The sequence below is a fragment of the Heteronotia binoei genome, chromosome 11 (assembly GCF_032191835.1).
Source record: "Heteronotia binoei isolate CCM8104 ecotype False Entrance Well chromosome 11, APGP_CSIRO_Hbin_v1, whole genome shotgun sequence".
Classification (NCBI taxonomy): Eukaryota; Metazoa; Chordata; class Lepidosauria; order Squamata; family Gekkonidae; genus Heteronotia; species Heteronotia binoei.
The window spans coordinates 61096207-61223858 of NC_083233.1; the positions used below are offsets into that span (position 1 = coordinate 61096207).

The following is a 127652-nucleotide window of genomic DNA, read 5'->3' on the forward strand; positions in this document are numbered from 1 at the left end:
GGCAGAAGAAAAAGCAGCCTTAAGAGTCCAAGCTGAATAATCACTTGAGCAGGATGGCACATCCTGTTTTTAAGTACCCCTCTGATCACAAGGTCCAATCACATTTGAGCAGATTGCATGACAATGCTCCACCTCTCCCCATAGGGTGGATATAAAGGCCCACAAATGGACTGGCTTCCCATTGTGGGTCTTTTGTTTCCTTTCCTTTTTGGGTCCACAGATCTCCTCATCATGTTCTGGCCTCCCATTCTCTCCCTTCTAGTGCTGTGGTGCACAGGTGAGAGCAGGTGAAATGCACCTTGCAGTTATTGCTAAGGGGAGTGCAGGTGATGAGCAAACAGTGTGACCATTTCTGCTATATCCTTTCCCCCCAGGTTCAGATTCTCAGCTTGTGCTGACTCAACCTCCATCAGCATTGGTGTCCCCAGGGAACACAGCAAAGCTCTCCTGCGTCGTGAGTGGTGGGTCCAGCATCAGTAGCTACTACATATCCTGGTACCAGCAGAAGCCTGGGAATCCCCAAAGATACCTCCTATGGTATTATTCTGATTCCAGCAAGCACCAGGGCTCTGGGGTTCCCTCTCGTTTCTCTGGGTCCAAAGACACATCGGGAAACACAGCCTATTTAACCATTACGGGATCCCTGGCAGAAGACGAGGCTGATTATTACTGTGGTACTTACCATGGCAGTGGCAGCACCTTTCAGTAAACACCGTGATCGAGTTAAATGCAGAACAAAGACAAAATCTCTGCTGGGCTCAGAGCAGCTGAGCTTTGCAAGGTGGAGTTTCCTGCTTGAGGAACTGATCAGTCAACTGCTAGGCTGGAGCCTCAGCCTCATCTTAGCTGCGGTGCCCCACAGACAATGGGGTCTGTCTCAGAGCCCAGCTCACAACTTGCACCACAGGACCTACAACCATATACTTACAATTATAAGTCATGTAAGGAGTGTGATTCCAGGAGCACTCCAGGCCCCACCTGGAAGTTGGCAAGCTTATGATACACACACCCATCAGTCCCAAAGAAAATAAGGGTGGCAGCTTTGGGAACTTGAGAGATATTTTGGAGATCCCATGTTTTCTTCAGGTAGTCTGGTGTGAACACAACCCAGTGAAGATTCAGTGGATGCCAGACCATAGCCTAAAGCCAAGTCAAACCTCTGGTAGATGTTCCACAAGGTTTTCAAATTTGCTAGAGTGGAAAGAAAGATAGGTTTTCTACCAGTCATTCAGGAATCAGTTTTTCTGTCCCCTACCTCTTCAATTTAAGGGGGGAATTGTCTGTCTGTCTGTCTGTCTCTCCCTCCTTCTATCTATCTATCTATCTATCTATCTATCTATCTATCTATCTATCTATCTATCTATCTATCTATCTATCTGTCTGTCTGTCTGTCTGTCTGTCTGTCTGTCTGTCTGTCTGTCTGTCTGTCTGTCTGTCTGTCTGTCTAAATTTACCTTTTCCTTTGCAGATATTAAATATATGCTTAAATCAAAAGTACTACAAACATATGCTGACAATTACGTTGTAATCTATTTTTACTTCTCTATGTTTGATCAATCAAATATTTTATTGATTGTTTGTGATTCTTAATAAAATTGGGGGGGGGGATGATGATCTGGTCCAAACCACTGCAAATTTAATCTCTTGGAGGAGCTCTTATACTGGAGGAGATTGAATAATAAAGTAAGAAAGAGAGGAGGAGGTGGCAGCTACAAGTATAGCCAGCTTCAAGACGAGATTAGATAAACATATGGAGCAGAGGTCCATCAGTGGCTATTAGCATATTGATGGAACTCTGTCTGGGGTAGTGATGCTCTGTATTCTTGGTGCTTGTGGGGGGAACAACAGTGGGAGGGCTTCTAGTGTCCTGTCCCCACTGATGGACCTCCTGATGGCACCTGGGGGTTTTTGGCCACTGTGTGACACAGAGTGTTGGACTGGATGGGCGATTGGCCTGATCCAACATGGCTTCTCTTATGTTCTTATGTTCTCTTATGAAGTTGCCCAGCCCCCAACCACAGGCCCTATCCTTCGTTCTGCCTCAGTTGGCTGCTTCTCATTTCAATTGGCCATGTGTCTGTAACCAGAAAATACCGATTCTGTCTGCTTACTGGCATTTGTACCTGAGCCTGAAGGCCAAAGACTATGTAAATTTTAGATCAACGTTCTTGATAGTTCTGGATAGTCACACAGCACTACCACTGGCCCTGTGACTTTGCCCCTTCAGTCCCCTTATCCCATTGAAATATATACTGGGAATATGATCACACAATTCATCTTGAATTCTGATCTTGGATTGCAATAAACTATTTGACTGACTGATTGATTGAATTAACATGGCACTTTAAAAAGTTTATTTCACAAAGATCATGCATTCTGGGCCTGCTGTAAAGATGGCACTATGAAAATGTCATGATATGATATGGATCTTACTCTTTTATGGACACACAGACCAATTAGAAGATAGAAGATTAGCATAAGGGGAGGTGCATGCAAATTGTCAGCCCAGGCTCTAGGTATCAGGAACAGGCAACAGTGGACATTTTCAGTGCAAGTGATCCTCCATCTGCCAGAGGACACACACATTTCCATCATGTTTGGGACATTTCTTTTTATCCTGCTGGGGACATGGTGCACAGTGTGAGCACAACGGAAACACTCCCTGCAGTTCCTGAGACAGAGAACTTTTCCATTCAAACTAACAATGTTATTTTTTCTGCAGTTTCCAGTTCTCAGCCTGTGGTGACTCAGGAACCTTCTATGTCAGTGTCTCCTGGACAGACAGCGAAACTCTCTTGTTCTATGAGCAGTGGGTATCCAGTGCAGAACTATAAGCAGGTCTGGTGTGCAACAGAAACCTGGCAGCCCTCCCAAGTTCCTGTTCTATTACTATACCAGCCCAACCCCTGGCTCAGGGGACCTCAGTAGGTTCTCATCATCCAAGGAGAGCTCACAGAACACTTGGTATTTAACCATCAGCAACATTCAGGTACAAGATGAGGCTGATTATTACTGTGCTGTGTGGTATGGCAGTGCCAGCGTGTTCCACACTAATGCAATCCTAAGAGGAACTGAGACAAAAACGTGAGAGGCAGATCAAATGCTCCTTCTGCCACCAACCTGTTTGCAGTTGCTCTAGTTACAGAATCAGAAGGATGACTATCGATGCAGTCTTAGCAGCTTAAGCTTGGTCATTCTGAAGAGAAGCTGCTGGCATCAGTCTTATGGTGCCACACCTGATGTCAGCCAAGTTGCCACACAGTGATATCTACAGCTCAATTTGAGTCCACTAACACCTCAGAGGCTGACAAGATTTGAGCGGTGTTAGCTTTGACTCTCAAAAGCTTATGCCCCCAAAACATTGTTGGTTTCTAACAACACCGCTGAAATTACTAGTTATACTGCAAAGAGACATGGCTACCCTCTGAAAGAGTGATCTCTGTTGGTGCTGCATCTAGGGTTGACAACCCTAGACTGGAAAATTCCTGGAGGTTTTTCGGGGGGGGGGGGAGTAGAGTCTGTTGAGCTTTGGGGAGAGAAGGAACTTCAATGGGATATAATGCCATATTCATAAAGTAGCCTTATGGAATCATAGAGCTGGAAGGGACCTGCTTATCTAGTGTAACCCCATGCACAATGCAGGAAATTCACAAATACCTCTCCCCCACACACATCCCCAGTGACTCCTGTTCCATCTCCGGAAGACAGCAAAAACCTCTAGGATCCCTGGCCAAACTGGCCTGGAGAAATATTGCTGACTGACCCCAAAGTGACAATCAGCATTTCTTTGGGCATGCAAGAAAAGGCCACAAGTACTAAGCATTGATGCAACCCTTCTTGCCCTCTTTCTCATGATCTGCCTAATTCACAAAATCAGCATTGCTGTCAGATGGGCATCTAGCCTCTGTTTAAAAACCTTCAAGGAAGGAGAGCCCACCATCTCCCAAGGAAGCCTGTTCCACTGAGGAACCACTCTGTCAGGAAGTTCTTCCTAATGTTTAGCCAGACTCTTTTGATTTAATTTCAACCCATTGGTACTAGTCTGGCCTTTTTGGACAACAAAAAACTATTCAATATACCCAGCTCTTTCAACCTTTCCTCAAAGGGCTTGGTCTTCAGACCCCTCACCATCTTCATCATCCCTCTCTGGATACAATCCTTCTTAAACTGTGCTGCCCAAAACTGAACACAATACTTTAGGTGAGGTCTAACCACAGCAGAGTAAAGTGATACCATCCCTTTGTGTGATCTGGACACTGTACCTCTGTTGCTACAGCCCAAAATTGCATTTGCCTTTTTAGCTACCACATCACACTGTTAACTCATGTTCAGCCTATGGTCCACTAATGCCCTTAGATCCCTTTCACACATCCTGCTGCCAAGACAAGTCTCCCCCATTCTATAATGGCACATTTGATTTTTCCTACTTAAATGCAAAACTTGGGTTTGCATTTATGCTTTTATGTTTTCTATATTTATGGGTTGTTTTTTACTGAAAGAGAAACTTGCTTTTTTAAAGTGCCAGACAGGCTACTGTGGAGCAAAGAAACCCAGAAGATAGAGGACAGTCTACAGCACTGATAATGGGGGAAGCCTGGGCAGTAATCCTTCTCAGGAGAATTTTTTTCTCATTTCATCAGGGAATTCTGACAGATAACTATGCGTGACCCTGACATCAAAGGGCCTTTCATTGATCAGCAGCTACAAGGAGCTAAGCTTCAAGAAGGTGAAGGAGTACAGAAATTCACTGCCATGATTTACTCATTAGCAATCATTTTGAATGGGCTGATGATGGGGAAACTGATACATGGAATTAATAGCAAGAGCCAATTAGATTGGGTGCTTGGTCAACTCAGGACACCCCTGCTATGGGCTGCTCATTAGATCAACCTCAGGACTTCTGATGAGCAGTAGAAGCAATTTTTTTTTACATTTTTTTAATGTGGGGGGAAATTATTTCAAGCCATCACCCACAGTGCCAGTAGTGCAACACCCATGGTGTCTCCAACTACAGAGACCTTGGAAATTCTTTTTATGCGGTCCCTTGGTGCCCATTTGCATGGTCAAGGTATCTCTGGGAATAGTGCACCTCTGAGCCAATGAGATCCTTGAACACCAACTTGAAAATTCTCCTATATAGTATAGTTTAAATGCCACATCAGAGAGTCATTGAAAACAAAACTCTCAGCAAAAAAATCAATTTTACATGGAATGCAAATGGGGAAATTTGATCCTCCCTAGAATTTATGTCCTATATGGAAAGGAGTAGGGGGAGGTACAATAGAAACATGTCGGATGGTTCTGAAATTTCACAACAATGCATAAACATGGGGTAACTTTACTGAATGAATGAAGAGTGTGATTACACAAAGTACAGGGATACTGTAGATTGTTTTTTATAAGGTGTATAGTTAAAATAATAGAGCAGCAGTCTGTATCACTGCATAGTTAACCACGTGGAAGAACTCTTTAGCTGTATTGTGTGTTCTTCAAAAATAGCCAAGAGAGAAATTACTTCCAGTTATAATGCATGATTGGTCCATGGGATCTGCTTGAGCAATTCACTGCTGTGCACATTTGACACAAGTAAGCCTCAGTGGCTGTCATTTCAAGGTAGTAGTGCTAGGTTTTCTGTCCTGCAATAATTCCTTCTCCAAGTTGACTGAAAACATTGGATTGGTTGCAGCTTGCATTGGTTCCTGAGAAGATGTCTACCACCACCCAGTCAGCTGCTGTGAATCCACCATATGCTGCCAGCGAGAATGGACAGGGTATATGGGAAAACAGTGGTTCCAGTCTCAGTGGTGCAGCTGCACAGCCATAATCTGCTTTATGGAGTGCTGAGCCCCAGGTTTAAGATGGGAGGTGGGCATCCCATCACTTTTGCCCTGTTCCACACAGCAACTGCACAGATGTGGAATATGTGGAACTCGGACAATGACCGTTTTCGCACATAGCTTACCTCGCAGTCACAATCCTGTTCCCTCCGCAGCATCTGTCGGAATTCCCACCATCTGCGCCGGAGTTACAGGAAGTGCCATGGCTTTTGCGTAGCAAACATAAACTGGGTTTTAGCGGTTTACGTTTGCTACGCAGAAGCCGCGGCACTTCCTGTAACTTCGGCGCAGATGGTGGGAAATCTGACTGGACGCTGTGGAGGGAACAGGATTGTGACTGCAAGGTAAGCTGTGTGCGAAAACAGTAAATATGTTTCATCTACCCCCATTGCTTTAGAATTTTATAAATATCACCCATGAACAAGTTGTGAGGCATATTGCACTAAGGGCTAAAATGTAACATAATTTCATAAATATCTGGAATCCAACACTGATAGCACAAGAGAAAGAGGTTACTCTCTGCTTTCTGTAGTTTAGCGACTGTGAAAAGACTGCAGACTGGGCTTCTTCTCTGCACCTATAAATTCCTGGGTGGAGCAAAGGGCAGGGGAGTGGTGTTGTTGGAAAGGAAATAATTTGACTGCTGGCCCTGCTTGCAAGCCCAAACAGATAAAAAGGGAAGAGGGGGCATTAAAAGGAGAATCTGCCTTTCCCTCAAGAAGTAAAGCTCATCTGTGTTTCCCATCATGCTCTTGTGCCTGCTCACACTCTTCAATTTCTGGTCAGGTAGTACAAAGTAAACTCTCTGTCATGTCTTTAGGTCTTGGAGATGCACTTTCATCTATCCTGACATCTTTTCTTCTTTCTCACAGGTTCTTTTGGCCAGTATGTGCTGACTCAACCACCATCTGTGTCTGTGATGCCAGAACAAAATGCCCAGATCACTTGTTCAGGGAACCACCTTGGGGGCAATAGTGTGCACTGGTACCAGCAGAAACCTGGCATGGCCCCTGTACTCATTATATATTTGGATGACCTGAGACCCTCAGGGATTTCAGACCGATTCTCTGGCTCCAACTCTGGCAACACAGCCACGTTAAGCATCACCAGGGCCAAGGCAGAGGACGAGGCTGATTATTATTGCCAGGTGTGGGACGGCAGTGCTACTCACAGTGATACAGACAGAGGGGGAAGTGAGACAAAAACCTCCAGCTGCAAGAGGCCAATTGCTCCCATGTATACATGTGCTGAGTAATTCAATGCATGTACATCTGAATGTGTAGTTCAGACCCCACATTTATCCAGCTCATGGTCAATGCTTTCATTTGTAAAAGAAATATTCATCTGTGGTTTCTTATAAACTTATATGCGCATGTACAGTTGGGATGTATATGCATTCCATGTCACATGTGAACAGGACTTGTATTTTAAGATTACAAAGATTTCCAGCATCCAAGACCAATGCTGATCCAGATGTTCCAACTAACATCATACAAAGCCCAGTCTCTGCAGGGGAAGTGCAGAGATACCTCTGAGCATGCAAAGCCAAGGCAGCAATGCCGACCACCAGAGTGGGTAGGCTGAACCCCTAAGAGATTATTTCACAATTTTCATCACTGCTTCTCCATTTAATGGGGATGGGTGGCAACTCTGCTCTTATGCTAAACATCACAATCTAGTATATAATGTTCAGGTCTCTGTGATCCTGCCAATACTTGGAAATAGAGCATAACTATAAATACCTTACTCTCCTCTTAATTTCTAAATCTCTTCATGCACTGAGCATTTCTCAATAAAGTACATGTGTTCTGCTGTTGTGCAAATGATGCATGCACATGTACATCTAATCTCACACAGTTTACCTATATCTGGGAACCCAGATGTGACCCCAGCCCCCAACAGCCATTCAGTCTATGGCGAAACATGTGCAGTTGGATGAGATCACAGGGCTGCTGTCACCAAGTCAGGTGGCAGCCGAGGAAGCAGTGAGGACAGCCATGCTTGGGTTGAGAACAGCTGGCTGGAGCTGGGATTGGATAGCAGGAATGGAGTCTGCAGCAAGCACACACCAGATCTCAAGCTGGTCAGGGGGTGTAGCTCTCAGCCAGCCCTACCTGCAGCAGCAGTGGCAGCACAGATAGGGCTGGGAAAAGGCTAGGCAAGACAAGATCTCCATAGCGGGAGCAATGCCCTTGAGTGCCTGTGGTCTTGGCTATGGGAACAGAGAAAAGAGAAGGCTGCCTGGTAGGGGCAAGGTGATGGGGACCAGTAGAAGGATGCCACACTGGTAGAGGATATGGTTGCAGAGCCTGTTATGAAGGTCGTAACCACTACAGGACCTAGAATAGTGCTACATGGTTTTGGAACTTTCCAACAAATCATAATTGGGGAGTGAGTATATCGAACGCATCAGACTTCATAGTGCAGTCAGGAATGCTGTAGGTGATTTTTAAAGATTGTAGCAGAAGTCATAGTGCTGCAGTCCACACCACAGCTTAGACAATAGAGAGTGGATTACAAGGTTACCTGTGACGGAAACACCAGTCAGGGAATCTACTGATGATTGGAAACTTCCGGAAGTCTTTTATGGAGACAAAGTATGAACTGTGATTAGACTTTTTTGAGATTTTTTGAAGCTTACCCCTTTATATTGGAGATTGTGTATGAATTTGCACCTTAACATAGAATAGATTGTATAACTGTGAATGTAATCGAACTTATGATGTTATGTGATGTTATTTAGTATAGGTAGTTGCTGTTGATAATTAAATGATTTGTTAATATATTTTGTTATTTTTCCATGTTAGTATTCTTGTTGCACCCTCCTGGAAGTTGGCAGCCCTCTTATCTTAGCATTTTATAAAGGAGACATATGAACACCTAGTTAGCACTTACCATGTTTCACTTAGCACTGAAATAACTGTATAATTCAATTAATATCTAGATGTGATATTGATAAAGAAAAAGAGAAGGTACTCTTCAATATCTTCTTGGTAAATTTGAGCGCAGAGGTTGTAAAAATATCTTGAAAATGGATCATGAGCTGCTTCTCTGTGTCCTTGAAAAGGTAGGTGGGGCAAAGACCATAGAGAACAGCTATTTGAAAGGAAATTATTTGAATGCTGGGCTCATTTGCAAGTCCAGACCAATAAAAATGGAATGGGAGGGTCTAAAGGAAGGAAAAACCCTTTTCTACAGGAGCAAAAGCTTACCTGTTTCTTTACATCATGATCTTGTTCTCACTCCTCCCATTCCTAACTTGCTTGTCAGGTATTACAAAGAAGACTTTCTGTGCTAGCTAATGTCTTTAAAGCTTGAGGATGACCTTTCATTTACATTTTGATCTTCATTTTTCCAGGTTCCTTTGGCCAGTATGTGCTGACTCAACCCCCTTCCATCTCTGTGTCCCTGGGAAAAAATGCCCAAATCACTTGTTCAGGGAACAACATCAGGGGTTCTTATATGCATTGGTATCAACAGAAACTCGGCATGGCCCCTCTCCTCATTATGATCAATAGCAACAGAAGGCCCGCTGAGATCTCAGACCGATTCTCTGGCTCCAACTCTGGCAACATGGCCACATTAGCCATCTCAAGGGCCCAAGCAGAGGACGAGGCAGATTATTACTGCCAGGTGTGGGCTAGCAGCACAGCTCACAGTGATACAAGCAGAGGGGGAAGTGAGACAAAAAAATTCAGCTGCAAAAGGCTGCTGTTTCCATACTCCATTTCAACAACATCACTTAGACTGATTCTCCACTAGCCTTGCTGTGGTCTAGCATTCCTTTTTCCCACAGTGCTTCTGCTCGATTTTGCACCTGCTTCTGTGGAGCTGTGTGTAAGTTCTCTGCAGCTTCAGAATCTGGTTTTCAGAGGCTGTATTCACACTGCACTAAATAATGTGTTTTGCAACTGGATTTTTACTGTGCAAGAATAGCAAAAATCCAGTTGCAAAACATATTATTTAATGCAGTGTGAAGACACTCAGAGAATCCTACAGCTGTGAGGAAACCTGGGAAAGAGGTGGGGCAAGTTGCAGCCCCATGTGCAAAATCAGACAGAAGCACAGTGGGGAAAAGGAGCATGAGTCCAGGGCAAAGTTAGTGGGAAACTGGCCAGAGACTTCTGGCACCCTAGATGAATGGCAATCCACAGAGTGATCCACAGAGCTTTGTCTCTGGACAAAGCCCAGTCTTCAAAGGAAAAGGGTGGAGTTCAAACAAATGTGCAAAACTCAGATTGAAATGCAGTGAATTGAAATCCCTGGGGGAAAAGATCAAAAGAAACCAGACAGGGAGTGTTCAGGTATCCCTGACTCAGAGGCAACATCATGGTCAGTGCACATCGTTCCTCTGTAAACCCCACAAGTCATTAAACAGGAAAAATGGTCAAAACTGGCACATGGCACACCTTCTCATTCTTTGCTCTTTTTTTGTACAAGGCTTCATGTATACTAATGCAGCCCCGTGGCGCAGAGTGGTAAAGCAGCAGTACTGCAGTACTGTGGTCCGAACTCTCTGCTCACGACCTGAGTTCTATCCCAGCTAAAGCTGGTTCAGGTAGCCGGCCCAAGGTTGACTCAGGCCGAGGTCAGATGCACATAAACTGACGAGATGGGCATGGATGAAAGCCAGATGCATGTCAGATTTTATGCGGTTGTCCAAACATCAGCATCTGGCAATGGTCGATGGCTCGTTCATGTCCCAAACTGCCGCGACTGGGACATGGACTTTTTTTGATAGTACATTAAATCCAGAATAAGAATGCTTCCAATGACTCCCGCGTGTACTTTCTATGTTTGAACGCTCCATTGTAGCCGACTCGTCGCAAGCGCACATCCGCGTCCCTGTGAGAGCCCACTCCAAATGATATCATTGCGACAGCAATTGTTGACTCAGCCTTCCAACCTTCCGAGGTTGGTAAAATATGTACCGAGTTTGTTGGGGGGGAAAGTATAGATGACTGGGGAAGGCAATGGCAAACCACCCCGTAAAAGGTCTGCCATGAAAACTTTGTGAAAGCAGCGTCACCCCAGGGTCGAAAATGACTGGTGCTTGCACAGGGGACCTTTCCTAAATGGGGAGGGGGGGAGGGCAGATCGCCCACCTTTGCTGTCTCCCTGCCAGAGGAGGAAGATCATCCACCTTTGCTGTCTCCCTGCCAGGCGGAGAGACAGCAAAGAGAGCTCCTGGGCTTCCCCTTCCTTTCTGGGTGTTTAAATGGGGGGGGGGGGCGATCACCCACCTTTTCTGGCAGCTTTAAAAAAAAAAGCCAAGCACAATATCCCACATACTGCTCACGTCTCCAATGGAACCTTAGGGTTCCTAATGTCAAATGTTATGTGAAATGTCAAATGACTCCAAACTCAAAGAATTGAAGTGAGAAAGGCCGACTATAAATGAGACAAAGAAGTAAAATAACATGCAATGAATACCTCTAGAGGGCACCCTTGATTCAGAAATCACTGACAGAATTGCCATCCTCAGGTGAGCAAGATGAGGCAAGTCCACATGGCATTCAGTTATTCTTCAAGGTCTTCTTACAAGAGCCAGTTTGGTGTAGTGGTTAAGTGTGTGGACTCTTAACTAGGGGAACTGGGTTTGATTCCCCACTCCTCCACTTGCAGCTGCTGGAATGGCCTTGGGTCAGCCATAGCTCTCACAGAGCTGTCCTTGACAGGGCAGCTTCTGGGAGAGCTCCCTCAGCCCCACCCACATCACAGAGTGTTTGTTGTGGGGGATGAAGGTAAAGAAGATTGTAAGCTGCTCTGGCATTCAGAGTGAAGGCAGGGTATAAATCCAATATCGTCACCTTTTGAGGAGGGGGAGTCCAGAACTGCTCAGCTGCAATGCTTGACTGTACCCACCAAGCTGGAAAGTCTTGGAAATGTGATCCTACAGAGAAGGTGTTCCTTTGAAAAAAAGCTATTTGGATCCCCTACTACTCAGAATATGTCTTATTTTGGGGTTACCACCTATCAAAGGCTTTTTTCCCATTAGCTTGTTTTAAGACACTTTCTTGGGCAGAATCTCATGACAGGTTTGTAGGGGTCAGGATTCATTCATGCAGTGGGGTCAATCTCCCATTTCATTTATGCACTGATCATTACGAAAATGCAACTTAATTCATTCCCATTCTGTGATACTGAGTTCTAGATTCTAAGGGTATCTTGCTGGTCCTCTTGTCTCTCACCCCTCAAAATCAAGAATTAAAGAAAATTTCAAACCAAAGCTTAAGGAGCATATTACTAGTCGCAGCTCAAAGGCAGATGAAATCGCAGCCTTATGTGGCCAGGTTGAAGCATCACTTGCAAAGTATGGCACATCCTGTTTTCAAGGATTTCTCTGAACTAAAGGACCAATCAGGCTGAAGCTGATCACATGGCCATGCTCCACCTCCCATGCAGGGTGGACATAAAGACCCATGAATGGACCACCCAGTCTTGAGTCTTCTCTTTCCTGTTTGGTTCCCCAGATATGGCTTCCATGTTCTGGCCTCCCATTCTTGCCCTTCTAATTATGTGGTGTACAGGTGAGAGCAGGTGAAATACACCTTGCAGTTATTGCTAAGGTGAGTGAAGGTGATGAGCAAATGGTGTGAGACAGCTTCTCCATTATCGTTTTTTCCAGGTTTAGATTCTCAGCCTGTGCTGACTCAGCCGTCCTCAGCATCAGTGTCACCAGGGAACACAGCGAAACTCTCCTGTGCCATTGACAGTGGGTTCAGCATCAGCAGCTATCATCTGTACTGGTACCAGCAAAAACCTGGGAATCCTCCAAGATATCTCTTACGCTACTATTCAGATTCCAACAAGCACCAAGGCTCCGGAGTCCCCTCTCGTTTCTCTGGATCCAAAGACACATCTGCAAACACAGGCTATTTAACCATTACGGGATCCTTGGCAGAAGATGAGGCTGATTATTACTGTGGTACATATCACGGCAGTGGTAGCAGCTTTCAGTACACACAACGATTCAGTCAAATTAGGGGCCAAGACAAAAACTGTGTTTGGTTCAGAGAAGTTTGCAAAGAGTAGCTTCATGCTTGAGGGGCTGATCAGACATCTGTTAGGTTGGTGCTTCAGCCTCATCTTCATTGCTGCAAAGTACTGCAGAACCCCAGAGGCAACTTCTTCTCTCTCAACTCACTTTCTGCATCATAGGACTCCAGAGCGTCTCCAAAATCCAGAGTATCACCACATGACACCTCCAGTGTGGGGACATCAGCACATCAAGGACATCACATGCAACATGGCAGTTTGGGAGCAGGGTTTTTCCTGCTGACAAACTGACCGGTTGCAAGAAGGCATGAAAGAAAGGGAGATCCACCACTTGGACTGGAAACCCTAGGCATCAGGGTCTCTTGTGGGAAGTGACAGCCCCAGGAGCAGTTGCCAGTCCCACTGAGTTGCTCTTTGGTGTAGTGGTTAAATGCACAGACTCTTATCTGGAAGAACCAGGTTTGGTTCCCCACTCCTCCACTTGCAGCTGCTGGAATGGCCTTGGGTCAGCCATAGCTCTTGCAGAGTTGTCTCTCAGCCCCACCCACCTCACAGGGTATCTGTTGGTGGGGGGAAGGTAATGAGGTAATGGAGATTGTGAGCCTCTCTGAGATTCAGAGCATAGGGCAGGATATAAATCCAATATCTTCTTCTCTTGGAGAACCAGTTCCTTCCTTCCCTCTATGAAAGGTTGAGCAGGCCTGCCCTTCTCTTCCTTCCCTTATCAACCTTTGCCAGGGCCGGATCATGGTGGGGTGGACAGAGGGGGGTGCTTGCCCCGGACGCCGACAGAGGGGGGCACCAAATTGGGTATGGAGTCCATTGTATTCTATGGGACCATAAGATTGAATGTCCCATAAGGGGGCGCCATTTTTTAATTTTGCCCCCCCACCACCACCACCCTCAAAAAACATGTAGATCCAGTCCTGACCCTTGCTTCCGCACCTCACTGTGATGAGGCTGGTGGGGACAATAAGGAGATAGATGGCAGCTTTCTGCCATGCTGTGGTGTACCTACAGGGGAGAGGAGGGAGGGCACAGCCTCCTGTATGGGGTGAAGAGACCAGCTGCTATCTCACCTCACCACTGCATCTTGCTGCATTGTGTGTAGAGGGTGGGCAGTTCCAACTTCTCACTCCCCATGGCACACAGGGAAGAAAGAAAGGGAGTAAGGGTGTTGCTGTTTGCTGAAATGCTGCCAAAGACAAGGGGAAAGAGTCTGGTCTCCAGAAAGGCTTTAAAAAAGAGTAAGTGGGATTGTAGAGGGCCTGCTGGAAAGTGACTTCTCAAGCCTTAGTCAGGGGCATGAAATTGGTGGTCTCCCACATGAAGATCAAGGCTGGAAAATGCATCAAAGTCAATGGGAGTGTGGTGCCAGAGGCAAAGACCATTGCTGTCAGCACTGGTTGGAATGGCTCCAATCTGATGCTTCACTTCAACCCATGCTTGGGTTCTCATGGAGGTACCAGGACCATTGTATTGAACTCCATGCCATATGGCAAGTGGGGTGAGGAGCTGTAGAAGTCTCTCCTCCTCTTCCAGCAGAGAGAAGAAACCACAATCGCCATCTCCTTTGAGGAGAAAGAGGTGAAGGTGAAACCTCCTGGAGACCAGGAGCTCAGCTTCCCCAACCAGCAGGGCTAGAGTCAACTGGAGTCATCTCAGTGAACTGAGACTTTGAGATCAAATCCATTGAATTTAATTGACTTCAGCTGTGTCCTGTCCTACTAGGAGGTCTGCAAAAAAACAAAAAAAATGTTTTTTCAAGAAAAAGAGTAGGTTGGTGGATGAACTGGGAAGTCACAACCTAAGACTTCATGAGGTATTGCTAAATTGGGATTATTTGCCCCTCAAAATCAAACCCACCAGCCTTATCAAACACCAAGTTAGTAAAAAAGGTGGACGTTCTTCATTCCCTCTAACACCTAGATGAAGAAAGGAATCAACATTCCACAGTGATGACTGTGAGTACACACTTCAAGAAAACCTCAGTAATTGGCACAAAGTTACCAATATTTGATCTTTTATGCCTCGTATTTATTATATTCCCTTCCCCCCCTTATAAAATGTAGGACTGAAAAAAAATCAGAATATAACCCCATTTTTTGCCTATTTTCAAAGACAACTGAAACAGCAACTTTCTGAGGGTACACTGAAGCATCACTTATCAAGATGGGCACATCCTGCTTTGAAATCTCCCTCTGATCTTAAGAGCCAATCAGCTGTGAGGTCATTAACATAAAGATGCTCCACCTCCAAAACTAAGAATACTATAGAGCACCATTATAAAAGGGGCTCCCGGGGCTGCTGGTTTTTATATGTTTGCTTCTTCTCCTCCTTGGGTCATCAGACATCTTCGCCATGCTCTGGGTCCCCATTTTGAGCCTTCTGATCATGTGGTGCACAGGTAAGAATAGGTGAAATATGCATTGAAACTTAGCTAAGAGGAATGCAGCTGAGAAGCAGTGGGAGTGTGACAGTTTCTGCCATATTCTTTTCCCAGGTTCAGACTCTCAGCCTGTGATGTCTCAGCCACCATCAGCATCAGTGTCATCGGGGAACACAATGAGACTCTCCTGTGTCATGAGCAGTGGATTCCAAATCAGTAGCTATAATGTGTACTGGTACCAGCAGAAGCCCGGGAATCCCCCAAGATACCTCTTACGGTATTATTCAGATTCTGACAAGCACCAGGGTTCCGGGGTCCCCTCTCGATTCTCTGGGTCCAAAGACACCTCCAGCAACACAGGCTATTTAACTATTGGGGGAGCCTTGACCGAAGATGAGGCTGATTATTACTGTGCAGTCTGGCACAGCAATGCTTGTCACAGTGATAGAATCAGATAAGGAAGCCAGACAAAAACCTCTGCTATTCCCCATGGGGCCTGGGTACATAAACAGTTTTGAGATTCAATAAGACAGATAAAGCTATGAGACATAATGCAGAAGGAAAGTAAAGGGCAAGTGTTAGAGTATGGGTGGTCAGAGTGCTTGACTAGACTCTCTAGGAGACCCAGCTTTGAAGCTCACCTCTGCCATGGGTGGTTGCTGCGTGACTCTCAATCTAAACTAACTCGCAGAGCTGTTGTGACAATACAATGAAGGAGAGGAGAACAATGTAAGCTAGTTTGGGTCTCCACTGGGGAGAAAAACATGTTATTAATGCAAAAAATACAGCGTACATACAGTCCTATTGCATTTGTTCCCATTGGGTGTGTGACCTTTTCCATTTTAATTCCATGTTGGATCTGTATGGAGACTGATAGTGGTTAGAGTGCATTGATATTTAATCAAGAGACTAAATCAAGATCAACTAACAATTTATTTTAGGATCTTAATGATTTTTTTAAAGTATGAAATGAAATCAAAGGGGGTTAGAAGAGGGGCCGTCATGCTGTGGAAAAGTTGCATTGGATGCAGAAGGTCCCAAGGATGAGCCCCAGCAGATGCGGTTACAAGGAGTTGGTTGCCAACTCTGGGTTGGGTAAATTCCTGGAGATTTAGGGCTGGAGCCTGAGGAGAGAGGTAACATGCCACATAGTCCATCCTGAAAATCAGCCATTTTCTCCAGGAGAACTGATCTCCGTAGTCTGGGATTCTCTAGGCCTCACCTGGAGACTTGCAACCTTGTAGAAGGATCTGATCATCGGTAATGAGAATGGCCTTGGCCTGAGACCTGGAGAGCTGCTGCCAGAGTAGACAATGCTGACCTTGATAGACCAAGGGTCTTGCTCAGTGAAACAAAAATGCGTTAACCTGGTCCCATTGACTTGGTGCCAGGCAGAAACACAAAGGAAGGAGTTCTGGAAATGCGGCACCTTAGAAAGGAAAGGGAGTAAGAACAGAAAGGGCTGAACAAGGGCACTCCTAGGTGATTACAGGGGCCAGCCCCCTGTCATTCAGGTCTTTGATTTCCTGCCTTGCTAACATGTGGTGACAGATGGGGACTGTGGTGGTAAGGAGGAGGAGTGGGAGGTGCTGGGAAGGTCAGACAGAGGAAAGATTAATCAGGAGGGCAAGGGAGAAGTAAAGGTAAGTGTTGGGGTAAGGGGGAAGAAGAAATAGGATGTCAGGGCGATTCAGAGCAAGAGGAGAAAGCAAGAACCAGAGAGAGAATTTCCACAATTTTCTCACATGACCCTGCACAAAAATCCTCTGTTCATAGGGTTTCCTTTCTCCTAGTGGAAGGTAGAATTCTGCAAAAATTATAACTGATCTCCCAATGACGAGAATTGGGTAAGGGTGCTGCTTGCTGCCAAAGACAAGTGGAAACAGACGGGTCATCAGAAAGGCTTTAGAAAATATTAGGTAGGTATATGATATGGGAAGTCACAATCTAAGACCACATGAACCATCACTAAATTAGGATTATGTGTCCCTCAGAATCAAACCCGCCAGACGTATCAAGCACTAAAGTGGAAGAAAAGGTTAACATTCTTCATTCCTTCCAATGCCTCAACAAACAGAGGAATCAACATTCCACTGGTGACTCTGAGTACACACTTTAATCAAATCCAATAGCTCACACAAATTTATCAGTATGTAATCTTTTATGCCGTGCAGTTATCATATTCCCTTCCCCGCTTATAAAATCTAGAAATGGGGAGAAAAATATTCAAACACAATCAAATTTTCCACCTCTGCAGAAAGAGAATTGAAATAGCAGCCTTGAGGGTAGATTGAAGCATCACTCATCAAGATGGGTGTCTTCTGCTTTGAAGTATCCCTCTGTTCATAAGAACCAATCAAATGTGAGGCTATTAACATGAAGATGCTCAGGGCTTTTTTTGTAGCAGGCATTACTTTGCATATTAGGCCACACACTCCTGATGTAGCCAATCCTCCAAGAGCTTCCAAGGCTCTTAGTACAGAGCCTACTGTAAGCTCCAGAAGGATTGGCTGAATCAGGGGGTGTGGCCTAATATGGAAAGGAGTTTCTGCTACAAAAAAGCCCTGAAAATGCTCCACCTCCAAAACTGGGAATACTATAAAGGGCCATTATAAAAGGGTCTCCCAGTGTTGAGGTTTATTTGTTTCCTTTCCTCCTTGGGGCATCAAACCTCTTCACCATGCTCTGGGTTCCCATTTTGAGCCTTCTGATCATGTGGTGCACAGGTAAGAATAGGTGAAATATGATCTGAAACTCTGCTAAGAGGAATGCAGCTGAGAAGCAGTGGGAGTGTGACAATTTCTGCCATATTCTTTTCCCAGGTTCAAACTCACAGCCCGTGATGTTTCAGCCTCCATCAGCATCAGTGTCTCCGGGGAACACAGTGAAACTCTCCTGTGTCATGAGCAGTGGATTCCAAATCAGTGGACATGATATGTACTGGCACCAGCAGAAGCCTGGGAATCCCCCACAGTTCCTCCTATATTATTATTCTGATTCCAACAAAAGGCAGGGCTCCGGGGTCCCCTCTCGATTTTCTGGTTCCAAAGACACCTCCAGCAACACTGGCTATTTAACCATTGCGGAAGTCCTGGCCAAAGATGAGGGTGATTATTACTGTTCAACTTGGCACAACGGTTATTGTCACCATGATACAATCAGATGAGGAAGCCAAACAAAAACTCTGCTATTCCCTAAGGGGAGCTGGGTATGTATACAGATTTGAGAGTCAGTGAGACAAATCATCCACCAGGCACACCATCCACCAGGCTGTCTCTTCCTTTGAGAACGCACGCATAGGTGGTCTTGAGGACAAAAGGAGATTGAGGAAGAATCGCACTGCTACAGCACCAACCCCAAATCAGACTTTTCCCTGCAGCCACTGTGGCCGGATCTGCCTGTCCCGCATTGGTCTTGTCAGCCACCAGCGAACCTGCAGCAGACGTGGACTACTGCACCCTTCTTAAATCTTCGTTCGCGAAGTCAAGCCGAGAGAGAGAGAGAAATTAGGCCATATAATGCAGAGGAAAATATATTTTAAAAAGTATTAAATTGTCGGTGGTTGGGATGTTGGACTGCATTCTAGGAGAGACACAGGGGTGTGTGGTTCATGCTACCCTGAAAATCAGACATCTTCTCCAGGAGAACCGATCTCTGTAGTCTGCAGATCTCTAGGCCCCACCTGGAGACTAGCAACCTTGACCCGAGATGTGGTGAGCTGTGGGCAGTCAGAGTAGGCAATGCTGACCAAGGGCTTACTCCATACAAATCAGCTTCATGTGACACAGTTTAAACCAAGGATTTATACTTCACCCCATGCTCAGTCATGTCCATTCCAAGAACCGCTTCAACCATCCAGCCCTCAGTGGAGTAAGAAATTGTACTTTTTCCCTCCCTGTTCCACATATTCTTAAGGGAAAAGGGGTCTGATGTCAAATTAATTTGATTATTGAAAACCATTTTATGCCACATGTCTCCAACTAAAATAATTTGAAACACTTCCAAAGATAAAAGAGTTCAGTTGAGATTTGAAAAGGGTAGTTAAAAAAATCACACACAAAAACAATAATCAGCAACTGCCACCATCCAACAAAAAAAACAAAAACAGAGTACCTCTGAAGCAGCTTTAGCATGATGAAATGCCCCTGTGAAGGGAGGGGTGGGGGAGAACATCTTCAGCATAAACATACCTGATGAAACTAGGGTTACCAAGTCCCTCTGCCGCTGTGGCGGGGGACTCTTCTATGGTTACATAGTTTTACTGTTAATCTTAGAGTACTCCTGGCATGACGTGACTGGCGTGATGGTGTAACTTCCAGGTGATGTCATCTTATGTTCTTGCCTTCCTCTGGTTAGAGGGCAGAGTTCTCCAAGAATTATCACTGGTCTCCAGATAGAAATTGGGTCCTCTGGAGACAGCTGCAAGTGTAGTGGGCAAACTCTGTGGTATGCCAAAAGGTCTAGATTCTACAAGAAAGGGCAGCCACCCTCCTGGTACTACCTCTAAATCTACAGGAATTTCTCAAGTGAGGTGACAACTTTATGAGACTTGAAAAACTGGAAAAACACTTGGGAGCAAAACCAGTGGTATCTGAAATAGTAGCACTTATTGAAACCACGAGAGGGCACCATTGATCTTGAAAACACTGAGGCTCACATGATTGCTATTGTGGACTCAGGTAGAGGAGACAGACAACTCAATTTGCACCATGATCAGGATTCCCCATTCAACTGTTCATGGTGAGATCTTCTTACAAATATTTTTTGGGGAAGAGTATATAAGTGCCCAGCTGCAATGCTTTGGTGCATTCAACAAGCAGGGACATCTGGAAAATACTGGTATCCTGCAAAAAAAAAAAAAATGTTCCTTGAGGGGTGGGGGAGCCATTTTGATCTCCTATAAAACTAAGTTTTAAAAATGGACTGTTCCTGGGTTCCTTTTATTATTGGCCTGTTTTAATATACTTGCTTGGACAGAATGTTGTGGTAGGTATGCATGGTCACCTGGGAGCAAAGAGGGTTCTAGACACGGGAGTCAATCTCAATTTCTAGTATGCAGTGATCATAGGAATACACTGTGGTAGTTATTCTCTGTTCTGTGATACTAAGCTGCAGACTGCAATGACTTATCCCTGCTTCATATTGAATCTCATCCTTCCAAATCTAGAACTGAAACAAAATGTCAAACACCATCCTAAGAGACATATTACTAGCTGCAGGTCAAAGGCAGATGAAAGACCTGCCTTTAAGGGGCCAGGTTGAAGCATCGCTTGCAAAAGGCACATCCTGTCATTGAGCCTGCCTCTGATCAAAAGGACCTATCAAGTCTGAGCTGATCACATGACAGTGCTGCACCTCCCCACACAGGGTGTATATCAAGGCCCATGAATGGCCCACCTTCCAGTCTGGGTCTTTTGTTTCTTTTTTTCTCTTTTAGCCCCCCCCCCCCCCCCCAATCTTCTCGCCATGGTTTGGCTTCCCCTTCTCAGCCTTCTGGTGATGTGGTGCACAGGTGAGAGCAGGTGAAATGCACACTGCAGTTATCATTAAGTACGACAAGCAAGTGGTATGAGCCAGATTCTGTGATATCCTTTCTTCCAGGTTCCGACTCTCAGTTTGCTCTGTCTCAGCCACCCTCAGCATCTGTGCCAATGGGGAGCACAGCCAAACTCTCCTGCATTATGGCCAGTGGGTACAGCATCAGTAGCTACTACATGGACTGGTACCAGCAGAAACCAGGGAATCCCCCAAAATACCTCTTACGCTACTATTCAGAGTCCAACCAGCAGCAAGGCTCCGGGGTGCCCTCTCGTTTCTCTGCTTCCAAAGACACATCCAGAAACACCTTCTACTTAGGTATCATGGGAGTGCAGGCAGAAGACGAGGCTGAATATTACTGCGATACTTATCATGGCAGTGGGAGTAGCTTTCAGTAACCACAATGATTCAGTCAAATTCAGAACTAAGGCAAAAACTGTGTTTGGTTCAGAGCAGCTGAGCTTCAAGCTTGAGCAGCTGATCAGTCGTCTGCTAGGCTGATGCTTTAGTTTCATCTTAGTTGTGTTGCCCCAGAGTTGACTGATCCTCTCACAGACTCGGCTTGCCTTTTGTGTGGGATCTTTTCCCAGTCTTTATGGCCCTGAATGAAGACAGACTTCTATAATGTGTTAGCAGCTGTGATCATAGAATTCAGTGCATTCCCAGCAGTTGATACAAAATGCCAGGATAGGATCTGATTTTGCTAGTGTGAACCAAATCCTCATCTGCCAAACAGCCCCTAGGATGGGAAAAAAAATATCCAACCCGATCCCATGCCAAATTTGTCTTGACTAAAATAGCTTCCTTATGAGACAGGTCTGAAGCATCCCAAACCAAGGATGGTACAGGTGTACAGATTGTACAGATTGAAACATCGTTTAGGAAGAGCAACTCATCTTGCTTTTTAAGTATCCATGAGATCATAAGGGCCAATCAGATTTCAGCTGAACAAGATGAAGCTGCTCCGCCTCCCAAAACTTGGTGAATATAATGGGTCGTGTCTGGACCAGCTTCCAATTTGGGGACTTTTGTTTCCTTTCCTTGTTAGAATATCAAACCTCTCCAACATGTTTTGGGCTTCCATCATTAGCCTTCTAGTGGTGTGGTGCACAGGTGAGAGCTGGTCAAAGTTACTGCTAAGGTGAGTGAAGATGCTGATAAAAGTGAGCCTGACAACTTCTGCCTTATTTTTTCCCCCAGGGTCATCCTCTCAGCCTGTTGTGTCTCAGCCACCATCAGCATCAGTCTCACCAGGGAACACAGTGAAACTCTCCTGCACTGGGGTCAGTGGCCATACTGTCTATTGGTACCAGCAGAAGCCAGGGAATCCCCCAAGATACCTCTTATATTATTATTCAGATTCCATCAAGGGCCAGGGCTCCGGAGTCCCCTCTCGTTTCTCTGGGTCCAAAGATGCATCGGGTAACACCGGCTATTTAACCATCTCTGGAGCCTTGGCAGAAGACGAGGGTAATTATTTCTGTGCTCGAGAGCATGGCAGTGGTAGCAGCTGGCAGTGAGCACAGTGATACAGTCAAATGGGGAACTGAGACAAAATCTTCCCCCCGCACTTGGCTTGAAACAGCCACACTTTGCAAGAAGTAGCTCTGGGCTTCAGGGGCTGAGGCTGATGCTTCTCAGCCACAAATTCTTTAGGTGCCTCTTTGGCAAGTGTGCCTCTTTCAGCCCAGGCTCCCTATCTGGAAATGGGGCTCACAACACTGACCCTACTTCCAGACTACCCGTATTTAGGTTAGCCTGGGTTTTATTACATTAATGTAAATTGCTTTTCAGTGTCTTCAAGCTATTCTGCCAACTTATAACTGTAGGTCACAATTAAATGCAATATTTGCATCAACCCCACCTTGGCTGCAAACATGATCAGTTTTCTCTCCAGTCCTGTTAATCTTAGACAGCTCGTTGGGAGTGCCAAGGAAGGCTAAGTCTCATCCCCAGGACTATTTTGAGCAGGAGTGCACAGGAACGCAGTTCCAGCTGGCTTGGCATCTGGGGGTGTGACCTAATATGCAAATTAGTTCCTGCTAGGCCTTTTCTACAAAAAAAGGTCCTGTGTGAAACAATGGTGATATCTGGGGATATGGCCTAATATGCAAATGAGTTCCTGCTGGGCTTTCTCTATGAAAAAAGCCCTGCTCATCCCCTCTCCAATCTCTCACTCCATGGTAGATGCTGATCTACACTATGAGCACCCATCTGTGACCTTCCCTTGGCACTTTTGGAAGTGAATCTTCATCCTTAAAAGCCTCAAAGTACGTGCCATTGACCAGCAGTATTCCTGCTCACCTCAATTATCGGCTAATTAATTAAGTGATCAGACCATTTTCTTTCTTTCTTTTTCAAAACCAGGTGTTTATTCACTGAATAGGACAGTGAGATCCAGTGATATGGGATGACAAGAAAAAAAATGTGTGCACTTAGGGAATGGGTGAAGGTCATCTTAGATAGTCATAGGGTAATAGCAAGGGTCATTTTGTAGAAAAATAGGTGGTGGAGCTCATCCAGGGATTGTTATGCAGCTGCACCTACTATTCAATTGGCAAGGTGGGAAGGAGGAAGTGGAACTCTCAGAAAGGTCCAGGAGCTGTGTTCCTGTGAGCTCCCACTGAATCTGAGGTCTGGCTAATAGTATCAGAGGAATGAAGAAAATATGGAAGAACATGGAGGGAGAGAGAAGACTTTTCATGGACAACAATAACAATTTAAATAAAATACCAAAGAAAGATGGAGACCACATAGAAGGCAAAAGAGAGGAATAATAATCCTAGTGACAAGCAGAAGATAAGACCATTTTCTAACACCACAGCCTTAGCACAGTGTGAAGAAAGCCCCCCCCCCCCCAAGAGAGATTTCCTACTCAATTCAATGCAAGGAGATCCAGAACAGATGTTCTGGGCCCTTGTTCACTGGCAGAAAAGCTGCTTGGATCCCTTCCATGCTAGACTTTAAACTCAAAGCCTGCTAATAATACAAGGAAATGGCTCAGGATTTGGGAAGTCAAATAATCAGTAAGCATCTTATGATACTTCTCACATGATTGGTTCTAATGCATAAATGATACAAGTCTAATGCATATATTTCACTAATCAGGAACCAAAAGGTAGAGCAGCTAAAACATGAAATAAAATGCAACTAATTATTACACAGTGCACAAAAACTCCAGATTAAAAACAACATACATAGAATGCAATTAAAAGAACATAGTATATAACAACGTCTTAGTTGCACATGCAATAACTACTGGAGCTCAATAATGGTTACACATATATAATAACCACAGAACCAGAAAGGAATTAAATGGTGCTGTTGGGACAAATGAAAAACCTTTTAGTACAGAAAGTTCAATTGGTGTGAGTGCCACCTTAGACTGACTATCTGGGAGTTATTATTATTTGTTTATTTATATTCTGTCCATTCCCCCGTAGCGGCTCAGAGTGGAGTACAACATAAATAATAAAATCACAATAAAATCACAACAACAACGTAGTACAAAATGCAATTCTTTTCTTCTTGTTCTGGGAGGTTTTTTTCCTTGTTGTAGGGTCTGGCTTCTTGACCTCTGTATCTCTTCCCTGATCTCAGTTCTCAATCCAAAGCTTAGAAATTCTCCTCCTTCATTATAGAGTGGTTAAAGTTGTTATGTGGCAGTTGTGTCAAATGAATGAAAGTTCTATCTTCCGATGTGGTTGTCTTATCTATGTCAGAACCAGTGTCCAGAGTGGTATCAAAGGACAAAGACTTCTTAGTACCAGTACCTTGAAATGGTGCCCAATTATAAACCCTGTTTTCATCATAATCATTTTTGTCCCTCTAGAATTTTTTAAGTTTAATCTTTCAGTTCTGCAAATTGTTTTTGAATTTCTCTATCCAAGTGGCTGTATAGTTATCATTTAAAGGAGGTTTTTAAAATGTTTTTCTTCAGTTGTTTGATATCTATCTTGAGCTTTCAACCATCGCTGCCTGCGTTAACAATGTCATCAAGTCCATGGAGCATTTATATAGGATTGTGAACCATCTGTCCCTAAATTTACCATTATGGGGGAACATCCCTGGAACTTGTTCAATATGTAGCCCCCTTGCTATAATTTTATTCCTACAATAATCGCTTAGAGCCCCTGCATGATGGGTATATTTTATTAGAAGTCACAACAGCTGGTTCAGTTTAGCTTAGGTTGAGGGACAATCCAAAGGCCCAGCCTGCCTCCTTTCCTTTCCTTTCCTTTCCTTTCCTTTCCTTTCCTTTCCTTTCCTTTCCTTTCCTTTCCTTTCCTTTCCTTTCCTTTCCTTTCCTTTCCTTTCCTTTCCTCTCCTTCCTTCCTTCCTTCCTTCCTTCCTTCCTTCCTTCCTTCCTTCCTTCCTTCCTTCCTTCCTTCCTTCCTTCCTTCCTTCCTTCCTCTCATTTATCATAAATGCATTACACTGCCTGGCCCAAAATGATACAAAATGGATGCTAGCCATAGACAAGACTGGACATGTAGTTTAGAAGTGTAAGAGTGCATAATTTAGGAGAATGATTCTCCCGAGAACCTATTGATTCACCTTGAACCTTGAACTAATCTCATCAGTGCTCAGCCTCACTTCTCTGCACCCACTTATCCTAATTAACCAACACAATCCAAAGGGACAATCCAAAGGCCCAGCCTGCCTGCCTCCTTTCCTTTCCTTTCCTTTCCTTTCCTTTCCTTTCCTTTCCTTTCCTTTCCTTTCCTTTCCTTTCCTTTCCTTTCCTTTCCTTTCCTTTCCTTTCCTTTCCTCTCCTTCCTTTCTTCCTTCCTTCCTTCCTTCCTTCCTTCCTTCCTTCCTTCCTTCCTTCCTTCCTTCCTTCCTTCCTTCCTTCCTTCCTTCCTCTCATTTATCATAAATGCATTACACTGCCTGGCCCAAAATGATACAAAATGGATGCTAGCCATAGACAAGACTGGACATGTAGTTTAGAAGTGTAAGAGTGCATAATTTAGGAGAATGATTCTCCCGAGAACCTATTGATTCACCTTGAACTAATCTCATCAGTGCTCAGCCTCACTTCTCTGCACCCACTTATCCTAATTAACCAACACTTAATTTTATTGACCAAACCTGGTAGCTTTTTCCAACCAGTAAAGGGTCATCAAGCACCATTTACACTTATAGCCCACCTCAGAAAATCTCATCAAGCTTCTCCCAAATCATTGTACCCCTGCAAAAAACTCATCAAGTTACTGTTTGAGGGGCAAATACATTAGCTTGCCCTATATCTAGAGTCTGTAACCATCAAAGCATTTTGCCCTATATCTAGAGTCTGTAACCACCAAAGTTGCATGTGTGTTCTTAGATCCATACATGCACCCTCAATCCATTGGGCCTTCTCTCCTCATTGTGAAACACTGGTTGTTTTGTTGCTGCTTCCATGGGCCTCTTTCTTTGAGCTTGGTAATTATAAACTTTGACAAAATTATCCTGTTTCCTCCTTGATTTCCTCTTAGATAGCCTTGTACAAGTTTTCAGTGTGTTTGTGTGTTTTATTATTTTATACTCTTTTAATAAAAACCTCTCTGTTGAACATCAGCCTGATTTATTATAAGAGTTCTCTTAAAGGTAAAATCTCCATAAACATCCCCAAGAATCCCAGTTACCTCCTCTCAATTGTCTCCTTATTTCCCCCAATTAACTATTGCCTATTTAGGTAATAGGGTGATCTTGAGCTAATTATTCTGTCTCTCAACCTGTAACAAGTTGTGTGTGTGTGTGTGTGTGTGTGTGTGTGTGTGTGTGTGTAAAATGGAGGAGATGAGATGTTGTAAGCCACCTTGGGTACCCATTGGGGAGAAAAATGCCATAAGTCACATGATAAAAAAGCAAGTGAACCCTATTGAGCCATGTGACTCTCAGCTGAAGTAGCAGATTTGAGTATTTCTTCTGATTTCAGTGTATTCTTATGGAGTCTAATGTATAATCTCTGCAGTCTTGAGAATGCATACCAATTATGATGGTTTATTTAATTTTTAATTATTTAAGATTTCCTTCCTTCAATCTTTTGTTTCACAATTCTTCAGTTAAATTTTGCTGAGGTGCTTCTGAAACAAAAAGCCCAAATAAAATTGTAAAACAATCACATTAACTTCCAAGCAAAAGGCTTCTGTGAACATCTACATTCCAAGAAGAAAGGAGATGGAAGTTCAAGTTTTGAATTCTGGGAGTAGTCTAAAAACTCATCTTGGACCTTGACTTTCTGTTATTCAACATGGGGGTGGAGCAAAAAAAGCGAGGGCACGTCTATTTGAAAGGAAATGATTTGCATGGAGAGGCCCTTAAATAGGGTCCATAATGACAAAACAAAGATCAGGAAGTCTTGAACCAGAAACTTCTGTCCCTCAGGAGACTAAACTCAGCTGTGTTTTACATCATGCTCTGGGTCATACTTCTCTACATGCTCCTTGCTTATCAACATGGGGGTGGAGCAAAAAAAGCGAGGGCACATCTACTTGAAAGGAAATGATTTGCATGGAGAGGCCCTTAAATAGGGTCCATAATGACAAAACAAAGATCAGGAAGTCTTGAACCAGAAACTTCTGTCCCTCAGGAGACTAAACACAGCTGTGTTTTACATCATGCTCTGGGTCATACTTCTCTACATGCTCCTTGCTTATTGCTCAGGTAACAGTGGAAACAGGCTTTTTTCCTGTGTTGTAAAGAACAGCACTAGTTGCCATTTCAACAGACACGCCTTCTTCTCTTTGCAGGTTCCGTGGCTGAATATGTGCTGACTCAACCCTCAACAGTGTCTGTGTCTCTGGAACAAAATGCCCAAGTCACTTGTTCAGGGAACAACATTGGGAGCAAAAATGTGTACTGGTACCAGCAGAAACCCAGCATGCCCCCAGTCCTCATCATATATTCTAGTACTAGTAGACTCTCGGGGATCTCAGACTGATTCTCTGGCTCCAACTCTGGCAACACAGCCAGGCTAACCATTGCCAGGGCCCAAGCAGAGGGCGAGGCTGATTACTACTGTAAAGTGTGGGGCAGTGGTGCTGCTCACAGTGATACCGAGGGGGGAGTGAGACAAAAACCTCCAGCTCTGAAAGGCTGCTGCTTGCTCTTCTGTATACCACAGAAGAAAACGGGCGATTCCCTGCATAGAAGTAGAATACCAAAAAGAAACACTGTGAAATACTGCTTACTACTTAGCCTGAATATTTATCACAAAGGTTACTTAAAAAGTCCACAGTTCATCACAAACATCCACAATAAGGACTCATCAATCAGAATGTGATTGCAGGCACAATAAACATGCAGGGGAGTCCACAGAATGACTCTTGAAAGACTTGCTCACGCTGGCATTCCTTAAAGGTGCCACAAAGAATTTTACAGAATCCTTAAAGCAAATATTTCACAAATCAGTCCACCAACATGGCATTGATGTGTGAGAAGAAAAGTAAATTCATATGAAGCCAGTCCATGTAAAACCGGTGTGATACGTTTTGTTGTCTTTGTCAAGACTTGTGGCTTAAAGTGGAACCGACCCTTCCTGTCAATTCCATACAGGACACAAGCTCATTAGGGTTTGTAGAATCTTTCGGGCTCAAGTGCCATGTTCTACTGGAGAAAGTTTTCTTTCCAGACGTTTCGTTCTCAGCTGCGGAGAACATCCTCAGTGGCGTTGCAGCCGGAGCAGGCGCTCTGACCTTCTTGGCTGCTGTGCATTGAGTGGGGCCAGGGCTGCTGGAGAGCTGCTATTTCTAGGCTGGAGGGGGTGTGGTGAAAGGGCAATTGGTTTGTGGATGTGCCCATTGTTTGGTGCGGCTTCCTGGAAGGGTAGTGATAAGGAAACTGGCTGTTGAATGTGACCATTGTTCTGTGTTAATTGCTGGGAGGGTTGGAAGGGGTGTGAAGATAAGGAAGATGGTTGTTGACTGTGCTGATTGTTCTGTGGAATGTACTGGTTGTTCTGTGACTTTCTGCAATTTATAGTCTGTAGGGTGTTTTGCATTCTTTGTATAAACGGCTCATTCTTTGTATAAACAGGTTCTCTAAGGACCATTTCAGCTTCGGAGAGAAAGAAAGGACAGGAGCCTCTGCTTCTGATGAAAATATTTATTCTGAATGATATATAAAGTAGACTTTCTGTTGCCAGGTCTCCTCCTCAGTGGGTTTTTCTTGGGCAGCTGCAGCGTTGTTGAGGCCGCTGGTTGATGTTCGCGAGAACACTTTGGAAAGCACATTGGAGAATTTCTCAAACTTGGAAGATTGTGGGTGAGGGAGGACTGAGTCTGCCTGATCTTCTGGGAATATAAACAGAGGCCTTAGAGTGGATTTCCATACAGCAGCGGCTTAAGTAGCTGGCTTACTTATACATTTTAAAAGGTCAGCCCTATCATATCCTGCAGTCAAGGCTCAACAATATAAATAAGACCATCTAAAAGAGGAACATATTCAAACAACTCATGCAAATCTCAGTTGCAAATGGCCAGTGCCCACAAATAAGACTTTGAAATAAAACTGGACCAGCAAAACCTCTCCAAAAGTCTAATCTTGCAGCCCCCCCCCTTTTTTTGGTAGCGGGAACGCCTCTGCATATTAGGCCACACACCCCTGATGTAGCCAGTCCTCTATGAGCTTACAGTAGGTACTGTACTAAAAGCCCAGTATGCTCTTGGAGGATTGGCTACACCAGAGGGGTGTGGCCTAATATGCAAATGAGTTTCTGCTACCAAAAAAGAGAAAGCCCTGGGTATCTCCGGTTTGGCTACCCAGAAAAACAGCAATGCAGAGTGAGAGGGAATTCAGATTGAGTCATGGTCCTAAAACAGGATGGTTTTTAATTTTACCCCCACCACCACCTTTGCACTGTTTTCTTGATTAAAATTTCCCCCTTGTCTTTGCAGACAGGGTTACTCCAGAGTAATTAATATTATCCAGGCTGTTCCTCACCCATAAGGAAGAAAACAACACAGATGGCATCTTGCTTATATTAAAAGAATAGATACCCACAAGTTACAACTGTTTAGATAGGAGCGGATCACAAGACATACCTCCTTCCTTCTTTTCTGGTAAAGACTCATGAACATTTTGGTCTTGATAAACAGAGGTGATCTGTAGAAGAATGAAAAGTCACAAAATGCACAAACTGCCTTATAAACAGGGCTTTTTTTGAACAGGAACGCAGTTTCGGCTGGCTTGGCTTCAAGAGGTGTGGCCTAATATGCAAATGAGTTCCTGCTGGGCTTTTTATTGAAAAAGCACTATGTGAAACAATGGTGCTGTCAGGGGGTGTGGCCTAATATGCAAATTAGAATCTGCTGGGCTTTTTCTATTAAAAAACCCTGCTTACAAAGAATCAGAATTATAGTCTTGGCAACATAAGACAGGCCAAGTTGGAGTGAACAAAAGAGGAAGTCCAAGCCAGAGTGGGAGACCAGATGCCTCAGGAAAGACCATAAAAATGGCACAAAGATCCCCCCCTTGTCCTATTTACTGCCCTCCAGTAACCAGCATTGACTCTAAACATGGGAGAATGTATACTAACCAGGGCTTTTTTGGTAGAAAAAGCCCAGCAGGAACTCATTTGCATATTAGGGCAACTCCCCTGACACCACTATTGTTTTTCACAGGGCTTTTTGTAGAAAAAGCCCAGCAGGGGCTTATTTGCATATTAGGCCACACCCCTGGTGCCAAGTCAGCCAGAACTGCGTTCCTGTGCATTCCTGCTCAAAAAACGCCGATACCAACCAATAGTTTGTGGCCAATTTCAGTTCCTCTGTTCTACATAAATGTGAAATGAACCCTTGAGAACATCACTGCTCCCTTGTTTACAGTAATGGAAGCAACTCTACCCCTTGACTGGCTACCCAGAGACTTAAAGCTCTGCAGCTTTGAGAAATCATTCCTGGAAGTAAAAATCACTCCACTTTTAACTCAGAACTTGACAATTTCTGATTCTGAAACATTGCCCATTCCAGGGCTTTTTTGTAGCAGGAACTCCTTTGCATATTAAGCTACAACCCTCTGATGCAGCCAATCCTCCAAGAGCTTACAGAAGGCCCTGTAAGAAGAGCCCTGTAAGCTCTTGGAGGATTGACTACATCAGGGGGGTGCAGCCTAATATACAAAAGAGTTCCTGCTACAAAAAAAGCCCTGGATAGAACTATTATTAACATTGTTCATACACAATGGATATAGGGTTGCCAATCCCCAGGTGGGGGCAGGGGATCCCCCGGTTTGGGGACCCTTCCTCAGCTTCAGAGTCGTCAGAAAGCGGGGGGAGGGGAGGGAAATGTCTGCTGGGAACTCTATTATTCCCTATGGAGATTTATTTCCATAGAAAATCATGGAGAATTGATCTGCAGGTATCTGGGACTCTGGGGGGCTGTTTTTTGGGGTAGAGGCACCAAATTTTCAGTATAGCATCTAGTGCCTCTCCCCAAAATACCCCCCAAGTTTCAAAACGATTGGACCAGGGGGTCCAATTCCACGAGCCCCAAAAGAAGGTGCCCCTATCCTTCATTATTTCCTATGGAAGGAAGGAATTGAAAAGGTGTGCTGTCCCTTTAAATGTGATGGCCAGAACTCCCTTTGGAGTTCAATTATGCTTGTCACAGCCTTGATCTTGGCTCCACCCCTAATGTATCCTGGCTCCACCCCCAAAGTCTCCTGGCTCCACCCCCAAAGTCCCCAGATATTTCTTGAATTGGACTTGGCAACCCTAACTGGATAACCTCCACACAAGGTTTTAGGTTGTTTCTTCACTCTCAAGTCCACCTACCTGTCTACTCTATAATGTCAGCTCTATAATAATAGAGAACAGTTGCCCTATAGTTGAACATCTTCCTGCCAGCCTCTGTTTGGGAAGACAGCTGGCAATCTAAAGCACATTTTCTTAAGCATCAGCATGGGGGAGATGGCTGGACTCGTTCCTTGCACCCATTTTCTGGGGTACTGCTATGTACAGCAATATCTATTTACCTCAAGCGGCGCTGGAGTTTCTTCTGTGTCACGGAAAAGGTGCGGGTCCACTACAGCTGAGGGAAAAAAACAGGAGAGAAAAGATTACACTGTTAACTGAGGCCAGAACATCCAAAAGGGACTTTGCTGCCTCATTCTTTTCAATGGCAGGGTGACAGGGCAGGGTACAGAAGCAACTCTTTGCTCCATTGTCCACACGGACCTCCCTTCGCCAATAAGACCCATGCATCCATCCCTGCACAGTTTCTGGACTCCAGAGTGGGCTGCTTCTCTTGAACACAGCATCAAAAAAGCAACTAAAACAAACACACACTGCTGAGATGGCACCAAACCTTTTTCCAATGACTCCTCTTCAGAGTTCCTGGGGAAAGGAAAGGGAAAGATTAAAATAGGGCCCTTTCCTGCATCCCACTTTCCCCTTTCCCCTGATGCTCTTTTCAGTGCCCTTTTAATCTTTCTTGTCTTAATTCAGTCAGCAAGCAGGAACAGACACTAGGGCTTTTTTTCCTAGCAGGAACTCCTTTGCATATTAGGCCACCCCCCCATGTAGCCAATTCTCCTGCAGCTTACAATAGGCCCTGTACTAAGAGTTCTATAAGCTCTTGAAGGACTGGCTACATCAGGGGTGTGTGGCCTAATATGCAAAGGAGTTCCTGCTACAAAAAAAAAGCCCTGAACACCAAAGCTCTAGCCTTGAGGGTGACTCTTCCGATGACTGAGCCAGTTGGTGCTCCCAAGTAGGGATAGTTTCAGCACAATGCACCATATCAGATCCACAGGGTAAGTCTTCTATGGCTACTTTTTAAATCCTGCATCTGCGGAATTAACCTTGCGGGCGTGGCCCTGGAGCCACTGCTTATGGCAGTGCCTCTCTGTATGCTCCCATTGGTGGTTCTGCCATGTCCCCCTCACTCTGTAATGATCAATAGGGAACCACTCAAGGGGTGCATTACTCATGAAGAGCAGCAAGTGCTACAATCCCTTAAAGCAGGCTGGCTTGATAGGAACACGCCCCAGAATAAATGATGCAATCTGGTGCTTACTCTTCTGGGATCACTGAAGGAGGTCCGTCAGCAGTCCAGCTGACTTCTGATTCAGAGGCATCCGCTGCAGCAAGTTCACTTGGAGCCTGGGAAAGGAAGGGCCTCTCTTAGTAGCAGCATTTCAGCAGCTGATGCTTTGGTCATTATGCAAAAGCAAAGGTGCAGAGAGATACTGCATTGGAAACCAGTATCTTTCCCTCCCACCCCCATTTGATGATGATGATGATGCTATTGGATTTAAATCCCGCCCCCCACTCAGAGTCTCAGAGCGGCTCACACTCTCCTTTATCTTCCTCCCCCACAACAAACACCCTGTGAGCTGGGTGGGGCTGAGAGGACTCTCACAGCAGCTACCCTTTCAAGGACAATCTCTGCCAGACCTATGGCTGACCCAAGACCATTCCAGCAGGTGGAAGTGGAGGAGTGGGGAATCAAACCCAGTTCTCCCAGATAAGAGTCCACACACTTAACGACTACACTAAACTGGCTCTTCTTTAGTGTTAACCCTGTCATAGTCCATATTCCCCGAAATAAAGTTGTATAAATGATCAGGGAAACAACGAAACAATATATATTTAAATCAATCAAACATCTGATGGGCTCTGTACATATCAAAAATATAACTGGTTACAATATTCCTTTGAAACTGGAGTTAATCTTATTGGATCTTTGGGCAGGGGTATCAAATCCCAAACAATAAATCTTTGATTTCCACATTACTTATTGCAGCAAAAATGGTGATAGCCAGGCCTCAGATTCAGTGGGAGCTCACAGGAGCGCAGCTTCTGAACCTTTCTGAGAATTCCACCTCCTCCTTCTGAGAGTTCCACCTCCTTGTCCATTGAATAGTATGTGCAGCTGCATACCAGTCCCTGGATGAGCTCTACCACCTATTTTTCTACAAAGTGACCGCTGGTGATAGCCAAATATTCGAAATCCCCAGGCCCCCTCCCTTTGAAGCTTTGGTATGCTTTGGAACGTTTATGCTATGGATAAAATTGTGGATAGTTTGACACCCACAACTGGTTCTATCAGTAGCACATCCTCTCTTTATAAGTGGTGACCTTTCCTTGAATCAATTTTCAATCATATTTGCTCAGCATGGTCCTTTATCCCTAGTCGTTATTATGATGTTATTAGTCTTATGTAACTGTTAATTATATGCTTTCTTTAGGCTGGGTCCAGACCAGCATTTTACGCAGGCACAGGGACAGGATGCGGGCGGACCAAGAAAGCATGACCAAACATCATGATAACTTTTTGAGGTGTGACTAGGACAGCCTTTGGACGAGGTGAGTGCGGGAGCAAGACGGGAAGCAGCTGTATGTGTTTGGATGCACTTTTTTTGGTCCACCTGCATCCTGTTCCTGTGCCAGCGTAAAATGCTGGTCTGGACCCAGCCTTATAATTGTTAATCCCAGCAGTTGGAATATCACATTAATTTATTTATATTTATATACTTTAACTCTGTTATTTTTGTAATTGTTATACAACTGTGCTGCTACCTAGTTGGTTATTACAGGGCTTCTTTTGTAGCAGGAACTCCTTTGCATATTAATCTACACCCCCACCCCCTGGCATAGCCAATCCTCCAAGAGTTTACAGGGTTCTTCTTACAGGGCCTACTGTAAGCTCTTGGAGGATTGGCTACATTGTGGGGGCATGGCCTAATATGCAAAGGAGTTCCTGCTACAAAAAAGCCCTGGTTATTGATATTTCTTTCCTGTATTTTCTTAACTCAAAGCAGAAAGAAAGAAAGAAAGAAAGAAAGAAAGAAAGAAAGAAAGAAAGAAAGAAAGAAAGAAAGAAAGAAAGAAAGAAAGAAAGAAAGAAAGAAAGAAAGAAAGAAAGAAATCCAGACTACCTGATCCACCTGGACTTCCTTTGGCTTACCATGTCTGTTTCTGCTCCCTCAGGGTTGAAATGACCTGAGGACATGGAAGTGATCTCAATCTGTGGAAGATCTGCAGGTGGGGATTCCTTCTTTTTCTTGTTTTCTGCCTCAGTGGAGGTACTGGAAAATCTCAAACTTGGGCAACATTTGCTTAGGGAGAGACTCCTCTTCCGGCTGGAGCTGCTGCCAGTCTTGGGCACCGGAGGTTCTTCATCAGCCTTCTGCAGGGGGGTAAGAAGACAAGCATCTCAGAATGGCTCAGAATCAATCTCAGAATCCTGCAGCTGCTCAGTTTCTAGCTGCTGTCCAACTAGAGTTTTCAGGAGGGCTGCTAACCCCCAGCATTACAACTGATCTCCAGACAACAGAGATCAATCACCCTCGAGAAAATGGCTGCTTTGAGAGGTGTACTTTATGGCTTTCGAGCTCTGACATCCAAGATTTCAGGTTTTCACAGCTGGTAACATCATTAGGGTTTGTAGAATCTTTCGGGCTCAAGTGCCGTGTTCTACTGGAGAAAGTTTTTCTTCCAGACGTTTCGTTCTTGGCTGCGGAGAACATCCTCAGTGGCGTTGCAGCCGGAGCAGGCGCTCTGACCTTCTTGGCTGCTGTGCACTCAAGAAGCAGCCAAGAAGGTCAGAGCACCTGCTCCGGCTGCAACGCCACTGAGGATGTTCTCCGCAGTCGAGAACGAAATGTCTGGAAGAAAAACTGACCAAGAAGGTCAGCCAAGAAGGTCAGAGCACCTGCTCCGGCTGCAACGCCACTGAGGATGTTCTCCGCAGTCGAGAACGAAATGTCTGGAAGAAAAACTCTCTGACATCCGTTCCTTCCCCAAACTCTTTCCTCTCAGGCTGCACCCCCAAATCTCCAGAAATTTCCCAACCTGAAGCTGGCAACTTCCAAAGTGTCATGTAACAAAATCAAAAGCTTTAGTGAAGATCTTAACCCTGAGAGCAAATTGCATCAATGGCGGAGTTGAGATTAATGTCAGGGTTGAACGAAACTAAGGTCTCCTAAGCAGTACATTGAAAGTTTGCATAACTGACTAAATGCATGCCCTGATCATATAGGACACATATGTCAGTTGCTCTTTAATGGCATTGAGTGTTTTTTCTGGTCAAGCGCTGGTACAAAAACAGCAGCTCTTAGCCAGAAAGGCACAGGGCTCAAAAAGCCAACGAGATAACTTCAAGCAGAGGCAGCCAACTTCTTCAACCATATCTGAATCCTTTCTGGCCAAGAGTCTGAGAACTGGGATCCACCAACCCTGATGTCACCACCTCTATCCTGCAAGGGGGCTGGGGAAGGATTGTCTCTGTATGCTAAATCAGCAATTGGTCTCCCCAGGGATGCAGAGAGAGGGGGAAACTACCCTGGGGACATACGACATTGAAGTCCCCCCCCCCCGATGTCCTGGTCCATATTAGCTAAGGTCAGCAGATAAAGCCTTCCTCTCTTGATCTTACTCAATCAGACAGAAGACCCATTTTCCCACACTCGTGGTTATGATTGAATTTATCACTCTTAAATACTACACACTAAACCAGGGGTGTCATACTCATTTGTTATGAGACCTTGTTGAGCCAGGCCATGTCAGGCTGGGCCATGTGTGTACCTATAGGTAGCAGAGATAGAAACTTTATAAAGGACACAGACAAACACAGAGGTTTTTTTTAAACTTAAAACATGCTTAAAACATTAGCACTCTGTCTTAAAGGTGTTTTCTTTGTATCTCTCCTATGAAATCCAGGGAAATGGGTAAAGGAAGCTCTGGCTCTTTCCTTCCTTCCCCAGGGGACCAGGATGGGAAAGAGCCTCAGCCAATAGAAGGAAGAGAGACTTGGATCAGTAGCTCTGCTGTGTGATAGAGAGAGCCTGGCAAACCAAGGTCTCCCTCCCCCCTTCCTCCCCAAGGGAGGAGTCTCTGCCAATTAAGAAAGAAGAGGTTTTGCTCTGTAGCTCCTGTGCGATTGAGCAAGCCTTGCAAAGCAAGCTATGATGCAGAAGGAAGCAAGAGAGTGGGAGAAGGAAGCGGATGATAGCCAGTTGCTTGGGATCCTAATAGGAGCCCTCTGGGAGCCTGATTCAGTCCCCAGGCTGCATGTTTGACACCCCTGCACTAAACCATTCAATACATTTTTCATGTCAATATTCGTACTCAGGAGTCGTTTTGTACAAAAATAGGTGGTGGAGCTCATCCAGGGATTGTTATGCAGCTGCACCTACTAGGACAAGAAAGTGGAACACTCAGAAGGAGGAGGTGGAACTCTCAGAAAGGTTCAGGAGCTACACTCCTGTGCACTCCCACTGAATCCAAGGCCTGGATGTACTTAAAAACCGATAGCATTGGGAGTAGGGGTAGAGGAGGAAGACCACCAAGGCTATGTTTGCCCCAGGCTTCCAGAGACCTTCCTGAGGCCCTGGCCTGCCACTGAGTTCCAACTTATTCTCTGCATCCTTCCTGTTTTTTTCTTGTTCCTCCACCTCTTTGTGGCCCTGAAGGTTTCTTCTTGGCTTTCCTAGTCTCACTTCCCCAGCCACCTAACAGCATATCTTTACTGGATTATCTCCTCATTCACCTCTTGAACACACATACACATGAGAATTGAGCGCATGAAACTGCCTTATAGTGAATCAGAGTTTTGGTCCATCAAGTTCACCATTGTCTACTCAGACTGGCAGCAACTATCCAGGGTCTCAGACAGAAGTCTTTCACGTCACCTACTGCCTGGTCCTTTTCTTAATGGGAGGTGCCAGGGATGAAACCTGGGACCCTCTGGATTCCAAGCAGAGGCTCCTCCACTGAACCATAACCCTTCCCCTCATAGCCCTTGACCCTCATTTTCCAGTCTTTTAAATACTTTATTTAGAAAGGGGGGGGGGATAATCTTGCAGGAGCAGCTGATACACTTACAACTTAATTTCATTAGATTAATAACAGAAGTCCATAAGTGACCAAAAAGATAGAGAACAGCTTCCCTTTCTGTAAAACAGTGAGTTTCACATTTATGTAAACTTCTTTAACTTCCTCCATGCACTCCTGCATATCTGGTGCTCTGTTTTACTTCCAATATGGAGCAAAAAATAAGTCTCCCAGTCATGGTCCACTCCCCCACCCCGGCAAAACGGCGGTGTTGAGCAACCGGTATGAAATTGCCAGCTTGCTCCAGAGAGAAACAGAAGCCTGGCGGGGAGCAAGGTTAGTGCGGAATCAGCCCATGAGACACCAAGTACTCCCCTTTCCTAGCCTGACCACTCACCTTGGGAGGTTCCTCCTCTTTAGGTTTTGCTGGAGCAACAGTTGGGACCTCAAAGTAAAGTGAACTTTCAGCTTTCAGAACTTTCTCCTTCTCCTCCTCCTCCTCATTCTCAGAGCTGTCACCCTCTGTTTCATCATTGATGTCATGCGCCATAAGACGGTTCACGAGGTCTTCATTACTTCTCACATCCTTGAGGAGCTCCACTTTGGCAATGTTTGGCTCCATCAGGCATTGAAAGGAGTTTCTGCAAACAACCTGCAATGGATGGTTATCACTCTTCCTAAGTGTTTGGGGGATAATATAGTACTGTATACCAAAGGAGGCTAGTTTTGCCCTTGGGCTCTGGGAAAAGAGCTTACCCTGTTCAATTTTCTGTTAGTCACTAGCTTGAACCTATAATCTGGCCCTGCTGGATCAGATTATGGTAGGTCAATGAAATCTAGCATCCCATTTCCCATATTGGCCAAATGGATGCCCACAAGGGAAATCCAAGGAAAGCAACAGCCTTCCACTGACATTTATTCCATCTTTCCCAGCAATTAGTTGTGGGTAGAACTTAGACCTGGAGATGTTACTGAGATACCATGGTGATTTACCACGCCAAGATTTTTTTGCTTGATGAACTGGCCCACTTCCATTTGAAAATAAAACTCATTCGTAGGATGTACTTGTCTGAGAACAATGAAGTTCTTCTGACTATCACAAGTAGTATCAGACAAGAATCCTGCTCTGAATAAGAGATGCCTTGCTGGATCGGACCAACTTGGGCGCACTGAGTCCCACTTTCTGTTTCCAAAGTGGATGGCCACATCAGGGATGCTTTCAAAGCCCCCATCTCTACTGTTTCGACCTGAAAATCTAGAGTTCAAAAAGGTACAACAGTTGAAGCAACAAATCCGTCAAGATAAATGTGCAAGATAATCCTTTCATCTTGAATAAAACTTTGTTGATCTTAAAGGTGCCACTGGACTTTATTCTGTCGTTTCAGACCAGAGGTGGTCAAACTTGCATAATGTAAGAGCCACATATAATAAACCTCAGATATTTGAGAGCCGCAAGACACGAATGTGGCCAGACTCACTCTAGCCTGCCGGCTCCTGGAATGCTGACCATGTCCCCATCCTATTTGCTGTGCAATTATACACTATGAGAGAAAAAGACAAGCACAAATAGATTGGGGGGGGGGGGGAGAAAGAGAGAGAAAGGTGAAAAGAAAGAAAGAGATACAAAGAAAGCAAATAGATGGGGGAGGGGAAAGAGAGAGAGAAAGAGAAACAAAGAAAGCAAATAGGGGAGAGAGGAAGGAAGGAGAAAAGAGAGAATGGTGGAAAGAAGGCAAATAGTTGAGGGAGGAAGAGGTGGAAAGAAAACACCTTTAGCTTTAAATGTGTTCTCCAAGCCCCCCAAGCCTTGGTGAAGGGATATAAAGAGACAAATGTCTTCTCTAAACCAGCCAATGGGGTGGAGAGGGCTTTGAGAGCTGCACAATATATCTGAAAGAGCCACATGTGGCTCCTGAGCCACAGTCTGTCCACTCTTGCTTCAGACCAACACGGCTACCCACTTGGCTGTAATAAACCTTTGCAAAATCAACCATAGCTGTGCAGCTCCAGAAGCTCATTTGGTTCAGGAAACCTTGCTGGTGGGGCCCTCACAGTGTAGCCCACCATGTCCCCCTAAATTCACTGCATGAGCTCTCTGCTTCCCTTAATCCAAAAATGATTAAGTGATTGCGTTGGTAATGTTCTGCTCTTTACCATTGAGCTCTTGCCCTCAGAGATACCTGGGACTAAACATGAGACATTTGACATGCAAACAAAGTGCTTACATGCTGAGCTTGAAGCCCATTCTGAGTGGTGTCTTACAGGCTCTGCATACAAAGAGTTTATTGTGCTAAAAGGACTCAGTCACTTGTACCAATATAGCTGCTCCTACCTCCCTTGGCCTTACATCCAGGTGCCCAGCAAAATCCAAGGAAGAGCGCCTTTCCTTCCTTTTAGTCTCACGTGGACGCTCAATGTTCTTTAAGACACTCTTACTTGACAAAGATGTTTTTCTTAATTCAGTAAGACTGAGACCAGTCCTCGAGAGGCACTTCTTGTTTAGCTTTTCCAATGGTTCTGTTTTGATGGAGAGTACTGCCAAATGTTTAGAAACGAAATTTGGGTCAACATTTAGTGCCTTATCCCCAAGGTGTGGTACTATTCTGACAGGTATTTCATCTGAGTTGAGCTCATTATCCATTATCATGTCAATAGAAGACATTTCTTCATCAGGTTGCTCATGATGGCTCATCTGAGCGACAACTTTGCTTACAATCCGGTCCAGTTCCAGCGCACTGCGTGTTTCATTTTCCATGTTTTCATGAAATGGGTTGCTGATGCTGTAGCTGGAGATCTCTTCAACGATGATACTCGCAACTTTTTCTGGGAATATCACTTTGGTGTTCCTTACATCATTGTACAGTTCTTGATGGGACCCAGATTTCTCCAGGACATTGCTGAAGACAGAATTCACAACATGGTTGACCGTTTCTTCATAGTCCTGCTCCAAACTTGTCTGGTCCTCAGGCACCAGGTTGATTTTGTTCTTGGACATATGCATCTCCACAGATGTCTTCAGCTGGTCAGCAATATCATTCACCTCTGCTTTAGATAATGATTTGTGCTCAGGTGCTGCAATGTCAGGATGTGCACATAGGATTGTGGACAGGAATCGGCTTAGGATCTCTTCCAAAAAGAACACAGATACCCCCATAGGGATGTCGATGTCCGAGGACGTGCTCTTTTGTTTCATAAGGTCCATGTCACTCAGAAATGTCTGGATGATGTTGCCAGAGTCCAGCCTTATAACAGTAGCAGAATAGGGCAAGTCATCCTCAGACTCAGAACCTGGCTCAAAGCCACCCCTGGAAACTGCCTTCAGCATGTAGCAGGCAAGTCTGTCGACAGTCTCTTCATTCTGGCTCATGAAATCATCAGACAGTGAAGCTTCTGAGCTTGAATATCTTAGAATGCCTGCGCAAACACGGTCAACCACCTCTCCACGAGCTTGTCCATCTTCCGCGTCTAACCCTTCTGCCTCATCACCCTGCTGCCAAACCTTTATAAATGTTTCACTCACCGATGGGGAAGCATGACCTCCTTTAGGCACCCGCAAAACCTTAACTGGGGATTCTGCAAACTCCTTAAATATGGATTTCACTAAATTTTTCAGCAGAGATTCTGAATCAGCCCCCTCTCCCTCTGGCATATCTGCATTTGTTGATGATGAGAGCAGTTTGCTAATTAGTCCATGGAAGATGTCCTTCAAAAAGTCTGATGAACGAACACTAGCTCCATCCTCAGTCGGCAAAAGCTTTGAGTCTGGATCTTCTTCCATGTGTTTTGTACTGTAAGTTTTCTTCTCCAGTCTGCCCACAGTTGAGTCAGGCTCTTCAGTGACATGAGAACCACCGGAAGCCCACAATGGAAATATTCTATGGATGATCTTCAAAAATGTCTCTTCAAAATCAGTACTAGTGGATGTGGAATCTGGTAGGATGGTTTCAACTCTGTCAATGATAGTATCAGCTTGCAATGATGAAAACAAATAAGACGATGTATCTCCAGTAAGCAATGGCTGGAAATGGTACCGAGAGACTTCTTTTATTATTAAAGGGACTAGTCGTTCTGCTAAACTATGACTCTCGTTTTGGAAAGCTTTAAAAATCTCCAACTCTGATTCCGACTTTTCTATTAACTTCTGATAAATGGCGTTGCTTATCTGAATCACTTTCTCAGCAGTTACATGTGGAAAGTACGAGCATTCCTCTGCACACTGAATCATCTTGATGCTAGAGAGTTGAAAGGCAAGCACTAAAGCATTAACTTGTTCTATGATTCTGTCTCTCAGTTTTGCTTCTGATAATTGGCTGTCTTTGGAGTACGTCCGGAAATTTGGGGAAGACAAGATCTGGCAAAAGAAAGCAACAATGATATCCTCTAAAAATGCAGCAGAATGGATGTCAAGGGGACATGGTTCCATTTTTCCCTGCCATTTGGCGAAGTTGCTTTTAGGGGAACTGCTGCCACTTAAAATTGGACCGAGGTGGTAGTTTAGAATTTCTCTTGTAAACACACTGGCAACTCTGAGGATGACTGCATTCTCTTGGCTCAACAGAGAATTCTGGAGTTCATCTTGGGATTCCAGCTTTTGTAATATCTGGTTGTAAATTGAATTTGCAATGTCTTCCTCCATTTCTCGGTCCATGTCTGGAATTTGCTCAGGGATATTTTCCAGCCTGATTTCATGGGCAGAAACCTCTGCAATAACACGGTTCTTCAGGTTTGCAGCCATTTCTGTGAAATTAGCATCTGAGAAATCAACCTGCTGTCCTGTACTCCCTGAAGCAGTGAAAATTTTCTCCAAGAGCTGGCTGATCATGACTTCCAAAACGCTGTAGGGGAAGACAGTCAGATGGTTGCCCGTGCAAGGGGATGCCTCTTCTGAAGTCAAGGACTGCAGGTGATACTTGAACATTTCATTCATAACAAAACAAGCTATTTTAGTGACATAGAAGTTGTTTAAGCTTTCTCGATCCTGCGGCAAGGGTTGCTGAAAGAGAACTTCATGTAGAAGATCGCAATACACAGACTCCACCATGTTTTTCATGGCTTCTTCAGAAACTCTCATTTCTCTTTCATTTCCATATCCACTGATCCAGATGGCCTGTATTAAAACTGTTGCCATAATGTTTTTTTTTATCTGAGCAGTTCTGTTGTAGAACTCAGGTCCAAATGGTATTTCCTGAGCTGAGCATACAGAAGTGTTAGAGGATGATGGGAATATTAGACACAAAAGCCTATCAATTATGGCCTCTAAAGTTTGATGGGAAAGCATAGTCGTATACCGTGCAGGAGGCTTGGCCTTATAGTCATCCTTGCCTACAAATAAATTTTTCTGAATGAAACATTTCATTTCTGTCAAATCTGATGGATGTCCTGAACTTAGCTGATATCCTGCGGAAGGCATTCTAACCTCTGGAGAGAAGCCCAGTTTCTCTTCAGGGACTCCTTGGCTGTTGAACTGAGCTGTGGTAAGTTTTTTAGTAAGTGACTTTGCCAGTCTCACAGCTGTGTTCCCCAGGTCCTCTCCAGAGTCAGTGAGTGGGATGTCTGACAAAGTTCCAGCAATCTTTGAAAATAACCCAGAAATTATTTCTCTTAAAACACTTGGGGAAGAGTCATCTCTTATGTCCTGGGTTGGTTGCTTTAGGTCCAGAGGTTTGATAACAGTTCTGTAAATGTCAAATCTACTTGTAGAATCCCTTGTGGTGGCTGTGTCCAAAGCAGGAGATGCTTGTTGGGATATAAAAGGCTGCACATGTTGTTTCAGAATGTCTACAATGAGAAAGCCAGCTATTTGTTCCATAAGAGAATTGCTTTTGTTTTTCATGTCTCTCTGGATGGCTTCCAGTGAGCCCGCTTTCTGCAAGATTTTGCAAGAAAGAGAATCTGTCATGTTCTGAATATCTTCCTCAGAAAGTTCAGACTGCTCTGGATGGGTATCCTTTATAACTCTAATTTTGTGTTTCAGGAGGCTCATTCGAATGTCATCGAGCAACTGGGTGGAGAGTTCTCCTATGTCAGAATCTGAGAGTTGCTTTTCATCCTGAGGAAAGGCATCATCTCTGGAAGATGTCGAAGGGAAGATTTTTGATAGTAGCCCAGTAATTATGTCTTTCAGGAGTCCTGAGGATAAGAATGTGTTAAATGGAGACCTATTCTCACTTTCCTCTTGGATTTCACCAAACTCTTCTCCAGTATCCTTACAAACTGGAGATGGATATGAACCCTTGAGAAAATCTCCTGAAAAAAGTGGATGGAGAAGATAATCTGAGATACCTTTTTCTATCCAGCTCCTGATGGTTTCAAGGGCAGAATCATCTCCTGGAGGGCCAAGACCCTCACGTGGGACTCGTTTTTGTTCTCTTGCTATGTTGCAGCAAACTGAGTCAACCATGTCATCCATGACAGCCATCAATGGGGCTACCAAACTTTGCTCCACTCCTTTTTGTGGTCCTGTGACTGTAGATCTGCCAAACTGTAGGTTGATGGAGTTGGCCAATCTTTTAGCAATTTCACCTACATTAACTTCATGTGACACTGTATCCATTTCCATTTTCTCCAAAGAGCCATGGAAGATCCTGGATAACACTCTATTAACAATTTCTTCTAACTGCTTGGCTGGGAAAACACCTTCAGAGTATACAGAAGGCTTGCAGACACTGTCCAGAACTGTCTTGACAATGTTCTTAGACAAAGCTTCAGTATCATGACTAGTGTAAGGGACTTGATTGTTAGAAAGAAAAGTCTGGAGATGATGATGGCTCATTTCTTGAATGATGAAACTAGTGATGTTGTCAACAAGGCTGGTGCTACAGCATTTCACATCTTTCTGTATCGAAGACTGTGAGCCAGACTTCTTCAACATTTTTTTATAAACTGAATCAACCATGCTCTGGATCTCTTTCTCTGAATGTAAATTGCATCGATCATCTTTCTTGGCAACCCAGATTTTGTGCTTTGCAATAGATTGCATCACTTGGTCGACCATATAGGAACAAAGGTCATCAAAATCAGCTTGTGACATCTCCCACTGGCCTTGCTTCTGACTGGTGCTATCAGAGGGTGGGAGGAACTGAGCCACAAGTTTGTTTATTACCCTTTCTAAATACTTTTGGGATAATGTAGTAATATATGGTGGAGAAGGTTGTTCTGGCTTTGAGGATCTAGAAAAGCTGATACAGTCTTCAATTCTGTGGATGATTCTTCCAGACTTTATATTTTTGTAGGAACTCTTTGGCAATCTCCTACATGCTGATGGTGGCAGCTGATAATCTAGGATTTCCAACAAGATGATCTCAGCAGCACGTTCAGCCATGGTACTGATGTCTCTTTCTATGCCTTTCTCAGCAGCTAACTGGAACCCAAACTCTCTTAAAATAGAGTCTACTAGTTTGTTGATAGTTCGGCTGTCCACCTGTGGGAAGTATGTCTTCTGTTCACCCTTTGGTAAGACCCCAACACCAGCCTTCTTAAATTCATCTACTAGTGCATTCACAAATAAGATGTTCATTTCTTTCATGTCAACGCAGGAAAGACTGTCATATTTGGTACAGAGGGTAGTATGGATCCTGATCAAGAGCTGAGAAAGGACTTCCTCCAAAAACGTTGCTGAATAGATTATAGAAAATTTTGGATGGAACTGTCTAGGGTCAGAGTGACTCCTCACTTCCCTTCCATAAGACTTCTTAGAACAGGAAGAAGAGAAGGGCTTCCTTGCATATAGTTTGGCAGTGGGTGTGGCTGTTCTAGAGCCAAATGTTCTGTATTGCAATGTAGTCTCCCAGACAGACTTGTTTCTGTCTCGTACATTCTTTCGTGCAAGATGCCTCCCTGGAACAGGCATTCTGGATTCTGGTTTTCTACCTCTCGGCTTCGAGGAATATGCCTCACTTTTACCATATCTTGCATGTTGTGCATGGGGTTTTCTAGAGGCTGGCTGTCTGAACTCGGCTGACCTTCTGGAGAAAGCATCCATGTTCCCAGGCTGCTCAATGCTGAGGGAAAGCTCTGTCAGTAAAGGCTTTACCAGCGCGTGTGCCAGGAGGTCCAGTGCCGATTCATAGGAAGACGCCCCCGACTGAACCTCTGTCCATGGTTCCTCTGAATACTTAATCTCATATGTGAAAATGGAGGAGTTTGAATCAGCCTGGTGGGCTTTCATCCCTTGCTTTGAATGCAAGACAACTGCATTGTCATTCTCCTGCTTTCCGACATCATAGATCTGCTCATCTTCAGGGAATTCATCAAAAGTGAAAGTTTGGGTAAACTTGTCAGTTGTGAGGCATTTTTCTAAAAGAGCTCGGATAAGCTTTTCACTGACAACATCAAGGAGAAGAATGGATTTTGGAGAGAGTCCCAGGTTGTTGCTAGCAATGCTGTTAGTTAGCCTATAAGCATGAGGACAAATTGAGGGGCAGAAGAGATGTTGTTCAGCCAGAAGTTGTGCATCTCGATAAGGCATCATGTTCTGAGGACTGGCATCAGAAAAGGGCCCAGCAAAATTGCCCTGTGCCTGAGCTGGAAGCAGTGAATCAAAAATGATGTGCAAGACTTTGTTGACTATATCTTTTGATTCCTCATTTTTAAGATTATGGATGAAATGGTCTAGATTAGAAGCAATGCAACTGAGCTTCTGGTTTTTGTTGGAATTGAGACCTGCTGTAGACAAACACAATGTTCCCCTGACATCACTTGGGTCTTTGTCATCTATCTGGAAATTTCTGCTAAAGCGATGAGATGAGAAGTGGTGGTGAGACAAGAAATCCCTCTTGTTTCCATCTGCCTCATATTGACTTCTCCTTTCAATTTCCAGAGACAACAAGTTGGCAACTTCCTTCACAAGAGGATGATAAACACCTTCAAAGTCAGCCAGACAGAGAGGAGGGACGTAAATGTACTTTGGTTTCCTCACTGACAGGCCTTGCCAGTTCAGAGGTTCTTGCAACAAATTTCTCTCACACAAGACACCCAAGATAACTTCTGAAATTTGGGCTGCCAGTTCTTCAATGTCCAAGGGAGGGGATTTTGAACCTGTTAACCCATGTTCAGGGCAGCAAGAGTCCACTGAACAGAACATGGAGACAGCACTTTCAGTGTAATCATTTCTCTCTTGTGAGCTTTGTCTTGGCCTGGCATTGGAAATGCTTGAGAGTACATTAGAAATTACGGCTTTGGTCAAAGGTTCCCAAAGCAAATCAAGGCACGAGGATATCTGTTGGCTGGAAGGCAGGCATGTGTTTCTCCAGATCCGTTCCCGGAGCTTTTGTTTCCACGGTAGTACAGAAGTTCCACTGTCCTTCTCTTTCAAGGGTTCTGTGAATGAAAATGGTGCTTATAAGTGATGAGCTTGCCAAGTACTTACACACCGAGTCTAGTCTGCAAGCCATTATTAATCGTACACAGGGGTGGAATTCTAGCAGGAGCTTCTTTGCATATTAGGCCACACACGCCTGATGTAGCCAATCCTCCAAGAGCTTACAAAAAAGAGTCTTGTAAGCTCTTGGAGGATTGGCTACATCAGGGGTGTGTGGCCTAATATGCAAAGGAGCTCCTGCTAGAATTCCACCCCTACGTATTTTGTGCCAAAACCATGTATTCTCCTACTTATAGAAGTTATGGAAATATTATTTTAAAAAGCACCTGCCCTGAGCCTGTCCTACAGGAATAGAATAAAATAAACTAAGTCTACATTTCACAAATACATTTTGCATTTCACTGCTTTGCATAATGTGTTCTATTGTCTTCTATTAGAAACTGAGTGGGGCAAGAATATTAGAAAGGTGCTGGTTTTCTGACACCCAAATCATGGTGAAACCTTGATTAGTCACCTTTCTGGCTTTAGAGTTTTTGGAAAGCATACCGAGGACTGCTTCACAGCCTAAACAACAGTTGCAGTCCACCCTGGTGCCCCAGGTAAGCAGCACGGGACAGTGAAATTTGTTGAGCTGGCTGTAGACATGCCTACAGATGCTTAACCAGAAGGGATCAAAACATGGGTATTTGTGGGTTTCAAAAGATGAGGTTCTCCGGAAGTTAAGTTCCCAGCTTGCCATCCTGATCTGTAAACTTGAGGCAACTACATCGCAGCACCAGCTGTTATCATTTGGCATAAGCAACTCTGGGGACTGTTTCCCAAAGTGAAAGTGTCCATATTCATTCTGCTTATTTATTTAGGATTTTATAACCCAGCCTTTCTCCACACATAGCCATTCAGTTGGCTTACAAATCATAAATCAAAGTAAAGGTATAGAAGTGAAAATTAGAAATGGCAAGCAATACCAGAACAAATCAAGAAAAGGAGCAGACATCATTACAAGCAGCATCAAACCAAAGGGGGTTTCCTGTAGTGCCAAAAAGATGGTGTGAATCTGATTGGGGAGGGAGTGGCATATCCAAAGTTCCATTGTAGGAAATGCTCCTCTTTAGTAGCTGCCTTCTGGGTTGCCTGGAGAAGATCTGAATTAATGGGCCAGTTCATAAAAGAGCCAAGTAGGGCTTTTTTTTTTTTTTTTTGCTTTTTTTTGTAGCAGGAACTCCTTTGCATATCAGGACACACGCCCCTGATGTAGCCAATCCTCCAAGAGCTGACAGGGCTCTTAGTACAGGGCTCTTAGCACCTCGAGATAGGTTTACTGCAATGCCCTCTACATGGGGCTGCCCTTCTCTCAAACCCAGAAGCTCCAACTAGTGCAGAATGCTGCAGCCAGGTTGTTAATGGGTCTTCCCCTACGGGAGCACATTCAACCTGTGCTGAAAATGCTGCACTCATTGCCCATTGTATTCTGGATTTGTTTCAAGGTGCTGGTTCTTACCTTCAAAACTCTGGTTCTTACCTTCAAAGCCCTATATGGCCAGGGACCTGCAAGCCTTTCCCCACATGTTTCCCGGAGAGCACTTCGGTCTGGGTCAAAAAACCTGCTTTCAATCTCCGGCCCTAAAGAGGCCAGGCTTATGACAACTAGAGCTAGGACCTTTTCTGTAGTAGCCCCACACTGGTGGAATGAGCTCCTGAGGAGGTCAGCGTCCTGTGAGAGCTCGTACTGTTCCACAGGGCCTGTAAGACGACAGTCTTCCACCAGGCATTTGCAAATTAGATCATTGGCTACTACATTTTTCAAAAAATATCTGGACCACCTCTTGCAATCTGCTCTATATAGAACATCTGATCCATTAAGATCTGCTTTATGGAGAACACCTAGTTGGAATTGCAAGACAACACACTTAAGATCATAGCACCTGAAATGTCATTTTTTATGTTTTAAATTGCTTTTATTGCTTTTATGTTTTATTATATGTCTGTATTCATGCATATACATGACCATGTGAGCCATGCCTCGGCGGGGAGGGCAGGATATAAATTGAATTAAATAAATAAAGAAGACATTGGTTATAACCTTTAAAGCCTCTAATGGTCTATGTGCAACATATTTGGGGCAGCTCTCCTCATATGGTACACTTCTCTGGCTGCTAGCTTCCGGTTGTTCCCCTACTTAAAACTGCCTATTTGGCATTAAATAGTACCTAGACATAGTAGAACACGCTTCCTGAGGAGTTAAGCGGGGTGCAGTCCCTGGAAATCTTTAGGAGATGCTGAAAAGCTGTTTTATATGCTAGAGATCTGAGCTGTGGGCATTTCAGAGAGGGAGACTGCTGGTATTACTAGTGGAGTTTTATCCTTATTATTTATGGTTTTACTTTAGTATTGTAAGCCACTTTAATTCTTAAGGGGAAGGTAGGCTAGAAGCAGTGTTCCCTCTAAGCTGAGTTGGTGTGAGCTAGCTCACAGATTTTTAACCTCCAGCTCACACATTTTTGTCTTAGCTCAAAAAAAATGGCCCCAGAGCACAGTAATTTATGCAGTAGCTCAGCACTTTAATGCCAGTAGCTCACAAAGTAGAATTTTTGCTCATAAGACTCTGCAGCTTAGAGGGAACATTGGTTAGAAGCAGGGCTTTTTTTGAACAGGAACACACAGGAATGCAATTCCGGCTGGCTTGGCATCAGAGGTGTGGCCTAATATTCAAATGAGCTCCTGCTGGTTTTTTTCTATAACAAAAACCCATGTGTGAATCTATAGTGACATCAGGGGGTGTGGCCTCATTTGCAAATGAGTTCCTGCTGGGCTTTTTCTACAAAGAAAGCCCTGGTTAGAAGTATTTTAACAAACAACCTGGCAGTTGGTATCTGAATGCTGGTATGTAATGACGTTATTCATTATTTAAGGGAGGTACACAATTAGACCCATTTGACCATTATGGGATATTTGACATTTCCCCAAATCAAAGCAATGCAGAGTAATCAGCAAGTCTAGCTGAAAGTCAACTGTTGAGCCACAAGGACATGACTTGTCCCAAGCCTTTTCAGACCCACCTCGGGTTGTGAGCTTGATCATTTCATTGATGACACTCAGCACAATGTGGTCAGCTAACATCTGGATCTCACAGGGTCCCGGCATGTGAGTGCAAGCCAGCAGCTCCAGCTTCTTATGCCTCTCGGGGCTCTTGGAAAGCGGTTGCGTGTTCTCCCACTTTGAAAGCAAGCTGCTCCCACCCAGCGTGAGAAGCGATCTGTCTTCTGTTGAGGCACTGGTCTTCTCGCTTAAGTCTGTCAGTCTCTTTTCCCATCGGCTGAATACAGTCTGCTTCTCTGGTTTTGGTTCTCCAAACACCGACGAGAGAGAAGTTCTTATGGAGGGTTTCTCCTTCAGTGGAGAAAGTGGTCTGAATTTCTTCATGCAGCTAGCTTGTACAACCGGCTCATTCTCCAGTCCAAACTCAGACAAAATAGTGTTCACAATCATATTGGCCGTGTGGGTGAGCTTCAGCGGGCAAATGGCAGGATAGCACATGCTCTCTGGGACCACAAGTGGCCGGCCACTTGGAAGGGGCTCACAGCAGACAGGCCCCACCTCTTTCCTCTGCCCTACAACTTCGGAAATGGCTTCTGATTCTTCTGTTTTATTAAAAAGTTTTTCCAAAATGCTTCCCTTTGGAATAGACCTTTGTCTAGGAAGCCAATCGCCCTCCATGAAGTCTAACTTTAATTTATTTGGACCCTTCTCCAATCCATGATGTCTGGTGGTTCTTGCCCTGGCAGCTGATGTACAACAGGTCAGGCTGTTGTGTCCCTCTGCCATAGTGTGAATGTCCCACTCAGAAAAGTGCAACTTTTCCTCCTTTATTTCACCTTCCTCTAAATATATCCCCTTTGCAGGTACTTGGATTGGTGGGCAACTATCGCTCAGGTCTATCTTCCTGTACCTTGTGGATGTCTTTTTTATCCCTGGAAGCACAACTGGATTCTGAGAGGTAGTTTTATCCCTTTCAAAGCCTTGCCCTGACATTTCTAGCTGAAGGTTCTCTACCATTAATTCAGAAGTGACCTCAGTAAGGCTCTCGGTGCAGCAGTCCAGCAATACGCTTATTGTCTCACTGAGCACAAGACTTTCGGATGAGCTGCTGAACCGGGTGGCTTCCTTCTGGTTGAGTTGTTTGTCCAAGATCCACTTTACAGTTTCTAGAATGCTGCTGACAACATTGTTGGCATACACACTCAGCTCCGAGTGAAGCATTTGTACCTCTCGAAAGGCAGCTTCTATGCACTCTTTAGTCATTGTGCTGCCCAACTTGGAAATGTCCAAAGTAGACAAAGATCGTCTACGGGGTGTTCCTAGCATCTCATTTTCAAATGTTTCCACTCCATTTCCCATTTGGATTGAGAGGGAATGTAACGATCGGGTGGCTTGTGCAAAAGACAGGCTTTCGAGTGGGAATTTCACAATTTCCATAAAGTTACATTTTAACTCCCTTCTGAAATGCCGAGCAACAAAGGTCTCCAGAGTGAGGACTACACATTCAATAGTCTCTTTGGCCATCCTGTCAATTGCATCCATAGAAGCCTTCAGGGAAACATTACAGAGATGAAGTTTTGGCTGGGTGAATTGATGCTTGCCTACTCCTACGGACTCTCTGGAGGTAGCCTGGTCTTCCCTTTCCGGAAAAATGATCTGTTCTGGGGTGCGGGGAATACTGTGCACCAAACATTTCTGCACACTTTCAAACACATTTGCAACAATATATCTTGCTACTGAGCCTATCTCTGCCTGAGAATTGCTGTGCGGAAATCCCACTGTTTCATTCCTTTTAAAACTACAGCAGAATAACTTCTCATTAAGCTCTCCTGGAGTTCTCTTTAAAAGGGAAACTGATGGTTCCATTTCCTGGATTCTCATGAAAACCTCCCTGACAATATTCTCCACCCCCTGTAACATTTTGAAGTTTTCATTAACAATGGCATCCGTCAGTGGTTGCTGTTCAAATACGTGTTTTAAAATGCCTTCCTTGGGAAGAACTTCTTTGAGGTAAGATTTAAATTCATCATGAAAAATACACTTTCCTTTTGGTGATTCAAAGTGAACGTTCAGTTCAGTAGAATGGAGGCCATCTAATTGGAAACTCCTTGAAGTAGGGTGTTTGTGAAAGTGGCAAAGGTGTACATCATCCTTGTGCACATCTTGCACAACTGAAAAAAGCAGGTTGTTCACTATGGTGACCTGGTGAGAAGACAAAGTGTTGATTCGCAATATTGTTCTATGAAAATCTTCAGCTCTGAATTCATCCATTATGATTCCAATGACTTTGCTTACAATGTCTTTAGCATAGACGGTCAAGTCAGTCTTGGACAAGCTCAGACTTGGGAGAGAGCTTTCAGAATCTTCTGAGAAAGCTCTTGGCCTGCATAATGCCCCATCTCCAGCTTGCATGTCACACTGAAAGGTCCAGTGTAGTCTCAATTTCTGCGGAGCAGACACTGGAAGGATCTCTTCCAAATTTGCTGTGACAAAGCAGGCAATTTTATCCAAAATACTTTGTACAAGATCTTCAGCCAAGGATTGTGCTTGGAGCTGGAGATTTGATTTGGCTGATGCCATCCTCTGGGTGCCTGACGTTCCCATGAGATGACAACCCTCAGTCAATAATGTGCCTTTATTGCTGCTTGAACTATCCACTTCTGACTTTGGTTCCCTGGCACTAAAGAGGATGTCCATGATAACTGAATATATCTTATGAAGTGCACTGTCAACCATCTCACTAGCAACACTGCCAGAAGCAGTCTCCATCACACCATGGTAGGTCAAGGACTTAGATTCCGAACTGGGAAATATGGAGTCACTATTTAAATGCCCCAAATCTCCCATTATTCTTTGGGTAATCTGATTCAGGACCTCTTCCACTCTTGCTGACAATGGAAAGGTCACTTTCTGCCCCAACAGATGCCTCCTAAAAATCCTTTTCAGAACCCTTTTATGAACTTCATTTTCTGTTAAAGCTATTTGAACAGATAAGATGGTGAGAAGTTTGTTCACCACTTCATGAGCAGAGGCATTTTCTTTATAAAGGAGAGTATTTTGGGAAGAAAGCATCTCCCCTTCAAGGTCTTTCTTAATGAACTGCAGAAGGGTAAATGCCAGTTTTTCAGCACATAGCCTTATGTTAGTTTGCGAGTCTTGAACCACTAATTGTGCTTTCTGATAGTGACCGCCTGCCTCATTCTCTCCAGTTCCCTTCAGGGTTGGGGCATGAATATTTGAGGGTTCCTTGGGAAACAAACCAACACTATGAGTTGCAGCAGAGGATCTCCCTTGAGTCATGGATTCCTTTTCCCATTGTGCAGCAAGCATCAATTCAGACACTAGTTTCTCTTCTGCAAAAGACACAAGCCTGAAGAAAATGTTATCGACTAAAGATCTTACAATGCCTTCAAGAGAAACCTCCTTCAGATCTGAAAGCTTTTTAGCAGCAAACTGATTCATTTTTCTGTCCAGAACATTTTCTGCTTCTGAGTAGCCGGGGATTTGGTATGTACCCTTTTCAAAGTCTACCAAACGGCCCCTAAGGCCTGCCTTGGCAGCGGTGTTAGACAGTGGTGCAAGAGGCTCCACTATCTTCTTAACAAACTCATTGACAAGAGGCTGGAGTCGGTCTGAGAGTGACCCCTGCATGCTCATGCTAGTTGCGAGAGCAGGACACAGATCTTCAAGAACGATGTCTATCAGCTTATCTGAAACCACTGACACGTCACACTTTGCAATGGCTGACTTGGAAAGGGTTTTTGGGGTGGTGTCAGCAGTTGTCTTAGGGATGAGGAGTTCCCCCATTCTACACCTGCCAAATTTCTCAGGACCATGTGAAGAAGGTGGGAGATTACTCACATTGAACATCATTGTCTGATAGATTTCATTTAAAACACTTTCCACTGTGTTTTGGATCTGGATATGAAGACCTTGTTTATAATTAGGATTCTTCCTAAGAAGCTTTTCCAAAATGTATTCTTCTTGCAGAACAGGATTCTGCGATTCAAACTGGTATTCTTGGGGACTGAAAATAGTCAAAATCATGTTGATAATCTGACTTGCTGCTATGCTTTCAGAAAAGATGATCGGTGGAGTAGCAGTCTTCTCCATTTCCTGGTCTAATCCGTGCTTTAGGCTTTGCAGAATCACCCTAGCCATTTCCTGTGAGTATGTTTTTAGATCAAGGTTAGATAACAGGGGCATGTGTTCAGCCTTTTCCTTTATTTCCAAAACAGAATGATTGACAAAGTGCAAAATATCTTTTATGTTGGTGGGCAAAGAACCCAACTGAGTTTCTAATAGTTTCCTTACATCTTGATCTATATTAGAAGAATAGTCCGAACTAGTTGAACTCATTAGGGTATGCAAATCGGAACAAAACTGAAATTCTACTTTGGATGTTACAAAAGCTTCCAGTTTTGCTAAGACTGTTTCTACCAGATCGTTAGCTAGGTTGAGTTTTGATGGAAGGCTGTTCATGGTCTTGGTGAGATCGTCAGTTGTGGACTGAGGTCCCCCTGCGGGAGCTCCTGCTTCAGATGCCATCCCAGGATCTATGGCATGCACTGTTGGCAGGCCCTTTCCTGCCTCAGGAGTTACTTTTGAAGAGAGGATATCTGTGGTTATCAGGCTGCTAGGGCTCTCAGCATCAGCTAAAGTGGCACAAGACAATTTCTGGAAAAGAGTTTTCACGAGATCACCTGTGAAATTATTGACCTCAGAGTCAGAGCTGGGAGTCTGGCCATTGAACTGAATCTGCCTTTTGAAGGCTGACTGCTCCTCTTGTAGATGTTGCTGGATGTCCAGGTGGGCAAGAGATGGAGGAGGAGTAGCCGGTGGCCAAATAGGCCAAGCAGCCCAAATATGCTGGAAAATATCACCTAAGAGTTTCCGCACCGTTTCAAGAAGCAGAGGTTCCTCTTCATCCTTGAACTCATTTTCTATTTTTTTCAGGGCCTGAGATAAAGTCCAACTTGTAGTATTTGTGGGTTGTTCACCACCTGGCACTTCTTCAGCAGGAAACCTGGCTCTTTCCTCATCTTGGACAGAGCTGAAAAGGGCATCTTGCACAAAAATATCTGAACTGCTTTCTGTCTTGTCTAACTCAATTGGCTCTGCCTTTCCTCCTTCCTCCATAAATACTCCTCCACTTTCTAGGGCTGACTTAGCACTGGCCTGGCTTCTCTGTCTGGATTCCAGGTTGAAACTCTCATAGGTTGTGCCAGCTGGAGCCTCTGTTGAGTCTGATACTTTCTGATCCTTGATGTCAGAGGACAATACTTCATTGGGTTCTGGGCTCCCTCTTCCCTCAACGTCTGCATCAATTACCATTCCAGGGACATTAACAGGAGGAAAGGGTTTTTTTATTTCTTTCTCAGCTGTATAAAAGATAGTGGTTGACACAGCAGGTCTTGTCTCTTGGTCAGGAAGGTGCCCTTGCATTTCAGAACTGGCTGTGGATTTTACTGGTGGAGAAACACCTTTGAGTTTTTCTGCACTTAGGCTGTTGAATATATCATTAATCAGCTGCAGGACAATGGAGCTTTCTCGAGTTGGGAGCAATCCTTCGTTGCTCATCTGCCTTTGGATAAAGCTCAGGACGCGACTGATCATTTCTTCCACATACTGGAGGACGTTTGTCTCTGAAGAAGCAACTGTTTTGGACACTATTTTACGTATAGTGTCTTTGACAATCAAGTTTGCTGCTTCAGATTCAACAGTATGAGGAGGAACTGTAGTGCAGAACTGCTCCAGAGGCTTGCCAATGTCTTTTATTTTGGCACAGAGTTCAAACTGGTAGAGCTTTGTTTGGCTGGAAGTAGAAAACATCTTCAGTTTCCCTCTAATAATCTCAACAATTTCCTCAGAGATCCCATACACAGACTCAAAGGAAAGGGGGATCCGAGCTTTCCAGAAAGCTGGGTCTGGAACGGTGTTTTTTCCAGAGACTACTAAGCATGTTGCTTTGCAACCTGTAGCAAAGTCATTCTTGGAGAGGATGTCCAAGTATGTCCTTTGAGCAGCAGATTGGAGCTTCTCAAGGATGTTGTCAACAATGTCACTGGCCATGAAACTGGCAATCCTTGAGACAGAACCACTTGGAGAGGTGTCTGCAGGCGGGCTGCCTAAGAGGCTCTCCGAAATTGATTCAAGGAGAACCTCAGTGGTAATAGAAAGAGAGCTTGTTGTGAAACCCAGGTCCTCTAATATTCGTTGAAAAACATCTTCAAGTAGAATTGCAGCCATTTGGGTGAGATAAGACTTAAGACTGGCAAAAATGCTCCTGAGATCTTTGAAGACCATGGCCCCTTTTTGGTCTGCATTGGCATCAAGAGGCTTCTGTTCTTCACCACCAAATGGCACCCTTTCTGATTCAGTGGCATTATCTGATTTAGGAAGCACCCCTTTTGTTTTCAGGATGGCTGGCACCACATGTCGGTGTTTGCTGTGGTAAGAAGTATTTTCAGTATCAGGGGGATGTATGGAATACTTTTGAACCTGGCTGATGTGACTGTCTGATTTGGAACTTCTCACACTTCTCACAGTGGACATAAGTCCACTATATTTGGATGGGGACATAAATATGGCTGTCTTCCCTCTCTTGAAATTCCTTTTAAAGTGGTCATTATCCTGAGATGTGTGGGTGCTCTTGGTAAAGGAAACGGAGTTGGAGGAAAGCACGGAGGTGCGTTTCCCACGTGTTGTCTGAAATTCTCTCAGAGAGGTGGTAGGCTTTATCCTGGTGTCAGTAAAGTTGACCTTTCTGGTGGATGAGTAAGGAAGGTTTCCATAGATTTCACAAAATTCTTCATTACAAGTGCTGCAGCTACTAGAGTTGTCTGAAGAGACAACAGAGTCTTCAGAAACCATGTACACTTGAGTCTTTATTCGCTCTTCATACTTGGTGAGGGCTGGGTAGAGGATGGTGGTTACAGCTGACACCACCCATGTCATGACATTCTTGATGATGCTGTTCAGCTCAGAAACAGATACCTATCACAGACAGAAGAGAAAAAAGAGAGTAACATTTATGAAAAAGATGTCAGCTGAGGAGCAGCGTTTGTGGAGGTGGGTCCAGACCACTTTGGTTTTTCTTTATGAGACCTTGAGGGGAGACATTTACATTGCCTAAAACAAAAAAAACCTTTCTTCTTCAGTGCCTGCTTTTCATTCTAAACACCCATTTAATTATGTGTCAACATTTTGGAGGTCATTCATAGAGTCACCATAAGTCAGAAGCCGGCTTGACCACATTTAACACAGAATCCACTACATTTGGATGGGGACATAAATATGGCTGTCCAGTAAGCTTGATGGCAATGTTTTCATAGGCACCCCAAAAGATCTAAAGATCTAAAAATGTCATCACTGTAAATATTGATAAATTCTAATTGGGATCAGGCATATAAAGGCTTTTTCTTCAAAACCAGATGACCTAGAGTCTCCTCAGTTTCTACTACCTCATGTGGGTCAACTTGCTTGTTGCCCCCCCCACACCTCAATTTTGTTTTACTACATGAACTCCTTGGGTACAAAAGGATTGGGCCCTCTGGTGTAGTGTGCATAGCTCAATCAAATTATCTGCCTGTTCACTGTGGCTCCAATACATACCTTTCCTTTCAGACTGTCTCGAATTTCTGACTGGCCTCTGAAAGGAAAATACAAAAGTGGGGCAAGGTTGAGAACCTCTGTTTAGACTTATTCTACCTATTTATGATAACAGTTTTTTTCCCAGCTACTGATAATAGCAAGAATGCGCCAGATGCTATTTGGGGGCTAAGAAGGTCTGCAGAAGTGGGAGGGGGCTTGAACACAGGGATTCCACCCAGCTTCTGGAAGGTCAACACCTCGAGTCCAGTGTTCCCTCTAAGCTGCAAAGTCTTGTGAGCAAAAAAATTCTACTTTATGAGCTACTGGCATTAAAGTTGTGAGGTACTGCATAAATTAGTGTGCTCTGGGGTCATCCTTCCTGAGCTAAAACAAAAATGTGTGAACCAGAGGCTAAAAATCTGTGAGCTAGCTCACACTAACTCAGCTTAGAGGGAACACTTCTCAAGTCTACTCAAGGCTGAGATCACTGGTGGTGATGTATGAGTGGTGGATTGCAGAGACCTTCTTGGGAGAATATAAAACAGTGGATGAAACAGGTCAACTGAGCAAAAATAGCAGTATTTCAGCCAGGAGCAATGCCATGATGCTGTTACTGCCAATATCAGGACATTATTATGGGTCATAATACTGAGTCACTGTAGATCACTACTGTTTTCTAGCAAATCTCCCATCATAGTCAGTTCAGTTCAGACCTTTATTGGCATAGTCACAAGTAAGAGATGCAAGGGAGGGAGAGTACATAGATTAGAACATGGGCTCTACACTGCGAGTTTCTGTATACTGCAGAACAAAGTTGTTCTCCTAATAGAATACTTGTCAGCAAGGGCCAAATATACAGGGGTAAGTCAAGTTTCAATCTCAAGAACCTCCCCATAATTTCACACTCACTCATACATTGGAGAAAAGAAAAAAAAATGTGCCCTCCGGGACCTGGTTGGAGTATGCAATACCCATTTACTGCCTCTCATCAAGATTTAAATACATTCCTCTTTGTATAACCACACCCCTGTATCTGAACAGCCCCACCCTGGGCTCTTTTCTTGGTCCATAGATGCTGATATCTTGTTAACTTTGAGCACTTACGCATTAGAAAGCAGGTACTGAGCATACGCTGAGTAAGATGACTGAAGGCCTTTGCTTGAGAAGGTATGTTCTGGGGGGGAAAAGAATTTGGTTGGTTGTGTATTGCTGAGTTAAAAGGCAGGGCAGATGAAAGGGGGATCACAGATGCTAAATCTTCACACATTTAACCTACTGGCTTAGTGCCCATTCCTTCCGGGCCAAACTACATACAGCTCAGTGGCTAGAAGTTCCAATGTATAAGCTGGTTCAAAAATCACATAATTCTCCAATTCCGACAAGTTTGTTACCTTTGCTGTTTTCCCATGCAACTTATATGATCCAGACCAAACTAGCTATTCTCACAGAGGCAGAAAACAGCAAGTTTATCCCTCGGGCTGCTTACAGAATAAAAAGGCATCTATTTCCTATTATGCCAGTCTAAAGCAGAATCCTTGCATTGGCTTAGAGACTGAGAACAAGCTCAAATTAATGTGTGCTTCTTCAATTAAAACATAAATTTTTAGCAGGCTGAATTCCGCACCACATGCCGAATTTGCAGCATGACTTCAGAATCCCAGGATGTACATGGCCTTACCCACTTGCAGAGGTTTTTTAATAGCAGGAAGTCCTTTGTATATTAGACCACCCCTGATGTAGCCAATCCTTCAACAGTTTACAGGGCTCTTAGTACAGTGCCTACTGTAAGCTCCAGGAGGATTGGCTACATCAGGGTGTGTGGCCTAATATGCAAAGGAGTTCCTGCTACAAAAAAGCCCTGCCCACTTGGCTGTGTATTATATAGCTATGAAGTCCATACCTATTTTACTTTTTTCAGTTCGCCGCTTCTTTCTTGATCTCCTTTCTTTGGGCTGACCTTCTGACTCACCCTAACACAATCAAACAAGACATATAAATATACCACTAGGCTGGTAGTGTTTGCTTTGCCTTCTTCCCAAAGTTTAAGCCCATCCTCAGCAGAGTTGTGGCTGACCACCCTATCCCTTGCCCTCAGCAGTGATCAAAACTCCTCAAGCATTCAGAGCCTGACATTGCTGCATTCATCTGGCAGTGGAGCATTTCTTTCCTTACCCCATACATCTCTTTCTTCTTCTTCTTGGTTTTGCCATAGCCATTGCTAGCAGACTTGTGTGAAGATCTGGTTGTTTTGGTAGAAGGCTTTGGGTTCCCTCCTAAAACAAAATGATATATACTAACTGGCACTTTGGTTTTGCAACATCGAGAACCAGGGACTTCTGGTCCTTCTGCTGGCACCAGCCTCCAAATTTGGGGGCTGCGCTTGTATTCACAACATAGCCAGATACACTTACATTCTCTCCTCCTCACCCCCATTTTGGGGAGGGTTTCTTTTAAAGGATTTTAAATGTGATTTTTATTGTGCATATTTTTAATTTGTTAGCTGCCTTGGTAGCCCCTGTAAATAAATAAATACATTTGTCATTTGCAGCAGCATCCTGTGATCAATTTTAGTTTTGCTTGGAGATATAGCAAGGTGGGGTCAAAAATATGAACCATTTCCCACTGAACTTTCCAGAGCAGGAGCTGGAGCACCAAAAACAGGCTTCTAGTTATCTCTACGATGACTGGAACAAATAACAGATTTAAGCTGTTGCCCACTTTTAGTGCAAATGATCAAATTCCTATTACGTTTATATTTTAAATAATTAAATTAAATATCTTTTTTGCCACAATAAACACTCTAGGCCAGATTTTGCAAGTCTAGAATGCATACAATTAAAGACCGGCTGGTTAATGCCTTATAATTGCCCAGGAAGACAAAGATACAATCAGTTGTTGGCATGATTTCCCACCCCCCACCCCCATTACAGTGAATACTGGAACAGTGTTCTGATGTGATTCAGATTGAAAGGAATTGGGTTTGTTTGGTAGCTGTTGTCAATCATTCAGTATGTTTGGGCGGGGGTGTTCCTATGTTCCCATTTGGAAATTTATTTATCTTGATTATATATTATATTATTGTAAAACACAAATAGCCTATTTGCCATATGTTGTGTATGTGGACCAAGAGAGGTGAAGCTGCAATGCACCCGCAATCGGGCCTTCTCCTCTGTAGCCCCGAACCTATGGAACCAACTTCCAGAGGAAATGCGGGCCCTGCGGGACCTTGAACAATTCCGCAGGGCCTGCAAGACCTTCCTCTTCCGACTGACTTTCGCTGACGAAGAAAGAAATTGCTAATGATTACCGCCATCATAAAAGAACAAATAGCATCAGCACTTTTATCAATTTAATTAATTAATTTTAAACTTATCAGAATTTTTAATGTTAATGTTTAATGTTAAATGTAACCTTGTCTTTTGTATAATGGAATTTGAATGATGTTGTTAGCCGCCCTGAGCCTGCTCCGGCGGGGAGGGCGGGATATAAATAAAATTATCTATCTATCTATCTATCTATCTATCTATCTATCTATCTATCTATCTATCTATCTATCTATCTATCAATCATCTATCTAATGTTGCTATTACCTGTGTTCCTGCCGGCTCATTGGAGCCTTTAGTCTGAGCTTGGGATCTAGGGAACAATGGATAGTAGGATCCAAATCCTTGCTGCCCTGCTCCAATCACAGGCCCCCTACTGGTTTGAATGATCCAATGGCGTCTGAGCACGGGAACCTTGAACCATATATAGTTGGCTCCATTGGCCCAGTTCGGCAGTCTTCTTTAGTTACTAGTTACCATGCTGTAACTCAATAAAGAGCTATGATCACTGCAACCGGGACTCCTCTATGCATCGAACCCACTATATTATACTTATTAAATGTATTACTGGTTTAGACTCCCTGGTGCACCATAAAAGTCTATGAATATCTACAATGAGATAAGTTGCAAAAATACCAGGAAACTTCTAACTTAGTTTTTTCACTTAGTCATTATAAAATGTTGTGTTTTAATCTGTTATTTTTGTATTATGGAACCTGCCCTGGGCCTGCTTGCAGGAAAGGCAGGATACAAATTTAAATAATTAATTAAAAATAGAATAGTAAGTTTCCCCCCACCCCAAAAAAATGTGAACCAGCAGCATCTACATTGGGCCTAACACTACCTGGACCCTGCCACTCGGGGTCTCTCTCTCTACCAAGAGACATGAAGGCTTACCCGCCGTGGATGAGAAGGGACACTTGCTGGGGGCACAGTTGGCCCCAGGCCTACTACTGCCACTGGAGTCGTCACTAGGATTGGCTTTGCCGCTGCTGCTTCCACCTCCACAGGAACCACAGGAGGCCCCCTTGCCACCGGCACAACAGCATCCCGCAGAACCAGAGCATAAAGACTTGTCCTTGTTGCTGCAGCAGCCAGCAGATCCAGAGCAAGAGGTTTTGCTGCCACAGCCAGCAAGTCCACCACAGGTCGTGCCGCAAAACCCGGTAGAGTCACAGTAGGAGGCCTTGCTGCTGCCACAGCCAGCAGATCCACCGCAGGTCTTGCTGTTGCACCCGGTCGATCCACAGCAGGAGGTCTTGCTGCCACAGCCAGCAGGTCCACCGCAGGAGGTCTTGCTGCCGCATCCAGAAGGTCTGCCGCAGGAGGTCTTGGTGCCGAACCCAGCAGGTACACCACAGGCTGTTGCAATACCTTCATTACTGATGCATTTGATAGAGCCAGAAAAGATCACTTTGCTGCAGCTTTCTGGTCCACTGGGGACAAAGTCTGTTGCCTGGGCATTACTGCCACCCACACTGGTGATTGGGGCATTAGACGCTTTGCTGCCGGCAATGTGAGGAATGCTCTCATGTACTACAGATAAAAAGAAAAAAAAACAAGAGATCCCTATAGCAGAACAGCTTGAGGAGAGGAGAGGAGAGGAGAGGAGAGGAGAGGAGAGGAGAGGAGAGGAGAGGAGAGGAGAGGAGAGGAGAGAGAGAGAAGAGAAGAGAAGAGAAGAGAAGAGAAGAGAAGAGAAGAGAAGAGAAGAGAAGAGAAGAGAAGAGAAGAGAAGAGAAGAGAAGAGAAGAGAAGAGAAGAGAAGAGAAGAGAAGAGAAGAGACATCTTTGCAGCTATTTTACCAATCCTATTTGGAATGTATCTGTTGAATTATTCTATATCAAAGGTGTCTAGGTCAATTGATTGCCCATGAACCTTAGCCCTTCCATCACCCATAGAATGCTCCTCCCATTTCACAAGGGGAGGGCATCTACGAATCCAAGCAGAACCAACCCTCCAGGTGTTTTTCCACTTGGGATGCCATATCTGTGAAGGTGTCTTAACCTGTATATTCTCAGGAGCAAATGGATATCTTTTTAAAAAAAAAAATCCCAGATGTTTTACAGATTGATTCAAGTTTGTGGCGTTTCACTCTAGTTTTACCTGTCTGGTTCCATCTACTGTTGGGTTTGTGTGGATATAAGTTTGGGGTGGAGGTTGTTCTGTGATTGCTTCTGTTCATTTTTATTGACAATTTGTTACTCGTTTTAGTCTTGTATTTTATTGTAAGTAGGTCTGAGGATTTTCTAAAAATGAAATTTATCTAAAAATTCTAAAAATTTATCAGGAGCTAAAATGTCTGAAATGAACAAATGAAACACAGATTTGTTGTGGTTCATTTGTTCATTTCAGACATTTTAGCTCTTGAGATCTCATTTTTAGAAAAGTGGCATTTCAGATTTGCTCTGAATCAAGTTCACAAGTGAAGATTTGGATGTTTCTCAGGGGTGGAATTCTAGCAGGAGCTCCTTTGCATATTAGGCCATGCACCCCTCATGTAGCCAATCCTCAAAGAGCTTACAAAAAAGCTCTTGGAGGGTTGGCTACATCAGGGGTGTGTGGTCTAATATGCAAAGGAGCTCCTGCTAGAATTCCACCCCTGCTTCTCATGATTAGACTGCTGCAAATGGGGATGAATGAAAGTACTTTGGTCAAATGATCAAAAACAAAGCTTCGATAATTTAACAGTTAACATCTGATTAATTACCATAATAACGATGCCAATATTGTGAGATAAAGGAACAAGACCACCAGGAATGCAAGTATGAAGCATTTACACCACATTGTTTAGGACAAAGAGGTGTGGGTAATGTCTTGAATCTATACAGTGTGAAAGATCGTAAGTACCATCTAAGGATTAGTTTAGCTGACTGGAATTGTACAAAAAAAATTTCGAATTAAAACTGGCTGAAGACCAGATATTTAACCGCGATTCTTTTGAGATCAGTCTTCCTAAATCAGCTTCCCACTGTTTTTGATAAAGGGTTATAGATCCCTCCAATTTAGAATTCAGAATTTTATACAATTTAGTTATGAGACCAGGTTGATCCGGTTGTGATCCTGCTCGATTGCTGGAAAGGCTCTGCCACAGAAAACGGAAAAAAAGATATTATTTCCATTTTGTTATCAATTGCAAAAACTGACCTTGCCTCAAAGTGGAAAGACAAACATCCTCCACCGCTACAAAATTGGAAGAACAAAATATGGGACTATTTTATTTTAACAAAACTGGCTTACTCTTCTCAACAGTCTTCTCCTCAAACTTATGAGAACAAGGTGGTTGTACCTTGGTTCCCTGTCATTACTTACCTGACTAAGGAAAATATTCTGCCGCTAAATCCTATTTATTCTTGTTGAATCTATTTTTAATGTTGTACATGATGTAGTTGTATAAAGTGTATGATTTGAAGTATTTTTCAATAAAAGTTTTAAAGGAAAACAAAAAAGCTCCCAGAGCTTTGAAAGTCCTGGGATCCAAAAAGGGCTTCACTTTCTAGGAAGCTAATCCTGCCTTGTTATTTTCTCAGCAACCTTTGCTTATGTTCACAATTAAAAAAAATGTTTTTAAATGCCCAACTGAATACACCCTCGAAACAAGCCAGATTCCACAGCCACACATCTGTGGAAATCTCTTCTCCAGAGTACTCCACAAAGCCTGATCTCAGTGTTGTGTAAACTCAGTGGGAGAGTTAAACTGGCTGAAGTTGTTAAGCATTTTTCCCCATAGCCAATCCATTAATCGCACATGCAGCCCATCTGAAATTCTACTCCGAGCCTCCAAAACACGGTGAGCCACAAATCAATCAAAACAAGAATGCCAAGGAGCACTGCAACATAAAATGAAATCCAAATATGCCCAGCGATGCAAAGGATTCTGTGCTAGATTTCAGAGATGCACCTGTGGCAGCATAAACAAAAAACAGCTGAAGAGATTTAGTATGGCAAAAAGTTGTGCAGACCTGAGCCCACATTCCTATTTGTATCAAATATGTCCTTAGTTTGCAGATACTTCCAAGTGGACAGACGTGGGTCACAAAGCACAAATGTAATGAAAGAAGACAAGTCTGTGAAATTTCCATGCAAGGCTTAAGCATATACTAAAGGCAAAGAGGTACCCTTCACTTCTGCAAGAAGAGGTGACCCCATACCCAGCCAACCTTCCTGTGGTCTACCTTGTCAAGCTCTGGATGCTGGAAGACAAGCCACTGCTTACCTGATTCAGCCGCCAGGCTTTCTTTTCTACTCTGGTCACTGTCATGTCGAACAGGTTCCTGCTATGAAATAAGAATCATTTTAAAAGAAGTCTCAGGTACAATGCTGCAATATACTGGCAAGAGGGTGCTCAGCAGATGCAGAAATGTTGCAGCCGGACTTGGCAGATGCTAGTCAGCAACTAGGTTGGCTACCTGTATATTTCTGGGACAAAATCTCAAGGTCTTGGATTTTGCCTACAAACCCTTGGCAGCCTGTTTCTGGGTCTCTGAAGAAATCAGCTATTCCCATATGAACCTTAACTTAAAATTAACATCAACTGGAGAAAAGCTGATTCCAATTCCAAAGTCAGGGGACACCAGACTGGCCTCCATATGTGAGTCCTGTGACTGCCCCAGAACCCTGCAATATCCAAAAGAAATCCATCTGGCTCCATCTTTCAACAGGTTTTGCAAGTAGGCAAAAACAGTTTTGTTTCAAGTGGCCTTTAATATAAGGTAAAGGTAAGTCCCCTGTGCAAGCTCTGAGTTGTTACCAACCTATGAGGTGACGTCACATCATGATGTTTTCTTGGCAGACTTTTTATGGGGTGGTTTGCAATTGCCTTCCCTAGTCATCTACACTTTCCCCCCAGCAAGCTGGGTACTCATTTTACCGACCTTGGGAGGATGGAAGGCTGAGTCAATCTTGAGCCGCCTACTTGAACTTGGCTTCTGCCGGAATCGAACTCAAGTTGTGAGCAGAGTTTGGATTGCAATATTGCCTTTAATACATTGGTTTAATTTCCTGGTATTTCACATTGAAGGGGAGAGTGTTTTTATCTTTCAGTTGTTGTTCTTCCTCTGATGCATCATGCTCCTTTGGAAATCTATAAAGAGCAGTTTCTATATTTGGGGAAGATACCCTGACTCACCGGTAGAGCCTCTGCTTTGTATGCAGAAGGTCACCTAAGCCAGTTGAAGGATTGCAGATGTTTGGACAGACCCTTCTTGACCAGACACGACATGGGAGGAGCAACAGCAATGGCCTGGTTCAGCCTAGCATTAGGGTGGAACCATAGCTCAGTCAGAGAGCATCTACTTTGCATGCCCAAGAGACCCCAGGTTCAATCCCTAGCATTTTAGAGGGCACCAAGTATCAGTGGAGAATATTATCTGCTGGAAAGCTGCTGCCAGACAGAACAGTTTGTATGGAGCAAGATGAAACAATGGCTTTATTTTGCATTAAAAATACTTAAGGATTACTGCATTATTTTAGACAAGGCAATCTATTAGATTCTAAAATAATTACTTGAAAACTTGGGTAAGTCTAAATTTAGTTTAAATAATATGGGATTGATGGAAGCAACATAATATTGCTTGATGTTTTCCATCCTTTTAGAAAATAAAAATACCAGAATAATTTCTTTGTTTTTACAGACTTAATCACGCAATTAATTAACTGGACCCACAAAATATACAGGGTGGACATAAAAACCACTATGATAGCATAGTTTGGTACATACCATTACTATCTGGGGGTAAGCTGAATTACATTGGTTTCTATTAAATTCTTTGTGACTTTACATAGTGCATAGTGTAAAACATTGTTTATTACTTGTACAGTTCACTGAGGAAGAAGTCATCGGAACGAGGGATTATCTAGAATCCTCATGTGGACTAGGACTTCATATTGGACTTCTCATGGACTTGATGGTTTTCATTTGAGAACTTCATTTGAGTGTGAACTTATAATGGACTTTGTGAATTAAGTTCTTTGTTTATTGGACTTTATGTACTCTGCCTGTTGCTTTAATGCTCCATGTTAAGAGGCAATAATATTGTGTAAAAATATAACAAGATTCTGTCATCATTGACATTAATGAAAATTGTTCTTTGTGTGCTATTACAGCTAACAGTGTGTTGGTTCAATTTGGTTTTTATTTTGCATAAGGCCATTCTTATTTGGACCAAGCAGGGCTCATTTTGGGCAGAAGCTCACAGGAGCAGAGCTCTGGATCCTCTAAATTTTATTGTGCTCTTTCTTTCTTAAACCCCCTCTTCCCCCCCCCCTCCCCGATACTTGCTTCTGGACTCCATTCTTCAAACCCCCTGTGAGAATTCTGCTGAACTTTGACAAACTTCCTAATATTTTTCTCCACAAAAAAGGGAAAATAACCAAAACATATATAGCAGACGGATGAGAATCTTCATCATGCCACTGTGGCCACATAAAAGAAAGTAATTTAAAAAGTTTGATGGGAGTAAGGTTGTATTATGACATTATAATTCAAGAAGCATTTTAAGGAAAATGCTGAGCTGATATAATTTAGTACATCTGGTGATGTCAGCGGAGGGTGTGTGGCATATGCAAATGAGTTGTGCTAATGAGCACTGGCAGCTCTTTTTCCACAAAATGCCCCTGGCAAGGAGATGCAAATATTGAATCATCTGACCAGTTAATAGAAAAAGTGAGAGTTTCAACTGGAATGTTCTGCTTCAGCAGCAGGACTTTTTGGCACTCTCTTTCAGGGCAGGGAATGGCCCATCCAGCAGTACCTGATAGTCATTGTCAGCCTGATCCCATCCCAGTTGGGCTGCCCATCTGGCCCTCTCTGCAGCTACTTTTTATCAGCAATATCTTACCTCCAGGGACTTTTTGGACTGGCTTGGGGGAGTCTTCGGAATAGACTGGCGTCTCAGGGATCCATCTGACCACAGTGTGCTGCTGTGGCTTTTTGCTGCCAACACCTGGCTGGATAATTGGCGTGAGCCACCTGTTGGGAATGGGAAAGAAGAGGGGGGACTGAGAAATCATCTCAAGCAGCAGCCACAGGACCAGAAGCATGGCAGGGGCTAGTTCCCTCCTCTCTGCACCACTGTTGGAAGCGATGCTATCATTGGAGGCAAGAAACTTTCTAGTCCTCAAAACCCGATGTCCCCAACAAGCCAGTGTAGTGGCCAGACTGGAGCTGGGGTGATCTAGGATCAGAACCTTGCTCAGCCATGTAGTTCTCTGAGTGTCCTTAGGCAGCCACCTTCTCACAGTCAAACCTACCTCACAGTTTGTAAGGAGGGCTTTTTTAAAAAAACAGGAATGCACAGGAATGCAGTTCCAGCTGGCTTGGCATCAGGGGTGTGGCCTAGTATGCAAATGAGTTCCTGCTGGGCTTTTTCTACAGAAAAGTCCTGTGTAGCACAATGGTGATGTCAAGGGGTGTGGCCTAATAATGCAAATGAGTTCCCAGATAGAACAGAAGAGAGGACAATCGTGAGAAGGGTGGGATGGCCCTTGCTTGCTGTGTTCATTTAGCTAATTTCGTACCTCCTCAAAAATACCCCAAGACAATAATATGCTAGCAGGAGCTTTTGAAAAAAACATCTGCACATAAACTGTAAAACCCACCACATAAAATAGACAAGAAATACATAGCTGCAATTATAAACATTACCTGCAGTGATAAAGAGCAATTGAAATTCTGTAATATCGCTAGTCAGGGCCTTTTCTGTAGTGGCTCCTCCCTTAGATACTCCTCTCACCACCCAACATCTGATCTTCCTTGTTTCAGGTGCTGGGGCAAAACTTCTTCAATTTAACCAAGCATTTGATTGCTTCCAATTTTGCCTCCCTTTGAGTAATTGTGCTTCTACTGGTTTCAAGGCACTAATGAATGTTGTAATAACTTCCATTTCAATGTTAGTTCCATCACTCCCCAAGTCAGAGGATAAACAGAAGACTCAGTAAATAAAAAAGGGCCAGTCCTATAATAATTCTACAAGCACACCATGTCAGAGGATAGAAAGTTTTATTGGAATAAAAGCAGGACAATTCTAGGCCTCTGCTCAAACAAAAACTGCCAGCAACCAGCAAGGGGAAATGAAATTAAGGGTGATTCCACACTCAGGTTGGTCCAGGGTGGGCTTCCATTTTGGGGCAGAGCAAGCTGGCGATTTCACACCAGTTGCTCTGCGCCAGCATTTTGCATGGGGGAAACCCGTGATGTGCCCCGCTTACACTGCGGCAGGGCAAAATGCTGGCGGGGAGCAACTGGTGCGAAATCGCCAGCTTGCTCCGCCCCAAAATGGAAGCCTGCCCCGGACCAACGTGAGTGCAGAATCACCCTAAGCTACAGCATATGCTTTTCGGCCCTAAGAGACCAGGGGCAAATAACTAAACATTCAGTAAGGGAACATCAACAAATTAACAACTCAACACAATATAACACCTCTATCCCGTCTTCCTCTTAGCTTAGCTCCCAGACCCTTTTCCTGCACCATAGAACTACACTTACTTTTTTGAAGCTCAGTATCTTTGATCACAGTTTCAATCGATGACAGTTCAAGACCCTGGGACTTCATGGCACCCTCCGGAAAACTCTTGTGTGAGGAAACTAGAAGGACACAGACACAGTCAGCTTCTGTAGTGCTCACAGTCAGAGCTAGGTGTGCTGTGCAAGCCCATAGAAAGGCAGGATGCAATTCCCAAAGCTATTCCACTCAATGTACCTGTTTTTTTAATGTCCTGGAGCTGCTCATAGCTTCCCTGGGTAGGGAAAATCTCATCAGGAGGTGGGAAGCCTTCCTTGAGAAACCTCTCCTGAAGTTTTTTCAGATGGTGGGCCATCTTCTTCTCCAGGATGAGTTGTTTCTGCAATATTTCAGAGCACAGCCTCAGCACCTTTTCCAAATTGTAGGGCAAAAGCCAGCAGTAATTCTGAAGAACTGGGTGGAATAGAGGCAGGTTCCAAAGGGCACTGAACTTAGGGGGCCCCAATCATTAGACCCATCCCCACATAGGCTTCCCAAGCTTCCCCTAATTTCATGGCCTCCAACCTGTCACCCCATAACAGGCCAGTGGGGGAGCCCCACCCCCAGAGAGCTCCAGTGCAGCACAACATGCCTGGTGCAATAAATTAGCTTGTTCTAAGATCCATTTTTCCTGCGCTGAGACAAAAATGTGGGAGCCAGAGGCTCAAGCATTGCTAAAGCATTGCACACGCGATGTGCCCAGTGTGATAACATCACTTCCAGGTGACGTCATTGTGCCATGCGCAAACAATCCCCCACCCAGATTTAGGTAAGACTTGGCAATCCTACTCCCACAACCCTCAGTGGCATCACCATTTTCATCTGGTATAGAGCACCCAGAAAAGTTACAGGCAGTGCAAAAGAGTTCCCACACTGTATTAGGGTAAAATAGCTGCCTCTGAACTTGAAGGCTCCATTTTGCCTTCATGGCTGATAGCCATGGATAGAGCTCTCCTCTCTCTAGTCCTGTTGTATACTGCATTGGTCAGGCTGCACCTGGAGTATTGTGTACTGTTCTGGAGGCCTCACTTCAAGAAGGATGTGGACAGAATGGAGCTGGTGCAGAGGAGAGCAACGAGGATGATCAGGAGCCTGGAGACCAAACTCTGTGAGGAAAGGCTGAGGGACTTGGGAATGTTCAGTCTGAAGAAAAGGAGGTTGAGGGGGACCTAATTGCTCTCTTGAAGTATTTGAAGGGCTGCCACTTAGAGGAGGGCAGGGAGCTGTTCCTATTGGCAGCAGAGGAGAGGACTCACAATAATAGGTTTAAATTAAGGATGGGAAAGTAGCAGCTGGATATTAGGAAAAACTTTTCACAGTAAGAGTTGTTTAACAGTGGAATCAACTCCCTAGGGAGCTGGTGAGCTCCCCCTCACTGGCAGTCTTTAAGCAGCAGCTGGGCAAACACTTGTCAGGGATGCTCTAGGCTGATCCTGCATTGAGCAGGGAGTTGGACTAGATGGCCTGGATGGCCTCTTCCAGCTGTGTGATTTTATGATTCTATGATTTCTGTAATCCCCTCTGACAGCCCACTGAGCTAATGGCCACCACTGCTTCATTGCAGTGAAACCCCCCAAAAGAAGAAGATAACTGTGAGTTGTCTTTCACTGTGGTGGAAAGACCATCCCTAAATCAAGTGTCAGCTGCCATTCACCCTTTTCAGCTTCTCTTCCTTGATCTTCTGTCGTTGCTCTTCAATCCTCGCCTCTCGTTTTATGTCATCCCCAATTTTCATCAGGAGTATCATCTCTTTTTTCCTCCATTCCTAAAAAAAGAAAAGGGTTGTCAGACAGATGTTAACTGTTTTCATGCTTGCCATGCGTTCAAGGGTCTTTAAAAGATGTGGCAGATGCTGAGGAGGTTGCAGGGCAGGGCTTTTTTTGTAGCAGGAACTCCTTTGCATATTAGGCTATACTCCATTGATTAAGCCAGGGATGGCCAACGGTAGCTCTCCAGATGTTTTTTGCCTACAACTCCCATCACGCCCAGTCAGCATGGCCAATGGCTGGGGCTGATGGGAGTTGTAGGCAAAAAACATCTGGAGAGCTACCGTTGGCCACCCCTGGATTAAGCCAATCGTCCAAGAGCTTACAAGGCTCTTCTTACAGGGCCTACTGTAAGTTCTTGGAGGACTGGTTACATCAGGGGTGTGTGGCCTAATATGCAAAGGAGTTCCTGCTACAAAAAAAGTACCCTGTTGCAGGGTGTTTACTTTAAAACCACTGCAGTCCATTTTTGAGAGGAGTGAAATTTGAGTCCAGAAAAATACAAGCTTTTTTTTTTAAGGTATATAGGCAAGACAATAAAGGTAAAGCCAGATTAGAACTATTGAGAGTGCTGGACAATCATGCCATATTGGACTACCATGTACCATACTGGACTACCATAACATATTTTATGTGGGACATCCTTTGAATAACACTTAGCATTTTTACATGGTGTTCAGAGCACTCCAAATACATTATCCTTTTGCGAGGAAGGGCAGTGCTATCATCAATCTGAATCTAAATTCTAGAGTGGGGGGAAGCAGAGGTTAAAAGAAGCAGAGAAGAAGCAATTGGATTTATACTCCACCTTTTGCTAGCCAAAGGAGTCTAAGAGCAGCTTACAATCTCCTTCCCCTTCCCCTCCCCACAAGAGACACCCTGTGAAGTAAGTGGGGCTGAGAGAGCTCTGACAGAAACTGCTCTTGAGCAGAACAGCCTTGGGAGAACTTGTGGCTGACCCAAGGTCACATCAGCAGGTGTATGTGGAGGAGTAGGGAATCAAACCCAGTTCTCCCAGATAACAGTCCAGGCACTTAACTACTACACCAAACTGAGAGTGACTTCTCTAAGCCCACTAAGTGAGATTTGGAGTGTGGAATTCCTGGACTGCAATTCATTCCCTCTCCTCCTATAGCAGCTCTCAAGGCTTTGAGAAACTGTCCAGCTGGCCCACAGTGCAGCTACCAAGTTGCTTATGGGCACCACTACCAGAGGTATTCTTCTCTAACTGTCTTCTCTACTGTCCCCAGCATCTTTACTAGTTGCCAGTTTCTTTCTGTGACTGATGCAAAGAGTGGGCTTCAACTCAGTTAATGGTAGGCTGTCCTTCTTTGAAGGTTTTTAAACAGAAGCCAGAGGACCATCTGACAGCAATGTCCATTCTGCGAACTTAGGCAGGTCATGAGAGAGAGGGAAGGAAGGGTTGCATCAGTGCTTAGTTCTCATGGTCCTTTCTTACATGCCCAGGGAAATGCCAATCACCACTTTGGGGTCAGGAAGCAAATTTTCTCCAGGCAATTTGACCAGTGAATCTGGAGGGGGTTTTGTGCCATCTTCTGGACATGGTACAGGGTCACTGTGGGGAGGAGGTATTTGTGAATTTCCTGCATTGTACAAGGGGTTAGACTAGATGACCCTGGAGATCCCGTCCAACTCTATGGTTCCATACATGATTGGATAATGTACTCTTAATGCACTATAGCAATTGTTTGTGACTGGATTTTCATGTGTGGAACAGGATGGTTGTTATGGGGCATCAAAAGCACGTTATCCGATTATCCAACATATGTGAAAGCAGCCAAGGACAAAGTTAATTGTGAAAATAATCGCACAAGTGAGGTAAATGTTAACACAACCAGGATTCATGGGATGTTAGGTTTCAAATAGTATATGACCAAGGAAAACCTTCCTTCAAGGAAGTTTATAACATATAAATACAGCATTCTGCTGAAACATAGGGCGTTTTCGCACTGACCTTCAAGTAGCGCGACCACCCTCTTCACACCGGAGGATCTGCCCGGATTTCACACAAGAAGCGCCGGCGCACCCAAAAGAGCCGGCTACTTCCGTCGCGAAACCCGCTCAAACGTTTTCCTGCTTCTTGGCGGTTTCCGTTTGAGCGGGTTTCGCGACGGAAGTAGCCGGCTCTTTTGGGTGCGCCGGCGCTTCTTGTGCGAAATCCGGGCAGATCCTCTGGTGTGAAGAGGGTGGTCGCGCTACTTGAAGGTCAGTGCGAAAACGCCCTTAGTATTGTGTTAGACCCAGAAAAATCGACTTGCATTCTGAACTACCTCACTTTACTCAGACAGGGGCATTTAACTAAAGATCTGATATCTCCTCAATTCACACTCCTGTTAACCATCTTTACTCACAACCCTCAAATCCTATTTCTGACCAACCTCCATCTGTCAGATCTCAGCTGTTCTACAGTAGATAGCTCCTAGTGGCTGGTTCAGAGCACATTCTGATTGGCTCCGTGCCTATGGGGTACATTTCTTTGCTCCTCCTGTCACTGTTTAGTACCTGGAAGCTCCCCACCCCCACCCTGCCTGGACTGAGTGTTATCCACCTCAGCCTCACCTCTTCCATTTTCTTGCGAAGGAGAAGCTGCTTCTTTTTCTCTAACCCTTCCGTATTTTTGTCATCCTGAGCCATAACAAGCTGCTGGTTCTCTTCAGCAAGCTGCTCCAGTTTCCTCAGTTCCTCATTAATCAGTTCCAAATACCTGTTTAAAAAAAAATGGGGCAGGGGTGTTAGAATGCCTAAGTTGCGCCTCAGGTCACTTTAGCCCTATTCACAAGTTACTGAGAATACACATATACCCTGCCTATGCATATGCATGTAAGAAAGAGAGAGAGCGATAAAGAGGCATTTCTTTGGGGATGGAACTTTTTGGGCCAGGTAGAAGAAGATATTGGATTTATATCCCGCCCTGTACTCCAAAGAGTCTCAGAGTGGCTCACAATCTTCTTTACCTTCCTCCCCCACAACAGACACCCTGTGAGGTGGGTGGGGCTGGAGAGAGCTCTCACAGCAGCCGCCCTTTCAAGGACAACTCCTGTGATAGCTTTGGCTGACCCAAGACCATTCCAACAGGTGCAAGTGGAGGAGTGGGGAATCAAACCCGGTTCTCCCAGATAAGAGTCCACACACTTAACCACTACACCAAACTGGCTCTTGAAAATACATTCGACTTTCAAGTTTCAAGCTGACAGAAGTAAAATCCAGTTTGAACTATGGTGATGGTGGTGAACAAAGAAGCCCAGAGGTAGGATTCTCAACATGGCACCTAGAGATCTCCTGCTATTACAGTCTCTAGATGGCCCAAGATTAGTTTTCCTGGAGAAAATGGATGCTTTGGAGGGTGGACTCTATGGCATTTTACCCTGCTGAATGTTCCTCCCCTCTTCAAACACACCATGCCTAAGCTTTACTCCCAAAATCTCTAGATGTTTCCCAAGCCAGAGGTGACAACCCTACCCTGAGGCCTTGTGGCATTCATACCTGTTCCTCATAACATTTTCTTGCTCTTCTATGGTTGGTCTTTCTTCCTTCAACAGCCAGTCTCGGTATTTGGAGGTCTCAGCAGCTTCATGAAGAATCTGAGGATCTTGGATTTTTGTGACTTCTTTTTCAATCATTCTCTAGAAGGAAGAAAGGAAGGAAAAATGAAGACTTGAAAGCTTGGCTTGAGAAGCTCTTATTGGAGATGTATCTTCCCAGGAGAACATAAAGAAAGTGTGTTAGGCAGGAAGAGCTGCCCCAATAGCTACCACTTGCCCATAACTAACAATGAGGGGATAGGCAATGAGGGATTGGTCTCTATAAGCCCCATTCTTGTATGTGACCCAGAGTAGAGATGTCAATCTACACACGGGGCTTGAAGTTTTCCCAAAATTACAAGTGATCCCCAGACTACAGAGATCAATTCCCCTAGAGAAAATTGCTGTTTCAAAAGGTGGACTCCATGGCATCAGACTCCTACATCTGTCTCTCCCCTCCTCAAACCCTGTGAGGAACTTGAGGAAGAGATAAAAATTCGAGGGCCTATCTACATTACCAGTTTAACTCTCATTCCCTCACTAATGGGAATCATAACTGTAAAGGAGGAAGAAGGATTCCTAGGCTGATAACAGACGGCCACTTTGCGGAGGCTTGAAGCCGTCCCAAATACAGCTGGCCGGAAATAGAGCACTCCAGAGCTTCCGGATGGCGTTTGGGGAAAGGGGCGGGCCGTGGGCACCAGGGGAGCATGAGGAAAGCTCAGATGTCCTGTCTTGTGGGTATTCAGTTTAAGAGCAGAGAGATGAAACTGCGTCACAAAGTGTTTTGCATGCAAACTTGTTAGTGTTATCAGAGAAAACATGATGGGTGATTGATGTAAGCATGTGCAGAGATAGAATAAGTACGACGCTTAATTGGCTGGTGCAGGTGGAATGTTGTGATGTCATGTTGTTAATAAAAGCAACCAGGGGCGGCAGGAGGAGTTAGTCTCTGCTGATTCCTTGCGCAAACCCCCGGTGCACCTTTTGAAACTTTTCCAGACGTCTTCCTGTATGTAAATCTTTTTCTATCCGCACCTATAGTGTTAGAGCTGAATCTCTGACACTGTCTGTGGCTCCCCAGGCACTCTCCAGGCACTTCCCGGTCTTCCAGACGGCCGGAAGGTGCCTCAGAGGCGCTGCAGTGAAAAGGCACCACTTTTGGAGTGCTGCCTTTTTGAGCCGGGTGGATCGACCTAGAGGATGGGGTAAGTACGGGACAGGGGTACGCAGCAGATGCCGTCTGGAGGGGGGTTTTGGGTCAACTTCAGAGTCATCTCTGAGTTGACCCGAAGTGTCAGTCTGCTAGCAGCCCTAATGTCACAGAAACTCAACAAAGCACCCTTTCTAGCACTCTCTGGGAAAAGCCAGGATAGTTCAACTATCATAAAACCTATACATCATATATAACACAGATGATAGGGCTCCCAACCTCCATGTGGGGCCCAAAGATCTCCTGGAATTACACATGGTCTCCAAACAGACATCAGTACCCCTAGAGAAAATGGCACCTAAGGGACCGTCTCTCCCCAAATGAACCCCAGAGGGCACTGAGGTCAGTGGGTAAAAACAAAATGACCATCCCTGGGCCGAGAGAGGTCAAACTTAAAAATACCAGAACACGGGCCTTTTCAGCCGCCGCTTCTGCACTGTGGAACCAGCTTCCGGAGGAAGTGCGGGCCCTGCGGAACCTTGACCAGTTCCGCAGGGCCTGCAAGACCGCCCTTTTCAGACAAGCTTATACTGATACCAACTGCTGAGTTGCTTGGAATAAAGAGCCGCCATCCATAATACGATCATGGAACCACTTAAACTGGCAGAACCAGCGCCAAACAATTTTATTGCTTCCAGATACACTTAATACAATTTGAACTATGTATTTTAATTTAATTGACTGGTTTTTATGTTTAAAAGTTTTAATTGTTAAATTTAAAGTTTTATCTATCTATGTTAATTGTTTGAAATGTTGTTAGCCGCCCTGAGCCGCCTAGGCGGGGAGGGCGGGATAGAAATAAAATTTATTATTATTATTATTATTATTATTATTATTATTATTATTATTATTAAGAAAATGGCAGCTTTGGAGGATGGACTCTATGACAATATAATCTTCTGGGGCCCCTCTCACTACTGTCCTCAGGCCCCACCCTCAAATCTCCAGGGTTTTGCCAACTTAGAGCTGGGAAGCATGCAGATGGGCCTTCAGTGTAAAAAGTCTTTGGGAAACAGGGGGTCAAAGGGTTTTCTAGCCTTCCCCACTGATTTCTGATTACTTACTTGTTCTTTTATATAATGCTTTTCAAACTCTAGCTTGAGGGAAGTCAGGTACTGTCGGTATTCATTGAATTCCTTCAGGGAGCATACAACCTAGGTGAAAAAAGCCAATATGTGAATGAATACGCCATGTGAATGAAGGTGCCTTGATCACCTGCAGCTTCCTTTTTGGGTCCAGGCAGAGAAACTTCATTAAAGCATGCTCACTTCTAAATGCATATTTTATACCAAAAATGACCCACAAACAGGGCTGCCAAGTTCCCAGGTGGGGCAGAGGTTCTTCCACTTTGGGGGTCCCCAACCGCTGACCTGCAGGGGGATCCCCTCCCAACATTGCTGGCTCAACAACATCACTCATAAGTGGTACCATAGAGTTTTCCTCCCAAATTGCTAGAGCATCTGGGAAAACCATAGAGTTCTCCCGGAAGGTCCTAGAGCAGCCTGCGCATGATGCCACCAGTGTGATATCACTTATGAATGACATCATCATGCTACATGTGCACAGTGCACACAGAAAAAGTCCCCCACCAGAGGCCACAGGGAATTGGCAACCCTGCTCACAAACCACAAGTCACAGGGTTAGGGCTGCCAATCCCCAGGTAGAGACAGGGGATCCCCCGGTTTGGAGGCCCTCCCACCACTTCAGGTTCATCAGAAAGTGGTGGGAGGGAGGGAAATGTCTGCTGAGCACTCCATTATTCCCTGTGGAGACTGATTCCCATAGAGTATAATGGAAAATTGATCTGTGGATATCTGGGGCTCGGAGGGGGGCTGTTTTTTGAGATAGAGGCACCAAATTTCAGCATAGCATCTAGTGCCTCTCCTCAAAATACCCCCTAAGTTTCAAGAAGATTGGACCAGGCGGTCCAATTCTATGAGCCCCAAAAGACGGTGCCCCTATCCTTCATTATTCCAAATGGAGGGAAGCCATTTAAAAGGTCCCTTTAAATGTGATGGCCAGAACTCCCTTTGGAGTGTGCTTGTCACACCCTTGACTCCACCCCCAAAGTCCCCAGATATCTCTTGAGTCATACCTGGCAACCCTTCTCAGGGTAGCCTCCATGGCACCAAGCTCCCTCTTGCCCCCAAGCTCCATCCACTTCAGCCCTCCCCCCCGCCCCAATTCTCCAGGAATTTCCCAAGTCAGAGTTGGCAACCATACAGCCAAAGTAAAATGGTGGAGCTCTGACATAAATTCCTCCAAGCCTGGGGAAAAGAAAGAGATGCCCCTGCCTCACTTGCATTCCTCTAAGAATAAAAAAGTCCCGATCCCTGTGCCTTCACACAATTAATCACCCTGTGGACAACCACTATGGGTTCCACCTACTTTGTTTTTGTCGGTGACAAAGCCGGACTTCTTCAGTCTCTTCAGATTCTCTTTCCTCTTGTAAAAAGCACGCAAGTGAGGATCGTGGAGACTGTTGTATTTTGGTGCCATGAGTTTACAATAGGGATCGTTCAAGTCAAAGGTTGGAGATGGCTGATAAAGCTGGAGGAGAAACAATCATTGAAGGGACCACCAAAAAGTAGCATCCTTCTGCAATAGGGGAAGAACCCATGAATGGTTTCAGAGCACTAATTCCCGGTAATAGTTTGGGCATGCATTGCCTGGGAAGAAGAAGATACTGGATTTATATCCCACCCTATACTCTGAATCTCAGAGTCTCAGAGTGGTCACAATCTCCTTTACCTTCCTCCCCCACAACAGACACCCTGTGAGGTAGGTGGGGCTGAGAGGGCTCTTACAGCAGCTGCCTTTTCAAGGACAGCTCTGTAATAGCTATGGCTGACCCAAGGCCATTCCAGCAGCTGCCAAGTGGAGGAGTGGGGAATGAAACTCGGTTCTCCCAGATAAGATTTCATGCACTTAACCACTACACCAACTGACTCTGGAAAGTCAATAATTATTTAATGCACAGCAGCTAACTGCACATTACCCACAAACACTTAAGGAGCCCCAAGTTGCTCCAAGATGGAGGAGGGGATTTTGAACCAAGAAGCACCATGAGAGGAATGGTCTTTGCATTGACTTCTGCCCCTGTACACAGTTCTCTCCATGGTTAAATGGTTTTAGATGTATTTAAATGGTATGGATATGAATATGTGTGTTTGATGTGTTGGTATGTTTTGTGGAAGAGCACTTCATGTCGTTGCTCTCTTTTTGTTGAGAACAATGACAATAAATTTATCTATCTATCTATCTATCTATCTATCTATCTATCTATCTATCTATCTATCTATCTATCTATCTCTCCAAACTCTCCTTTCTCTCAGCTTCTTACTGATAAGGACAGTACAGCATTGTCATATGACATCCACCAAATACTGTATTTTTATGCTTCTCAACACAGACATTCCTGCTAGTCGAGTTTTGGTTCTCTTGTTGTTGCTCTCCCAGCTTCCTTTTATAATCATCATCATCATCATCATCATTTTATTTATATCCCGCCCTCCCCGCCGAGGCAGGCTCAGGGCGGCATTTAAACATTTGTTTGCTGCTCTGCAGGTCCCGTTATAAGGAAGGCCAGGTTGCAGAGATTTCAAATTAAAACATTTAAAATATATATATTAGTGGGTAGGCTCATGCTGGGTATTTGGTGTGGCAGTATCCCAGCTATGAAGAAGCCGTTGTTCTTTGATGCATGCTGTAGCAATCCCACAGCCCCACCCTGCTGCTGAAAGAGGCACAGGCTGCGCATGCCAAAGAGGAGCATTCAGACTGCTTCCCTGCATGCATTGCATGCCCTGGCCATTCAGACAGACAGAAAATGTGCCCTGCATGTGCTTTAGAGGTTTGCTACCAGGAAGTTCTTAGTAACTATTTAATCTGATCCCAATTCATCCTAAAACAAGGTAAGTATGGTCGGGACTTGGGGGCAGATGTGCATGTGTGATTGCTAGGGCTTTATAAGAACATAAGAGAAGCCATGTTAGATCAGGCCAATGGCCCATCCAGTCCAACATTCTGTGTCACACAGCGGCCAAATATATATATATATACACACACATACATACACACACTGTGGCTAATAGCCACTGATGGACCTTTGCTCCATATTTTTATCTAACCCCCTCTTGAAGGTGGCCATGCTTGTGGCCGCCACCACCGCCTGTGGCAGTGAATTCAACATGTTAATCACCCTTTGGGTGAAGAAGTACTTCCTTTTATCCGTTTTAACCTGTCTGCTCAGCAATTTCATCGAATGCCCACGAGTTCTCGTATTGTGAGAAAGGGAGAAAAATACTTCTTTCTCTACTTTCTCCATCCCATGCATTATCTTGTAAACCTCTATCATGTCACCCCTCAGTCGACGTTTCTCCAAGCTAAAGAGCCCTAAGCGTTTCAACCTTTCTTCATAAGGAAGGTGTTCCAGCCCTTTAATCATTCTAGTTGCCCTTTTCTGAACTTTCTCCAATGCTATAATATCCTTTTTGAGGTGCGGCGACCAGAACTGCACACAGTACTCCAAATGAGACCGCACCATCGATTTATACAGGGGCATTATGATACTGGCTGATTTGTTTTCAATTCCCTTCCTAATAATTCCCAGCATGGCGTTGGCCTTTTTTATTGCAAACGCACACTGCCTTGACATTTTCAGTGAATTATCTACCACGACCCCAAGATCTCTCTCTTGGTCAGTCTCTGCCAGTTCACACCCCATCAACTTGTATTTGTAGCTGGGATTCTTGGCCCCAATGTGCATTACTTTGCACTTGGCCACATTGAACCGCATCTGCCACGTTGACGCCCACTCACCCAGCCTCAACAGATCCCTTTGGAGTTCCTCACAATCCTCTCTGGTTCTCACCACCCTGAACAATTTAGTGTCATCCGCAAATTTGGCCACTTCACTGCTCACTCCCAACTCTAAATCATTTATGAACAAGTTAAAGAGCATGGGACCCAGTACCGAGCCCTGCAGCACCCCACTGCTTACCGTCCTCCACTGCGAAGACTGCCCATTTATACTCACTCTCTGCTTCCTATTACTCAGCCAGTTTTTGATCCACAAGAGGACCTGTCCTTTTACTCCATGACTCTCAAGCTTTTTTTTATAGCAAGAACGCCTTTGCATATTAGGCCACATACCCCTGATGCAGCCAATCCTCCTAAAGCTTACAGTAGGCCCTGTAAGAAGAGCCCTGTAAGCTCTTGGAGAATTGGCTACAGCAGGGGTGTGTGGCCTAATATCCCAAGCAGTTCCTGTTACAAAGAAAGCCCTGGCAATAATGCATATTAAATCCAGAGGGGAGGCACGGCTAAGTCAGGTCAAATCCCTCATGTGATCACACCCAGTGTCTACCATATAGCCAACCCCCAAGGGTTCTTTCTCTCAGTCCCGCATTAAAGTCTATTGAACAGCAGGATTGAAACACGAGTCAGACAAGGTGGATGGATACTTTGGGTTAATGTTCATGGTTTACCTTTTCTCCCACTTTTGTCGTGTAGAATAAGGTGTTGGAGCCTGGAAAGAAAGGGGTCTTGCTAAACAGAGGCATGTCCAGGAGCTGGTTGGGACCCACCGCCGGCATCTGCTTCCCAGGGCCCAGCTAGGAAGGAAAAAACACATAACAAAACCTCTGGCAGGCTCTGTGTTACCTGCAGTGAATAAATGTGTGGCCCTGGGGGGAGGGCCTGTGGCTTAGTGATAGATCACCTGTTTTGCACACTGACAATTCTAGATTCAGTCCCTGGCATTACCTCTTAAAGGATCTCAGGCTGGTAGGCAAAGACCAGAAATCCTGGAGAGCTGATTCCAGCCATAATGATGCAATAACAGCCTAACTACTTATAAAGTAGCTGAAGTGCTCATTGCTCTCTTGAGTAGCGGCGTTTCCAGGAATAACAATTGCGCCCTCTTCTGCCATCATAAATATTAAGAGGTTTAATGCTTGTGCATTTATTCAGCTGGCTTATAGCCTGCCTCATCCATTTTAGGTAGGTGATGGTATGTGTTGGGGGCTTTTGGAAACATGATGTCATACCAAGGGGGACTACAGTGGTTTTACAGTGAATAAATATGTCATCTTTAAGAGCACATTTTATAGATATTACTAGGCCTCATTTTGGGCAGGAGCTCACAGGATTGGAGCTCCAGAACCTCTAAATTTTATTGTTCTCTTACTTTCTTTCTTAACCCCCCCCCCGCCCCCAAGAAAATACTTGTTTCTGGGCTCCATTGTTCAAACCCCCTGCGAGAATTTTGCTGAACTCTTAAGATTTGACACACTTTCTAATATTTCCCCCCACAAAAAATGGGGAAGTAATCAAAACATATAAAGCAGACAGATGGCACTCTTCATCATGCCACTGTGGCCACATAGGAGAAAGTAATTTAAAAAGTATGATGGGAGTAAGGTTTTATTATGACAATTATAATTCAAGAAGCATTTTAAGATAAATGCTGAGCTGCTATAATCTAATACACCTTCCGGTGATGTCAGAGGTGTGTGCCATATGCAAATGAGTTATGCAAATGAGTTGTGATAATGAGCTCCAGCACCTCTTTTCCTATGAAATGACCCCTGGATATTACAGTGAATGCATGCACATTAGGTGGGATTTCTGCAGTGATCCTCCCATGTATGCAAGCCTTCTACTTTCCCTTCATTCTATCCACATAGAATGCTTGAAGAGTGTTTAGGGGTGTAGCTCCAAAGGAAACTTCACTTACTGTTTCTGCAGTTTAATGAGAGGACTGAGCTTTTTTTTTTTTCTCCCAGCCCACTAGTCATCCCCACTACTTCCACCATAAAATGTGCCCCGCTCTCCTTTGCATTGCTGGTTGCCTGAGGGCAAGGCTTAGGCGGTACGTCCCATTGCAGTTTCTTCCCACACCTCCTCCCAGTTTTCTGCTTTCATTCATCCTCCAGGACTCACTTGCACCACACCCTCGTCCGGTTCCATCGCTTCGAGCGCCGTCCGAGCGCTTTCTGTCAGGTAGTGCCCCATGGCTGCCTTGGGCACCCCTCGGTCGGGGTACGCCATCTCTGCACCCGCAGTGAGCTCTGTCTGAGCTGCTGCCCTCAGAGGCCCTGGCCTCCAATGGCCACCTCAATCCCAGCCCTTCCAGAACTTTCAGAGGCAGTGTGACCTAATAACTCCATTCTGGTTCTGACAAGTGTGAGGTCACTGTGAGGTCAATTGTAGCTGTAAAATGGGCAGTAAAACAGAATTGTTTGTTTGTCTGTAAAAGGAATAGAATTAGCTGGAAACTCTAGGCCTCCCCCCCCCCCTGTTTTGTATTGCTTATTGGATGATGCTGGTTTTATTTCATTGCTATCTAACTTGTAAATGTAGTGTTGTTGCATTGTTGCATGTATTATACTGGCTTTTAATGCGCTGTTTTCTAATTCTGTAATCCTCTTTGAGTTTCAACGGGAAAGACAGACTATAGGGGAAGTAAATAAACAAATAAATTACATTTGATGGGCTCCCCACCTTGTATAGCGGCCCCGTGGCGCAGAGTGGTAAAAGCAGCAGTACTGCAGTACTGTGATCTGAACTCTCTTCTCACAACCTGAGTTCGATTCCGACGGAAGCTGGATTCAGGTAGCCAGCCCAAGGTTGACTCAGCCTTCCATCATTCCGAGGTCGGTAAAATGAGTACCCAGCTTGCTGGGGGGATAGCATAGATGACTGGGGAAGGCAATGGCAAATCACTCCGTAAAAAGTCTGCTGTGAAAACGTTGTGAAAGAAACGTCACCCCAGAGTTAGAAACGACTGGTGCTTGCACAGGGGACCTTTCCTTTCCTTTCCACCTTGCATACATAGTGGGCATTTGCATGAATGACAAGTTATAAGATTCCACAGAGCTAAAACTTTTAATTCTGCTATGTTATCTGGAGAGCCAGTTTGGTGTAGTGGTTAAGTGTGCGGACTCTTATCTGGGAGAACCGGGTTTGATTCCCCACTCCTCCACTTGCACCTGCTAGCATGGCCTTGGGTCAGCCATAGCTCTGGCAGAGGTTGTCCTTGAAAGGGCAGCTGCTGTGAGAGTTCTCTCAGCCCCACCCACCTCACAGGGTGTCTGTTGTGGGGGAGGAAGGTAAAGGAGATTGTGAGCCACTTTGAGACTCTTTGGAGTGGAGGGCGGGATATAAATCCAATATCTTCTTTTTGTCTGAAAGAATAGATCTAGATTTGATCAATAAAGCCTCAGTTATGTATTTCAAAATATTGGGAGGAGGTGGAGAAAACTCTCCAACTCTTTCTGTTTTAGGGTTGCAAATCTCTAGTTGGAGGCAGGGCATCCCCTCATTTGGTCAGGGTTATCAGAAAGCAAAGGGAGGGCTTTGGCACTGCTTGGCCTGCTTGGCACTCCATTATACCCTATGGAGACTGGTCCCCATAGATATAACAGAGAATTGATCTGTGGGAATCGTGGCCTCTGTGACGGGCTGTTTTTTTGAGTTAGAGGCACCAAATTTTCAGGATAGCATCTGGTGCCTCTCCTCCAAATCCCACCCCCCAAGTTTAAAGAAAATTGAACCAGTGCTCATATCAGACCTAACCATGTGTTTGCAAGGTTACAAAGCTACTCAGAGCCACCTTTCAAGTTGAAACAAAATAATAATTACTTTAGGGTTTGTAGAATCTTTCGGGCTCAAGTGCCGTGTTCTACTGGAGAAAGTTTTCCTTCCAGACGTTTCGTTCTCAGCTGCGGACAACATCCTCAGTGGCGTTGCAGCCGGAGCAGGCGCTCTGACCTTCTTGGCTGCTGTGCCAAGAAGGATGATGATGTTACCAGCCGTGAAAACCTGAAATCTTTAATAATTACTTTATTCTAGAAATACATGCTTGATAGAACACAGGGTAGAGAGATAGAAACAGTCCCTATGCTATCTAGCTAACAGATGGGAGTGGATGCAGAGACAAGCTCCTGGACCTCCATCTAGTGTGCATGGAAGAGAGAGAGAGAAGACAGAAGGAAGTCACCTTTCCTTAAAGAGTGTCGATCTACACTTCAAAGGGAGTCAATGACAGCAGATTGTACATAGGAAGATGCTTGGTACATGCCTGTCTCCCTGAATCTCTTCTGCTTCTGGAGATCTGAGATCTGAGACACAGGGACATCACATTTGGTATTTCCAACAAAAAGAACAGGTCAGCGGTCACAACAATCATCCAAAAACTTGCTCCCTGCTGACAACTGGCAAATGGGATGTGAGCCAAACCAGAGAGTGCTCAAGCATTCCTAATATCAATTGTTTCCTCCCAGCAGCCTATTAAAACAAGGCTACTGTGCTGTATGTTCTTATAGCATTAAGGAATAGAGTATGTGATAGAAGCCAAGAAATCATGATACTGTTTCATTCTACATGTAACCATGTGGGGGAGCTCAAGAGCTTACTCTACAGTACAGCAGGGGGTGGGAGACAGAGCATGGCCACAAAAATCTTCTTTTATCTGCTGTTATCCAACTGTCACTGCCTTCAGTGCCCTCACCCTAGTGTGTTAGGGCTGACTAGCCCTTTCCCACCTGCTGGAGTCTGCATGTATTTCCCCTGCAAAGGATGTTCCTAAATTATCTTTTGAATTGGTGAAGCAGTTTGTGTGAGGAAATGGAGAAGAAAAAGTATCCTTCCAGAATAAAAAGAAGATGATGATGACGACGATGACGATGACGATATTGGATTTATTTTCCGCCCTTCATTCTGAATCTCAGAGTCTCAGAGTAGTCACAATCTCCTTTACCTTCCTCCCCCACAACAAATGCCCTGTGAGATAAGGGGGGCTGAAAGAGCTCTCACAATAGCTGCCCTTTCAAGGACTACTTTACGAAAGCTATGGCTGACCCAAGGCCACTCCAGCAGCTGCAAGTGGAGAAGTGGGGAATCAAACCCAGTTCTTCGAGATAAGAGTCTGCACACTTAACCACTACACCACTACATTACACTCGACCTCTGGAAGCCACACAATATGTGTGAAAGAGTCACACTCTCCTGCACAAGTCTCATCCTTGTCTTGGTTGGGTACCCTTCTGTGAAGAGCACCTGGTATGTATGTATGGAAGATCACAATTACTCAGAATAATTTAATGTAGATATTTTGTCCATTAAAACCATCTAATTTTACATCTCAGCCCACAATCAAATTGGTTAAAATGTACATCTTTGATTTCTTTCAATACCTGGATGAAAAAGGGATTCATTTACAGACTTAATTCAAATCACATGGCACTAATCTATAAGACATGTACATACATGTTGAGTTCCCATCATACTCCTTCCCCCAGTTGAAGAATCATTTAAATAAAACAACCAACCCAACCTGGCAGAAATCTAAGACTGACACCTTGGAGACCAGGAGGAAGTTTTCCTCATTCAAGAATGGAACATCCTGCCATGAATTACATCCCAAATCATTACAGCCAATCAGATTACATGCGATAAACAGGCAGGCGGAGCACAGATGCAAAGAGGAGACATATAAAAGTCCATTGCTGTAAAGACTTCCAATGCCATCTCTTTGATTTCCTTTGCTCATTGTCACCCAAACAATTCATTATGTTCTGGCCTCCCGTTCTCATCCTTCTGGACTTGTGGTGCCCAGGTGAGAGTGGGTCAAATACCCATGGAAACTCCTGCTAGGGGGAGGACAGGTGATACGAAGTCATTGCAACTATTGCTACCATTTTCTTTCTGCAGGTTCCCGCTCTCAGCTTGTTCTGTCTCAGCCCCCATCAGTGCTGGTGTCATCGGGGAACACCATGAAGGTCTCCTGCGTCATGGGCAGTGGGTTCAGCATCAGTGGCTATTACATAGCCTGGTACCAGCAGAAGCCTGAGAACGCCCCAAGATTCCTTATCCGCTATTATTCAGATTCCAAGGTGCATCAGGGCTCTGGAGTCCCCTCACGTTTCTCTGGGTCCAAAGACACATCGACAAACACAGCCTATTTGACCATCACCGGATCCCTGGCTGAAGACGAGGCTGATTATTACTGTGTTACCTCTCATAGCAGAGGTGTCACAGGCCAATGGACGTAAACACAGTGACACAATCAAATGGGGAACTGAGACTTAATCTCCCACCTGCACGTGGGTCTGAACAGCTCAGCTTTGTAAAATGGAGCTGTGGGTTTAAGAGACTAGGCCATGGTCTGATAGGGCGGAGACTCAGCCTCATCTTCATGCACCCCTCCTGGAGTGACCTCAGGCAACCCGCTCTTTCTCAGCATCATCTTTCCGTCTGCAACTCGGGATGAAACAATGTTGGCTTACCTTGCATGGTGGAAAGATTTGGAAAACATTTTAACTATGGGATTGAAAATACATAAATTGCATCAAATTTAAAAAGTTCATAGAATACATTGTTATTGCAATGTTGAATGGACTGTTTCGTGGCTTTCTCATGGTTCTTTTATTTATCTTATTTCCACCTTTTCCACTGAGATTCAAGGCAGATAACACAAAGTAGAAGAGGAGGTGGCTGAGAGGTGATATGATCACCATCGTATTTATTTATTTATTTTAGTATATTTCTATTCCGTCCATTCCCTATAGGGCTCAGGGCGGAGTGCAACATATGATAAAACAATAAAATACAATAAAAACATTCTATAAACAGACAACTCAGCAGCACTCAGATTACCATGTCATCACATATTGCCCAGCCTAGTCGTCTCACATCATGGCAGTTTCTATTCCAAGTACTTGAAGTTCTGGCATATAGGAAAGGAAAGGTCCCCTGTGCAAGCACCAGTCGTTTCCAACTCTGAGGTGAAGCTGGTGCAAAATTGTTTTCTGTGGCCCCAGAAGGTAGAACCAGAACCAATGGGTTGAAATTAAATCAAAACAGTTTCTGGCTCAACATTAGGAAGAGCATCCTGACCATTAGAGCGGTTCCTCAGTGGAACAGGCTCCCTCGGGAGGTGGTGGGCTCTCCTTCCTTGGAGGTTTTTAAACAGAGGCTAGATGGCCATCTGACAGCAATGAAGATCCTGTGACTTTAGGGGGAGGTGTTTGTGAGTTTCCTACATTGTTCAGGGGGTTGGGCTAGATGACCCTGGAGGTAGCCCTGAAATAAAGTGATCATCATACATTGGGTGCAAGTTAAGAACATAAGAACATAAGAGAAGACATGTTAGATCAGGCCAATGGCCCATCCAGTCCAACACTCTATCACACAGTGGCCAAAAATTTATATATATACACACACACACACACTGTGGCTAATAGCCACTGATGGACCTCTGCTCCATATTTTTATCTAACCCCCTCTTGAAGCTGGCTATGCTTGTAGCCACCACCACCTCCTGTGGCAGTGAATTCCACATGTTAATCACCCTTTGGGTGAAGAAGTACCTCCTTTTATCCATTCTAACCCAACTGCTCAGCAATTTCATTGAATGCCCACGAGTTCTTGTATTGTGAGAAAGGGAGAAAAGTACTTCTTTCTCTACCTTCTCCATCGCATGCATAATCTTGTAAACATCTATCATGTCACCCCGCAGTCGACGTTTCTCCAAGCTAAAGAGCCCCAAATGTTTTAACCTTTCTTCATAGGGAAAGTGTTCCAAACCTGTCATCATTCTAGTTGCCCTTTTCTGCACTTTTCCCAGTGCTATAATATCCTTTTTGAGGTGCGGTGACCAGAATTGCACACAGTATTCCAAATGAGACCGCACCATCAATTTATACAGGGGCATTATGATACTGGCTGATTTGTTTTCAATTCCCATCCTAATAATTCCCATCATGGCGTTGGCCTTTTTTATTGCAATCGCACACTGTCTTGACATTTTCAGTGAGTTATCTACAATGACCCCAAGATCTCTCTCTTGGTCAGTCTCTGCCAGTTCACACCCCATCAACTTGTATTTGCAGCTGGGATTCTTGGCCCCAATGTGCATTACTTTGCACTTGGCTACATTGAACCTCATCTGCCACGTTGACGCCCACTCACCCAGCCTCAACAGATCCCTTTGGAGTTCGTCACAATCCTCTCTGGTTCTTACCACCCTAAACAATTTAGTGTCATCTGCAAACTTGGCCACTTCACTGCTTACTCTCAACTCCAAATCATTTATGAACAAGTTAAAGAGCATGGGACCCAGTACTGAGCCCTGCAGCACTCCATTGCTTACCGTCCTCCACTGCGAAGACTGCCCATTTATACTCACTCTCTGCTTCCTATTAATTAGCCAGTTTTTGATCCACAGGAGGACCTGTCCTTTTACTCCATGACTCTTGAGCTTACTAAGGAGCCTTTGATGAAGAACTTTATCAAAAGCTTTCTGGAAGTCAAAGTAAACAATATCTATCGGGTCTCCTTTGTCTACATGTTTGTTCACCCCCTCAAAGAAATATCCCTCAAAGTTATATCCCTCCCCAGGAAAGAAAAACTGAAACAAAACAACCCAGCTTCAACCTGTCACAGTGCAAAGACACAACCCTGTTGTGGTCAGGATGAAGCATCATTCATTCAAGAAGGGCACACCTCACCTTTAAGAGCCCCCTTTATTCACTAGGGCCAATCAGCTTACAGCAGAACAACCTGAAGGCGGAGCACAGATGCAAAGAGGGGAGCTATAAAGGGGCCTTATAACTAAGGCTTCTCATATAATCTCTTTTGTTTTCTTTCCTCATTGCATCGACAAGCCCCTCACCATGTTCTGGCCCCTCATCCTCAGCCTTCTAGTGTTGTGGTGCACAGGTAAGAGAAGGCCAAAGGCACCCTGAAATCCCTGTTAGGACGAATGCAGCTGACAAGCAAAGTGTGCCTGACAATTCCTGCACTATTCCTTTTTCCAGGTTTAGATTCTCAGCCTGTGCTGACTCAGCTTCCATCGGCATCAGTGTCACCAGGGAACACAGTGAAGGTCTCCTGTGTCATGGGCAGTGGATTCAGCATCAGGAGCTATACTGTATACTGGTACCAGCAGAAGCCTGGGAATCCCCCAAGATACCTCCTATGGTATTATTCTGATTCCAGCAAGCACCAGGGCTCTGGGGTTCCCTCTCGTTTTTCTGCTTCCAAAGACACGTCTTCAAATACCTGCTTTCTAACCATCACGGGAGCCCTGGCAGAAGATGAGGCTGATTATTACTGTGCTGTAGCTCATAGCAGTGGTGGGAGTTGGAGGTAAACACAGTGATACAACCAAACGGGGAACTGAAACAAAATCTCCTGCCTGTCCTTCATTCTGAAGACTAGAGCTCTGCCAAAGGTGGCTTAAGAGGCAGAGCTGAGGTCTGGCAGGGTGGAGGTTCAGTCTCATCTTTGCCGTATTCTCGTGGGGTGATCTTAGGCAAGCTGCTCTTTCTTTTTTTTTTGAATTTTTTTTTTTATTATAAAAGAGATAGATATACATGACAAGAAATAAGCACAACAAAAAGAAACAAGAAAAGTAAAACATAGACATATATCAACACACAATCAAACCACGAATAACAATAATACAACACATTTGCCCACACCCACACCCTGGGAGATGGAAAGGATGAGATTACGAATAAGTTTTTATTGCTCCAAATCAAAACCTCTGCTTTTTGCCCAATTATACACGGGTTCCCATTCCTCCTGACATTTTTGCAAATTACCATCTCTTAATCTTGTGGACATTAAATCAGATTCGGCGGTATCTAACAACTTGTTAATAAATTCCTCCCTATTAGGAATATTGTTCGTCTTCCAGTATTTAGCGTACAAAATCCTGGCAATAGTGACTATATATAATACCAGCTTCAATTTTGGTATAGGGAGGTTTTGTCTACAGATACCTAACAGATACAATTCTGGAACATGGTTAAGTTGTACCTTTAAGATTTTTTGAATCCAAATATTAACTTGAGACCAATATTTTCTCGCTCGATTACATTGCCACCATATATGAAATAGCGATCCTTTAGCTCCTTGACACTTCCAACATTTATTTGAGTATGTGGGGTATATTTTTGCCAGTCTATCTGGAGTAAGGTACCATCTATGTACCATTTTATATAGATTTTCTTTAAGATCTGCTGGTCTTATTAGTTTTAAGTTCCGTTTCCACAGTTTTTCCCACTCTTCGATATCTATGTTATAGCCAAAGTCTTTTAACCAACGGATCCATGTTTCTTTTACAACTTCATCTTGCATTTTGGTCTGTAGTAACCAATCGTATACTTTGGAAATTATCTTATGCTTAGAGTCCAAGATAAGATCTAGTTCAATAAGTTTACTGGAGAAACCTTTTTCTTTATCTTTCTGGAATCTTGATTTAACTTGGCACTGAAGCCACCAATTTAACTTAATTTGGCAAGCTGCTCTTTCTCATCCTCATCTTTCCATCTGCAATTTGGGGCGACCTTGGATGGCTGGAGCATTCTGAATACGTGTTACCCATTTGCTTAAAAAGACACCAGAGGGGAGAGATATAAGGGGCCGTATTTGTTAAGGCTTCCCACATAATCTCCCTCTTGATTCATTTCCTCGTCGCAGCCACAATCTCATCATCATGCTCTGGCCTCCCCTTCCAAGCCTTCTAGTCCTGTGGTGCACAGGTGAAAGCAGATCAAATATGCAGTCAAAAGACTGTTAGGATGAGTGCCGTTGACAATTTAGGATGAGGGTCCTTGACAATTTCTGCAATATTCTTTTTCTCCAGGTTCAGACTCTCAGCCTGTGCTGACTGAACCACTGTCAGCATCAGTGTCACTGGAAAACACAATTAATCTCTCCTGTGTCATGACCAGTGGGTTCAGCATCAGCGACTGCAGTATATACTGGTACCAACAGAAACCTGTTGTCAGGGGTGGAATCCTAGCAGGAGCTCCTTTGTCTATTAGGCCACACACCCCTGATGTAGCCAGTCCTCCAAGACCTTAAAAAAAGAAGCCTTGTAAGCTTTTGGAGGATTGGCTACATCAGGGGGTGTGGCCGAATATGTAAAGGAGCTCCTACAAGAATTTCACCCCCAGCCTGTTGTAATTTTATTTCTAATAATGACTACAGCAAAACATAAATATCCTAAATGCACAGGAGGTTTTATACAAATAGGCCACAGAGGAAAATGAAGAGCTACACAGAAGCTGATCATTTTAAAATCAACAGACCAGAGGGATCACAGTGTCCAAGGAAACGGAGGAAATCCCACAATAAACCCGCTCAAAAGCATAAATTCATTGAAAAAAGCAGAGAAAACAACAAGCAGTCAAAATAACTGTCAAAAGATCTGCTCTGTTTTTTGATAACCGTGTGTAAAGCAAACAGGATATGAACCAGATCACATTCCTAAAGCCAACTTGTTCCTCCCAGCAATGACAAGAAAACATTGAGTGTTATTTTGTACCATAAAAAAATGTAATTTTATACCTAAGGAATATTGTGTAGAAACCATGGTGCTGTCTCACTGTACATGTAACCATGTGGGGGAGCTTTTGAGCTACAGTGTGTATTCCACAGTACAACACAGAGAGCAAGAGACGCCCTTAACAGAAGTCTTCCGCATTTGCAGTCTACTGTTATCCACTGCCTGCAGTGTTCCCAGACCAATGTCCCAGGGCTGAGTGCTCTTTCCCACCTGCTGCTTGTTGCATCAGTTATTCTGCAGAAGACTTTCCTAAGTGATCTTTTGGAAGCAAATTGTGTGAGCAATTTGAGGAACAATCTGAGCCCCGTGGCGCAGAGTGGTAAAACTGCAGTCCGAGCTCTGCTCACGACCTGAGTTCAATCCCAGTGGAAGCTGGGTTCAGGTGGCTGGGTCAAGGTTGACTCAGCCTTCCATCCTTCTGAGGTTGGTAAAATAAGTACCCAGCTTGCTGGCTGTAGATGACTGGGGAAGGCAATGGCAAACCACCCTGTAAAAAGTCTGCCATGAAAACATCGTGATGTGACATCACCCCAGAGTCAGAAATGACTGGTGCTTCCACAGGAGTCTACCTTTACCTTTTTGTGTGAGCAAACTGGGGGGGGGGGATCAGTCCAGGTGGGCAGCTGTGTTGGTCTGAAGCAGTAGAACAGATTTTGAGTCCAGTGGTATCTTTAAAACCAATGAATGTTTATTTAAGGTATGAGATTTTGTATGCACACACATTTCTTCGGAAAGAAAAGTCATGAAGACAGACCCCTTCAGACAGGGTGGTGGAATGTTTGCTTTCTGAAAAGACCTAACAGAGACTTTTTTCCCACTATTGCTCTGGTGGTTTGCATTAGTAGATTAAACACCTTCTCCAGCAACATATATTATACAGCTGCTAGGTTGCCTGGCTCGGTGGGCAACCTCCAGCTCTTCATCCCCTGGCCCCTGCCATACAGGGAGGATATCCAGGGCTGCCCTCCCCAGCCTCTACTCCTAAATCTCTGGGAATTTCCAGAGGGCAAGAGGAGGAAATTGAATTTAGATCCCACCCTTCACTTGGTGCCTCAGAGTGGCTTACAGTCTCCTTTTCCTTCCCATCTCTTCTACTTCTAGGGCTTTTACTTTTTTTAGATTTTGATTTTTAGATGAACTTATATGCATATTAGGCCACAGCCCTGACATCACCATTGTTTTGTGCAGGGCTTTTTTGTAGAAAAAGCCCAGGATGAACTCATTTGCATATTAGGCCACACCCCCTGATGCCAAGCCTGCCATCCTGTGCGTTCCTGCTCAAAAAAAGTCCTGGTTGAGTTCCCACATGTCTTTTCCCCCCAATTAAGAATGATTTCCCCCCAATTAAGAATGATAATAGAGATAAAATTTCAGGATTTACAAGGAAGAATTTTGACTTTGACAAATTACTACTGTCTGGCCCACAAAAAACAATCAAAAGGGTATATAACTATCTGTCACAAATGGACTTAGAAGATGAAGCTGTTAAGGAGGCAATGATAAGGTGGGCCAAAAATTTAGAGAAAAATATTACGATAGAACAATGGGCCACCTTGTGGAAAAATAATTATAAAATAATTAAACCGGTTAATTTTAGAGAGAACTTTTTTAAAATGTTCCACAGATGGCACTTCTCCCCGTCTCAGTTGAGTAAATTTAAATCTACGGTGTCACCGAAATGCTGGAAATGTGAAGCAAAGATAGGTACGTTTTTTCATTGTTGGTGGACATGTGATCTAGCAAAAAAATATTGGGTTATGGTTTATAATTTACTAAGGGAGATATTAAAAGCAAATATACAATTTACAGCAGAGATAATGCTCTTATCTTTGGTTAGAGATAATATTCCGCGAGAAGATGAATACATCACAGTTTATATTATAACGGCTGCTAGAATTTTATTTGCGAAAGTTTGGAGACAGAAAGATATACCTCAAAGGGATGATTTAATACAAAAAATTCTAATTGTCGCTGAAATGGATATCTTGTCTAATATGATAAGAGGTTTATCTAGATCTGATGCAACTAAGAAATGGGGAAAATTTTATGACTGGGTTAATAAAAAGAAATAACTAGAGGGAAGAGTTTTTAAGAGATTATGATAATATAAGCCATGGAAACAGTACTTAGACAATGTAAAAAGGATGTATGAATGCTTAAGGATAGTATAATCCACAACCAACCTCAATTTGTTTAATATGTTTATGTAATATGCTTTGTGTAAATATAAATAAAATGGTGGGAAAAGAAAAAAAAAAAAAAGAATGATTTTGATGAAACCACCTACACAACCCCTGTCTGAGGCATATCTAAGAGAGAGCTCTTCTGAGACAAGGGGGAAGTTTTACTCAGTGAAAATCTGAACACCTTGCCTTTATGTACACCTATAATCATTACAGCCAATCCGATGGCAGAAATTTAGAAGGCGGAGCACAGCTGCAAAGAGGAGAGATATAAGGGTTCATTATCATAAAGACTTCCAGTGTCAACTCTTTTGTTTCTTTTCCTCATTGGATCGCCTTATCCATTCATCATGTTCTGGCCTCCCATTCTCAGTCTTCTGGTTTTGTGGTGCTCAGGTGAGAGTGGGTCAAATACCCACGGAAACTCCTCCTAAGGTGAGAACAGGTGATGCAAAGTCAGTAAACCTTTTCTACAATTTTCTTTTTTGCAGGTTCCCACTCTCAGCCTGTTCTGACTCAGCCACCGTCAGTGTCAGTATCACCAGGGAACACGGCAAAGCTCTCCTGTGTTCTGAGCAGAGCATTCAGTCTCAGTGGCCAATACATGTACTGGTACCAGCAGAAGCCTGAAAACCCTCCAAGGTTCCTTCTGCGCTATTATTCAGATTCCAGCATTCTTCAAGGCTCCGGAGTCTCCTCACGTTTCTCCGGGTCCAAAGACACATCGACAAACACAGCCTATTTAAGCATCACAGGATCCCTGGCAGAAGACGAGGCTGATTATTATTGTCTTACAGATTACGGCACCGGTGGCAGCTGGAGGTAAACACGGTGATACAATCAAATGGGGAACCGAGACAAAACCTCCCCCCTGATCTGAACAGCTGAGGAAGCTTTGCAAGAGAGACTGAGCTGAGGCCTGGCAGGCTGGAGGTTCGTTTTCATTTTTGTCGCATACTCAAAGAGCCACTCTGTCTCAACCCAGCTGTGGTCACACACACTTTCAATCCACTTTCAGTACACTTTCCAACTGGATTCTGCCAGGTGACACAAGAAAATCCAGTTGGAAAGTGCATTGAAAGTGTATTGAGTGTGGATGACCACATTTTCCCATCTGCCATATGGGACTAGTAAGAATACTGGGCTACCTTGTGTGGTGGAGACATTTCAAATACATGTGTACATTAATCAAATTAAATGTATCATTCAATGAACATATCATTGTTGTGAAGTTGAGCAGACTGATTCATACCTTTCTTGTAATTTTATTTATTTATTTACTTATTTCAGTATATTTCTATTCCGCCCATTCCCTGTAGGGCTCAGGGTGGAGCTTAACATATAATAAAACAATAAAATGCAATAAAAACATTTTATGAACAGACAACTCAACAGCACTCAGAACATTTTTTATTTTATTTAAATTATGTATTGTTCACTTTTCTCACTGAGACTCAAGGCAGGTTAGAAAATGTACATCATAATTTGCAATCAATGAAATGAGGCATTCAACAAGCCACATAATAGGACTGGGATTGCAGAAATATGCAACAAAGCAGAAATCCAAACAAAGCATAAGTGTTGAGAATGACACATTAGGCAAGCAGCAAATGATATCTCTTAATTAAAAGTGCAATGCACTGAGAACAGGGGGATGCATACAGCAAGAGATGTGCAGTTCCACTGGGTGTGGAAGGCAAGAGATATTCCACCAGGCTTTTGACTGAGGATAGCAATGGGTTTGTTCCCTCTAAGCTGAATTAGAGTTGCACCAGGGGTGCAAAAGCAGGGAGCAGCCACCACTGGCTGTGCCTCTCAGGAGACTCCTGAGAGGTGTGGGGTGGGAGATTAGATCCTCTCCCTGCCTTTGCACCCCAGGGGTGCAAAAGCAGGGAGAAAGCCCCTGCCAGTGTACCTGTCAGGAGATTCCTGAGAGGCACGGGGAAGTAGAAAACTCCTGCTGCTGCACCTCATGGGAGACTCCCGAGAAGTGCCGGGGGCGTGGGGGGATCCTTTCTCTGCTTTTGTACCCCTGGAGTGCAAAAGCAGGGGAAAAGCTGCTGGTGCCCCTTGGGAGACTCCCGAGAGGCACAGGAAACTCGGAGAGGTAGCCACTGGGGAGCTGCCTCTCTGAGTCATGTTGGGGGGCCCCATTCATGATCCTCAGAAGGCTGGCGCCCTAGGCAAATGCCTAGTTTGCCTAGTGGCAGGGCTGGTCCTGCATATGAGTCTCTGGGTGAGGGCAGTTTTTTTCTTCAGATTTATGCCAATAATTCTATTGGAGAGTATGCCCTGAAGGGAATCCTCACTACGAGAGATCTCTAAAAGCTGCCTAGAGTAGCAACACCAGGTACAAGTGCTGTAAAAAAAATAATTAAATATTTAAAATGTGATTAACCTTTTGGAAAGCACTTGCTATGGAGCTGAAATTGTGGTGTGATCGTGGCACTGGCCGTTATGATCACTACAGCATGTCCTTTGACGTATCATGCTGAATACCATCAAATTTGCTTTCTCCAATCAAACAAGAAAACAAAGTAGCAGTCAGCAATGTTCCAGTGCAGTTCTCTCTCTCTCTCTCTCTCTCTCTCTCTCTCTCTCTCCAGCATTGTTTCTGCATTTATTAAATATAGTGAATAAAATAATGACTACAGATTGAAATCCCCTTTTCCCTTAAAATACTATATTTGATGACTGAAGTGCATAGACTTCAATCTTAGAACACTTTCATGGGGTCAAAACTTGTTGAGTAGACCCTACTAGGGTTCTGAGTAGACTTGTTTCTGAGCGTTCTCTTTTAAAAAGTGATGTATCTGGTGCACTGTTGCAGGTATAGGCAGATAGACTCATGTAGAGCAGTGGTCTCCATCTCCAAACGTCTGTCATTTGCACTAGGCCCTCAGTAATCGTGGCCTCTTCCCCTACCAAAGCAGCACAAACCCATGAGGGATCTTAGTCAATGGGACCAGTTGATGGTGGCCCATGAGGGACCAGAGACCCCTAAAATACCCACCTTCTAGAAAGCAGGAAAAGAGGTACAAAAGGGACTCCCCAAGCCCCACCATCTTGCAGTTGGTTTGATTATTTCTTGCCACCAAATAAAGAATTATAAGTGAAAAGGGGGATTTCAACCTGTACTCATTATTTTGATCACAATATTTAATTCATTTACAATATTTAATTCATTTACATGCCAATTACAAGGGCCTTTGGTATGTGTGGTACCTATCAGGTTGGATACTATGCATCCATTTCACTCAGAAGGGATTGCCTTCAGCAGAGGAGGCTGAGCCCTGAAATAACGTACTCATAATACATTTGGTGCATGTTATATCCCTCTCCAGGAAAGGACTGAAACAAACAAACAAACAAAACCCAACCTGTCACAGTTCAAAAACACAACCCAATTGTGGTCGGGGTGAAACATCATTCACTCAAGAAGGGCATTTCTTGCCTTTAAGTGTCCCCTTTTATCACTAGGGCCAATCCAGGGCTTTTTTTTTTGTAGCAGGAACTCCTTTGCATATTAGGCCAAACACCCCTGATGTAGCCAATCCTTCCAGAACTTACAGGGCTCTTAGTACAGGGCCTGCTGTAAACTCCGGGAAGATTGGCTACATCAGATTGTGGGCTTAATATGAAAAGGAGTACCTGCTACAAAAAAGCCCTGGGCCAATCAGATTACAGCTGAACAATGTGAAGGCGGAGAACAGATGCAAAGAGGAGAGATATAAAGGGCCATTATTGTTAAGGCTTCCCACATCACCTCTTTGGTTTCCTTTCCTCATTGCATCGACAAGCCCCATCATGTTCTGGCCTCTCATCCTCAGCCTTCTAGTGTTGTGGTGCACAGGTAAGAGAAGGCCAAAGGCACCCTGAAATCCCTGTTAGGATGAATGCAGGTGACATGCAAAGTGTGCCTGACAATTCCTGCACTATTCCTTTTTCCAGGTTCAGATTCTCAGCCTGTGCTGACTCAGCCTCCATCAGCATCGGTGTCACCAGGGAACACAGTGAAGGTCTCCTGTGTCATGGGCAGTGGATTCAGCATCAGTGGCTCCTACATGTCCTGGTACCAGCAGAAGCCTGGGAATCCCCCAAGATTCCTCCTATGGTATTATTCTGATTCCAGCAAAGGCCAGGGCTCCGGGGTTCCCTCTCGTTTCTCTGCTTCCAAAGACACGTCTTCAAACACCTTCTTTTTAACCATCACGGGAGCCCTGGCAGAAGATGAGGCTGATTATTACTGTGCTTCAGAGCACGGCAGTGGTAGCAGCTGGAGGTAACCACAGTGATACAACCAAGTGGGGAACTGAAACAAAATCTTCTGCCTGCCTTTCATTCTGACGAGTAGAACTCTGCAAGAGGTAGCTTAAGAGGCTGAGCTGAGGTCTGGCAGGGTGGAGGTTCAGTCTCATCTTTGCTGAAACCTTGGCTGTGGAATGATCTTAGGCAATCTGTTCTTTCTCATCCTCATCTTTTCATCTACTATTTGGAATGATCTTCCATGCCCGAAGCATTATGAATGAATGCTACCCATTTGCTTTAAGATACACAACACACATAAAGTTAAATATATCCAGGGCTTTTTTTCTAGCAGAAACTCCTTTGCATATTAGGCTACACCCCCCCCCCCGATGTAGCCTAATATGCAAAGGAGTTCCTGCTGCAAAAAAGCCCTGAATATGTCATTCACTGACTATGTCAATCTTGTGAGGTTAAATGGATTGATTAAAGATTTTCATGTAGTTTTATTTTATTGACATCATTTATAGTCCACTGTTCTCACTGAGACTCAAGGTGGATCACACAACATGACTCCATGCAATCCATAGGATAAGACCTCTAATAAGTAATGTAATAAGGCTGAGATTGCAAAGGTCTGAAACCGGGGCTTTTTTTCTAGCAGGAACTCCTTTGCATATTAGGCTACACTGAGCTGTCGTCCCTCCAACCAGGCTCAAGTATTAAGCATATCATGTTAAACAAGCAGTAAATAGCATTACAGAAGGAGAAATAAAATGCACAGAGAACTTCATCATGCATACAGCAACTGTAGCAAAGGCCCGATGAACTTCCCTTTTCTGAGCAGGAACTTTAACAGGTAGAAACATGGAGCTGGAAAGGACCATAAGAGTCGATTTAGTCCAACTCCCTTCATACTGCAGGAAATTCACAGCTACCTCCCCCTCCACTCCCAGAGTGGCCCCTTCTCTACAACCAGAGGAAGGCAAAAAAACCTTCCGGAATGTATGGGCAGTCTGGCCTGGAGAAAAGTCCCTCCTGACACTTAAGGGCAGTCAGCATTACCCTGGGCATATAAGAAGGTGCTATGAGCACTGACTCATCCCTTCCTGCCCACACAATTCTTAGTGCATCATCATAGTGCATCAACATTTTTGTTGGATGCTCATCAAGCCTCATCTTTAAAATATCCAAAGATGATTAAAAACATAATAGCCCTGCTGGATGAGACCAATGGTCCATCTAGTCCCGCCTCCTGTCTCACACGGCAGCAACCAGTAATTCTGGAAGGCCAACAACAGGGCCTAGAGGCTGAGGCCTGCCCCTGATCTGGCCTTCGGTGGCTCTGCGATTCAGAAGATTAGTGCCTCTGAATATGGAGGTTCCCCTCAATCACCATGGTTAGTAGCCTTATCCTCCTTGAATCGAAGCCCTCCATGAATCTAAGCCCCTTTAAAATCTGTTTATTCCTGTGGCCATCACTACGTATCAGCAAATTTCACATTTTAATCACTCTGTGTAAAGTAGTATTTCCTTTTGTCCATTATGAACCTACCGTCCATCAGTTATAATTGGATGCCCTCGAGTTCTGGTATTTTGGGAGGCGGAGAAAAAAAATCTCTTTGTAAACTCTCTCCACCCCTTGCATGATTTTATAAACCTCTATCATGTCCCCTCCCCCCCTTAGTCCTCTCTTTTCTAAACTAAAAACTCCCAGATCCTTCAGCCTTTCCTCAAAGGGAAGGCTGCAACCCCCTTATCATTTGATTGCCCTCTTCTGCACTTGTTCCAGCTCTGTAATGTCCTTATGAGATGCAGTGACTGGAACTATACACCGTATTCCAAATGCGGCTTCATCATAGAACTATACAAGGGCATTACACTATCAGCCATTTTATCTTCAATCCCTTTCCTAATAATCCCTTACACAGCGCAGCATACTGGGTTGACGTTTTCATTGAGCTCCCCACTATGACCCCAAGATCTTTTTCCCTCTCATTCTCAGCCAGTTCAGACTCCATGAGCCTATACTTAAAGCTGGGATTTTATTTTTGTCCCAGTGTGCATCACTTTACACATACTGACACTTAGCTTCATTTGCCACATTGTAGCCCGCTGAACCAGTTTGTTTAGGTCCTCTTGGATCTCTTCATGGTCAGCCTTGGTTTTTACCATCCTGAATAATTTGGTGTCTGAACACTTGGCCACTACGCTACTCAGCCCTAGTTCCAGACCACTTATGAATAAAATAAATAGTTCCAGCCCCAATTCCAATCCTTTTGGGACCCCACAGCTTACTTCCCTCCACTGTGAGAATTGCCCATGAATTCCTAGTCTTTGCTTCCTTCCATTTAACCAGATTTAATCCATAAGAAAACCTGTCTTTTATCCCATGACTGCTAAATTTACACAGGAGTCTTTGGTGAGGTACCTTGTCAAGTCATTGCCCGAAAGAAGAGACCAACGCCTCTTGAGGAAGCCTGTTCTTTTGAGGAACCACTTTGTCAGGAAGTTCTTACTTCAGCCTTTTCTCATAGGACTTGATCTACAGATGTATCACCATGTTTGTTATCCTTCTCTGGATACTGACAGAGACTCTCTCCATCAACACATCCCAGTTTATTAATATCCTTCTTAAATTGTGGTGCCCAAAATTGAACATAATACTCCAAGTGAAGTCTAACCGGAGAAGAGTAAAGTGACTCTATCATTTTGCATGACCCAAACACTAAGCTTCTGTTGATGCAGCCCAAAATTGCAATTGCCTGTTTAGCTACTGCCTCATTCTGCTGACTCATGTTCAGTGTATGATCTACAAGAGAATTTAGGTGCTGGACTTTGGGCAGGAGCAGTTTCTTCTCAGAATTGTGCAAAGCTTTCTGTTGGAGTTCTTCAGGGAATCTAAACATCTCTAAAAGCCGCCTAGTGTATAGATTCTCCAGATAATTAAATGAAATGTGAGTGACCTTCCCAAAAAAATAAGTGATGGAACTGAACTGTCGTTATTCTCAAGTAATCATGTCATTTGCAATTATGACCACTAGGTGGTGCCATTGATCTATATATTCTGAAGATTGATCCGCTTGGCTTTCTGAGGCTGCATTCATACTCCCTAAATCAGAGGCATCTAACTCATTTGTTATGAGGGCGGGACCTGACATAAAAGAGAGCTTCTTGGGCTGAGCCATGTAAGGCCGGGCCATGTGTGTACCTATTTAAGATTAGGTAGCAGAGATATAGATTTGATAAAGAAAACAGACAAACACAAATATATATTTTTTAAAAACTTAAAACATTAGCGCTCATTGGTCTTAAAGGTTCTTTCTTTGTATTTCTCCCATGGGATCCAGGGAACTGGACAAAGGAAGCTCTGGCTCTTTTCTTCCTTCCCCAGGGACTGGGTGGGGGTGGAGCCTGAGTCAATAGAAGGAAGAAAGGCTTAGTTCAATAGCTCTGCTGTGCAATACAGAGAGCCTGGCAAAGCAAGCTATTCCTCAACAAGGGAGGAGTCTCAGCCAATGGAGAAAATAGAGGTTTTGTTCTGTAACTCCTGTGCAATTGAGCAAGCCTTGCAAAGCAAGCTGTTATGCAGAAGGAAGCAAGATATAGGGAGTAGGAAGCCAGTTGCTCGGGGGCCTGATAGGAGCTCTCCGAGGGCCTGATTTGACCCCCGAACTGCATGTTTGACACCCCTGCTTGCACCTTCAATCCACTTTCAATGCACTTTCCAACTGAATTTTGCCAGTTCACACAGTAAAATCCAGTACTGAAAGTGGATTGGAAGTGCATTATTTAGTGTGATATCACAGCCTGAGTCAAGCACAGGAAGGACAGAGCGTGTACTCTAGTGTAATGCTTTTGTTTTGTTTTTTTGTCGTCCCCCCCCCCCAAAAAAAACATATACATTCTGTCTCACTCAAGAACAAACTATTGTGCCATTGGAGAGGGGGAGCACACAGACTTCAACCATTTGGAAAAAGAAAATACAAGTGAGATACTTTGATCCACACGATTGTTTTCTGTGGTCCCAGAAGATAGGACCAGAATCAAAGGGGTTGAAATTGAATCAGAAGAGTTTCCGGCTCAACATTAGGAAGAACTTTCTGACCGTTAGAGCGGTTCCTCAGTGGAACAAGCTTCCTCAGGAGGTGGTGGGCTCTCCTTCCTTGGACTTTAGGGGGAGGTATTTGTAAATTTCCTGCATTATGCAGGAGGTTGGACTAGATGCCCCTGGAGGTCCCTTCCACCTCTATGATTCTATGATTCTACTTGGGGTATTGCTGCAAACGGACAGATTTGTCTAACTCCCAAGGGGCAGCATGGAACATGAAAGTTTGCAAACATGGTCACATGACAGGAAGAGGGAGGGAAATCAGAGCTATGACAGGACAACGGGCAGCTGACTAAGAAAGCTGAGGACAGGAGACAGGAGCAGTGCATAGGAAGGTGTAGTATAAGAAGGAAGAAGCTGAGGATTAGAGGCAGGAAGGGATTTGCTCTATCACTCAGCATCAGTCTGGCCTCAGCATCCCGGTGCTTTTCTGAGTATGCTTGCAGGGAGCATCAGGAGGCATGGTACTCTTTGTCTCTACATCGCTATTTAAAAAAAAAAACAGCAAAAAGTGGGCTTCCAAGTGTCACCCCAAAGCCAAAAGGCCAGTTCACTGATAGGGGTCTTGATAACTTGTTTGAGACCAGAGAGAAAAGAACAGAAACTATTCAAGTAGACCACTCATCAGCCCACATGCAGCTGCTTTTACTGAATCAGCTCCTTTGTCTTTTTTGGCCCATATGGTCTGCTCAGAATGACGACAGCTCTCCTGTGTCTTATGTAGAAGTCCTTCTCATTATCTACTGTCTGACTCTATGAACTGGACAATTCAGGGCTTGTAACTGGTCTTGGGCCTTCTGCATACATAGAAGATGCTTCACCACTAAACCACAGCCCTTTCCCCAGCTAAGCCATCAAAACTGCTTACATTTTAAAAAGCCAAACGCTGTGCCCTGTGCCAAAAGCCATGTTCGAAATAGTGTCTGTTCGAAAGGTGCCCCTATCCTTCATTAAGGTTGCCAAATCCCCGATGTCGGTAGGGAATCCCCCAGTTTGGAGGCTCTCTCCCCACTTCAGGGTCATCAGAAAGCAGGGGGGAGGGAAATGTGGAGGAGGGAAATGTCTGCTGGACACTCCATTATTTCCTATGGAGACCGATTGCCATAGGGTATAATGGAGAATTGATCCATGGGTATCTGGGGCCCTGAGGAGTTGTTTTTTGAGATAGAGGCACCAAATTTTCAGCATAGTATCCAGTGCCTCTCCTCAAAACACCCTCCAAGTTACAAAAAGATTGGACAAGGGGGTTCAACTCTATGGTCGTTTTCGCACTCACCTCCAGCCGGCGCGACCCCCCTCTTCACCGCGCAGGATCTGCGCGGATTTCGCACTAAATGCCGCGGAGCAGCCTTTTGCGTCGGAAACTCCCGTCGCAAAAGCCGTGCAAACGCCAAACTGCTTTTTGGCGATTTACGTTTGAGCGGCTTTTGCGACGGGAGTTTCCGGCGCAAAAGGCTGCTCCGCGGCATTTAGTGCGAAATCCGCGCAGATCCTGCGCGGTGAAGAGGGGGGTCGCGCCGGCTGGAGGTGAGTGCGAAAACGACCTATGAGTCCCCAAAAAAAGGTGCCCCTATCCTTCATTATTTCAAATGAAGGAAAGGCATTTAAAAGGTGTGGGGTCCTTTAAATGTGAAGAACTGAATTCCCTTTGGAGTTCATTTATGCTTGTCACAACCTTGCTCCTGGCTCCACCCCAATGTCTCCTGGCTCCACCCCCAAAGTCCCCAGACATTTCTTGAATTGGACCTGGCAACCTTATCCAACATTCCAAGGAAGAGAGTTCTCTCCAGTGCACTGGGGAGTGTGAGAATGCAGATATATGTTTTGCTGCTTATGTTCGAAATAGTGTCTGTTTTTTTTCTGAATATGCTGCTCTGATTTTATAGTAATCATTTTATGATGTTTTAATCTTGATGTTTGTTTTAATTGTTGTAAGTCTGTTTGCAGGATAGGGCGGGGTATAAATAAAAAAAAATAAATTAATTCTCAGTTGAGAAAAGGTACCAGATGTGACCCAATATGCCTGGTGCATAACACATTCCCTGCCTCCAGGATAGAAACAATATATCCATCTGAATCCCCAAAAATACGTGTTACAGCCACAGGCAACAAATAGCATCTTTTTTGTGACATGACTGAAACATACCTTGTCAAAAACAGCACACCTGCTTTTTAATATCACTGTGATAGTCAGGACCAATCAGGTTAGGGCTGATTATCATGAAGGCGGAGCATAGATGCAAGCAGGTCAGGTATAAAGGGCTGCTAATATCAGACCTTCCATTGCCTTCTGTCTTGTTTCCTTTCTCATTGGAGCCACCAAACTTTGCATCATGTTCTGGGCTCCCATTCTCAGCCTTTTAGTCATGTGGTGCACAGGTAAGAGTAGAACACATATCCCTTGAAACATTGCTAAGAGAAACACAGCTGAGAAGCAGTGTGAACATGACAGTTTCTGCAATATTTTCTTTTCCAGGTTTGAACTGCCAGGACGTGATATCTCAGCCACCCTCAGCATCCGTTTCACCAGGGAACACAGCGAAGCTCTCCTGTGTCATGCGCAGTGGGCTCAGCATCAGTGGCTATGCTGTACGCTGGTTCCAGCAGAAGCCTGGGAATCCCCCCAGATTCCTCTTATGGTATCACTCAGATTCCAGCAAGCACCAGGGCTCTGGGGTCCCCTCTCGATTCTCTGGTTCCAAAGACACCTCCAGCAACACCTGCTATTTAAACATCGCTGGAGCTCTGGCCGAAGATGAGGCTGATTATTACTGTGCAGTGTGGCACAGTGATGCTTTTCACAGTGATTCATTCAGAAGGGGAAGCCAGACAAAAATCTGTCGTATTCCCTAAGGGGAGCTGAATTGCGTAGCTATGTGGTACAGCAGCAACATCTGACTAATAAAAAACATTAGATAGTACAAGTTAAATGCGTATTATCGTTAACATAGAGTCACAGTAAACGTATTGCTTTTTACATTGCCCTTTTCTCCACTCATCCCACATTGAATCAATATGGGAGGTGCTTGTGGCTAGATCCCAGCCAGTGCTAGAGTCAAAGTCTTATGCGATCCCAGCAAAACTCTGGTAGTTATTGAAGTCCATTGCAGTATTAAGCTTCTGGGTCTCTGACTGTATCTTTAGCTTCTCTAGTAGTAACAGAGCTTGGAATGACTTAGACTTTCAAATAGGATAGCAAATGAATATTTTATGGTGATTCTTCTCACCCTCAAACATTTTCTTGCTTTAAGTTTGGGATGAGTGAACACCAATGTTCCCTCTAAGCTTCAGAGTCTTGTGAGCAAAAATTCTGCTTTGTGAGCTACTGATATTCAAGTTGGGAGCTACTGCATAAATCAGTGTGCTCTGGGGTCATCCTTCCTGAGCTAAGACAAAAATATTTGCGCTGGAGGCTAAACATCTGTGATCTAGCTCACACTAACGAAGAGGGAACACTGAACACTACAACTGGCACCATTTAAGTCTCAATCGAGCAGTAGCGGGACTGGCCCAGGAGATCGAGTCAAGGATTGGAAAAAGAATGTGGAATGCAAAAGTGATCTTGCATGTTTTGTGCCTATCATATCCTCTCTCTCCCTCTGCCACAGATTGTTATAGTATTGGAAGAGGAGCACATGGATTTCAATCATTTTTTTTAAAGGATAAAAGACACTTATCAGGACATTGCTACAAGTATAGACAGATTCCTTCATCTAACTCAGTAATCCTGAACATTTTCAGACCCCGGATGCACCAGCAGCAGCAAGGGACCCAATAAGTTTCGACAATGTGACATCACTATCATATGACAGAAGAGGGGGAGCCACAGTTTTTACAGGACTCGGGATGGACACAAACTGAAAAAAATGCAATTCAGTTCCTGGTTCGTGACATGCCCCATTTATGAACCATAGACCATCACGAATTTTTTGCTGCTCAGGAATCGGTTGCCCTCCAGGCATGCTAGAGATGCCAAACTCTCAGAGGGTCTCTGGCTGGCTCTCCTCTACCTGCCCTCTGAGTCTAGTGAAGATTGGATTTACAGGGTTCAAGTTACAGATCCCCAAAGAAGATGCCCCAGGAAAGCGTTTGCTGGGGAAGTGACTGCCTGTCATTTTCCCAGAAAGCACTTTCCTGAGGGTACTTCCTTTGGGGGGCCATAACAGACCCCGTAAATCCAATTCGCACCAAACTTGGAGAGCAGGTAGAGGAGAGTCAGCCAAAGATACGCTGTGAGTTTGGTGTCTCTAGCATGTCAGAAGGCATTCTACTGCATCACAAACTTCAGGAACCAAAATGGTTTATTTGGAAGGTAAAAGTTGATAATGGTTCATGGTTAGTGAACTGGGCACATCACAAACTGAGCTGCATTTCCCTAGTTCATGCCCATCCCTACTGTCAACACAAGTCTCCCCCACCTTATAATTATGTGTTTGATCTTTACATTTATCTTTGTTGAAATTCATGTTCTTAATGTAGCCCAGTCTTCCAGCCTGTTGAGATCATCCTGAATCTTGATTCTGTCTTCTACTGTATTTGCTCCCTCTCTCCATTTAATGTCATTTGCACATTTAATGAGCAGCCACTCTATTTCTTTATCCAAGTTATTAATAAAGATGTTGAACACAGGGCCTTAGACACTCCACTTGTTACTCCTCTCCAAGATGATGATGAACAATTTAGAAGCACTCTGCATGAATTGGTTGGCCACTTTATGAGACAGGATGCTGGACTAGATGAACCACTGCTCTGATCCAGCAGGGCTCTTCTGTTTTTATGCTCCTAATTCACCCCTGAAGTGAATTCAAGTGAGGGTCTCTGGGTGAGAGCAGAGGTTTTTTGCTCAGATTTATGCTGCTAATTCTGTTGGAGTAGATGGAGTAGAAGGGAATCCCACTACTAAATATTTCTCAAAGCTGCCTAGAGGAGGGAAAGGGAAAGGAGGAACAGATGGAGGGAGGGAGGGAGGAAGGCCACAGATTGTTTCAGCATTGGAGATGGGAAATACACAGACTTCGGCTATCTAAAAAGGAAAAGTTTGCTTATGTACTGGAGCACTGTGGGAAGTGTAGGCAGACAGATACCTCCAGAGCAGTGGTCTTCACCCTTCCCCTACCCAGGCGCCTCCATTATCCTGTGGACAGCAGCATGGAAGCCACAAAGCTGCAAGCATGTGAGCAACACAGTCATTGGACAGGAAGAGTGGGAACCAGAGTTGCAATAGGATACTGAGCAGCAGCCTTAGAGAGCTGAGGATTATAGGGAACATAAGCAGAACACTGGTAGACATACTGATGTGAGGAACAAGCCAAGGGTTAGACATATGTAGGAATTGTTTCCACCGCTGAGTGATTGGTCCTCAATGTCTTTCTCCTCCTCTTAGCATAGACATAAGAATCATGGAGCTTTACTCCCTGACACATGCACACTAGTAGCAGGTTCCTAAAACAGCAAAAAAATGGCAACTCCAATGCAAAATATAATCTTATTATATGATTTAACAAAAATATGTTTAAAAAAAAAACATGGATGTAAGTGACTGAACCCTGGGACACCCAAGAGGTGTATTTAGCTTTCTTGATGATCATTCTTCAAGTCTGCTGAAACAGCAGAAACTACCGTATTTAAGCAACATATATCTCACCACCACTGAACCTATCAATTGTACAGTCAAAAAGGTCAATCTGTGTATAATTCCCAACCTTCTACCGCATATTGGTGACCATCTAAATAAATCAACATCTAGGATTGTAACAAATATTGAACCTAGTCCCGCAATACTTGTCTCTCACAGCTCCGAGTTTACTGAAATAGCACCCCTTATGAGATCTCTTTGAAGCATCTGTCACCAAAAATAGCACACTCCTCCTCTGAGCCCTCCTATAATAGTCAGGACCTATCAGATTAGGGCTAACGACCAGGAAGGTGGAGCACAGATGCAAACAGAGTGGCTATAAGAGGCTATTAATGTAGGAATTTCCAGTAGTCTTTGTTTTGTGTTCTCATTTCCTCATTAAGGACATCAGCCTCAACATCATGTTGTGGCCTGCCATTCTCAGTCTACTAGTCATGTGGTGCACAGGTGAGAATTCACTGAATATACACTGAAACATTGCTAGATGAATGCTCTTGAGAAGCAGTGTGAATGTGACAATTGTTGCAACCATCTTTTCCCAGGTTCAAACTCTCAGGATGTGATATCTCAGCCACCAGCAGCATCAGTGTCACCAGGAAACTCAGCAAAACTCTCCTGTGTCATGAGCAGCGGGTCCAGCATCAGTGGCTATGCTGTGATCTGGTTACAGCAGAAGTCTGGGAATCCCCCAAGATACCTCTTATGGTATAGCTCAGATTCCAGCAAGCACCAGGGCTCTGGGGTCCCCTCTCGATTCTCTGGCTCCAAAGACACGTCCAGCAACACCTGCTATTTAAACATCGCTGGAGCCCTGGCAGAAGATGAGGCCAATTACTACTGTGCAGTCTGGCACAACAGTGCTTGACACAGTGACTCAGTCAGATGAGGAAGTCAAACAAATACCTCTTCTATTCCCTATGGGGAACTGAACTGCACATGTTTATAATGCAGAGACGACTTCAGATGATGTCCCTTTACGGGACATCATAAATAGATCCCTCTTGAAGGGGCATTTTCCAACACCCTTAAAAGAGGCATTGGTCCGTCCCCTCCTGAAAAAAGTACAGCAGATCCGGCCGAATTGGCAAACTACTGACCGGTTTCTAATTTACCATTTTTAGGTAAAATTATAGAGAGGGCAGTGGCGTTGCAGATGCAGGGTTTTCTGGATGACGCTTCCGTCCTAGACCCTTGCCAGTCTGGCTTCCGTCCGGGCCATGGAACGGAGACAGTGCTGGTCGCCTTGACAGATGACCTCCAGCGGCATCTGGATCGGGGCGGTGTGGCGGTGCTGATGTTGTTAGACCTGTCGGCTGCATTCGACACGGTTGACCATTGGCTACTGACCCGCCGCCTCGCCAATGTTGGGGTTAGGGGGTCAGCCCTACAATGGCTCTCCTCCTTCCTTGAGGATCGGGGACAAAGGGTGGCAATCGGGGGCGGGCTGTCCCAGAGGCGCACACTAAATTGTGGAGTGCCTCAGGGAGCAGTCCTCTCACCGATGTTATTTAATATCTATATGTGCCCCCTTGCCCAGATCACCGGGAGGTATGGGCTTGGATGTCACCAGTATGCAGATGACACCCAGCTCTATCTGCTAATGGACGGCCGGCCTGACTGCGTCCCAAAGAATTTAGACCTGGCTCTGCAGGCTGTGGCAACTTGGTTAAGGCTGAGTGGGCTGAAATTGAATCCAGCGAAGACAGAAGTCCTTTGCCTGGGTCGGGGCACTCTGGGAAGAGAAATACCTCTCCCGGTCTTCAACGGGGCGCCGCTGAAAGCGGCGTGCCGGGTCAGGAGCCTGGGAGTCTTACTGGAGCCTTCACTATCAATGGAGGCCCAGATAGCAGCCACTGCCAAGTCAGCCTTTTTTCACCTGAGGCGGGCAAGGCAGTTGGCTCCCTTCCTAGAGCGTCGGGATCTGGCAACAGTGATTCATGCAATGGTCACCTCGAGACTGGATTACTGTAATGCCCTCTACATGGGGCTGCCTCTGTGCCGAACCTGGAAGCTGCAGCTAGTGCAGAACGCGGCTGCTAGATTGCTGTTGGGGCTCCCAAAGTGGGAGCACATACAGCCGGGGCTGCGTGAACTGCACTGGCTGCCAGTTATATACCAGATTCATTACAAAGTGCTGGTTATTACCTTTAAAGCCCTATATGGCCGAGGACCTGCCTACCTTAGGGACCGTCTTTCCCCATACGAACCCCAGAGAGCACTGAGATCAGCTGGGAAGAACTTGCTGACTATCCCCGGGCCAAAAGAGGTAAAGCTACAGAACACCCATGATCGGGCTTTCTCTGTTGTGGCTCCACGCCTATGGAACCAGCTTCCAGAGGAAATGCGGGCCCTGTGGGAATTTAAACAGTTCCGCAGGGCCTGCAAGACCATCCTTTTCTGATTGGCCTTCACTGACTAAAGGAGAAACTGCTAAGGAATTCACCGTCTGCATAATAGCACCAGCATATTAATTTTATTGATTTTAGAGTTTTAGTAGAATTTTAATTAAATTGTTAATTAGTTTTGTTTAAATATCTTGTAAAATTAATGTATTGATCCATGTTGTTAGCCGCCCTGAGCCTGCTTTGGCGGGGAGGGCGGGATATAAATAAAACTGATGATGATGATCTGACATCAAGTAAGGGTAAACGCAGATTACATGTGCATTGGTGTCTGATAAAAGGAGTTTTAACTCTTACAGGCTTGTATCACAAAAATCTTGTTTCTACGGTACTACTGGACTTAAATAGATCTTCTACCACAAACCAGTGTGCCAACCCTTGGAAAATATGCACATACAGTCATATTAAATCTGTTTCTATTGGTGTGTGATCTTTCCCACAAACATCTCCTATTAGATCTACCTGGAAATTGATGGTAGCTAGATGCTAAAGTCAGTCCATCAAGCAATCCCAACAAAGCTTTGTTTTCTAATTAGTTACTGAGATCCTTTTTATCCAAAGTCATATTTGCCTTGCATTTGGGTTTTTCATTTCAGCCTGGGCTAACTCCTAGAGGCTAATTAAGCATTTATTTAAGCTCTATGCTTTTCCCCACCAATTTCATTGCATTAATATGAGTGGCATAAAGGGAGGATTCTAAAGTGCTGCGTTAAAATATGCAGTCATAGAATCATAGAATCACAGAGTTGGAAGGGGCCATACAGGCCCTCTAGTCCAACCCCCTGCTCAATGCAGGATCAGCCTAGAGCATGCCCAGCAAGTGTTTGTGCAGCCGTTACTTAAAGCCTGCCGGTGAGGGGGAGCTCACCACCTCCCTAGGTAGCTGATTCCACTGTCAAACAACTCTTACTGTAAAAAAGTTTTTCCTAATATCCAGCTGGTACCTTTCCACCCTTCATTTAAACCCATGATTGCAAATCCTCTCCTCTACTGTTGGGAGACCTATCCTCAGTCAAAATAATCTGGATTGAGAGAGAGAACTGGTATGTTTTTACTATATGGTCAATAAGCCTCTTTCAATAGTATCATACAGTTATTTCAAAAATAATAATTTATAGCATTGTACATCTTTGGTTAACAGAATTCTTTCATCATATAATCATAAAATCGTAGAATCATAGAGTCTGAAAGGACTTCCAGGGTCATCTAGTCCAACCCCCTGCACAACGCAGAAAATCCACAGACGCCTCACCCTAAATTCACAGGATCAGCATTGCTGTCAGATGGCCATCTAGTTTCTGTTTAAAAAGCTCCAAGGAAGGAGAGCCCACCACCTCCCGAGGAAGCCTGTTCCACTAAGGAACTGCTCTAATGGTCAGGAGGTTCTTCCTAATGTTGAGGTGGAAACTCTTTTGATTTAATTTCAACCCATTGGTTCTGGTCCTACCTTCTGGGGCCACAGAAAACAATTCCACTCCATCCTCTATATGACAGCCTTTCAAGTACCTGAAGATGGTGATCATATCACCTCTCAGCCACCTCCTCTCCAGACTAAACAGGTCCAGCTCCCTCAACCTTTCTTCATAGGACTTGGTCTCCACACCCCTTACCATCTTGTTTGCCTTCCTTTGGACCCATTCCAGCTTTTCTATATCCTTCTTAAAATCTGGTGTCCAAAACTGAACACAATACTCCAAGTGAGGTCTTACTATCTAAGATCTACTCTTAATGGCTACTTTTAAAACCTTGTAGAGCCACTCTAACCTGAGGTTACCAACCTGCTGGGGCCACCCCAACTGAAAGAGAATAGTGGGCGTGATTCCCCACCCTCATGAGCTCAAGTCACAGAAAAGGAGTGCTTGGCTCAGACTCACCATGCACAATGCAGGGTCAGCTCTGGCCTTGCCACAGCAAGGGACACACCTGGACAGTCCGGTATTACTGTGTGCCTGACCTGGCCTCACTGCAATGAGATGTTTGCTTGGCTTGGTGTTGCAGTCTGGAGTTGGCCTCATTCAGGGCCATAGCCAGGATATTAAAGGTTGGGGGGCTTTTTAAAAAGTCAAGGGGCACACTTTTCCATCCACTGTAGGGCATGCCACTTCTCGGAAGTTTTCTGGGGTAGGGGCAGAAGCTGGAGGTTCTGAAAGTGGCCAAGTCAAGGCAGAAAACCCTAAAACTTTGGGCTCAAGAAGGGAGTGCATCATGCATGCAAGCAGGGGGTTTTCCTTCCACCTCCCTATCCCCCACCCCAGTGCTTTGCAGCCAGCTGCTCCATCTGTCCCCCTCCTGCCCTGGCCCATTCCACATGGCTTCCTCTGCCTCCCGCTCCTCGACCTTCTTCCTCTTCACCTGCTGCTTTTGCTGCTGCAGTGCCCTGCTCAGCTCTCCTGGTACTGGCTGCCGCTGATGGCGCTTGGCTGGCTCAGCCATAATAAAAATAAAAAGCAGGCTGCACCCTGGAGGGCCCCCTGGGAGTTGGGGGGGGGGCTGATTGGAAGTCAGGGGGCAGTTTCCCCACAGGTCCCCCTGTGGCTACAGGCCTGGCCTCACTACAACGAGAGACTCTCTTCCAGCCCAGCCTGACATTGCTAATGGACATAAATCTTGCCTGGATTCATCACAGTGAGAGACCTATGCTCAGCCCAACCTTTCCTCAGCAAGGGACCTGCACCTGGTACATGCATGCTGGAGGGTAGGGCCCTTTTATCAGGGCCATTCCACTTTCCCCACCATCCCTGAAGACAACTCAAATGAGGTCTGCAGGTGAGAGTAGTTCCTTTCCCCAGATTTACACCAATAATTCAATAGCAGAAGATGCTGTGAAGCGAATAGTCATTACTACACATCTCTAAAACTTGCCTCGAGTAGGGAAGCAGTGTTACAAACACTCTAAAATGAATAAATAAGTGCTGTGAAATCATGGAGCAATTCCTCACTAGCAGTTGCTCCATCCCCAGGCTTCTGCTTTCCCCAGCTCAAGCAATCAATTCTCCACCAGTTACTGCGTGGGCACATTTTGATCCACGTCTCCTTCCAATTGCCCTTGTGGTTTCTTGCTCTCCAAAAAACAAGAGCAAGAAACCATGAGGAAAACTAAACGGAGCCACAGATCAAAACGCGCCCATGCAGCAACTGGTGGGGAATTGATCACTTGAGCAAGGGAAAGCAGAAGCTCGGGGTGGAGCAACTGCTAGTGGGGAATCAGTTAGGGTATGTATCCTTATATACCATATATCCTTATATACCAACTGACTGCAGTTATGACCATTAGAAGGAGTCCTTCGTTGTACCATGCTGCAGATAATCAAATTTAGTTTCTCTAGACAAAAGAAGAAGGAGCACAGATGGTGGGTAGTGTTCCAGCTCAATGGATTTTTTTTTTTTTGTTTTCTTCTAGGCAGGGGTATATGTACTGAAACAGACCCTCAGGCCACAAATTGTTTCAGCATTGGAGAGGGGGAGTACACGGACTTCAGCTATTTTAGAAAGGGAAAGTTTAATGATAGACCTGGAGCTCTGTTGCACATATAGGCAGAAAGATTCATCCAGAGCACCAGAAACTTTAAAAAACAGTGGGGAAGAAATGGGCTCCCTGGTGTCACCCCAAGTCCAAGAGGTCAATTCATCAGCAATTAAATCCAGTGAAATGAAAACAGCCAAACTATTCAATTACCCATTGCTCAATATGCAGCTGCTTTTTATCAAGTCAGTTTGTTTGTCTGTTTAGGTTAATATTGTCTGCTATGAATGGTGGCAGCTCTCCTGTGTATATAAAAGTCCTCCATTCATTAGCTATCTGATGCTATTCACCAAGGGGTCCAGGGCTTAAAACAGGTCTGAGACCTTTCACATTCCAGGCAGAAGCAGAACCTCTGTTCTCAAGCTAAACCATCAACCGTACCAAGTGGTCAAAATGTGTGTCTCTTCCAACATTCCAATGAAAAGAGGTCTCTACAGTGCATCAGTGAGTCTGAGATTGCACAGCAATTAATTACCAATTGCTTGATACAAAGTAGCAGGATATGAGCCAATATGCCTGATACATAATACATTATCTGCCTCCCAGTACCAAAACTAGGATTGAATCAAATGTCCAATGCAGTCTCAAGATATTTCTTAAAGCCCCACAGGAAACTCAAATAGCATATTTTGGTGACCTGATTCACATGTGCTGTGTCAAAAAATTGAAAACTCAGCTTTTAAGTATTCCTGTGACAGTCATTTATTTAATTAATGTTCTGGCCTCCCATTTTCGGCCTTCTAGTCATGTGGTGCACAGGTGAGATTAGACTAAGTACACATTTCAGCATTATGAACTGGAATGCAACTCAGACTCGATGCATATGTGACCATTTCTTTTGTACCCCTGGGGTGCAAAAGCAGGAAGAAAGCTGCTGGTGCCCCTTGGGAGACTCCCGAGAGGCACAGGGAACTCAGAGAGGTAGCCACTGGGGAGCTGCCTCTCCAAGTCACGTGGGGGTACCCCATTCGTGAACCCCAGAAGGCTGGCGCCCTAGTCAAATGCCTAGCTTGCCTAGTGGCAGGGCTGGCCCTGCATATGAGAGTCTCTGGGTGAGAGCAAGTTTTTTCTTCAGATTTATGCCAATAATTCTATTGGAGAATATGCCCTGAAGGGAATCCTCACTACGAAAGACCTCTAAAAGCTGCCTAGAGTAGAAACACCAGGTACAAGTGCTGTAAAATAAATAATTAAATATTTAAGTGATTAGCCTTTTGGAAAGGACTTGCTATGGAGCTGAAATCGTGGTGTAATCACGGTACTGGCAGTTATGACCACCAGAGGATGTCCTTTGATGCATCATACTGAATACCATCAAATTTCCTTTCTCCAGTCAAGCAAGAAAACAAAGTAGCAGTTAGTGATGTTCCAGTGCAGTGTTCTCTCTCTCTCTCTCTCTCTCTCTCTCTCTCTCTCTGTCCTCAGCATTGTTTCTGCATTTATTAAATATTGTGAACAAAATAATGACTACAGATTGAAATCCCCTTTTCATTTAAAGCACTATATTTGATGACTGGAGTACACAGACTTCAATCTTAGAACACTTTCATGGGGTCAAACCGTGTTGAGTAGATTTGACTAGGGTTCTAAGTAGGCTTGTTTCTGATTGCTCTCATTTAAAAAGTGATGTATCTGGTGCACTGTTGCAGGTATAGACATAAGAACATAAGAGAAGCCATGTTGGATCAGCCCAATGGCCCATCCAGTCCAACACTCTGTGTCACACAGTGGCGAATATATGTGTGTGTATACACACACACACACACACACACACATATATACATATACTGTGGCTAATAGCCACTGATGGACCTCTGCTCCATATTTTTATCCAATCCCCTCTTAAAGCTGGCTATAGATAGATATAGGCAGATGGACTCATGTATAGCAGTGATTTCCGTCTCCAAACATCTGTCATTTGCACTAGTCCCTCAGTAACCATGTCCTTTCCCCCTACCAAAACAGCACAAACTCTTGAAGGATCTTAGTCAATGGGACTGGTTGATGGTGCCCCATGAGAGATCTCCCTAAAACACCCACCTTTAAGAAAGCAGGAAAAGGGGTACAAAAGGGCTCTCCAAGCTGCACCATCTTGCAGTTGGTTTGATTATTTCCAGCCATCAAATACAGTATTACAAGTGAAAAGGGGAACTCAATCTGTACTCATTATTTTGTTCACAATATTTAATTAATTTACATTAATAGATACCAATTACAATGCCCTTGGTGTGTGTGGTATCCAGGACTTTTTTTTTAGCAGGAACGCACATGAACGCAGTTCAGCAGGTGTGACCTAATATGCAAATGAATTCTGCTGGGCTTTTTCTATAAAAAAAAAAGCCCTGTGTGAAACAGTGGTGACATCAGGGGTGTGGCCTAATATGCAAATGAGTTCCTGCTGGTTTTTTTCTACCAAAAAAGCCCTGGTGGCACCTATCAAATTGGATACTATGTATCCATTTCATTATCAGAAGGGATTTCCTTCAGCAGAGGAGGCTGAGCCCTGAAATAAGGGGCTCATCATACATTTATTTATTAATTTATTTGTTTATTTATCTATCTATCAGATTTATATCCTGCCCTCCCTAATGGGCTCAGGTGCATGTTATATCTCTCTCCAGGAAAGAAGGATTGAAACAAACAAACAAAAAACCTTAACCTGTCACAGTTCAAAAACACAACCCAATTGTGGTCGGGGTGAAACATCACTCACTCAAGAAGGGCAAATCTTGCCTTTATGTGTCTCCTTTTATCACTAGGGACAATCCAGGGCTTTTATTTGTGGCAGGAACTCCTCTGCATACTAGGCCACAAACCCCTGATGTAGTCAATCCTCCAAGAGCTTACAGGGCTCTTAGTACAGTGCCTACTGTAAGCTCCAAGAGGATTGGCTATGTCAGGGGTGTGTGGTCTAATATGCAAAGGAGTTCCTGCTACAAAAAAGCCCTGGGCCAATCAGATTACAGCTGAACAATGTGAAGGTGGAGAACAGATGCAAAGAGGAGAGCTATAAAGGGGCATTATTGTTAAGGCTTCCCATATCACCTATTTGATTTTCTTTCCTCATTGCATCGACAAGCCCCTCACCATGTTCTGGCCTCTCATCCTCAGCCTTCTAGTGTTGTGGTGCTCAGGTAAGAGAAGGCCAAAGGCACCCTGAAATCCCTGTTAGGACGAATGCAGCTGACAAGCAAAGTGTGCCTGACAATTCCTGCACTATTCCTTTTTCCAGGTTCAGATTCTCAGCCTGTGCTGACTCAGCCTCCATCGGCATCAGTGTCACCAGGGAACACAGTGAAGGTCTCCTGTGTCATGGGCAGTGGATTCAGCATCAGTGGCTACTACATATACTGGTATCAGCAGAAGCCTGGGAATCCCCCAAGATACCTCCTACGGTATTATTCTGATTCCAGCAAGCACCAGGGCTCTGGGGTTCCCTCTCGTTTCTCTGCTTCCAAAGACATGTCTTCAAACACCTGCTATTTAACCATCACAGGAGTCCTAGCAGAAGATGAGGCTGATTATTACTGTGCTACAGAGCATGGCGGTGGTAGCAGCTGGAGGTAAACACAGTGATACAACCAAACGGGGAACTGAAACAAAATCTCCTGCCTAACCTTCATTAAGAAGACCAGAACTCTGCAAGAGGTAGCTTAAGAGGCTGAGATGAGGTCTGGCAGGGTGGAGGTTCAGTCTCATCTTTGCTGTAATTGTGGGGTGGTCTTACACAAGCTGCTCTTTCTCATCCTCATCTTTCCATCTGCTGTTTGGGATGATCTTGCATGGCTGAAGCATTCTGAATGCATGCTACCCCTTTCCTTTAAAATACACAAAGTACATACAGTTAAATATACCCAGGGCTTTTTTTTGTAGCAGGAACTTCTTTGCATATTAGGCTACACCCCCCCAGATGTAGCCTAATTGGAGCTTTCTTTGTAGAAAAAGCTCAGCAGGATCTCATTTGCATATTAGGCCACACCCCTGGCACCAAGCCAGCCGGAACTGCATTCTTGTGCGTTCCTGTTAAAAAAAAGCCCCGAGCCTAATATGCAAAGTGGTTCCTGCTACAAAAAAGCCCTGGATATGTCATTCACTGACTATGTCAATCTTGTGATGTTAAATGGATTGCTTAACGCCTTTCATGCAGTTTTATTTTATTGACACCATTTATAGGCCACTGTTCTCACTGAGACTCAAGGCTGATCACACAACATAACTCCATGCAATCCAATCAAGGCTGAGATTGCAAAGATCTGAAACAGAACTGTCATCCCTTCCAACCAGGCCCCAGTATTAAACATGTCATGTTTAACAAGCAGTAAATTGCATTATAGAAGGAGAAATAAAATGCACAGAAAACGTCATCATGCATACAGCAACCGTAGCAAAGTCCAGATGAACTTCCCTCTTCTGAGCAGGAACTTTAACAGGTAGAAACATGGAGCTGGAAGGGACCATAAGAGTCGATTTAGTCCAACTTCCTTCATACCACAAGAAATTCACAGCTACCTCCCCCTCCACTCTCCCAGTGACCACTTCTCTACACCCAGAGGAAGGCAAAAAAACAAAAATCCAGGTTTTTGGGGCAGTATGGCCAAGAGGAAAATTCCCTCCAGACAATAAAGGCAGCATTACCCTGGGCATATAAGAAAGGGCCATGAGCACTGATTCATCCTTTCCTGCCCACACAATTCTTAGTGCATAATCAAATCAACATTTCTGTTGGATGCTCATCAAACCTCATCTTTAAAATATCCAAAGATGGTTAAAAACATGAGCTCTGCTGGATGAGACCAGTGATCCATCTAGTCCAGCCTCCCATCTCACACAGCAGCAACCAGTAATTCTCAAAGGCCAGCAACAGGGCGTAAAGGCTGAGGCCTTCCCCTGATCTGGCCTCCTGTGGCTCTGGGATTCAGAAGATTAGTGCCTCTAAATATGGAGGTTCCCCTCAGTCACCATACTTAGTAGCCTTATCCTCCTTGAATCTATGCCCTCCTTGAATCTAAGCCCCTTTAAAATCTGTTTATTCCTGTGCCCATCACCATGTATCAGCAAATTTCACATTTTAATCACTCTCTGTGTAAAGTAGTATTTCCTTTTGTCCATTATGAACCTACTGTCCATCTGTTATAACTGGATGCCCTCGAGTTCTAGTATTTTGGGAGAGGGAGAAAAAAAATCTCTTTGTCAATACTCTCCACCCCTTGCATAATTTTATAAACCTCTATCATGTCCCCTCCCCCCTTAGTCCTCTCTTTTCTAGACTAAAAACTCCCAGATCCTTCAGCCTTTCCTCAAAGGGAAGGCTGCAACCCCCTAATCTTTTGATTGCCCTCTTCTGCACTTGTTCCAGCTCTGCAATGTCCTTATGAGATACAGTGACTGGAACTATACACCGTATTCCAAATGCGGCTTCATCATAGAACTATACAAGGGCATTACACTATCAGGCATTTTATCTTCAATCCCTTTCCTAATAATCCCTTACACAGCACAGCATACTGGGTTGACATTTTCATTGAGCTCTCCACTATGACCCCAAGATCTTTTTCCCTCTCATTCTCAGCCAGTTCAGACTCCATGAGCCTATACTTAAAGCTGGGATTTTATTTTTGTCCCAGTGTGCATCACTTTACACATACCGACGCTTAGCTTAATTTGCCACATTGTAGCCCGCTGAACCAGTTTGTTTAGGTCCTCTTGGATCTCTTCATGGTCAGCCTTGGTTTTTACCATCCTAAATAATTTGGTGTCTGAACACTTGGCCACTATGCTACTCAGCCCTAGTTCCAGACCACTTATGAATAAAATAAATAGTACCAGCCCCAATACCAATCCTTTTGTGACTCCACAACTTACTTCCCTCCATTGTGAGAATTGCCCAGGAATTCCTACTCTTTGCTTCCTGTCATTTAACCAGTTTTAATCCATAAGAGAACCTGTCTTTTATCCCATGACTGCTAAATTTACACAAGAGTTTTTGGTGAAGTACCTTGTCAAGTCATTGCCTGAAAGAAGAGACCAACACCTCTTGAGGAAGCCTGTTCCTTTGAGGAACCACTCTGTCAGGAAGTTCTTACTTCAGCCTTTTCTCATAGGACCCGGTCTACAGATGTATCACCATGTTTGTTACCCTTCTCCGGATACTGACAGAGACTCTCTCCATCAACACATCCCAGTTTATTAATATCCTTCTTAAATTGTGGTGCCCAAAACTGAACATAGTACTCCAAGTGAGGTCTATCCAGATCAGAGTAAAGTGACTTTATCATTTTGCATGACCCAGACACTAAGCTTATGTTGATGCAGCCCAAAATTGCAAGTGCCTGTTTAGCTACTGCCTCAATCTGTTGACTCATGTTCAGTGTATGATCTACAAAAGAATTTAGGCAATGGACTGTGAGCAGGAGCAGTTTCTTCCCAGAATTGTGCAAAGATTTCTGTTGGAGTTCTTTAGGAAATCTAAACATCTCTAAAATCTGCCTCGTGTATAGATATTTAAGATAATTAAATGAAATGTGAGTGGCCTGCCCCAAAAACACAAGTGATGGAGCTGAACTGTCGTTATCCTCAAGCAATCATGTCATTTGCAATTATGACCACTAGGTGGTGGCCTTGATCTATAAATACTGAAGATTGATCCGCTTGACTTTCTGAGCCTGCATTCACACCCCCCAAGTAATGCAACTTCAATCCATTTTCAATGCACTTTCCAACTGAATTTTGCCAGTTCACACAGTAAAATCCAGTACTGAAAGTGGATTGGAAGTGCATAATTTAGTGTGATATCACAGCCTGAGTCAAGCACAGGAGGGAAACAACAGAAATTATTCAAGTATCCCACTCATCAGTCCACATGCTGCTGCTTTTACTAAATCAGTTCTTTTGTCTTTTTAGGCCCGTATTGTCTGCTCAGAATGGTGGCAGCTCTCCTGTGTCTTATGTAGAAGTCTTTCTCATTATCTACTGTCTGACGCTATGGACTGGGGAATTCAGGGATTGTAAGTGGTCTGAGGCCTTCTGCATACAAGGCAGATACTTCACCGCTAAGCCACAGCCCCTTCTTCAGCTAAACCATCAAGTCTGCCCGCATTTTAAAAGGCCAAACGGTGTGCCCCTTCCAAGGAACAGAGGTGTCTCCAGTGCATTGAGGAGTGTGAGAATGCAGAGCTATTAATCCCCAGTTAAGAAAAGGTATCGGATATGACCAAATATGCCTGGTACATAACACGTTCCCTGCCTCCCAAAGGAATGCCTAAATTAGAAACTATAAAGCCTGCCCAATTCCAGCACTATGGTCAAAAACAGACAGCCAGCTCAAAGCAGCATCAAGCTGCCCAAGAAGAGAGCCGGGCAGAAAATGAGCTGCTGGGAGCCTCCGGACAGCACACAGCCTGCCCCCGGAACAGGGACAGGCTGCATGTGCCCTAGAGAATAGGGCCAGATTAGCAATTAAGCCAAGTAGGCACTGGCCTATGGGCCCCCATGCCTTTAGGGGCCCTAGGACAGCTCCCTCCCCCACCCAGTTTCCTCCCTGCTTGCAGCCCTCCCAGCCTGCACACTCAGTCAACAACTGAGCTGTTCTTTGCCTGACTTGCCTAGTGAGGCTGCTGGTGGCATCATCACCAAGTTTGCCTTTCTCTGCCTCTCCCCCACAGCTTTATCAGAGGGGCTTTTGAGAAGGTGCCTGCAGACTGCAGCAGGGGCCATGGGTGGCAGGGTGGGTGCTCTGTCTGAGATAATTTGCAAGGGGGTCCCTGAGATTTTGACTGCCTAGGGGCCTCCATAGGGTTTAATCTGGCACTGCTGGAGGAACTTCCAGAGCACTCATGTGCCTGTCCACCACTCCCCAGGCACTTCCTGGCCATCCAGAAGGCCAGGGAAGCATCTTCAAAGCCACCTCAGAATTTAGGTACCACTTTCTCAGGTGCCTTTCTGAGGTGGCTTCAATCCAGCCCCAGATTGAAGCCCCCAGTGTGGGGGCAGGGGCGGCAGGCAGATGTGCACATGTGGACGCGCTTGTTTTATCTGCCTGCCTTCCATCCCTGGGGTGGCTTAAACCACCCGTCTGTTATCAGCGTATGTATTACAGCCCATGGGCAACTCAAATAGCATCTTGTTTAGTGACACGACTGAAACATACCTTGTCAAAAACAGCACACGCTGCTTTTAAGTATCCCTGTGATAGTCAGGACCAATCAGGTTAGGGGTGATTAACATGAAGGTGGAGCATAGATGCAAGCAGGTTAGGTATAAAGGGCTGCTAATATCAGACCTTCCATTGCCTTCTGTCTTGTTTCCTTTCTCATTGGGGCCACCAAACTTTGCATCATGTTCTGGGCTCCTGTCCTCAGCCTTCTAGTCATGTGGTGCACAGGTAAGAATAGTAGAGCACATCTACCTTGAAACATTGCTAAGAGAAACACAGCTGAGAAGCAGCATGAATATGACAGTTTCTGCAATTTTCTTCCCAGGTTTGAACTGCCAGGACGTGATATCTCAGCCAGCCTCAGCATCCGTTTCACCAGGGAACACAGCGAAGCTCTCCTGTGTCATGCGCAGTGGGCTCAGCATCAGTGGCTATACTGTACGCTGGTTCCAGCAGAAGCCTGGGAATCCCCCCAGATTCCTCTTATGGTATAGCTCAGAATCCAGCAAGGGCCAAGGCTCTGGGGTCCCCTCTCGATTCTCTGGTTCCAAAGACACCTCCAGCAACACCTGCTATTTAAACATCGCAGGGGTCTTGGCTGAAGACGAGGCTGATTATTACTGTGCAGTCTGGCACAACAATGCGTTTCACAGTGATGCAGTCAGAAGGGGAAGCCAGACAAAAATCTGTCATATTCCCTAAGGGGAGCTGAACTGCATATTTATGTGGTACAGGGGCAACATCTGACTAACAAAAACCAGGCCTCAGATTCAGCAGGAGCTCAAAAGAGCACAACTCCTCCTCTTCCCCACCTACCTTGTCCATTGAATAGTAGGTGCAGCTGGATAACAATCCCTGGATTAGGAGAGGGGGCAGCCAGCCAGCCACCAGGGGCTTTGCCACACCCCCAGCAGCCTTCATTAACCCCTGGAGAAGCCCAGGCCACTCTTTCTCCACTTTTTATGTGATTTTGGGTGGCAGGTGCCTTGCTGGCCTTTTGACTCGGGCGGGGGGGCAACCCAAGCCAGCCCAAACAGGCCTCGCTCACCCAGGGCTCTCCTTTCTTGCATTTGGCTTGAGGGACGGCATATGGTAATGAATTATGCTAATGAGCTCCACCACCTATTTTTCTACAAAATGATCCCTGATAAAAACCATTAGATATTTGATTAAGTTCATGTTATAATGACCGTAGAGTCACAGTAAACATATTCCTTTTTACATTGTCCTTTCCCCCATTCATCCCACGTAGGATCAATATGGAAGTGGCTTGTGACTAGATCCCAATCAATGCTAGAATCAAAGTCTAATGCAATCCCAGCAAAACTCTGGTTGTTACTGAAGTCCACTGCAGTGTTAAGCGTCTGAGTCTCTGACTGCATCTTTAGCTTCTTTAGGAATAGAGCACTGAATGGCTTAGACTCTCAAATAGCATGGCAAATGAATATTTTATGGTGATTCCTCTCTCACTCAAAACATTTTCTTGCTTTAAGTTTGGAATGAGTGAACATTAAAACTGGCACCATTTAAGTCTCAGTCGTGCAGTAACAGGATTGGGCCAGAAGACTGAGTTAGTGATTGGAAAAAGAATATGGAATGCAAATATGATCTTACACAGTTGGTGCCTATCATATCCTCTCTCTCCCTCTGCCAGAATTGCCAAACACTTCCTAGGGCAGGAGTGGCCAAACTTGCTTAATGTAAGAGCCACATAGAATAAAAGTCAGATGTTTGAGAGCCACAAGACATGAATGTCATATGTTTGAGAGCCACAAGAGGGAGGGAGGGAGAGGCGGAAGGAAAGCAATTTTAACTTTAAATGCATTCTCCATGCCACCAGCTGACTTGGCTTGGAGAAGTGATTTAAAGAGACAAATGCCTTCTTCCAAGCCAGCCAACGGGGCAGTGGGGCTTCAGGAGCCACACAATATGTGTGAAAGAGCCACATGTGGCTCCTGAGCCACAGTTTGGCCACTCCTGTGCTGGGGGATTGAAATCATGTTATAATCATGGTGACTGCAGTTATGACCACTACAGGACATTCTTGACACATCACGCTGAAGACCATCAAATTTGCTTTCTCTAGTCTAGCAGGGAAGGGAAGGAGCACAGAGAAAGACAAACAGAGAGACAGACAGACAGACGGGTGGATGGACGGACAGATAGACACATACTGAAAAAATCTGTGGCCTTTATATAGATAAAAAGGCCACAGATTTTTTCAGCGTTGGGGAGGGGAAGTACAAGGACTTTAGCTATTTAAAAAGGAACATGTGATTTTATTTATGGCAAAAGCCAGCATCTTAAACAAAAGAGATAACTATACATTTCCATAAGAACTATCTGGAAAAACATAATAAAAGTATTATTATTAAAATTGAAAAATATACAGAAATGGCCATTAAAACAAACGAACCCCGGCATTTTAAGCTACTAGTAATTTTCTCATCCTAAAGGTGAACCAACCAAATTTAGCTATTTTAAGAAAAACTGCAGGATATTTGCCCTCCAGGAGTTCTTTAAGTTGGCGTTTTTTTGACTGCTAGTAGGGGGAGTAATCATGGAAGGCAGGAGGGATTCCCTATGCTTACTGTACACCTTGCAATCATAAAAGACATGAACTAATGACTCTATGCCATCATTACAGCAAGGGCATATATGAGCTTCATAGGGGATTTCTGTAACTGCAGAAGGGAGGGCGTTTCATCTCATAAGGGAGGATATTCTTCTGTATTCATGGTTTTCTAGGGGCTTGGTCACACAGCGCATTGAGTCCATGTTAAATTGACCCAGTTCTGTCCCGAATATCTTTGTTCTGGATATTATTGTTCAGACTCCCATACTGCAATTCGAATCACTCCCTGGTGAAATCGTCCTCTGCCATCCACACAATGGCACCGTGCAGTTCTTTTTTCATTTATCCTGCTGTTATTCACATAAGTCCATTATGCGCATAAGTGCATTATGCACATGCACGCATGTGCTCATGTGTGCATGTGCATAGGTCAGAAAACATTTTATATGTGGTTATGCAGTGAAAAAATGGTGACTTTAAACCGGATGTCTGAAGCTCCTTTTGCTCCTGGACAGCTTTCAGACATCCAGAAGTTGGTCAAGGACTGTTCAGACAGAGAAAACGATGAGGTGAAACCAGACAACTCAAAAAACAACGCAAAGGAGCAGGTAACAAAATAATCCGGATCAGAGAAGATTTCTGGGGGGCCCACAACGATTGACTACTGGGAGGCAGATGTTGCTATTTGATCAGCCACTTTTAATCCAGTAGGAAACAGCAGCAACAACTGATTAAATTGTGTATCTGAACAGGACCTCTGTGAAACAAATATGGCATGCGAGATAACGGCTCTATAAAAGTGCACCATTTTTGTGAGTTATTTAAGTCAGTTTGTCTGGCAGTATCTAATATCCTTTGTGCCACCATCACTCTTACCTTATCGTATGCCAGGTTGCTAAGGTATTGATTTGAGAGGCCATAAAAGGGAAGTCTTTCCTCTATCGCTTTCAGCCATGGGGGCTCCATAATATCTTGAAGGATTAAGCCTGTCAGCCCTTCGGGATAAAAAATGAGTTTCAGCCAGTATTTGATGGTCAGTATCCAGAGCCTTGCCTCTACTGGGACCATGCCTAATTCAATTCTAATAAGAGCATTCGGAATGCCAGAAGGGGCCTGCAGAATTGAACTCAAAAATTTTGTTTGGACAGTTTCCAATTTTGGGGGGTTGCGGTGATATTAAAAGGGGCACCAAATGTAAGCTGACTGAATGTTTTTGCCTTGAATGATTTGAGGGCTGCTATCACGCATTTACCCCTCTTGTTTCAATAAAATTTCTAGATTGCCCCTGCACTGCTTTTGGCCTCTATTTAAAAATGAAAAGTTTGATTATATACTGGAGCACTGTTGGAAGTATAAGCAGACATATTCAAAGCAGTGGTCTTCACCCTTCCCATACCAAGCCCCTCCATTAACCTGTGGATAGCAGTATGGAAGCCACATAGCTGTAAACATGTGAGATCACAGTCATGTGACAGGAAGAATGGGAACCAGCGTGGTGATAGGACCCTGAGCAGCAGACTTAAAAAGCTGAGGGTTATTGGAAACATAAGCAGAGCACTGGTAGGCATACTGCTGTGAGGAACAAGACTCATGTAAGAATTGTTTCCACCTTCTCTTAGCATAGACATAGGAATCATGGGGCTTTATTCCCTGGTACAAACACACTAGTAGCAGGTTCCCTGAACAGCAAAAAAAATGGCAGCTTCAATGCAAAATATTATCTTATAGTATAGTTTCACAAAAATATATTTAAAAAAAAAAAACATGAGTGTGAGTGACTGAACCCCAGGACACCCAAGAGGTGAATTTAGCTTCCTTGATGATCACCCTTCAACTCTGCTGAAACAACAGCAGAAACTATTCAAGTAACATACATCTCACCACCACTGAACCTATCAACTGTACAATCAAAATGGTGGAACTGTGTATCATTCCCAACTTTCTGCTGAATAGAGACTTCTGCAGTGCATTGGTGACCATCTAAGTAAATTGATGCCTAGGACTGGAACAAATAGCCAACCCAGTCCCACAATATTTGTCTCTCACAGCTCCAAGTAGCACCCCTTATGGGATCTCTTTAAAGAATCTGTCACCAAATATAGCACACTCATCCTTTGAGCCCTCCTATAATAGTCTGGACCTATCAGATTAGGGCTGATGAACTTGAAGGTGAAGCACAGATGCAAACAAGGAGATTGTGAGCCGCTCTGAGACTCTTCGGAGTGGAGGGCGGGATATAAATCCAATATCTTCTTCTTCTTGTTTCTCACAGCTCCAAGTTTACTGAAATAGCACCCCTTATGGGATCTCTTTGATAATCTGTCACCAAATATAGCGCACTCATCCTTTAAACCCTCCTATAATAGTCTGGACCTATCAGATTAGAGCTGATGAACATGAAGGTGGAGCACAGATGCGAACAAGACATATATAAGAAGGCGTTAATGTAAGAATTTCCAGTAGTCTTTGTTTTGTGTTCTTTCCTCACTAGGGACGTCACTCAACATCATGTTGTGGCCTGCCATTCTCAGCCTACTAGTCATGTGGTGCACAGGTGAGAATTCACGGAATACACACTGAAACTTTGCTGAGATGAATGCCTTTGAGAAGTAGTGTGAACATGACAATTGATGCAACTATCTTT

The 127652-nt window shown here is 44.4% G+C and overlaps 6 gene segments (V, D, J or C); all 6 read left to right on the top strand.

Moving 5' to 3' along the window:
* Positions 1–202: 202 nt before the first annotated feature.
* On the top strand, positions 203–12872 carry LOC132579010 (probable non-functional immunoglobulin lambda variable 5-48). The segment is given in 2 exon segments: positions 203–277; positions 12466–12872. Coding segments are annotated over 2 exon segments (453 nt in total).
* A 2281-nt stretch (positions 12873–15153) lies between these two features.
* LOC132579011 (immunoglobulin lambda variable 5-37-like) lies at positions 15154–15683 on the top strand. The segment is given in 2 exon segments: positions 15154–15243; positions 15340–15683. Coding segments are annotated over 2 exon segments (390 nt in total).
* Positions 15684–17871: 2188 nt separating this feature from the next.
* Positions 17872–18391, top strand: LOC132579012 (immunoglobulin lambda variable 5-37-like). The segment is given in 2 exon segments: positions 17872–17951; positions 18048–18391. Coding segments are annotated over 2 exon segments (390 nt in total).
* A 2290-nt stretch (positions 18392–20681) lies between these two features.
* On the top strand, positions 20682–98651 carry LOC132579013 (immunoglobulin lambda variable 5-37-like). The segment is given in 2 exon segments: positions 20682–20737; positions 98317–98651. Coding segments are annotated over 2 exon segments (381 nt in total).
* A 6388-nt stretch (positions 98652–105039) lies between these two features.
* On the top strand, positions 105040–105598 carry LOC132579235 (immunoglobulin lambda variable 5-37-like). The segment is given in 2 exon segments: positions 105040–105100; positions 105198–105598. Coding segments are annotated over 2 exon segments (423 nt in total).
* A 3127-nt stretch (positions 105599–108725) lies between these two features.
* Positions 108726–109241, top strand: LOC132579236 (immunoglobulin lambda variable 5-37-like). The segment is given in 2 exon segments: positions 108726–108803; positions 108899–109241. Coding segments are annotated over 2 exon segments (369 nt in total).
* Positions 109242–127652: the final 18411 nt, after the last annotated feature.